This window comes from Cynocephalus volans, chromosome 11, assembly GCF_027409185.1.
Source record: "Cynocephalus volans isolate mCynVol1 chromosome 11, mCynVol1.pri, whole genome shotgun sequence".
Classification (NCBI taxonomy): domain Eukaryota; kingdom Metazoa; phylum Chordata; class Mammalia; order Dermoptera; family Cynocephalidae; genus Cynocephalus; species Cynocephalus volans.
Genome location: NC_084470.1, coordinates 97,607,476 through 97,751,654, shown reverse-complemented (window position 1 = coordinate 97,751,654; position 144,179 = coordinate 97,607,476). Strand labels below are relative to the sequence as shown.

At 44.7% G+C, this 144,179-nt stretch overlaps 4 protein-coding genes across 10 annotated transcripts in view; 2 read left to right on the top strand and 2 right to left on the bottom strand.

Moving 5' to 3' along the window:
- Window positions 1-19,905: 19,905 nt before the first annotated feature.
- On the top strand, window positions 19,906-21,320 carry LOC134390759 (histone H1.10). Its single transcript, XM_063114487.1, has one exon. It carries the CDS (start codon window positions 20,217-20,219, stop codon window positions 20,847-20,849), a length of 633 nt encoding a protein of 210 aa, XP_062970557.1. The 5' UTR covers window positions 19,906-20,216; the 3' UTR covers window positions 20,850-21,320.
- Window positions 21,321-26,995: 5,675 nt separating this feature from the next.
- On the bottom strand, window positions 26,996-64,849 carry HMCES (5-hydroxymethylcytosine binding, ES cell specific). Of its 4 annotated transcripts, none has more exons than XM_063113867.1 (7): window positions 64,805-64,849; window positions 63,796-64,001; window positions 45,367-45,510; window positions 44,316-44,474; window positions 33,976-34,157; window positions 29,656-29,848; window positions 27,001-28,029 (listed from the first exon to the last, which is right to left on the bottom strand). In XM_063113867.1, the coding sequence occupies exons 2-7, from the start codon at window positions 63,976-63,978 to the stop codon at window positions 27,790-27,792; spliced, it is 1,101 nt and encodes a 366-aa protein (XP_062969937.1). In that variant the 5' UTR covers window positions 63,979-64,001; window positions 64,805-64,849; the 3' UTR covers window positions 27,001-27,789. The 4 variants fall into 4 exon arrangements, with proteins under 4 accessions (XP_062969940.1, XP_062969937.1, XP_062969938.1 ...); XM_063113868.1 differs by lacking the exon at window positions 64,805-64,849 and adding an exon at window positions 64,623-64,685 and having other exon boundaries at window positions 27,002-28,029; XM_063113869.1 differs by having other exon boundaries at window positions 27,004-28,029; window positions 44,349-44,474.
- Window positions 64,850-65,808: 959 nt separating this feature from the next.
- On the bottom strand, window positions 65,809-94,451 carry COPG1 (COPI coat complex subunit gamma 1). The gene is made up of 24 exons (XM_063113866.1): window positions 94,305-94,451; window positions 93,319-93,371; window positions 92,804-92,884; window positions 92,468-92,539; window positions 92,206-92,285; window positions 90,867-90,942; window positions 90,545-90,637; window positions 90,045-90,131; window positions 88,616-88,770; window positions 88,391-88,524; window positions 86,008-86,075; window positions 85,592-85,780; window positions 83,249-83,344; window positions 80,330-80,573; window positions 79,479-79,554; window positions 77,691-77,794; window positions 76,889-77,014; window positions 76,516-76,584; window positions 73,377-73,519; window positions 72,911-73,082; window positions 72,197-72,294; window positions 68,824-68,962; window positions 68,422-68,520; window positions 65,809-66,288 (listed from the first exon to the last, which is right to left on the bottom strand). Exons 1-24 carry the CDS (start codon window positions 94,339-94,341, stop codon window positions 66,158-66,160), a joined length of 2,622 nt encoding a protein of 873 aa, XP_062969936.1. The 5' UTR covers window positions 94,342-94,451; the 3' UTR covers window positions 65,809-66,157.
- Window positions 94,452-143,782: 49,331 nt separating this feature from the next.
- Window positions 143,783-144,179, top strand: part of CNBP (CCHC-type zinc finger nucleic acid binding protein) — an 11,076-nt gene continuing 10,679 nt past the window's right edge. The window contains exon 1 of one of the 4 annotated variants that reach the window (XM_063114595.1): window positions 143,783-143,958. The gene's annotated coding sequence lies outside the window, so the exon portion shown is untranslated. The remainder of the gene's footprint in view (window positions 143,959-144,179) is intronic. The other 3 variants (XM_063114597.1, XM_063114596.1, XM_063114598.1) reach the window with 3 other exon arrangements.

Below are 144,179 nucleotides of genomic sequence, written 5' to 3'. Positions count from 1 at the left end.
GAGAGGAGGAGGTGGGCAGCGCCATTTTGTACTTGGGCTTGTCTAAAGTGGCGCTGGTTATGTTGCAGATCTATTAGGGTCATCTGCCCATCTGCATGTGACACTCTTTTCTCGGGTTTTACGGCACCTAGCTGGCCATTGGGTTTAATGGCACCCTCTGAGCCTTTTGCAGTCAGACAAACGCAACATGCATTTACTACATAGTCTCTAGAGCATGTTATACCACCCACCCCTAGATCTCATAGCTGGAGCCATCAGGGGCTCTCCCTGTTTCTGCTACTTTACTGTCTCAATTTCTCGTGCACAACAGGTCGTGCCTGGAGATGCACAGTTTTCCCAACTCACCACTGGGTTGGTCGTCTTCCCTGGTGTGAGAGGCAGGAGTGGCCAGTCACTGCACATCGTCCTCCAGGACATTTATCCGTGCTTCCAATGACTCTGCTTTCTGCCGCAAATCTCGATCAGTTTGTGGCATAGTGATCAGCAGCCAGGTTCTGGTCAGCAGAAGAGTGGCCACCAGGCACCACATTGTCGAGGACAGCCACATTTCCTCCCAACTCCCAAGGGGTTTTGCGTTGTAGTACCTGGTTTGTGCTGCCTTGCAGTACACTGTGCACCAACTAGATCCCAGTCAACAGGAAGGTGGCTATAGGGTACAGCATATTTGCAAGTAGCAACATTTCCTCCTTCTTCCAAGGCTTTCGGCTCCTGTACCTGCTCAGAATCCTGTCACAGACTATGCCAGTTGCAGCGGTCTGCTAAGGCTAATGTCTGGAATCCTGCTCACATCACCAGTTGTAGCGCTCTTAATCCTGTTCATAACACCAATTGTCTAGCTAGGCAACCACACTAGTTGTCAGGCTCTTTCACCTGCCAGTAATCCTGCTGACTGGGCTGATCATTGACCTAGGCTGGGTCTGGAGCTCCCAGACCCCTCAAACCCATTCACAGACTGGGTCACAAACCTTCACATGCCAGGCTGGGTCCCCAGACCCCTCACACACCAGCCTGGGTCACCAGACCCCACACACGTAGGTCTATGAGGTAGGTAACTGGCCAAAAGGTCCTTGGAGCCATAGATTGGAAAGCATGGCTGCACCGGATGGATGGATGCTTGAGGCAGACGCCCACCTGCCTGCTTCACTCAAACTACTGTCTCTCTCTCTCTGAAGAACACAAGAATAGCAACAAAACTCAAAAGATACATTGGCATACCTGTGCAGTAACTACACACACACACACACAATTTGCTTACAAATGATCTGCTAAAACAACACCCAATGGGACCTGAGACAAGGGCCCTGACCAAACTATTCTATTTTCCCAACACTACCTTATACGTCAAGCTTTGGCCAGGAGATCATACATATTTTTTCAGTGGGAATGTCTGGGGCTTGGGCCAGGCCTTTTTTGATCTTCCCTGACAAATGGCCTCCCCACTTACTAGATCCTGAGATTCCCAAATGTCACCTTATTTCAATATTACTGTATCACCTTATGTATTTAATTCCCTCCTGCACCACCACATTGATGACTATCTTCATTGGTGATCCTGGACCCAGACATGCCATTTCCCCATGGACCCTCTTCCCCTTGAAGCCCTCACATTCCAGTTTCTCCAAACATCTTTACTGTGGAGGCCAGCTGGCAACCAGCCCAATGCGTCTCCTGCACAGATGCCCTGTCGAGGGGCCTGCGTCCTAGTCCCACATCTACCGTGAGAGAAAGAGGATCATTAGAGCAGATACCCCTACTGCTGCCATAGGGATGAGAGGGTGAAGGTCGACACTTCCCCGACTTGGAGATGTCCAAGGCTAAAGGGGCTCACCTGGAAAGGATGCCTTCAGGGGGCCCTCATTCATAAATAGGAGCGGATGCCCACCTATTCACCAAGGTGAAGAGTACACCGGGGGAGGGATACCTGCTCCCAGGTGCATGACTCTTTTTTTCTTCTTCTCTCTCACCCCCTTCCCCAACAGGTAGGGGACAAAATAGGAAATACTTCCTCTATCCCTGAGTGGTCACCTTTGGGATGCATGTTAAAGAACTGGAGCTACTTTAAACTAGATGGTCTGAAAAAGAAAAAGCTCATATTTTTCTGCAATGTGCCTTGGCCCCAATATAAGTTAGATGATGGAGAACAATGGCCCCCAAATGGTTCTCTAAATAACAACACCATTTTACAATTGGATCTCTGATGTTGCAGGGTCCATGAGTGGACTGAGGTCTCATATGTCCAGGCCTTTATGGCCTTATATCAGGATCTAAAACTAAAAGGAAATTGTCTTAATTTGCTATGCGGGAATCCAAGTGAAGCATACCCCTTCCCTGGAAACTGACATCCCTAATGACCCACTATTAAGAAGTGGCGCTTGGGCTCAGGAAAACACCCTGCTGAGCGTCCCACCTGCAGCCCCAGAAAAGAGACCCAAGAGAGGTAGAAAACTCCTCCAAGGGCCCCACTCTACCCCAATATCTGGGCCCAGGATGCCCAGGAGACCCCCCTTCTCCATCCATCCTGGGGCCCTTCTACCCCTCTCCCCTAAAGGTGCTTCCTGGACTAGCCCCACCAGAACTACTCGGAGTGGGCCTCCATACCACCCCCTCCTCCATGTGCCCCTTGCAAGGTAGCAAATGGTGAAGGCACTGTACAGGTTCACGCACCTTCTTCCATGTCTGACTGGCCCAGTGCAAGTGAGACTTGGGGAGATTCTCAGAGGACCCCAGGAACTTTGTAGATAAATTCCAGGTACTAAGTGTGTCTTTTGAACTCTCATGGAATGACATTCGGACCCTACTATCTACTTGCTGCACTCCCAAGGAAAAGTTACACATTTGGAGTTCAGCAAGGGCACGTGCCAGTCAGATGGCAACAGATGAGCTCTGCACCTATCCAGTGGGGGGTCACTGCCCTCCCTGACGAGGATCCCAACTGGAATTATCAGAGGGATAGTAAGGACTTGCAGGCCAGGAACCATATGGTTCACTGCCTTTTAGAAGATATGAGAAAGTGTATTTTAAAAAGCCAGTTAACTATGAAAAGGTCAAAGAGATAACCCAACGGAAGAAGGAAAATCCAGCAGTCTTCCAGGGAAGACTGATGGAAATATTTAGAAAATACACTAACCTAGGGCCGGCCCATTGCTCACTTGGGAGAGCGTGGTGCTGATAACACCAAGGCCATGGGTTCAGATCCTATATAGGGATGACTGGTTCGCTCACTGGCTGAGCGTGGTGCTGACAACACCAAGTCAAGGGTTAAGATTCCCTTACCGATTATCTTTTTAAAAAAAAAGAAAAAAAAAAAAAATACACTAACCTAGACCCAACCACCCCAGAGGGACAAGTCCTCCTGGGACAACTTTTCATAAGCCAGTCTGCCCCTGATATGCAGAAGAAATTACAAAAATCACAATTAGGACCACAGACCCCATGGTCGAATTATCAGATGTAGTGTTCAGGGTGGGGTGTTCAACAACCAAGACCAGACCAAGGAGAATTGGAAGACGGCAGCAGGCCCAATTAATCCCTGTAGCCCTAGGGTGGCCCATGCGATCTCAAGAACCACCGGGGTAACAAAGAGGCAGATGGCCTCTGGAAGGAAGAGGAGAGCAGACCTCCTTCAATTGTGCTAAGCTGGAGCGTTGGGCCATATCCTGCCGGAACCCACCAATCCGAAAACCTCCAGGTCCCGACCTGCTTGTGGGGAGCCCATGCACTGACAATGGGAATATCCCCTGTCCAAAGCAGACAAGGGGTCCCATGGCAGATGGTCGCCCTGGAGAAAGAAGACTGACGGGCCCCAAGGCCAGTGGCTCCAACCATGAACATCCCCGTAATAATGAAAGAGCCTCGGGTAGTCCCCAAAATGGCAGGTGAGCCAGTCAGTTTCTTACTCGATACAGAGCCACCTGCTGTTTTAAATAGCTATTGTGGGCTCTCACTAAGAGGCATCGTCTGGTGGCAGGTACTGACGGGAACCCTAACGCCCATTTCTTTATTCACCCTTTAACTTGCCAGATGGGAAATTTTGTAGTTTTTCGCATTCCTTTTTGGTAATTCCTCATTACCCAACCCCGGTGGTAGGTCCAGACTTCATGGAGACAGTAGGACTGTCCCTACAATGGGACGGCCGAGCCCCTGCCTTCTTAATCATGATGTTGCCGCCTGGCCTGTGAGAAGCCTCTTGGGATCTCCCAGATGAAATTAAAACCACAGTAGACCCCCAGTTTTGGGACCAGGGAATCCCAGGAAAATCCACACATGTGGCTCCGATAACCATCACTTTGAAGGATGGAGCACACTTCTCACACCAGAGACAATACCCTGTCACACCAGAAGCTAGGGCAGGGTTACTTCCAGCCTGCTACAACAACCTTCCTGCAACATGGGATTCTAACTCCTTGTGAGGCACCCTGCGATACTCCTATTTTGTCCCTAAAGAAACCAAGCAGAGAACACCGACTAGTCCAAGATTTACGCACTGCTAATGAGGTAACAGTATCCACCCACCCCGTCCTCGCCAACCCTTACGGCCTACTGTCTCAACTCCCTGTGCCCTCCTCGTGGTTCACTGTCTTGGACTTAAAAGATGCCTTCTTTTGCATCCCTCTAGCAAGAGAGAGCCAACACCTGTTTGCCTTTTTTAAAAACAATTTTTTTTTTTTTTTTAAAAACATGACCGGTAAGGGGATCTTAACCCTTGACTTGGTGTTTTCAGCACCACACTCTCCCAAGTGAGCTAACCGGCCATCCCTATATAGGGATCTGAACCCGTGGCCTTGGTGTTATCAGCACAACTCTCCCGAGTGAGCCACGGGCCAGCCCCTCTCTTTGCCTTTTAGTGGATTGATCCCTAGGGAGTCACCCAGCAGTACACCAGGACTGTCCTTCCCCAAGGATTCAGTATCTCTGAACAAGCCCCCATTTGTTTGGTCAGGCTCTCGGATGAGACCTGAGGCAGATCCAACTTATGGAGGGGGCCATCTTCCAATATGTAGATGACATTCTCATCTGTAGCCCCTCACAGGAGGTGTCAGACTCAAACACAGTCCAGGTCCTAAATTTTCTGGGAAAAGGGGGCTATAGGATATCCTTGAAAAAGGCCCAGAGTAGTCAACCATAGGTCTCATACCTGGTATATATCCTCCCCCTGGATCAACACAGACTGAGATGATAGAACAAAAGCTATATTGTGCTTGTCCCTCCAACCACCAAGAAGCAGTTGTGCTCCTTTCTGGGAATGGCCGGATTTTGCAGAATTTGAATACCAGGCTTTACGGTTATGACAAAGCCTCTATATGAGGCAACTGGGGGACATGAATGGGAACCCCTAATTTGGACCAGGGAACTACAGGCTGCCTTCAATAATGTTAAATGAGCCTTGATGGAGGCCCCGGCTCTGGGGCTCCCTTACTTACAAAAACCGTTTATCTTATAGGTAGCAGAGAAAGAAAGGATAGCCTTGGGAGTCCTAACCCCAAAACTAGGGGACACTCTCTGACCTGTGGCCTATTTTTCAAAACGTTTAGACTCAGTGGCACAGGGATGGCCAGCCTGTCTCAGGGCAGTCGCTGCCGCAGCCCTGCTAGCAGAGGAGGTACTGACCCTCAGCCAAACTACAGAGGCACTAACTCCCCATTAGGTAAGGGGAATCCTAGAAGCTAAAGGACATCACTGGTTGGTGGGGGTAAAGCTGACTAAATATCAGGCAGTGTTGTTGGACACCCCTGAAATTATCCTGAAAGGTGTCAAATCCTCAACCCAGCTACCCTGATGCCACTAGAAAGTTCTAAGTTTGTATAGAGACCAAAGAACATGTCTACTTCTGTAGACCTGACCTAACAGATATCCCCTTGGAAAATCCTGAACTTGAGTGGTTTACTGATGGGAGCAGTTACACTGAATCAGGAATCCATCGGGCAGGCTATATGGTGGTAAGCGTATACCATGTTATTGAGACCTGACCTCTGCCACCTGGAACCTCTGTCCAGAAGGCAGAAATCATTGCCCTAACCAAAGCATTAATTCTGACAAAAGACCATGTTGTCAGTATTTACACAGACTCCAGGTATGCCTTCATGGTCTTACACACCCATACAGCCATCTGGAAAGAAAGGGGGCTTCTAACTGCTAAACACTCCCCCACAGAACATGGCCCTGAGATAAACTACCTGACTGAAGTGGTCAAAATGCCAAGCACAGTGGCAGTCATGCACTGCCAGGGACATCAAAAGGGAGAATCCAGTCTAGCTACAGAAAACTCCTGCTTACAGGGAAGCTAAGCTGGCCACTCTGTTAAAACTTGAAACGGCCCTAAATCCCAGGCCTGAACTACCTGACTGTTCCCCCCAACCTGCTCTCCCTCAGATATAACATGGATATAGCATCAGAGAGGGACGAGAGCCCAAATGGCTGGTGTTAGGTCAATGACAAGTATGTAATTCCAGAACAAATACAATGGTAGGTAATTAAGGGACTACATGGGTCCACCCACTTACAGCGAGGCACACTGACTGACCTGATACAAAGTCCTTCTGTGGCAAAGGGCTAACCCTTACTGTTAAACAAGTCACCAGGGCTGGCCACGCTTGTTCCCTAAACAATCCTGGGGGAAGCCTCCGACCCCTTCCCTATTACAGCCCACACAACACCGGGGCACATACCCAGGAGAAGACTGGCAAATGCATTTTACCCAAATGCCACAGTCAGGTGGGTTAAATTACCTATTGTTATTTCTGGACACTTTTATGGGTTGGATTGAGGCCTTCCTTACCAAGACTGAAAAGGCACTGGAAGTGGTAAAATATCTCCTGAGGGAATCATACCTAGGTTCAGACTTCCCTGAAGCCTACAAAGTGATAATGGGCTTTCATTTAGAGCCTAAATAACTCAAAAGATTGGGACCTCGCTTGGCACAGATAAGCTACATGCCGCGTGGCACCCCCAGTCCTCAGGAAAGGTTGAAAGGGCTAATCACACCCTAAAGAAAATGGTAGCCAAGCTCTGCCAGGAGACCTCCCTCCCTTGGAATCAGGTCTTACTATTGCTCTTTTGAGGATAACGTTACCCCCCAAAGCCGATCTCCATCTGAGGCCATATGAGATGCTATATGGGAGACCATTTTTAACTACTGACCTCCTTCAAGATCCAGAGGTCACATTAGAGATAAAACATATTATTCATTTGGGAAAAGTCCAAGAAGCTATTAAAAAGTATGGCAAGCAGGTGTTACCCACACCTACCACATCCCTGCTTATGCCAAAATTCCAGCCTGGAGATTTGGTCTTGGTCAAGATCTGGAAAGAAGGTCCACCCATGACCAGTTACAACCCAAGTGGAGGGGACCATAGCAGGTGCTCCTCACCACCTCAAATGCTGCAGAATTGTCTGGAATAACTCCTTGGCTTCATTTATCCAGGGTTAAGCCTTATTCCAGACCAAGCCCAGCTGAGGGAGACAACAATAACCAGACCCCAGCCAACTCCACCTGAGAGCCTTTGAAAGATCTCAGATACCTCCTCAAAAAGACCACAGCCAGGGCTGAGCCCGTGGCGCACTCGGTAGCGTGCTGCGCTAGCAGCGCGGCGACGCTCCCACCACCACGGGTTCGGATCCTATATAAGGATGACCAGTGCACTCTGAGCGCCGGTCACGGGAAAAAAAAAAAAAAAAAGACCACAGCCAGATAAGTCCCAGATGACTTGGTTTATATTACTGTTTATTCTTCTTTTGATCACTTTCTCAGTCCTCTTACTTCTTCTGTGTTATGTAAAGAAACTCCCCAACCTGGAAAGGCTTTCTTTTATTTCCATGAGGTTTGATGGGCCCTTATAAAACAGAGGCTTTTTATTCTGTGGTTGTACAGACCCTTCTTGTCCCCAGTACAGAGCTCCTAGGCCAACTAACTGAAAAACAAATAGGCCTTGGTTTGAAATAGAGCTCCCTACACCCTCATAACGTATGCTACCTGCTTCTGTAGAATTGCTTGCTTAACCTAAGTAACTCCATTTTGCCCTGTCTGACCTGCACACTACCCCCTCCTTCTGCATGAGAAACCGCTGACCCTCTCATAGAAACAAAAAACAATTGTTGCATAGAAACAGGAGCCATACACAGTGAATTATTACATGGGAACAGGAACCATACACAATGAAAACTTGTATGCTTGATTGCTCAAACAGCTCATTCTCAGCCTCTGCTCCCTAGCTTGCTTTGTGCACCTGGACAAACCTGTGTGCCACAGGATGTAGTTTTTGCCTTTAAAAACCCTACAAGACCAAGGCCCAAGGCCATTCTTCCTTGGCTGCTCCTTCGGAGATGGTCGCTGACCAGCTGGAGTGAATAAACTGCCCTTTTCTTCATGAGTGGCGTGTAAATGCATTTCTTGTGGGAGGGTGCCTCACAACATTTTGGAGGCCCCAGCGAAATACTTTCTCTCGTGAGTATATCCCTCCCTGCACCTATCTCCTAGAAGATAGAGAAGCTGTTTCTCTTCTTCTCCCTGGAGGCAGATGGGGCACTTTACTCTCTCCCAGGTAGGTAAGATCTCAGTAAGAGATGGTGCACCAATAGGTGGACTTAGTGGGAGGCTAGACGCAGCATTAACTCCTCTAGTCCTTGGGTTCCTGAGATGTCGCTGGGCACAGTGGTAATTTGGACTTGGATTTGGGACTTGCAAGTCAATAGGAATTGTGTATTTGGGACTTGCAAGTCAATAGGAATTGTGTTTCCGTGTTTCTTGTTCATCTTTGTCATTGTGATTGTTTTGTCTATGGATATCTTAGAGTAATTTTGGACATGGCCACTTGTCTGTCTTTTGTGTGTTGCCAGTTGTGTGTTTTTGTGTGTCATTAACTATGGTCTTATATAACAAATGGGACAAAATTCCTCCAAACAGGTCTGTGAGACAACCCCCTTTCATACAGGTTTGGATTGATATAATCTCTGACAAGCCGTCATGACTAAAAAGGTGCCTTAAAAATGTCCCAAGGTGAATGGAAATAGAACACCATCTGTGCTTTTAACTAGGCCTCCTCTTCCAGCTTCTCCAAAGAAGAGTGCCTCCCCCACAGCGCCTCCTGTACTCTCTGATGCCTCTGAAGACCCAAGGTGGCTTTAAAAATTGAAAATAAGCTAAAAGTATTTCCTTTAATAATTTCTTCTCCCTTCACTGGAGATTTAAAAATTTGGGGAAGGTTGATAAGTTAAACAGCAGTACTTCATAACAGCAATGACTTAATCTCTGAATATACTGTAACGAAAGAAAAGAATTTGAAAAACTGTTGTGGACTGCTAGATTAGTCCCAGAATGTCAACCTTATTTTCAATTTATTGGCTTTCGTTACTTTATGTCATGCTGACATTATTGTTAAACACAGGCTTGTTTGCATACTTTCCACTCATGGAGAAAATGGGGAAAACAGTACTTTTAAGTTGGTTGAAAGTATTAACTGACAAAATACCTCAGAAAAATGTAAATTAGGCAGCTAAGAAAACATATTCTGTTCATTACTTTAAAAAAATATACAGCCTTATTAACTCCATAGTGTAACAATTGTCAGAGTCAACATTTAGGTAGATATAAATAAAATATTTAAATGGTAGTGTGAATAGTTTTCAGGACATACACATAGCTTTTTCCAAAAAAATTGCTCCGGCAACTTTGTTAAAAACCAATTGACCAGAACTATGGGTGTATTTCTGGAATTTCTTTGCCTGTTTCCCACACTGGGAATGGCACTGCCTCTCCCTGCCTTTCCTCCAAACCCACCTCTTGCTCCCCTACCTGATCATAATTCAGAGTGGCACTGCATATTAGTCCTCTCCCTGCCGTTCCTCCAAACCCCCCTCTTGCTCCAACAGGCTCCCTTGCCTCCCGGAACTCCTCAAGACCAGGCTCCCTTCATGGTTTACAACTGGAAAAATCAAAATCCTTTCTCAGAAAAACCTCAGGGCCTCATCTCCCTCCTGGAGTCTGTTTTCTTTACCCACCAGCCTGCATGGGATGATTGTCAGCAGCTCCTATGGACTCTCTTCACATCAGAAGAATGCAAGTGGATCCAGGGGGAGGCCCTGAAAACTGTTACTGGTCACGATGGCTGACCCTCTGATGACCCCATTCACCTCGAACACGTGTTCCCCTCTGGTGGACGCGGGTGCAGACCAAGGTAAGGGGGCTCTTGACCTGTATCACCAGACTCTCCTTAGGGGACTCTGCACAGCAGCCTGGAAGCCCACTAACCTATCAAAAGTAAGTGAAACTATTCAAGGACCAAATGAAACCCCCGCCGCCTTCCTGGATTGCCTTATGGAGGCTTACAGGGCCTACACTATTGTGGGCCTCAGGGTCTGGCAGGTGATAAATATTGCCTTTGTTACCCAGTCAGCCCCAGACATTAGGAGAAAACTTCAAAGACAGGAAGTATTTAAAGGAAAATTGTTATCTGAGCTGGTTGAAATTGCCCAGAGGGTCTTTAATGACAGCGATAGCCCAGAAGAGAAACAAACCAAAAAGCTAGATCTTAAGGATGTCTTCTTCAGCGCCCCGCTGGCAGAAGTAAGCCAACCTCTCTTTGCCTTTGAATGGACTGACCCTGGGGGAGGATACTCTGGACAATTAATTTGAACTCACCTCCCCCAAGGATTTAAAAATTCCCCAACCTTATTTGTTCAAGCCCTTTACCCTGTTTGTTGCCAAGATGTGAGGCATTGCCAAGGGGGTGCTCACCCAAGCCTTGGGACCATGGAAGAGGCCTATCACCTACCTCTCCAAGAGGTTGAACAGTGTAGCCACAGGATGGTCAACCTGTCTCCAAGCCATAACGGCAACTGTTTTACTGGTAAAAAAAAAAAAAAAAAAGGCCAACAAGACATATGCTTAGTGGCGCCCCACTCTGTACACACTCTCTTACAAAGTGCACCTGAACATTGGCTCACCAAGTCCCGCTTCACCCAGTATCAGGCTTTACTTCTAGATCAGCCCCTAAAAACCATGGCTCTAAATCCGGCTACCCTCCTCCTGGATGACAACCCAACTGACCCTGTCCATGACTGCCTCAAAACAATCAAGACTCTCCAAGGCCTCTGGCTGGACCTGACTGATGTGCCCTGGACAGAGCCTAATGAAATGCTGTTCACTGTTGGAAGCAGTTTCATCTCCAATGGAATCAGGTATGCCGGGACAGCCATGGTAACTTTAGATCGGGTCATTTGGGCTCAAGGCTTAAGCCAAAGGACATCTGCTCAATAGGCTGAACTCATAGCCCTAACACAGGCTTTAAAGCATGGAAAAGATAAAACTGTTAACATGTATACTGACAACAGATATGCTTTTGCCACCGCCCGTGTTCACGGGGCCTTATACAAACACAAAGGACTATTAACATAAAAATTAAATAAATAAATAAATAATAAAGCAAAAATACTAGCCCTCCTTAAGGCCATATGGTATCCAAAAACAGTGGCCATCATACATCGTCCGGGGCACCAAAAAGATAACTTGTTTGAGACCCAAGGCAACGCTGCTACAGATTTGACTGCCAAAGAGGCCACATTAAAACCAGTGGGGCCATTTGACTCTTTAGTCATTCCGGCACCTCAGTTGCTGCCAACTCCCCATTATGCTGAAGAAGAAGTAAAACATGCTAAGATCTTAAAAGCCTCCAACAATGCCATGAAGTAGAAAATTCTGCCAGACCACAGGATTTATTTGCCACATGCTCCAGGCAGATTGCTGATTAAACAGATACATCAAGGAACACACTTTGGATCCACAAAATTAACTGAACTTTAAAAAATATTATTACATCCAAGATCTTGACAAAATAACAAAAGACATTGTTACCAGGTATGATATTTGTTCACAAGTAAATCCAGGGCCAAAATCAAGGCTGCCCATTGGAACCAGAATACAAAGAACCAACCCTGGCATACACTGGGAAATTGACTTCACCGAGGTAAAACCTGGACAATATGGGTATCGCTACCTTTTGGTGTTCATTGACACTTTTTCTAGGTAGGTAGAACAGCACTGGCCATCCCTATATAGGATCTGAACCCGCAGCGGGAGCGCTGCTGCACTCCCAGCGCCGCACTCTCCCGAGTGCGCCACGGGGTTGGCCCAAATAAATCAGACTTTAAAAGAAACACTTACCAAATTAAAACTAAGACTGGTGAGAACTGGGTGAGCCTCCTTCCCTTTGACCTCCTAAGGGCTAAATGCAACCCCTACATACAAGGAATTACACCCTTTCTGTTGCCCCACCTCAGAGATGATAAACTTGCTGAAATCACTAACCATAACCTTCTTCAGTCTATGCCAGATTCACCCCTTGGTCAGAGAAGCCTACCCACTGACAAAAGCAATTGGTCAGTTCTGCAAAAAGGCCTCCTAAAATTTAAGAGGGGTTACATTGAATCTATTGATCAATTTGGGAAAAATTGACATCTTAACAATATTGTCTTCTAGTCCATGAACATAAAATGTCTCTATATTTATTTAGATTTTTAATTTCTATTAGCAGTATTTTGTAGTTTTCAACAGACAAGTCTTGCATGCTTTTGTTAAATTTGTTCCTAAACATTTTATTCTCTTCAATGCTATTGTAAATGAAATTGTTAAGTTCATTTTCAAACTATTCATTACTAGTATATAGAAGTACAATTGCTTTTTTCATTTTAATCTCAGGTCCTCAAACTTGCCAAACATGTTTAGTTCTAGTAGCTGTTTGTATGGATTCCTCAGTATTTTCTACACACAGAACCATACCATCTATGGATAAAGACAGTTTTACTTGTTCCTTTCCAAGCTGGACCTCCTTCTTTGTCATGAGCAGACTGGCTAGCATACAATGCTGGTCCCATACAATGCCGCATAAAAATGACAAGAATGGGCATGCTTGCCTTATTCCTCAGCTTATGGGAAAAGTACCCAGTTTTTCACCGTTAAGTAAGATGTTAGCTCTGGGCTTTTTGTAGATGCACTTTATTAGACTGAGAAAGGTGCTTTCTATTCCTAGCTTATTGCGTGTTTTTTCCAATTAAATAACAATTTAAAAATGTAAAGTGCTTTGATAAAAAGATTTACACCAAGTGGTCAATCTGATAATGTTGCAAACAGTTAATTTTTTCCTCTTCGCTATGGTCATTGTGTCCTACACAGAGGCTGGACTTACTTGAACGCACAGCAGCAGCTGCACCCATATATAATACACACAATCAGACTAACAAGGTGGATTATATATGGCTCTAGGAAAACCTGTTTTTTCTATACCAACCATTCAGGTGTTCTTAGAGACAGCTTTGCATTAGCCAGAAAACACATTGAAAAAAAAGAGTAATAATAAAAATTGGTTTGAAAATCTTTTATCCTGGTAACCTTGGTTAACGAGTACAATCAAACTCCTTGTCTTACATACTAAGTACAACAGATTAAGTACTGATGAATCAATGATTTGATTCCTTCCTAAAGAGGAGTTGGGAATGTACCCTCATAACATACGCTATCTGCTTCTGTAGAATTGCTTGCTTAACCTAAGTAACTCCATTTTGCCCCCTGTCTGACCTGCAGACTACCCCCACTTCTGCATGAGAAACTGCCGACCTTCTCATAGAAACAAACGGGAGTCATACACAGTGAATTATTACATGGGAACAGGAACCATACACAATGGAAACTTGTATGCCTGATTGCTCGAACAGCTCATTCTCGGCCTCTGTGACCTAGCTCCCTAGCTTGCTTTGTGCACCTGGACAAACCCGTGTGCCAATGGGATGTAGTTTTTGCCTTTAAAAACCCTACAAGACCAAGGCCCAAGGCTGCTCTTCCTTGGTTGCTCCTTGGGAGATGGTTGCTGGCCATCTGGAGTGAATAAACTGCCTTTTTCTGCACGAGTGGCGTGTAAGTGCATTTCTTGTGGGAGGGTGCCTCACAATAGGTTCAGGATATGGTAGAGACTGGATTCCTCCAAGGGTACTTCCAAAATTACACTTGGGAAGAAATAACTGCCCTTCTGGAATAAATTGGGGCAAATCCTCACAGCTCCCCAGATGAGATACAATGGATAAGGCCAGCACACTTCCTTTTCTCCTTTCCTTTGTCTAACTGCCCTTCCCTGTGGCCAGAAGTAACACCAATCCATTGTTCCCTTCGGCACATAAGGCTCAGGGATTTCTTAAAAACACCTCTTACAATGCCTCCTGTTGGATTTATGTGGGACAGAGGTCAGCCGTGGCCTTCCCGGCCCCTGCTGGTTTGGGGGCCACCCAACCCTCCTATGTCTTGACCCGGATCTCCAACCTCTGGAAACCCAGTGGTCCTCCCAACCCCACACTTCCACAAAAAAATTTCTTCAATAAGGTAAAAGGTGACCTCAGAAAACTACAGGGACTCCCAGCCAACTTTACCCCTGCCAGAGGGGCACTCTACAGGGACATTTCCATCCCCTGAAACACCATCTTTCCATTCTGTCTTAAGTCCAACCATAGTCAGGGAGGAAAAGACCTGCGGTGGCTACCTGAATTAGGTGGCCACCTGAATTAGGTGCCCACACCATCTCTGAGGTCACAAAACCCACTCAGCTCTTTATTAGGCTGCCAGGTCAACTTTCCTATTTGACAGGGTCAAAGACCCCACCTAACTCACATAGTAATTTAACATGTCAAGGAAACTGCCCCACCAAAACCTCTTAGTATTGCTGGGCAAGCCAAGACGGGCCAGAATAGCTTCTTTCATAGCAACAGTTATCACCATTGTTGCTGTCATGTGGCAAGTCACCGGCCCAAGATTCTTTCAGACCACGCTATTTGTCCCATCTCCCAACTATGACACTTGCAGCCACCTTTTATACAGGGGAGGCAGGAAAACGGGGAACATTTTAAACATAATCATAGAGGGCTCTTCACCATCCTCAAGTGAGATATACTTCCTCTGTGGTCACTCCACCCACGCCACTTCACCAAATGATTGGAGACGGATCTGCTCCCTGGCCTGTCTCCTGATGTTTCTCTCTTAGACAAAACCCAATCAATCCCTATTCCAAAACTAAATTTTATTTGACTAAATAAAAGGGGGATAATTTTCCTTCCCTTATTGGCTGTCCTTGGAATAACCCTGGGTGTAGGGAACGGGGTGGGTACACGTGTAGCAGGAAACATCAGAGCGAGTCTTCGCCAATTTATCCCTAGAACTAAGCAGGGCCAATGAGGAAATGGCAGAGGCCCTCGATACTTTAAATTCTCAGCTCAACTCTCTGGCTGCAGTGGTGCTCCAGAAGCGACGGGCCTTAGACATACTAACCTCAGCTCAAGAAGGAATCTGTGCCTCGATACAAGAAGAGTGTTGCTTCTGTGCGAATCAGTCAGGAGTCATAGATGGTAGTACACTAGAAAATTACAGGACAAGGTAACCCGGCTTAGAGAACTAGCTTTGGAGGACAGAAGTCCCTTTGGGATGACATGGAAATCATTTTCTTGGCTAATCCCCTTTTTGAGAATTTTAACCACCACATTTGCTGTCCACCTCTGTTGTGATTAAACTCCTCCTCTCATTTGTCTCCTCTAGAATAGCTGCCATCTAAAACACCACCATGGTGCTTCAAGGATACAAACCATTGCACCTCTCCATACCTGAGCCTTCCCTGGGGCCACTCGACAGTCTAGCTAGAGAGTTTTGCTTCCAGGGACAGGTAGGGACAACTGCCCTGAATCAGCAGGAAGTAACTATAGAAGACTGACAGGATCTACACCCCTCTTCACCCCAAAAAGATTTATGAGAGCAAACTCTCTCAGGGAGAAATCGAGACAGGGAAAGAACAGGGACACATGCTCACTGTGTTGTGGACTTCGAATTGGTCCCAGGTAAGGTTCTCCTTACTTGGTTTGACCAAGGACCTAGACCTGCTGTCCGATTTCAGTTCCTGTCGCTGCTTCTACCAGCATGCCTGGGTCAGCAGCCAGCCTGAGCAAGCCCTCAGGCCAGAGAGGTGGCACCAACAGGGTGTGCCCAGTGTCAGGCACACCAGGGAGCATGGCAGAAGGGCTCCCAGCACACGAGTCAGTGGACAAAATAGGGTCAGATGATGATAAATGCTATGAAGAAAACCAGGCAGGGTATTGTAGGGATTCCAGGGACGCCCTTAGCAAGGCCTAGGGGAGCTGCTCTAAACAGGAGGGGCCGGCAACAGGCCACGCACAGCAGATGCAAAGGTCCTGAAGTATGTGTGAGGAGCAGAAATGCCAGTGTGGCTGAGTAGAGCCTCAGGAGCTGAGAGGTCAGAGTTTGGCAGGGGCTGGCTACCTGCAGAGGGGCTGGTGCAGAATTTATCCTAGGTCTGATGAGAAGCTATTGGAGGCAGGACCCCTAGATCAGACTTCTGTGTTAGAAGTTGAGCGGAGAGAACCAGAGGCCAGAGGGGAAGGGGGTTGTAGGTTGTGGCACAGGTGGATGTGGGACACTTTGCGGGGTGGACTGACAGGTTGGATGAAAGGGTAAAGGAAAAAAGAAATCAGGGAGGACTGTCCCCGGCTCTGGCTAGAAGTTTGTAAAAGTTTGGAGAGGAGAAGTCTCTGTGTTGGCCACCACACAGACATCCACGTGGACATGGCAGGAGGCAGCTGGATGCAGGAATTTGCACCAGACAGGCAGAAATCTGGGATGGTGGAGGAATGGGGTGTTGCCAGCATATGGATGGTATTTGGAGCCCCAGAACTGGCTGAGCTCACCTAGGGAGAGAAGGGGAGAGGGCCCAGCAATAAAGCCCCATCCAGACTCTGCACCCAGAAATTTCACGTGTGCATGAGCTTGAGGCTTCTTCCAGAATGGCCCATCCTAGGGAAGGAGGTGACTCAGGTTCTAGCCACATGGTCTTGCCCTGGTCTCTGCTAGGCCCTGGCCACTTCCACATGCTTCTTTTTCCATATTTTGCCATTTTTCATTGACCATGGAGGGCCTTCCCTACCTATGGTTTTCTTGGTGGGCTGATGAGGGAGGGAGCTACCTGGAGTGTGGGGGTTGAGAGGCATCCCTGAAGGCTGGCAGGACCCCAGCCTGGGTCCTGATCTCCTCCTGGCTAATTGGCCAAAGACACTAATCCCCTCTCTCAGGCCTCAGTTTCCTCATCTGTATAATGACTGGGATAAGATCACTTGGTCCCTGCCAGCTCCCAAGACCCAGTATTAGTCTTCTGGAGCACTGGTCCACATGCAACCCCTTCTCAGCAAAAGCACCCCCTCTACTCTCAGCCTTCAAAGTCCTATTCCATGCTGGGGCCTCACTGCCTTGCCCGCACATGTCCGCCCCTCCACTGACTTCTCTCCTCCACTCATGGCCATGTCTCCCCCACTCACTTACCAGGTGTTGGGAGTCCAGACCCCTCTGGGGGCAGAGCTGCTCCCCCTCCCCCCCAGGCCAAATCTTCAGATTTTTTTAAAAGGGAAATCTGAAATCTACACTTTTATCTACAATTGCTTGGGTTCGTTTCAAGAAACCCAAGCTCCAGCCCCTCTGGAATTCATTAAAGTTTGCAAAACACAGGGTGAAACAGAGTCCAGGGAGTGTCTTTGGGTCCCCTCAGGTCTGCAGGACCGCCTGCTCTGACTCCCCCTTGGCTTTGAGTGGGCAGTGCTGTGATGGACAGGCCCTTCTTTCTTGAAACTCTCTCCTCCTTAGCTTCCATGACACAGACACACCTGGTTCCCCTTTCCTCTCTCTCCAGTGGAGCATCCTCCCTTCCTCTCCACAGTGACCGTGGGAGTCTATCCCTGCCCCAGCCTGCTTCTGCAACCTTCTCCCCCTGTGATGGCTGGATGGATTTCAGTCTGAGTGTTACCCTTACTCCTGCGGGGGGGTGGGGGTGGTGGTGCACCATCAAGGGCATCTCCTCTACACTCCCGTTGACCTCTCAAGAGCCCAAGCTCCAGCCCCTGTCAGCCCACCACCTGGCAGCAGTTCACTGTTCCTATTCCATGTCTATGCACCTGGTGCCACCCCAGCCACAGCTGCCACATTCATGTCCCTGGCTGGCTCTTGCTCCTGGGAACTCTGCTCAGCGGGCCCCAGCACCACCTCTTGCTGCTTCTCTCTCTCCACGCTGCCTAGTCCAGGCAGCCTGGCCCGCAGACTCACAAGCATTTGCTCAAGCCCTGCAGTCTCTGCAAGATCCTTCCTGCTCCCCAGTGCTGCCTCCAAGGCTTGGCTCCGTCGGTACTTTCAGAAACCCATTCTCCCTCTGTTAGGAAATTCAGATGATCTTTTGTCACTTTGACTGAGGTGTCAGGCCCTCAAGGTTTTTCTGTCCTCTGGCAGACTGTTCCACCCAGTGGGTCCATCTTCCTGGGAGAGCGGGGCTTGCCTTCTTTGCAGGGACTGGGGCTGCAATCCCTTTCCCTCTTTCTCCGTGTACTCCTTGCCTGGGTGTCAAGGCTCTTTCCTGGCTCCATGCTCCTGATCCCCCCCCCCCCCAAAACCACCCAGTCTCACCTTTCCCACCCTGCCTCAATTTCCTCACCTTCAGGGACTTATTCACTAGCTTGTCAGGACAAAATTGGGTTTATGTGTGAAGAGGTAAGTCGGAGAAAAGAGGAGGGGACTGCCAGGACTCACCCAGAGAAGCCTGCGTCCCTTTTAGGGACCTCACCCGCCTCCAGCTTTCTCCGCCTGCAAATGAGCCTTTCCCTCACTCCGGGAACCCTAATTCACCCACCCCTCCATCGCTTTGGCAGGCTGGGCCCTCAGGAGAATGTTTATCGTCCGCACCCCCGCCTGCCGACCCCAGGGTCCAGGGCCCTAGAATCATATACCCCAAAGGGACCATCTCTCCTCCCCGAGTGTCTTGCCCTGGTCTCAGCTTCCCTAAATAGAGCCTTCTCTGCCTTCGAGAAAGGCTGTCCTGCGCCTCCCCTGTGCTCACAGTATGGGAGCCAGCAGAGCTCAGGGCCGCCGGACTTGCACGAGGCCCCCGCGAGGACTTCGCCTGGTGCCCGGAGATCCCCCTCCAGGTCCCACTGTCCGGCGCTGTGTTCCCTCCCAGACAAGAGAGGAGGGGTGTGGCCTGGAACTAAGAGCAACTCCCCCCGCCTTTCCCCCACCGCCAGCCTCTCACCGGGACTTAGATCGCAGCTTTACAGTCGCCCACCCTGCCCCACCCTAGAGCCTACATTTGGTTTTGGGGGCCCCGGCGACGGCTGCTTCCGCATCACAAAATGGGGCACACGGGGCATCAGCGGCAAGAGTGGGAGCGGCTAGGCGATGTCCCCAAGGAGGCCCCTGCGGTCGTCGCCCCCGCCCCGAGCGTTGTGCCCAGGCCCCCAAGGCACGCCGAGACCCCAGGGGCGCAGCCAGAGGGCGCCTCCCATCCGCTATCCCCTCTGGATAGGGCGGAGACCCCCCTCGAAGAAGTCCTAGCGCAGTTCACGTTGCCCCAGCCGACCACGTGAGGGCGTGCCCTGTGTTAGTTCGGACAAATTAAAGCTCATCCTGCGGGCAGGCCTGGGGTCCCCTGAGGCGGGCCAGGGCCCAGGTGTCTGTGGCGCACTCTTGGCTGCCTCCCGCAAAGCTCCGGGCCTCGGGGCATCCTCCGGGGCCCGCGCTATTCACTCCCGAAAGGGGTGCCCCCCTCCTCTCGCGCTCCCGCAGCCTAGGGTGCACCTCTCTGTTCCCCTTTGCCGAACCCCTCCTGGGCGCAGACAGCCTCTCCGCCGCGCTGCGGGCTCGGGCCCTGTCCCGGGCGCACCGCTGCGGGTGCGGCTGCGCTGGGGAGGCGCGGCCCAGGAGGCCAGCGGCCGGGGAAGGGGTTCCAAGAAGCACAAGTTGGCGCTGTCTCCGGACCAGGCTGTTATTGTTCTCAACGTGGTCCGCCATAGAGCCATAAAAGCGGAGCGGGGCGCTCTCCTCGCCAGATCGCAGCGCGCACGCCCGGCGAGTAGCGGCGGCGGTGACGGTGATAACAGCAGCGGTTGCGGACGTTTGGCTTGGTGCCCCTTCTCTGCAGCACGGCACCCGGCTCCGACCCCGGCCCCCGCTCCCGTCCCGGCCCTTCTGCTCCGGGCCGGCACCGACCCCAGCCCTGCCGCCCGGCCCCAGGCCCGGCCGCGGCCGCTCCCGCCTGGAGCCGCCGCGCGCCCCTAGTCCCCCGGCGCCCCCTCGGCCCCTCGCCTTCCTCTTCCCGGCGCGGCCTCCCGGCTTCCGCGCACCGCCCGCCACCAACCCGCTCGCCACCATGTCCGTGGAGCTCGAGGAGGCCCTGCCGCTGACGACTGCCGAGGGGGCGGCGAAGAGGGCGGCCAAGGCCGGCGGCTCGGCGGCGCTGTCCCCGTCCAAGAAAAGGAAGAACAGCAAGAAGAAAAACCAGCCGGGCAAGTACAGCCAGCTGGTGGTGGAGACCATCCGGAGGCTGGGCGAGCGCAACGGCTCCTCGCTGGCCAAGATCTACGCCGAGGCCAAGAAGGTGGCGTGGTTCGACCAGCAGAACGGGCGCACCTACCTCAAGTACTCCATCAAGGCGCTGGTGCAGAACGACACGCTCCTGCAGGTGAAGGGCACCGGCGCCAACGGCTCCTTCAAGCTCAACCGGAAGAAGCTGGAGGGCGGCGGGGAGCGGCGCGGGTCGGCCGCGGCCACCACCGCCCCGGCGCCCGCCGCGCACAAGGCCAAGAAGCCGGCGCCGGGCGCTCGGCGCGCGGACAAGAAGCCCGCCAAGAGCCAGAAGGCGGAGAAGCGCTCGCACAAGAAGGGCGCAGCCTCCAAGAAGGACAAGGGCAACAAGGCCAAGAAGGCGGCGGCCGCGGGGGGCAAGAAGGTGAAGAAGGCAGCCAAGCCCAGCGTCCCCAAAGTGCCCAAGGGCCGCAAGTGAGCGCCCCGCCTCGGCTCGCGTGATCTCTGGTTTTTCTACCCCGAGTGTGTGTAGGTTTCGTACAGTGTCCCCGGCCTGGGCCGCTGCGCCTGCTCCGGGCCGCAGAGATGGGCCCCGGGTCCCCTCCAGCCCTTCTCCGTCCCTCCCCTCCCCCAGCCCTGTAGCGTTTTTGTTGTTGTTTGCTTTAGATTTTTGAAATAGCCCTGTTGACGCCCCTATTGGCTCTCGCCTGTGGCAACGGCCGTCGCCATGGTTACCGGCCCCTAGGCGCCAATGGCCGAGGCCGGGCCTGGCGGGGGCCGTTGGATGACCGGGACCAGGCGCGGCGGCCGCGCAGCCGGGCCCAGCTCCCCACCCTTCCTGCCTTAGGGAGCGCGACAAACAATCCCTCGGGGCTCAGGGCCGCGCGGCGCTTCCCTTCGTCCTGTTACTGGCCTTTTTTAGGGCACAATAAACTCTTTGAACCTTTAAGCTGCTCGTTTTTTCTCAGTGGAGGGGGGATGGCAGCGGTTGGCGGGTGGCTGGGGTTGGGTGGTGGGCCCCACTGGTCCTGGCACCCTCATCGTAGGCCTGGAGCCACGAGCGTTGAGCAGGAGGTGGGAATGGGGCGGTCGTTTTTCGGGGTTTACTGGTCACGGCCCCTCAGTTCCTTGCCGGGGAATTCAACTGGGCATGCATCGAGGCGGCTTGTAACCAGGTCACACCAGACAGCTTTTGCAGAGCTGAGATACGCCGAATCCGATGAGGTTTAGTTTTGGTGAGATGTGACAGCGGCGAATGTACAGAGGTTTCTCATCTGGACCACAACCCGAAATGTGCCTTGGCCGGGGCACTTACCCTCTCTGAATGTAGGGGTTAATCCGCAGTGCAAACGGGACCCGGGACCCAAAGGATTACTTGGAAAATTAGGAAAGGAATGGCTCCCAGCCCTGCAACACACTGCGACACACCGGTTGTGCAGTATCTGGAATAGTTGTCCAGTTGGGTAGTAGACAGGGTCTGTTTTTTTTTTTTTTTTTAAAGATGACCGGTAAGGGGATCTTAACCCTTGACTTGGTGTTGTCAGCACCACGCTCTCCCAGTGAGCGAACCGGCCATCCATATATGGGATCCGAACCCGGGGCCTTGGTGTTAGCACCGCACTCTCCCGAGTGAGCCACCGGCCGGCCCGACAGGGTCTGTTCTGACAGATGTTCCTATGAAGGGATAACTGCAAAACAGGGAAGATCCTGTTTGGGGGCAGTGGGAGCCAGAGAAGGTTCTAGGACAGTGGATATGTACAGGTATCGTGAGCTTGGGCTGAGATTAGGTAGAGAGATGCAAAGGAGCTCTTTTTACCCCTGTGTAAGAGGTTCTGGAAACTATGGGTTGGGGAAAGGCCGTTTGGTAAGAGCAGTTTGGGGAGAGGAGGGAGTACTGCTGGGTCATGAGGCAGACCCCTCGCGTACCTGGGTGAGTGGCCACTCCACTCTTTCAAGTCACTTCATAGTGCACTGGGGCTCTGAGTCCTGCCTCCCCTATCCTGTGCTGAGTGATGAGAACACTGCAGTGGACAGAACCAACCCAGGTGCCTGCCCTGTACAGCTAGACTGGGCTGTTGGTGGTTTGGGGTCTGGCCTGGGGGCACCCAGGAAGCCGGTAGCCCTAGGATCAGACTGTCCCAGCAGGGCTGATGGCTCTACACCCCCACACTTCACCCACCCCCCCGCAGCCCATGTCCACCTGCTCACCAGTAACAGCCTCATCTTGCAGTCCTGATTGGGGGGCAGTGTGCCCGGTGTCCTGCTGCAGGGCCACTGTTCCGGCCCAGGCCTTGTCCCACACTGCCTGTGGGGCCAGCCAATAGGCCACCAGCAGCTAGCATCTAGGAGAGGCCTTGGCCTACTCAGGATTCTGGAGGGATGATGCCACTGACTGGCTAAATATGATGCCTCCAGCCCTAAAGCAGAAACACCTAGAAGGCTTGCTGCAATCCCAGATGTCACCCGAGTTTACCACAGTTGTCCAAATCTGAATCTCTAGGGCTGAATCCCGTTGTCAGCCTTGCGACCAGCTCCCCAGGTAGGTTCTGAGGCTCAGGGAAGGTTGGGAAGGGCTGCTGCAAGGGCCGGCAGCTCCAAGGCTTCCATCTGCCCTCCGTGGACACTATTCTTGCCTGACTGTTCACCAGGTACTCTGACCACTGACCTTCACTCCCCTTCTCTGAGCCCTCCCTGAACTTCCCTCCCTAACCAAAGCCCTCCCATCCTGCTAATCCTGTGTCCTTACAAGACATCCCATGAGCTCTAGGGCCCCAAAGTGACCTTCAGGGTGTCCTTATCCCTCATTGCCTTTCCGTACTTCTCACCAAATATTTCTCATAGAGCCAGGCATTCTGAGGAGGGCTGCCCAGGCCTTATCTCAACCTCGCAACAACCCTAGTGAGGAAGGTGTTCCAAAGCCAATTTCACTGATCCAGTTGCTGAGACTCTGGGAGGTCCTGCAGCCAGCAAGTGATCACAGGATTCAAACCTCTACCTAACTCTGAAGCCTGTATTTTCTGTTCTGACACCACACTCAGCTCCTATACTGGGCTGGGGAGTCCAGGATCCACCATTTTTCTTATTCTGTGAACTTGGCTTCAAGGAGCTTCGGTTCCAATTAAACACTGAAGGTACCTGACACTATGAGACCAAGGAGGAGGGCTTCCTGGGGAAAGTGACCCTGGTGCAGTGAGGAGGCAAAGGACGTGTCTGCAAAACACCCAAATCCTGAGCTCCTCACTGCACCCACTAATCAGGTGAGAAGGGCCTAGGCCAGGGTTTACGGGCACCAGGCCAGATAGGGCCCTCTGGCAAGCTGGAAGACACAGACCCCACCTGAAGAGGGGCAGTGACTACCCAGCTCCTGCTGATTTTGGCCAAGCAGCAACATGACCAGAGTATCCCACTTTTTCAAACCATGTCAGAAGTGCCTCAGAAATGCCTCCTGGAAGTTTCCAAGTCCCCCTCTGGAGGCTGGAAGTGCCCTGGGCCATCCAGGAAGGCCTGGGGAGGTTGCCTCAGCCCAGCAGTGGTCCCACATGGGGCCCAGTCTTTGGAGATACCTCCCAAGAATTTTTTTAAGTGGAAACTAAACTATTTTTGTGAAACTTCTCTCTTTTTCAGTAGGGGCTTAAAAAATATTTTACCTCATATCCGGTAAGATGGCTACTATCAGAAAATGGAATATAACAAGTGTTAGCAAGGATGTGGGGAAATCAGAACCCTCATGCACTGTTGGTGGGAATGTAAAATGGTGCAGCCGCTGTGGAAAAAGGTACGGTGATTCCTCCCCCACCAACTTATTTATTTATTTATTTATTGGCAGCTGGCCAGTATAGGGATCCAAATCCTTGACCACACTCTAACCAACTGAGCTAACCAGGCAGCCCATCCCAAATAATTAAACATAAAATTACCATGCAATCCAGCAATTCCACTTCTGGTTATATACCCAAAAGAACTGAAAGTAGTGATTAGAAGAGTTGTTTGTACACCCATGTTCATGGCAGCATTGTTCACAATTAGCCAACAGGTGGAGGCAAATGAAGTGTCTGTCAACAGATGAATGGATAAACAAAATGTGGTCTATACACACAATGGAATATTATTCAGCCTCAAAAAGGAAGGAAGTTCTGACACATGCTACAACATGGATAAACCTTGAAGACATTATGCTGTTAAATAAGCCATCACAAAGGGACAAACACTGCATGATTCCACTTATATGAGATATTTAGAAAATCAATTTGCACAGATAGAACCTCTTCCATCCCTGTCCTCCTCCTGGCTGCTTCAGTTAAGGACTTGGAATGTGGGGTTGGAGCCCAGCCCAGCCTGGCTGTCTTTTAAAACCTTAAGTGCTATTCAGCTTGATTGTCCAACTCCTTTCATTGACGCCAGCTCCAAACAGTCCTCCAGCTTCTGCTGTTCCCTGGGAGTGTTGCCCTCAGAGCCCACAGCATGCCTCTTCTCTCTGGAGTTCTGGGATGCAAGAGCGATCCTCATGCAGCTCCACATGAGGGACACCAGTCCAGAGGTAGGTCCTGGGTCTCCCCAAACAACCAGCAACTGCTGCTCTGGGCTCCTGGGAGTTTGTGAGCACCCACCCTCCTGACTGATATGGTCTAACCAAGTCCCAGAGACTGCAAAGAAATTAGTAAAAATTTTGTTTGTACTGAGGACACTCCATACAGCCTGAGGCAAAGCTTCTTTCCAGGGAATAGGATTCTACCCTTCCCATCACTTGTCCTCACTTTGGTTGAGAAGAGGGAGGGAACATGTGCAGGCCCATGTGGGAAACTAGGAGTCTAAGGCCTCCCTTATTGTCTCTAGTTCCCACCACAACAGCGCCCTGCAAGCCCTTTCTGGCAACAGGCAGGATCTCCTACAAACTCTCCAAGCTGAAACACTCCTACCAGGCAAGAAGCCCCTTGGGTTTGTTCTCAACTTACCTATATGCCAAGCTGTGTGCCTTGGCCAAGCTCTTCCCTTGCCCGGGTCTATTTCTGCCTCAATACAAAGCAGTGTTGGGGTTTAGGCATACAAGCCTTGCATGAGGCAATGGATCCATATAGACTGCAGACAGGAGAGGGGGACAGGTATCCATCTATCAGGACCAAGAGTCTGGGGAACTCTCTGCCTTCTCTAAAGCCACAGCACAGCCTGGCTGTTTAGCTCAGTTGGTTAGTGTGGTGTTATAACACCAAGGTTAAGGTTTGGCCCTTTACTGGTCAGTTGCAAAAATAAATAAAGCTGCAGCACAGTAAAGAATCACTCTAAGGCCTAGAGCCAAGTCAGGTCACTGCTGGGAGGGGGCGGGGGGGGGGGGCGAGCGACAGTATGTTCTCAGATACCAGAACGCGCTGTTAACATCACATTGAAATGAAAGTATAAAAGCTTGCATGAAAAGGACACATACCCCTGGGGGCATTATATTCTTTCATGTTAAAATGAAAACACCCACCAAACTAATTTGCAACCAAGAGAACAGTGAGAAGATAGACATGAAAAACAAATCTCATTTCTGTCGTTTATTAAACTTAAATATGACAAAATAGTCGTGCCAGCGAACATTCTAGTAAGTTACCTGAATTTTTTTATTTTTTATTTTTTTAAAAAAAGATGACCGGTAAGGGGGTCTTAACTCTTGACTTGGTGTTGTCAGCACCACACTCCCAAGTGAGCCACGGCCGGCCCATGAATATTTTTAAATAAAACAACCAGGGCCGCCCCGTAGCTCACTCGGGAGAGTGCGGCGCTAGTAGCGCCGACGCCGCGGGTTCAGATCCTATATAGGGATGGCCCGTGTGCTCACTGGCTCAGTCAGCGTGGTGCGGACGACACCGAGCCGAGGGTTGCCATCCCTTTACCAGTCAAAAAAAAAAAAAAGCAACCAAACCCCACACAAATAAGCCCAAAAGCCACAGGACCCGTTTGAGCCCCGCTCTCACTCTGGCAGTGCGGGGTGCCCGAGTGTGTAACCTCCCCGGGCCGACCCCGCCCCTCAGCCGGAAGCGAGGGCGTTCAAAAGGGAAATTCAGAGACAAGGCAGGGAGGGCGGGCCTCGGCCGGGACACCCGCCCGCCGCTGCCCCACCCGCGACCAGACGCTCCGCCCACTGCCATCAGCAGTTACGAGTCGGAGCCTGCCTCTGATTGGTGGAAATTCCGATCCCTGATTTGCATAGGGCCTCCGCAGGCGCCTGCTCCTGCCGACACCGCCCTGTCCTCCCTGTTCTCTTCGGGGTCGCTTCCTTCCAGCAGCCTGAGGCGGCGTTTTGCGGGTTCCTCCCTCCTGGACGCCCCAAAGAAGAAAGAGCCGACCGGCCCTGGCGCTTCCTGGGGATTCTTCCGTTCCTTACCATCTGAATACCTGTGAAGCCCCTCTCATGCCACTCCCCCCAGCCTCTGCACCTTCTCTTCCCCTAGGGGTTTACAGGAGAGGCCTTTTCAGAGCACCCCCATCTATAGCAGCTCTCTGTGCTCCCTTTGGAACAAACAATAGCAAGTACCAAATTGCAAGTTGTGGTATCTGGTTAATTAATAGCTGTCAGTTCCCTGCTGTAGCACAGGGCTGGGCACACAGTAATTGCTCAAATTCACTGAACAAATATTTGCACACCTACTATTTTTTTTTTTTGAAGATGACCGGTAAGGGGATCTTAACCCTTGATTTGGTGTTGTCAGCACCACCCTCACCCAGTGAGCTAACCGGCCATCCCTATATAGGGATCCGAACCCGTGGCCTTGGTGTTATCAGCACCACACTCTCCCAAGTGAGCCATGGGCCGACCCTAGACAACTTTCAAGTATTAAGAGTGAAAAGACTCAATCCCAGAAAAGACTCAATCAAGCTTTTATGTAGTTTTTTCCCTCAGTAAGCCCCAGTGCCCCATTTGTGACAAAATCCATTCCTTATGACTGATACCAGGAGAAAACAGATAAGATTCAGAATCCCCTCCAGCATCATTTTCCAAAATGTAGGGAGAAGTTTATCAAATATAATTTATTCAGAAAAAGTACATTTTAAGAACTTAATTCTAAAAGACAGAAAGAGACCAGAGGCTTGAGCAGAAAATAGCCTCTTGCTAGGAGCACCAAGTTAGGGCTGAGATCTCCCAGCAGAATCAGGCTTCCAAACTCTACCAGCCCTACAAGGAAAGGGCAGCAAGCACAGCACCCCATGGGGCCTCCGGGGCTGGTGATGGCAGAGGACCTGCCTTTTCCAACGCTGCCCCATCAGCCCCACTGTGGGTTCCTAGTCATGGCCAGGATAGCAACTTCCACCAGGAGCCCACAACTATCAACTAGCACTGTGCCACCTTTTCCCAAAGCACACACACACATACACACAATGCAAGAAACTGTTATCAGCAACAGTATTTAGTACAGCAGACCATGGTCTCTGAAAGTCCCATGTTACTGGCTGTGAGGCCACTTGGCCACAGGCTCCTCCTCCTCCTCCTCTCGCTTCAGCCATCGCTCCAGAAGTCCTGCACTGCTTCTCTTGGTGGGAAATGGGCGCTTCTGCAGGAACTGGCTGGACCACTGGGGCACATCTGACTCTTCCTTCTTGGGTGTTTTTGGGTCTTCCTTTTTGGGTGACTTTGTGGCCAGCCATTGCAACATCTTCTGGCTGCTGCCACTTGCCTTGAGCTCCTAGAAGAAAAAGCACAGCCAACGCAGCTCAAGCTCTTGGGAAGTCCAAGGAAAGAAACAGGGGAAGAGACATTAGGTACTGACTTAGGCTTGGAAAATATTAAGGGCCAGATGAGGACTACTAGTCAGGGGTGGGAAGAGAGGAGTGTGCGCCAAGGTGTAAGGGAGATTTCACAGAGGAGTGTGTGGAACCAGTCACAGAAGACAGCTGAAGAGCATTCCAAACATGCAGAGAATGAAGCATTCTCAGGGAAAAGAATGTAATTCAGTGTGACCAGGGAGAGTGCTGGAAAATGAGGCTGGAGAGGTATGAGCTTACCACAGCCACTGTGGTCAGGGATTCACAGGCTAAACTGTTTCTCTTTGTACAGCCTGTGTGCACAACCTCTCATCAACTACTACTCCCTTCTGCTTCCCATACATCCACATCCCAACCTTGAACTGAAAGATTCTTAATTTGCATAATGCTACCTCTCCAGAAAGTGACTTCTTTTGGAATAAAGACCGTGGTGAAAATGGGGCAATGTCTAGTGCAAAATGAATATATAGAATTACAGTTTTAGAGACATCTAATAAAAAAAAAGTGTCACGGCTGCAGGAGTTTGAAAATAACTGAGACAAAAGAAAAAAAGATGACACTGACTGTGGGTATGGAAAACAAAAAGCTTTAAGGAAAATGGGAAAAGGGGTAACTGTTCTTGCAATCAGCCTCCTTGACACTGCTCAGGCAGTCTAAGATGTCTATTCTTAGAACATTCCAAGCATGTCCTACTTCAGGTCCCTCCATGCCACCTAGAAATAATCACTACTCCTAAACCTTTACCCCCAAACCTCAGCAGGGGTCAGCTTTTTGCTCTGGAACTTCACTCTCCACTGCAGGCCTTTTGCCTGCTCACCTTCCCTTCAAAATACATCCTCTGGATCCTTGCTAACTCTAAGAAGTTGAAGTTCACAGCAGGAATGCTCTCTAATCCTCCTGAAAGAGACTGAGGGCTGGAGCTCCTCCAAACTGTAGTTGGGAAAGCTGAAGTACAGAAAAGAGACATCAAAAATCACAGAGGGTTGGAACAGAGATCCGTTATGGTCAAGGGCCCCTTTGTCTTTCTCACAATCACCCCTAGATTAGGAGTCCTTAAACTTGGCTTATCAGACTCAGCAAAGAAGCTTCTTAATGATTCAGAAGCCCAAGTCCAGCCCTGAATATTGATTCAGGATGTTTAGATAGGGTGCAGCATTTACATTTTTTTTTTTTTTTTTTAAAAGATGACCGGTAGTGGGATCTTAACCCTTGATTGGTGTTGTCAGCACCACGCTCTCCCAAGTGAGCTAACCAGCCATCCCTATATAGGGATCCGAACCCGTGGCCTTGGTGTTATCAGCACCACACTCTTCCAAGTGAACCACGGGCCGGCCCTAGCATTTACATTTTGAAAGAGTTCTTCCAAACCCTCTGAGTCACAGGCAGGTTTGAGAATCACTGCTCTACTCTACCTTGCCATACACAAGGAGTATAAAAACTTTGGGGTGGTGCAAATCAAAGTTCTCGTTGTAAAAGGCCATATCTAAAAGAAAAGGCCACACAGAAGACAAAGCTCAAAAAGGACTGTAATAGTCACATACCCATACCTTTTTGACCACCAAGTTGACAGGGGCCAGACACTCAGGAGTGTTGTTTCTTGAGTTGTTCACCACAGGAGAGACCGGATGGAAGGCGATGTTTTCTGTGGGGTGGATCAACTTCAGAGCTTCCTGAGTTGAGACCTCACCAAAGTCAAGCCATTTAGAGACTGCCTCCTCTCCATCTAATATGGCAGGCATCCTAGCCAAGGTGGTCAAAACATTGATGGGAGAGGTGTAGAGTGAGGGTAGGGAGAGACTTGAGTCAGCTGATAGCTCAAACTATCACAAGGAGAAGCTCACCTTCCCTCTGTACCTCACATGCTGATTGCTGCCATATGCTCTCTGAGCACAACTTGATCAGGCACTAGATTCAACACTTGGAAAACCAAGTTATAAAATTCCATGGTAAGAGCTGTTTTTAATGGTGTTATTCTAGAGGGTTTTCTTTCCAGATGATGATTGAGAAGCTAATAGAAAAAAAAAATGGTGCCAGGTACCACAATAGTAATAGAACTTTGCTGTTTTCTGGGGTTTTGTTTTTTCCCTTTTTTTTTTTAATGGAGTGTGCTGGATGTCTCTCTAATTTTGTTCAGATGACTGCAGAACTTGGAAAAGCTGTTGCTGCTATTGATGCATAACATACTGCTATTATTGGTCTTTTTATATAAATATATATATATACATAATCTGAATTTTTGGAAACTTCAGTTGTGCCATCAACTTTGGAAAAAGTATCCCAGTTTACCTTGTTGAGTTGGTATTGTACAGAAATTAACAGCCATATTGATCTAAAAACATTAATTTTTTTCCATCTGTACAGGGATAATGTGCTGTATTAAATATGTAAGGTCTTATCTACATGGGTTTGATTACAGAAACTAACAAAGTATTCTCTAAATAATGAAAAAAAAAAAAATTTCATGGTAAAGACAGTGATGACTGTTATGACTGAATCTTGTGTACTCCAGTGAACACTCTAGCAAATTGGTGAGCTTTCTACAATGCCCCAGCCTACAATTAAAGGGAAAATAGATCCTGGAAATCTTGTCTATCAATAACAATCTCCAGAAAGAAAGGGCTGTTCACATAATTGTGAACAAAAGGAAACCAGTCCTCAGAAAAGCAGAGAGCTGTCTAAGATGACTCCTGATACCCTGAAGATGTTTGGAAAAGATCCTGTTTAGCTTCCAGTTGTATGTCCTAGGCCAAAGCAAAGCATGGCACACACTTCACCAGTGGATAGTACAGCTGATTTTAAGAGATAGATGCATAACCATCTATATCAATAGTTAAATACTGTAACTTCAACAAATCAAACATGACTTTAAAATATTTTTAAAACCTCTGAAATCAGGGCTGGCCATTTAGCTCAGTTGGTGCTGATAACGCCAAGGTCACAGGTTCAGATCCCCATATGGGCCAGCTTCCAAATAAATTAATTAATTAAAACTCTCTGAAATAGGCCTGGCCTGTTAGCTCAGTTGGTTAGAGCGTGGGACCTATAACAACAAGGTCCAGGGTTCAATCCCTGTACTGGCCACCCTCCAAAAATCTCTAAAAGCCAGGTGCATTTTATGGCAAGTGGCATCTTTGAATTGCATTATAGTTTAGTTGGCAATAACTGGCAGTGTTTTACCCTTCTTTAACAACATATAAAATAATGGCACATTTAGAATAGATAAAATAGGGGAATTTAGGCTGGCCAGTCAGTTCAGTTGGTTAGAGTGTGGTGTTATAACACAAAGGTCAAGGGTTGGATCCCCATACCAGCTACCTGCCAAAAAAGGGGGAATTTATTTTAAGGTTAATTAGCAAAAAATAGAACTACTATGTCACATGAAAGCATAGTTTCACAGATATAGTTTAGGACAAGGGTAAAGTAGGTAATCCTGATAGGTATAGTACTGTATTTTAACATATGAAAACCGAAAAATGACTTTGGAGAGTACTCAGATATGGCAAAAACTGTGAAGGTGTTACACAGGTATAGCAAGTTCTGCTAATGCTTGTTTTTAAAATGCAAATCTGTTCCAATGTGATTTATATATTAAAGAGCAATTGAAGCATAATGCAAATTTTGTGTTTACTTATGCATGATTTCACTGGTGGGAAACATGAGGTGAACACAGAAAACTGCACATAGCTGAACTGAGCCTTGTAAGAATACACAAAATGCACACACCTCAAACACTGACAGCTACCTTGGACCACAGCATATTATCCTACAAAGTTTTGTTTTGCTATTCTTTTGCATTTGTGAACTTTTACACGTGTGCACACATACACACACACGGGTACTTCAAAAAGTTTGTGGAAAAATGATAACACCAAAGTCAAGAGTTTGGATCCCCGTACCTGCCAGCTGCCAAAACAAAAAAAGTCTGTGGAAAAACAGAATTAAAAGATAATATGAATCTCTCCATGAACTTTTTGAAGTACCCTCATATACATATATATATAAATATATGAGTATCACTCATTTAACATCTCAAACATGTCTAAGCTTCCCGGCCCAAAACATGCTAGGCAGTGCATGAAAATAGAAACATTTTAAATACTGATAAGAAACTTTAATAAAGCATCTTGAAAGAAACATGAGAACATGTGATTATCTCCCATGCAACGGTTATCAAGAAACCACATCAGTGACAATGTTCCAAAATAAGTGTCCATAGCTGGATCAACTTCAAGAAGTGCTGTGAAGTTAATACCAACCAGGCTTAAAAGAATAAAAGCAATGGAAATATTCTTTAGCATCCTAACTGTAGTGGATTGAATTATGTCCCCACAAAACTCATTGAAGTTTGAATTGTATCCCCCACATTTTATGTATTAGAAACTTAGCCCACACTGTGACTATTAAGAGGGTGGGAAATCCTATTATGGTAATTGAAAGGTGGAGGCTTGAAGAGGGGATTGGATTGTAGGACCATGCAGTAGTGAATGGATTAAAAATGGTGGTCAGGGGCATGGTTCTGAAGGCTTTAAAAGAAGAGGAGAGTCTGTTTCTCTCTCTCTCTGCTTTCTCTGCTTCCACTATCTTGCAATGTGAGACCCCTGGGTCACTGTCGCCACCACCAGATGGACTTTGGACTTCCCAGCCTCAGAAACTGTAAGCAATAAATTTTGTTTTTCTTTTTTTTTTTCCCGTGACCGGCACTCAGCCAGTGAGTGCACCGGTCAGTCCTATATAGGATCCGAACCCGCGGCGGGAGCGTCGCCACGCTGCCAGCGCAGCACTCTACCAAGTGTGCCACGGGCTCGGCCCTTAAATTTTGTTTTTCTTATAAATCACCCAGTCTCAGGTATTTCTGGTATAGCAACACAAAATGGACTAATACACTGACTTAATGCCAAAAGAAGGTTTTGGAACCTTTCTCACAAAAAAAAAAAAAAAAGGAAACTTTCCTTACAAAAAGAAAGCACTATTTATGTATAAAGACCTTAATCACCAGAAAAGAGGCTCCTTTTAGCGCTTGTAGTGGTTGATTTGGTGGTTTCAAACATGGTTACAATTTCTAAAGCTTTCTTTTTATTTTTAAAGATGACTGGTAAGGGGATCTTAACCCTTGGCTTGGTGTTGTCAGTACCACGCTCAGCCAGTGAGCTAACTGGCCAGCCCTATATAGGATCCGAACCCGTAGCCTTGGTGTTATCAGCACCGCACTCTCCTGAGTGAGCCACAGGCCGGCCCTTCTAAAGCTTTCTGCTGTCAAGAGAACCTACTAAAGAATTTCTAGCATTGATATAGAATGAGGCTATACATTGGATCAAATGTTCAGTTTTGATTAAATAGGCATCTATTATAAACATGCCTCAAAGGAACTACATTTAAAAGGGGAAAACATGTCCCAGGATTTAAGACTGAAAAAAATAAAATATTTTTGCATAACCTTCCTTCCACAACGTCACAGTAACACACGAGCTGTAGTTCTTCCAACACCTACTTCCACAAGGAAACTTCATGTCTTTTTCAAGGTAAAGTGCCATATTATTGTAGTATTTATGTATTTCTTAACTACTTAACATGAATAAAAACTGTGCTATTGTTTTTATTAGATTCCTATTATTTTTTAATGGTCACTGACAAAGTTTTTAAGTGTTGTCTACTTAACTCTAGTTTCCCCATAAGTTATTTTAATTCTACAGTTTTGCAGAGTGCAGTAGTTTTTAGGAATGCATGTCATGTTACAACTGAATTGACAGTAACTATTTTTCAAAACAACTCTCTTAGTTTCCTGCTCCCTAAAGCAACCTATCTAAAAGTACACAGGACAAATCCTCCTTTGAATCCTTTTGGATCCACAGATAAGAACTGTGACTTGCCTGTGGTGGATGCCATTCAAGCCTTTGCAGGAATCCACTGTGATGATGGTATAGGAATACAAGAGGTCTCCTCCCTCTGGAGGCTCCCAGCAGTCAAAGATCCCAGCCATTGTCAGCAGCCTCCAGTTGTCCCAGACTTTCTCCCAGTTCTCAGGACTGTCTATGACACCAATGCTGCCTGACTGGAAGCAAAATACATGGGTAGATTAGATGCACTCAGCAGACTTCTACATGCAAATTGGGGAGTACTTAAGGGACTTAAGAGCATAGCAATCATTTTAGAAGCAATTCAGCCCATGCTTTATTAACCCTTCTTGATCCAATTTTTCACCAAAGGAAAGAGGCTTGGTGGCAAATGACCACCAAAGCTGTAGATTTATGGCTCCTCAATACTTTCAGAATTTTAGACCTTCACTGGGCATTCAGGCCTTCCATGAACTGGCCTACCAATTGAGCTATCACTCACATTGTTAATTTGAACCTAAACCAGCTGTTTGTAAATGCCACTTTCATGCAATTTCATGCCCTTGTGTCTTGCTGAACTTTCCCGTACCCAAAATGTCCTTCCCACCCTTTCTCATCATGCCAACTCCTACTTGCCATTCAAGATTTAGTTCATAAATCTTTATGAACTAAAAGAGATTTATAAAAAGATGGGAAGAGCATCACTTCCACCCTAACAATAAGAAAACAGCTAGATAATCTCCAAAACTATAACTTTTCTTAAACTCATCAGAGAACTGAGATCGCAGGACAACCAATTAGCCTGAAATTTAAGGAAAGACAGGGACCTCCAAAAGGAGGTGGGACACAAGTACTGGCTTATCAGTGGCAACAGGAAGAAGACAGGGCCTTTGTATAAGCAGGTAAGATACTCAGGTAAAGTTATTATCAAACTGCTAAAAACAGAGTATGGGCAAGCGTGAGTATACAGAACCTCTGGGAGCTGCAAACATCAGGGCAACATGCATCAGCTCACAGGAACTTCTCACCAGGTGTTCACAAGACTGGGAGCAGAGCAGGAGCCTGAAGGAAGCCTTCCTTGCTGTTGCACATCTAGAGGAGGGGAGCTCCTCTGCTTCAGGAAAGGCATAAAGCCTTACTGATCACTTTTCCCCCGAGGAACAAAAGTCTTAAGTGGTCAGGAAAGGGGAATAATCCCTAATATCCTTTGGATACAGGTAAAGACCTATTGAGGCCAGGGAAGGATAAAAAAAAAAAAAATCTCCTACCCCCCGGGGCAGGTGCAGGATCACTGAGAAAGCCCAAGCCACAGAGCCAAGGACACAGACCTGCCTAAGAAAGACTGACCACGATAACAAAGAACTACCTCCACCCTCCTTCCAAGTGAGCAAACACCAAGTGACAAGCAGCAGCAGTCTACTTCTGCAGGAGGGGTGAGACCACAGAGAGACCATCTCTAAGGCACAGGCTCCCAGGAAAGTCTTACAGCTGAGGAGAGCAGGGCTACTAAGAAAAACCCTCTGGAAAATCAAACCTCACTGGAAACACTAGGCAATACCAGATAACTTGAAAGCCTGTGGTGAGCAAAGGTAACTGTAACAACAAAACCCAAACCCAGTTCAATTCCTGACAAGACTGATTCAACTTCACACATTAATGCCCTAATAGAAGAATTTCCAGATGTAAATATTTCTCTTAGTCTCTGTCCTACACATTATGTCTGGCAACAATCAAAAACTACAAGACACAAAAAAGCTAGAAAAAACAGTCAGCTGCCAAGAGATAAAAATCAACAAAACCAAAATCAAGAGATTACATTTGCCCCAGAGCTGTCCAGTTGGCTAACTGCGGAGAGCATGATGTTAGTAACACCAAGGTCATGGGTTTGGATCCCCACACCAGCCAGCTGCCCCCAGCTCTCCAAAAAAGATTACATTTACCAGATGCAGAAACTATCAGATAGAGAATTTAAAATAAGTATAATTTATATGTTAAAGGCTCCTGTGGAAAAGGTGGACAACATACATGAACAGGTAAGAAATGTCAGCGGAGAGATGGAAACATTAAGAAAGAATCAGGGACTGGCCAGTTAGTTCACGTGATGCTGATAACACCCAAGTCTAGGTGTTATCATCCTGTACCAGCCACCTGTGCCCCCCAACCCCACCAAAAAAAAGAATCAGTAAACTTAATGACAGGTGATATGGGTTGAATGTGTCCCCCAGGTTTCATGTATTAGAGACTTCATTCCCACTGTGACGGTGTTAAGAGGGTGGGAAATCCTATTATGGTAATTGAAACGTGAAGCCTTTAAGAGGTGATTAGATTGTGAGGACTGTATCCTCATGAACAGATTAATCCATTGATGTTTAATGGGTAGTAATGGGCATGGAATGGAAGGCTTTATAAGGAGAGGGAGTGAGAAGCTCAGCTCTCTCTTGCTCAAGCTATTCACCACGTGACACCCCATGCTACTGTGAAGAGTCACCACCCACCAACAAGGCCCTCACCAAAAGTGCACCCTGGACTTTGGACTTCTCAGCCTCTGAAATTGTAAGAAATAAATTTTATTTCTTTATAACTTACCCAATTTCAGGTATTTTGTTATAAGCAACAGAGACAGACTAATACAACAGGTCAATGAAAATTGCCCACGCTGAAGCACAGGAAAAAAAGAAAGAAAAATACATACGAGAACATCTAAGAACTATATGACAACAGCAAATCATCTAACACATGTGTAATGAGAATCCCAAAAAAGGGCTGGCCAGGTAGCTCAATTGGTTAGAGAGCAGCCTTATAACACCAAGGTCACGGGTTTGGACCTCAGATCCCATGCCAGCCAGCCGCCAAAAAAAAAAAAAAAAAAAAAATCCCCCCAAATGAAGAAAATATGAGGCAAAAGAAATATTTGAAGAGGTAATGGCCAAAAATTTTCAAAAAATTATTTAAGACATCAAATAATAGATCCAAGCAGTTCAGAGAATAGGCTAAAACACACTAGGCTAAAACACACACACACATATCTACATACATCATATTCAAACTGCTAACCAAAGAGAAAATTTTGGGGGCAGAGGGGTGGGGTGGAAGGGTGAGGGAAGTACTCATTACACACAAAAGAAAAAAACAATTACAATAGACTTCTCAATAGAAACTATAAAAGCCAGAGACAGTGGAGTGCATTTTTTTTTCCTTTTTGGGGGAGGGCAGCTGGCTGGTACAAGGATCCAAACCTTTGATCTTGGTGTTATAACACTGCAAATAGAGGGCATTTTTTAAAGTGCAGAAAGAAAACAAAAAACCAAAAACTGCTAACTCAGAATCCTATACACAGTAAAAATGTCTCTCAAAAATGAAGGTAGTGGTTGCCACAGGCTGGGGCAGGAAGATGTGGAAGTGACTACTAATGGGTATGGGTTTCTTTTTGGGGGTGATAATAGTGTTCTGGCATTAAATAGTGATGATGGTTGTACAACATTCTGAATTTACTAAAACCTACTGTATACTTTAAAAAGGTAAATTTTATGATATATGAATTATATGTCAATAAAGAAAATCATGATGATTTAAAAAGAAAATAAGAAAAAGATACTTTTTCAGACAAACTGAACTAGAATTCATTACTAGCAGACCTGCACTACAACAAATATTAAACAGAGTTCTTTAGGAAGAAGGAATATGATGCCACATAGAAACATAGATCTACACAAAGAAATGAAGATCAATGGAAATGGCTAAATAAAGGTAAATGTAAAAAAAACTTTTCTTACTTTCATCACTCTAAAATACAATCGACAATCTAAAGCAAGTAGCAGTGTTATTACGAGTTTATAGCATATATAAAAGTAAAATGTATGTCAATAGCCCAAAAGATGGAAGGAACTGGGAGTATACTACTATAAGGGCCTTACGCTGTACAGTATTAATATATTCTTTGAAGACAGACTGTTATTAATTTAAAATGTATATTGTAAATAGTAGGGCATCCACTAAAAACATTTTTGAAAGAGGTAAAGATAATAAGCCAAAAGTGGAGATAAAATGCAATCATAAAAAATACTCAATCCAAAAGCAGACAGAGCAGGAAAAAAGGAACACACAGCAAACTAGCAAAGTAATGAATTTTAATCCAATCAAATCAGTTACATGAAAGGTAAATGTTCTAAACACAAATTAAACAAGTGATTGTCAGATTGTATTTAAAAAAAAAAAGACTCAACTATCAGTTCAAGCATCCCCTTCTCTGGGAAGCCTTCTATGATGCCCCAGTCTGAATTATATGGTGCCCACTGTGTCCTCAAAACCTCACAAGCATGCCTTCTCTGAGCATTCACCACTACTCTGATTATTGGTAAAATTGTCTGTGTCTTGGTGATAAAGCTTCCTGAGAACAGAAACCATGTCTCACTGGGAACTTCCAAGAACCTAGTGTGGCACATGGTACATGCTCAATAAATGTCCACTGAATAAACAGATACATTTTTACAGGTAAAAGACTAATTGCACAGAACTGAGCAAGGTGCCATCCCAGTTGACATAAGTGTCTAACAGTCTCTCAAGAAGAGTGCCAGGGGAAAACACTTTTTGGCTATACAATTCTTAGTTTAAAGATGGAGAAGCAAAGGAATGGAAATCTTATGGAGTGGTTCCCTCAAGAAATAAGCTCCAGGCTCGCCAGTTAGCTCAGTCGGTTAGAGTTCAGTGTTGTAACACCAAGGTCACAGGTTCAGATCTCCACAACAGCCAGCCACCACCACCACCACCAACAACAACAACAAAAAAGAAAGAACCTATAAAAAATAAGAAAAAAAAAAAAAAAAAAAGAAATAAGCTCCAGAAGTTCTGACTTGTAGTCAGTTTTAAATGGAAAAATCTCAGTGGAGAATGGGAATACATAGCCTTGACCCCATCCCTGGAATAATACAATAGCCAGGATAAGCATGCTGATTCCTCTGAGGCAAGAGTATGGGCCAGTGGTATGAAGAAGGCCTGGAACAAGAACCTTGCATTTTGTGGCTCTTTGAGGAAGTTAGGAAGAATCCCGGGATTCCCTCAGAGGAGCCATACCTGTCTACTTGCCATGTATGGTCTTGGGAGGGGCTGCTGCCAAATGGTGTCTCATCCCTCCAGCTGGAGAGACCTGGTTGCAGATGGGTAACATGTGGCTAATGCATTGACTGGACAAACAAAACCAGAAATAGCTCTACCTTTTATAGCCTGGTAGTTTGCCTATGTTCGAAAACCCTAAATAGATGTAGGCGTACCAGGAAATGCACTATTACAAGCCGGCAAAGAAAACTGAAACCTAGGTAGAGGGACTAGATAAACAGAAGGGAAGAGACTGAGTTGAAAAACAAAAACAAACAAACAAAAAAAAGTAGAGCTAATGGAAGAGAGAAAATAATTAACAGAAAGGTAATAAAAATATTCAATAAATACACTCAGGATAACTAGCTAGATATCAGGGGAAAAAATAGTTAAATCCCTTCGGTAGCCCTTATACCAAAAACCAACCAACCAAACAAACAAAAAAACAGATGGATCAATGATTTGGCAATCCTAGTACATCTCTCTTGTCCATTTACTCTTCTCTCTGACCATCATTCAATGCTTTTCCCCTCTTCTCAAAAAACTAACACTTCCTCCCCATCCTTGCCCTCAGCTGATGACTTCATTTCATACTTCTCTGATGAAATAGAAGCTCTGGAAAGAGAACCCCTACATTCTTTCCATCAATGCATCACCCTACCTACCTACCAGTATCTGTATGGTAGGTAGGTACCTACCTACCATATGCTGCCTTACCTCCAGTTTCCAATGGTCTATACTTTTTGCTAGGCCAACTTCTCCACCTGTGCACTAAATCCCATTCTCTCTCACCTATGTAAGGACATCCCTCCAGTGACTTATACTTTCTCCCTGATCTCTCCTGGATTATTTCTAACAGCTTACAAACATTTCCAAGTGTTTGCCGCTAGAATATAGAAATATTTTTGATTTGTATATATTGACCTTGAGGATAAAGTTTTCTAAGGTCCCTGCTTTGTCCAGGAAGAAGTAAAAAGTATTATTCAATACTAATAGAAATGTATTTAATCATGCAGGTGCAAGACTTGCACACTGAAAACTATAAAACATCGTTGAAAGAAATTAAAGACCTAAATAATGGAAATATACCCTGTATTCATGGATTGGAAGACTTAATATCGATAAGATGGCAATACTCCCTAAATTGATCTATAGATTCAATGCAATTCCTATCAAAATTCCAACTACCTCTTTTTACAGAAATAGACAAGCTGATCCTAAAATTCATACAGAATTGCAAGGAAACCTGAATAGACAAAAGAATCTTGAAAAAAGAACAAAGTTGAAAGACTCACACTTCCCTATTTCAAAAGCTATTTTTTAAAAAAAGTTATTATAAAGCTACCCTGTAGTACTTGCATAAGAAAAGCCAGCCTGTTAGCTCAGTTGGTTAGAGCATGTTATGATAACACCAAGGTCAAGCGTTCAGATCTCACACCAGCCAGCTGCCCCCCCCCACAAAAAAACAAAAACAGAATAGACATTTAGATCAATGAATAGAATCGAGAGCTCAGAAATAACCCCACACATCTACAGTAAACTAATTTTTGACAAGGGTGCCACACCCATTCAATGGGGACAGAATAGTCTTTTTACCAAGCGATATTAGGCCAACCAGATCACCACATGCAAAAGAATGAAGTTGGACCCCTACCTCTTACCACATACAAAAACTACCAAATGAATCAAAGACCTCATTATAAAGCTAGAGCTAGAAAGCCCTTAGAAGAAAACAGGGGTATAACCTTGGTTTTCATGATGGATTCTTAGATATGATACCAAAGGCTCAAACAATAAAGGAAAAAGATAAATCAAATAGACAATCTAAACTAAATCAAAAAATAGACTTAATCAAATTCAAAAACTTTTGTGCTTTAAAGGACACTGCCAAGAAAAGTGAAAAGAATCCATAGAATGGGAAAAAACATTTGCAGCTTATATATGTAGTAAGGGTCTAGCATCCAGACTATATGAAGAAGTCTTACAACTCAACAACAAATAGACAAGCAACTCAATTTAAAAATGGGCAAAGGATTGAATAGAAATTTCTACAAAGAAAATATGCAACGCATCAATAAGCACATAAAAAGATGCTCAACATCACGAATCATCGGGGAAATGCAAATCAAAACCACAATGAGATACCACTTCATACCCAATAAAATGGCTGTAATAATTTTAAAAAAACAAACAAGGGCCGAGCCCATGGCGCACTCGGGAGAGTGCAGCGCTGGGAGCACGGCGATGCTCCCGCCGCGGGTTTGGATCCTATATAGGAATGGCCAGTGCACTCACTGGCTGAGTACCGGTCACGAAAAAGACAAAAAAAATAAATTAATTAAAAAAATAAATAAATAAAATAAAAAAAACAAACAGAAAACAAGTGTTGGCAGGGATGGAGAAACTAGAACTCTCATATACTATGGGTAGGAATGAAACAAGAATTGAAAACAGTGACTCACACAGATACCTGCATACCAATGTTCATAGCAGCATTATTCATAACAGCCAAAAAGTGGAAACAACCCAAATGTCCATCAACTGATAAACAGGTAAATACAATTTTATATATCCATACAATGAAATATTATTTGTCAACAAAATGGAAGAAACAAAGTACTCATGACGAATGTATGAATTTTGAAAATATTATGCTAAGGGGCCAGATACATAAAAGACAAATATTATATGGGACTGGCCGGTAAGCTCGGTTCGTTAGAGCACAGCCTTATAACACTAAGGTCATGGATTCAGATCCCCATACTGGCCAGCCACCCAAAAAAAAAAATTAATTGAAAGGTTCTTAGAAAACTAAAATAAAAATGATTTTAAAAGTGGCTAGCTGGTTAGCTCAATTGGTTAGAGCACAGCCTTATAACACCAAGGTCAAGTTCCCCATACCAGTCAGCCACCAAACAAAAACAAAAACATCCGATTCCATTTACAAGATAAGTAAAATGTTTACAAGATAAGTAAAATGATTCCATTTACAAGAACATCTAGGACAGGTAAGTGTGTAGACACAGAGAGCAGATTGGAGATTGCCAGGGGCTGGAGGAAAGGGAAAATGGAAAGGAACTGCTTCATGGTTATGGGGTGATGAAAATGTTCTAGAATTAGATAGTGGGGATGGTTACACAACATTGTGAATATACTAAAAGTCCTGGATTGTATACTTTAAAATGCTGACTTTTATATTATGTGAATTTTTTTCCCAATAAAAATTTTTTAATCACAAAAAAATAACCTGAACAGAAACAAAGGTAGCATCCTGGAATTAAGGGAAAATGAGAGATACCATGAACATCATTGAACTGGCATTTATTCCTGTCAGATAACTTAATCTCCACTCAGGTCTCCACCCTAGCTAGTACCCTTTACTCATGGTGGAACTGCTCATGAGTACAGAAAAGCCCTTAAGGGGGAAAAACAATCTATAATCTTCCGATGAAGCACCACAGCAGCCATGCGACTGCTTCCAGACAAACCAAGAATCTTTACTCCAAAGCAACACAAGAGACAGAATATTAATGACCAACCACATTAAGGATTCATCTATTAACCACTAGGGCCAAAAAGATTCCATGCTGCTCATCCAGGTTAAAGCACTGAATCAGGGAGTCACAAGACTTAAACATTCTAATTCTAGTTCTTTCCCCAATACCTAATATGATCACTCTTTACACTGGTTTTTTACTATAAAATAGTACAAATTCCTGTTTCTTGCCAATACCACCCAGAAGCAAGGACTTCAATAACTTGTATAGTGAATGAATGGTCATTAGGTAAAGTAAAAATAAGAGTCTCAGAGAACAAGACAGTTTTTACATTTCCTCTCTGTGTCTCAGTTTCATTTGTAAAATGAGAATACAAGTACTTTCTTGAGTTATTAGAAGTACTAAATAATTAAGGGGAGGGAGAGAGTGGTCAGAAATTGGTTAATGGATACAAAGAATGATTATGTATTGTAATGACAAATAAGCTAATTATCCTGATTTGACCATCACATATTGTACACAAGTATTGACAGTCAACTTGGTACCCCACAAGTATGTATAATCAATTAACTTCAACCAAAAAAAAAATTGAAAAAAAGTACTAAATAATTAATATGTATTAATTTAATACAAATTAAGTTCCTAGACAGAGTACCTGACCCACTTAGTATTTGTTAATTATTATCATTTATTAATCATAATCATTAATTATTATCATTACATCAACTTGCAGATTAAACAATCTTATCTTCTACCAAATCATGTGTATTACTAGGTTGGATAGATAGGGGATATTCTAAGAGTGAAGCAAACTCTCTTGACTATGACAAGTCCCCAAAATGAGAGGACATCTGAAGAACAAATAATTCCCAGTTTTTATAAACCAAATTACAGTGAGAACACAATGTTTTAGCAGTGTCAGACTAATAAATCTAATTAGAAGAAAACATGCTGTTGGCATGTCTGATTTGTTTTCAATCTCCTGATAATGTTTTATTGTGAACAGTTTGAATTATGTGTCTTAAAATGAAAGTTCTATGAGGGAAATGTTAAACACAGCATTACCATATGACCTAGCAATTCCACTCCTTGTCATATATCTAAGAGAAATGAAAACATATATCCACACAAAAACTTGCACATGAATGTTCATAGCAGCATTATTCATAATACTCAAAAAGTATAAACAATACAAGTGTCTATAAACTGATGAACGAATAAACAAAATGTGGTCTATCCATACAATGGACTATAATTCAGCCACAAATAGGAATTTAGTACTGATCCATGTCAAATATGGATAAACCTTGAAAACATTATACTAAGTGAGGGGGCTGGCCAGTTAGCTCAGTTGGTTAGAGCGTGGTGCTAATAACACCAAGGTCCAGGGTCCAATCCCTATACTGGTAGGCTGCCAAAAAAACAAAAAAAAATACTAATTAAAAGAAGTCAGTCATAAAAGACCATATATTGTATGATTCCATTCTTAACGAAAAGTCCAAAACAGGCAAATCTATAGAGACCGAAAGTAGATTAGTGGTTGCCAGGGGCTGGGGGGGAGTGCAGAATGGAGATTGATGGCTAATGGATATGGAGTTTCTTTCTGGGGTGATGAAAATGTTCTTCTAAAATGAGAGAGTGGTAATGGTTGCACAACCTTGAATATGCTGAAATATCACTGATTTGCACATTTTATGGTAAATGATATCTCAATAAAGATGTTATTTGAAAAAACCAAGCCAATGAAGGAAGAAAAAAATGCACTTCTTTGGATTGCTTCCCTGTTACCTTTCCAAATATACACTTTGTTGATGATGATACCTTCTCTGTCTTGATTTGGGGGAAATAGATGAAGTATGGCTGCTTCTGGCTTATTCCCTGACATCGCTGCCACTCATAGAATCCATCTGCTAAAACGACACAGCGTCTTCCCTTTCCCAGAGGTACCTGAGGGAAAAATGTAAGCAAGATATAATCTTAGTGATACAACCATTTCATAGGCTGCCATTACATGGGCTTGAGTTAAAATCACAGGTCTACCAATGTGTGATTGTAGAGCAGTGATTTAATTTCTTTGTATTTCACTTTTCTTGTGTATAAAGAAAGTCACACTCAAATGTTGAAAAGATTAAATAATGTACAAGGGTTCAGATCCACAGACTGGCCAGCCACAAAATGAATGAATGAATGAATGAATGAGTAAAGTACATAAAAGCAACCAACTCTTTTCTAACAAATAGGTACCTGTGGTAGCTAGTCTCCAAAGTTGGCTCCCCAATGAACCATCCTTCCCAGTATCCACAACTGATGTAGTCCCCTCCCATAATGAATTTGAACTGGCTCTGTATAACCAACAGAATGAAGAAGTTTTGCTGTATGACTGCCAAGGCTAGGTCACAAAGCCTTGTAGCTTCTGTCCTGCTCTCTTGGGTCATGAGTTCTGTGGTATATGAGTAGCCATGTCAGAAGCCTTACTAACTGTACACCCCCAAGCTAGTCATGTGGAAAGGCCTCCAGTTATTCTAGCCATTCCAGCTGAGGTATCAGACATGGGTAAAGAAGCCATCTTGGACATCTAGCCCTAGCTGCCATCTGATTACAACTGCAAGAGAACCCCCAAATGAATACTATCTATCCAGAATGTGAAAGATAATGTTTGTTATTTTGTTTTTAATCACTAAGATATGGCATGGCTTGTACACAGTCATAGAATAGCACTCAACATTAACAACTGGGAATACTCTGGAACCTTATTTTATTTCTCAGGTACACAAGACTCTAATAGCTCTGTTAGAAAAAAGAATTAAGTATGTGCCTTTTCCCTAGACCAGCTACCTACCTTGAATGACCGTTTCTCCATCATGGTATCACTACGACAATTGGTAGTGCTGAACTGCAGCTTGGAAGGATCATCTTCTTTGAACCAAGATGGGACCAGGCCCCATCTCATGGGAGCAATGACACGCTCAGATGAGTCTGAGCCCTGCCACAGAAAAAAGGTTAAGATCTACTGAGGAGATCATAAAGAAATTTAGAAAGCCAAATTTAGCATATGCATTACATTATTATTAGTACTGAAGTAAAAAGTACACAAGATTATTAAAAGTCTACTTGAAAATAATTTTAATTTATCACGATGCAGGTAACTTGAGTACTGTAGCAATCATAATTACTAAAATGTAAGATATTCTGCTTGGGAAAGGTGGGGGATACAAAGAAGGTTAGTTCCTGTAAACTTTTAATTAGTGCCTGCTATGGGAGAGACAGTGTTAGGCCCTGTCCTTCATATGGTCCCAGCTCTGAAGAAGCATACGTTATAGACAACCATAATACAATGAGGTACATGCTATGATTAAAGGATGCACAGGGTGCTATGAGGCCACACAAAAAGAGTGTTTGACCTTAAAGGGCTTGTAATTCAACATTTGAGGACAAATAGCATAAAAATATTAAGTAATAATATAAGGTACTATAGCTAAGGACCAGATATGTGATATATATGAATGTCAAAGGAGTTCAGTGGAGAGTGATCTGTTAGAGATGGAACGAAAAAGTTGTAACAGCTCCTTATAAGTGGCAGGAGGAGGAGGATGGAGAGGGGTTGTTCTTGAACTGGATTCCACAAAAGATACAGGATTCAGACAGAGAAGAAATGGGAGAGAACATCAGATATGAAATCAGATGAGCAAAGAGGCCATGTCAGGAATGTGCAGAGGAGTAGTTTGGTGCAGAAGGGTTCACAGCAGTCCTGAGGATGCTATTTTTAAAAGGGCCTGCTTACAAAATTGGCCCTCAGTTAGCACTTCAAAACTTAAGATTTCTGAGAGTGTTCCCATCTTTCCCTAACTGATAAGTGTGGTTTACTCTGCCTAGTCTATTTGTGCACACAATGAAGTTTATGCCGAACACTGGCTTTCCTTCTGGGAGTCTGGAATTTTGGTACTTCCTGGGCAGAGACGGCCTACATGACCAGCCACCAGTAAAAATCTTGGCCCCAGAGTCTCTAATGGGTTTCCCTGGGCAGAAACACTGCACACATTATTACATTTTTTATTGCTGTTGAAAGGAATGTGCTTGGTGTATCTCTTCACAGGAAGGAGAGAAGGTAAGGAAGCCTGTGCATGGATTTTTCCAGATTTCTACTGTGTCTTTTTCCCTTGCTGATCCTATTGGGTATCCTCTCACTGTAATAAACCTTAGCCACAGGGCTGGCCCGTGGCTCACTCGGGAGAGTGTGGTGCTGCTAACACCAAGGCCACGGGTTCAGATCCCATATAGGGATGGCCGGTTTGCTCACTGGCTGAGCGTGATGCTGACAGCACCAAGTCAAGGGTTAAGATCCCCTTACCGGTCATCTTTTAAAAAATAAAAAATAAAAAAAAAATAAACCTTAGCCAAAATATACCTTATATGCTGAGTCCTTCTCATGAATCTCTAAATATAGGGGTAGTCTCGGGGACTCCCAACAAATGGTTATCAAACTTTTTTTGGGTAATGGGCCCCTTGAGAATTTGATGAAATCTACAGATTAAAATGCATATTTACATTATTCTGCATGGTACCCTATGGGTTGGAAGAGACCAATGTACAGAGACTGCATTTCAGGTGCTACTACAATGGTTCAGGGGTGAGGATAAGGTAAGTCTGGTGATAATAGTGAGAATAAAAGCAACATCCAAAAGGTAAAAACAAAAAAAGAAAGAAATCGTGGTGGCAAGTGGATTTGGATGGAATAAGAAAACAGGGATGATTAAGTTTACAAGCCTGGACAAGTGAAATAATGATGGTACTCTTAACAAAAGACAAAACTTTGAAGAAGGATCAATAAAATAAAATAAAATAATAAAAAACAAAGAAAAAAGTAATGAAACATTTGGTTTGGGGTAAGATCACACATTGAATTTCTGATACTAGTTAGAATTCTTTGGCAGTTTTAAAAAATGAGAGTTGAGGGTCTAAGTCCCCTCCCCCTGAATCTGGATGGGCTTGTGACTTACTTGGAACCAAGAGAATATGGCACAAGTGACAGTGTATGATTTCTAAAGCTAGGTCAGAAAGGGTGTTTTAACTTCCTCCTTGTTCTCTCAGACATTGCTTTTGGTGCTCTGAGCTGCCATGTACAAAATCTAGCTACCCCAAGACTGCCATTCTGTGAGGAAGCCCAGGCTACATGGAGAGACCACAAGTAAGTACTCTGGTCAACATCAACTGCCAGATAAGTGAGTGAAGACACCTCTAGATCAGGGGTTGGCAAACTTTTCTGTAAAAGAAAAGCCAGAGAGTAAGTATCTTAGACTTTGCAGGCCATACAGTATCTGTTGAAACTCTAACTGCTGTTACAGTGATAAAGCAGCCATAGAAAAAGATAAATGAATGGATGTTGCTGTAGTCCATAAAATTTCATTTACAAAGACAGGTTGAGGGCCCTAATTTTGACTCCTATTCTAGATTTTATTTTATTTTTTTATTTTTATTTTATTTTAAAAGATGACCGGTAAGGGGATCTTAACACTTGATTTGGTGTTGTTAGCACCATGCTCAGCCAGTGAGCTAACGGGCCATCCCTATATAGGGATCCGAACCCGTGGCCTTGGTGTTATCAGCACCGCACTCTCCCGAGTGAGCCACGGGCCGGCCCCCTATTCTAGATTTTAGCCTCAGATGCCAAGACTTCCCAGCTGAGGCCCTACACATCAGGGAGGGAACAAACCATACAAACCATGCCCTATCCTAATTCCTCACTGGTAAACAGAATAAAAAGGGTGTCGGGGCTGGCCCGTGGCTCACTCGGGAGAGTGTGGTGCTGATAATACCAAGGCCACGGGTTCGGATCCCATATAGGGATGGCCGGTTAGCTCACTGGGTGAGCGTGGTGCTGAGAACACCAAGTCAAGAGTTAAGATCCCCTTACCGGTCATCATTAAAAAAAAAAAAAAAAAAGAATAAAAAGGGTGTCTTAAACAACTAAAATAAAATCCAAGTAGAGCTGTTTACTATGTCCAACAAGCACTCACAGGAGTAGAATTAAAGCTTAAAGGAGAGGCAGAATTGTATAGAGAAGGGGTCAACAAACTTTCTGTAAAGGGCTAAATAATAAATATTTTTGGCTTTGTGTGTCCATATAGTCTCTGATGCAATGACACAAGCAACTCAACTCTGCTGCTGTTGGTAGCATGAAAGCAGCCAAAGACAATATATAAATAGATGAGCATGTAACGGATTAGCCCATTAAGGCTGATATAACAAAATATCATAAATTATAAATGACAGAAATTTATTTCTCACAGTTTGGAGCCTGGGAAGTCCAAGACAAAGGTGCCAGCAGATTTAAAATCTGGTGATGGCCCACTTTATGATTCATAGATGGCACCTTTTTGTGTCCTCACATGGTGGAAAAGGCAAGCTAGCTCTCTCTGGTCTCTTTTATAAGTGCACTGCTGTGGACTGAATGTTCCCCCAAAGCTCACTGAAACTTAATCCCCACTGTGACAGTGTTAAGAGGGTGGGAAATCCTATTATGGTAATTGAAAGGTGAGACTTTAAGAGGTGATTAGATCATGAGGACCATGCTCTAGTGAATGGATTAGTCCACTGATGGTTAATAGTGGTCATGGGTGCGTTTATGATGGTTTTATAAGGAGAGGGAGTGAGAAGCTTAAGGCACTCTCTCTTTTTTCTAGGGGTTAGAAATAGATGTTTACTATATTAGAAACTAGATATCAACAAACAGCATGAAAGAAGTATTCTGTAATGATCTCTCTCTCTCTCTCTATCTCAGTCTCTCACTCAACCCATCTGCCATGTGACATCCTGTGTTGCTGTGAAGAATCACCACCCACCAACAAACCCCTCACCAGATGTGCTGCCTGAACTTTGGACTTCCTAGTCTCCAAAACTGTAAGGAATAAATATTGTTTCTTAACAAATTACCCATTTCAGGTATTCTGTTATACGCTACAGACAGCCTAATACAGGTACTAACCCCATTCATGAGAGCAGAGACCTCATGACCTAATCACCTTCCAAAGTCCCTACACTTCCTAATACCTTCACTTTGAGGGTTAAGATTTCTTTCTTTTTTCTTTTTTTTTTTTTTTAAAGATGACCAGTAAGGGGATCTTAACCCTTGACTTGGTTTTGTCAGCACCACGCTCTCCCAAGTGAGCTAACCGGCCATCCATATATAGGGATCTGAACCCATGGCCTTGGTGTTATCAACACCACACTCTCCCAAGTGAGCCATGGGCTGGCCCTTCGAGGTTATGATTTCTACACACTAATTTTGCAGGGACACAAACACTCAGACCATAGCAGCTGTGGTCAAATAAAACTTTACAAAAACGGAGAGTATGCCAGATTTGGTCGGAGGATCATAGTTTGCCAACTTCTGGTTCGGAGAAAAGAACAAGGCCTTTGTAAGGAGACTTTGATTCAAAAGTCACTTCTCTGCTACTTATGAGGTTGGACTAATCTCAACTTCCTGAGTCCTCAACTTTCTTATCCATAAAAATAGAGTGAACAATACCTACGTTGCAGGATAACTGTTAAGAACTAAAGATAATGTAGTTAAAATGTGTGGCATGGAGTGGGCACTCAAATTGTAGTTAAAATATTTTCCTAAGCTTAGGATTAAAAACAAATAGTAACATTTTCTAGGGCCGGCCCTAGAAATTTTAAGTTAAAGAATGGAAATACCAACCTTCCCACGATGAAATGCCACAACTGGATACTTCAACATGACTCACCACCGTTATATCTATAATCCTGACACTCTTCATCATACTTCAACTAAAATTCTCAAAATTCACCTACCCCTCTAGTCCCACAGAAAAAACTACTAAAGTATCAAACCACACAAACCCCTGAGAAAAAAAATGAACGAAAATCTATTCACCTCTTTCATCACCCCACACTAATAGGAATACCCATCGTAACCCTCATTATCCTCCTACCCAACGCAGTATATCCCTTCCCCTCTCGCCTCATCACTTAACCTCTCTACAAATAAGGTTAGTCCAACTCATCCTAAAATAACTGATAGCAATTCACAACACCAACAGACAAGCACGATCCCTAACACTAATCTCACTAAACCTATTTATTGGTTCAACAAATCTACTAGGTCTACTACCCCACTCATTTACACCAACCACCCAACTGTCCTTAAACCTAGGTATGGCAATCCCCCTGTGAGCCGGAGCAGTAATCTTAGGTCTCCGCCATAAAACAAAAGAATCCCTAGCCCACTTTCTACCCCAAGGTACACCCACCTCCCTTATCCTGATACTTGTAATCATCAAAACTACAAGCCTCTCCATCCAGCCCGTAGCCCTGGCCATACGATTAACAGCCAACATCACAGCCGGCCATCTACTTATACACCTCATTGGAAGCGCTAACACTAACAACCCTAAGCCCCCAACAGCCTCAACCACCTTCACCCTCCTCATCCTATTCACCACCCTTGAACTTGCTGTAGCTCTAACTCAAACCTACGTATTTACCCTCCTAGTAAGCCTCTATCTACATGGCAACACCTAATGACTCACCAGACCCACGCCTACCACATAGTAAACCCCAGCCCCTGGCCACTCATGGGAGCCCTATCCGCCCTACTCATAGCAACTGGCCTAACAATATGATTCCACTTCAATTCTAACATTCTTCTAACTCTAGGCCTACTAACCAACCTACTAACCATATACCAATGATGACGAGATGTGGTGCAAGAGAGTACCTTCCAGGGCCAGCAAACAACCATTGTCCAAACAGGACTGTGATATGGAATAATCCTATTTATCGTATCTGAAGTTTTCTTCTTTGCCGGGTTCTTCTGAGCCTTTTATCACTCAAGCCTGGCCCCGACCCCTGACCTAGGAGGCTACTGACCACCAGCAGGCATCAACCCCCTCAACCCTATAGAAGTCCCGTTACTCAGCACATTAGTCCTGTTGGCCTCCGGAGTGTCCATTACCTGGGCCCACCACAGCCTCATGGAAGGAAGCCACAAACACATACTCCAAGCCCTCTTCATCACAATCTCCCTAGGCATTTACTTCACACTCCTCCAAATCTCAGAGTACCTTGAAACATCTTTCACCATTTCCGATGGTGTATACGGATCAACATTCTTCATGGCAACAGGCTTCCATGGCCTTCATGTAATCATTTGGATCCACCTTCCTCCTATCTGCCTTCTACGCCAATTAAAATTTCACTTCACATCCAAACACCATTTTGGCTTTGAAGCCATAGCCTGATATTGACACTTCGTAGATGTAGTCTGACTATTCCTATACGTCTCCATTTATTGATGAGGATCCTATTCTTTCAGTATTAGCTAGTACAATTGACTTCCAATCAATCAGGTCTGGTCACAGCCCAGAAAAGAATAATCAAACCAGCATTGACCCTCTTAACCAACATAACATTAGCACTCCTTCTCATCACCATTGCCTTTTGACTCCCCCAACTAAACACCTACGCAGAAAAGTCAAGCCCGTATGAGTGTGGATTCGACCCAGTAGGATCTGCCCGCCTACCATTTTCCATAAAATTCTTCCTTGTAGCCATCACGTTCCTACTATTTGACTTAGAAATTACCCTACTGCTGCCCCTCCCAAGGGCCACCCAAACAAACAGCCTCAAACTAATACTCACCATAGCACTCATCCTAATCTTTACACTAGCACGGGGCCTAGCTTACGAATGAACTCAAAAAGGCCTAGAATGAGCTGAATATAGTAGTTAGTTTAACTAAAACGACTGGTTTCAACCCATTAAATTGTGACACTTCATAACTATTAAGATGCCTCCAATTTTTATCAACATCATTCTAACGTACATCATGTCCCTCACAGGACTAATAAATTGATCCCACCTTATGTCCTCTTTACTATGCCTGGAGGGCATGATATTATCCTTATTTATCCTGACCACCCTCCTATCCCTAAACTTACACTTCACCCTATCCCACGTCCTCCTCATCATTCTCCTAGTCTTCGCAGCCTGTGAAACTGCCGTAGGCTTAACACTTCTAGTAATGATCTCTAACACTTATGGTCTAGACCACGTACAGAACCTTAACCTCCTACAATGCTAAAACTCATTATTCCCACAATCATACTCATCCCCACCACGTGATACTCCAACAACAACATAATCTGAATCAACTCAACAACCCACAGCCTACTGATCAGCCTCATCACCCTTTTCTTCCTGAACTACAACAACAAAAATGGTACAACTACGTCATCAAGCTTCTTCTCAGACCCCCTCTCAACCCCCCATTTAGCACTAACAACCTGACTCCCCCCCCCAATAATTACGGCAAGCCAACACCATCTCTCCAAAGAAACATTCACACGAAAAACACTATATATCCTTATACTAATCTCACTACAGATTTTAATCATAACGTATACTAATCTCACCACAGATTTTCTTAATCATAACGTTCACTGCCACAGAACCGATCATGTTCTACATCCTATTCGAAGCAACACTAATTCCAACCCTAGTTATCATCACCCGATGAGGTAGCCAACCAGAACGATTGAATGCAAGACTCTACTTCATATTCTACACCCTCTTCGGCTCTATACCACTACTGATTGCACTAACCTAAATCCACAATTCTACTGGCTCATCAAACCCATTATTATTCCAACATTGAACTCGAGCACCACTACCCCCATGATCCAGCACTCTTCTATGAGTAGCATGCATAATAGCATTCATAGTAAAAATGCCACTCTACAGACTTCATCTCTGACTACCAAAAGCACACGTAGAAGCCCCATCGCCGGGTCCATGGTTCTCGTGGCCATCCTGCTAAAATTAGGAGGATACGGAATAATACAAATCACCATTACCCTAAATCCCCTAACAAACTCCATAATCTACCCCTTCCTCATACTCTCCCTGTGAGGGATAATCATAACAAGCTCCATCTGCCTACATCAAACGGACCTGAAGTCCCTCATTGCCTACTCATCCATCAGCACATGGTCCTAGTAATCGTAGCCATTTTGATCCAAACACCTTGAGGATTCACAGGAGCCACAGCCCTAATAATTGCCCATGGACTTACATCATCCCTACTCTTCTGCCTTGCAAACTCCAACTACGAACACACCCACAGCTGAACTATAATCTTGGCCCATGGACTACAAACACTCCTCCCCCTAATACCGACATGATGACTGCTAGCCTCCCTAACGAATCTGGCTCTCCCACCAACTATCAACCTAGTCAGAGAGTTACTTGTAATAATAACATCATTCTCATGATCGAATATCACAATCATTCTCATGGGACTCAACATATTAGTCACAGCTCTATACACCCTATTTATACTAATTACAACACAGCGAGGAGCTTTCACACACCACATCAACAGTATCAAACCATCCCTTATGTGAGAAAATTCCCTGATACTCATGCATATCATTCCACTTCTACTCCTATCCATTAACCCCAAAACAGTTCTAGGGCCCCTCTAATGTAAACAAAACATTAGGTTGTGAACCTAGCAACAGAGATTCAAAACCTCTTATTTACCAAGAAAGACTAAAAGAACTGCTAATTCTTACCACCATACCTAAAACTATGGCTTTCTTACTTTTATTTTTTTTTAATTTTATTTTTATTTTTTTATTATTATTATTTTTTTAAAAGATGACCGGTAAGGGGATCTTAACCCTTGACTTGGTGTTGTCAGCACCACACTCAGCCAGTGAGCGAACCGGCCATCCGTATATGGGAACCGAACCCGGGGCCTTGGTGTTATCAGCACTGCACTCTACCGAGTGAGCCACGGGCCGGCCCCAGGCTTTCTTACTTTTAAAGGATAGAAGTAATCCATTGGCCTTAGGAACCAAAAATTTGGTGCAACTCCACATAAAAGTAATAAACCTACCCTTATCCCTAACGATAATCTCACTTGTCATTCTCGTTACCCCAATCACCCTTACCCTTACCAATACACACAAACACCAAGCCTACCCCTACTACATGAAAACCTCAATCCAACTTGCTTTCCTGACCAGCCTCACACCCGCCCTCATATTAATCCACTCCGGACAGGACACAATTACCTCTAACTGACACTGAATCACCATTCAAACACTAAAACTGTCCCTTAGCTTCAAACTAGATTACTTCTCAATAGTCTTCATCCCAGTAGACCTCTTTGTTACATGATCCATCATGGAATTCTCCCTGTGATATATGCATTCAGACCCCAACATCAACAAATTCTTCAAATATCTACTCACTTTCCTCATCACAGTACTAATCCTGGTCTCTGCCAACAACCTATTCCAACTCTTCACTGGATGAGAAGGGGTGGGCATTATATCCTTCCTCCTCATCGGATGATGATACGGCTGAGCAGACGCAAACACAGCAGCCCTACAAAGCAATCTTCTACAATCGCATCAGTGATAACGGCTTTATCCTAGCCATAGCATGACTTCTCACACATTCGAACGCATGAGATCTTCCACAACTATTTATCCTCAACACAAATCCAAGCCCTCTCCCACTAGCAGGCCTCTTCCTCACCGCAACGGGCAAGTCCACCCAATTTGGCCTACACCCATGACTATCCTCTGCAATAGAGGGCCCCACACCCATCTCAGCCCTACTTCACTCCAGCATGATAGTCGTAGCGGGGATCTTCCTACTAATCCGGTTTTACCCACTAATAGAAAACAATAAGACAATCCAAACACTGACACATGCCTAGGTGCCATCACCACATTATTCACAGCAATCTTAACACAGAAAGAGATTAAAAAATTATCACATTCTCCACTTCAAGTCAGCTAGGCTTAATAATAACAATCGGCATCAACCAACCAAACCTGGCATTCCTCCACATCTGTATACACGCATTTTTTAAAGCCAGGCTATTCATATGCTCCGGCTCTATCATCCACAACTTAAACAACGAACAAAACATCCAAAAAATAGGAGGCCTGCACAAAACTATACCCTTCACATCAACCTCCCTAACCATCAGAAGCCTCGCACTCACAGGCATACCATTCCTAACAGGTTTCTACTCCAAGGACCTAATCACCGAAACCATAAACACATCGTATATCAATGCCTGACCCCTCACGGTCACACTTATTGCCACCACCCTCACGGCTGCCTATAGCGCCCGAACCATTTTCTTTACACTATTAGGGCAACCCCGCTTTCTGACCCTAATAAACATCAACGAAAACAACCCTAGCCTAACCAACCCAATCAAATGTCTAACAATTGGCAGCATCTTCGCCGGTTTCATCATCTCCAACAGCATCACCCCAATAAACATCCCCCAAATGACCATAGCCCCCTACTTTAAACTCTCCACCCTCTTCATTACCATCCTAGGTTTCACCGTAGCACTAGAACTATGCCTAAACTCACTTAACCCAACCCCCAAACTGCCCTCACCCATACACAATTTTTCCGCCCTCCTAGGATTCTTCCCAACCATTGCACACCGCGCAGTACCGTACCTTAACCTAACCATAAGCCAAAGCACAGCCTCCCAGACACTAGACCTAGCCTGACTAGAAAAGACAATCCCAAAAAATATTGCCCACATCCAAATACTAGCTGCAACAATCACCTCCAACCAAAAAGGCCTAATCAAACTTTACTTCCTCCCCCTCCTCATTACAATCCTGACAACAACACTATAATTATTTAACCATCCCGAGTAACCTCAATGACAATAACAACACCCATAAACAAAGACCACCCAGCCACCACCACTAATCAGCACCCATAACTATATAACGCAGCCACACCTGTGGAATCCTCATGAAAGTAACCGTCCCCTCTCTCTCAAAAATCACTGTTACCTATACTCTTAAAACTAACAACAACCTCCACCTCGACATAATATACCATCCACAAAACCACAGACAATTCTATCACCAACCCCAACAGTAAAGCCCCCCAAACTACAACATTCGAACCTCAAGCCTCAGGATATTCTTCAATAGCCAAAGCAGTAGTGTACCCAAATAACACCTTTATACCCCCTAGATAAACTAAAAACACCATCAACCCTAAAAAAGACCCCCAAAACTGACCACAATACCACAACCAATTCCCCCACTAACAAGCAATCCCATCCCACTACAAACAGGGGAAGGCTTTGAAGAAAACCCCATAAAACCAATAACAAAAGCAACACTCAACAAGAATGCAGTATATATCATAATGCTTACATGGATTACAATCATGATCAGTGACGTAAAGAACCACCATTGTACTTCAACTACAAGAATCTAATGACCAACATCCGAAAGTCACGCTCCCTCCTCAAAATCATCAATCACTCATTCATCGACACCTTCCCACACCATCAAATATCTCAATATGATGAAACTTCAGCTCACTACTAGGCACATGCCTACTACTCCAAAGTATCACAGGACTATTCCTAGCCATGCACTACACAGCAGACACAGCAACAGCATTCTCCTCCATTGCCCATATCTGCCAAGATGTAAATTATGGATGAATCATCTGGTATATCCATGCCAACAGAGCATCCATATTTTTCATCTGCCTCTTCATCCATGTAGGCTGGACCGTGGCTCACTTGGGAGAGTGTGGTGCTGATAACACCAAGGCTGTGGATTCGGATCCAATATAGGGATGGCCGGTTAGCTCACTGGCTGAGCGTGGTGCTGACAATACCAAGCTAAGTGTTAAGATTCCCCTTACCCATCATCTTTAAAAAAAAAAAAAAAAAAAAGGTGACTGTTAAAGCTAGGAGGATAAAGTTTCTTAGGGAATAAATTGAGCACAAAATTTAACCCAGAAGTATAAATAAAATAAAATAAATAAAAGGAGAAATGAGAGAAAAGTAGAAGTCCAAGAAAAGTACCTAATAAGAGTAGAATGAAGAAAGTCATAAGAGGACTTCTGGTCAAGATGGCGGAATAGATGGTTCTCAGCGTCACTCTCTCCCACAAATCAACGAATTTACAACTATAAAAATGTAACATCAGGGCCAAGCCCGTGGCACACTTGGGAGAGTGCGGCACTGGGAGCGCAGCGACGCTCCCGCCGTGGGTTTGGATCCTATATATAGGAATGGCCGGTGCACTCACTGGCTGAGTGCCGGTCACGAAAAAGACCAAAAAAAAAAAAAAAAAATGTAACGGGGCCGGCCCGTGGCTCACTCGGTAGAGTGCGGTGCTGATAACACCAAGGCCGCGGGTTCGGATCCTATATAGGGATGGCCGGTTTGCTCACTGGCTGAGCGTGGTGCTGACAACACCAAGCCAAGGGTTGAGATCCCCTTACCGGTCATCCTTTAAAAAAAAAAAAAAAAAAATGTAACATCAGCCAAGATGGGGCCGCCAGAGCTCAGGTGAAGAGGAGGAGAGAACTATGGAACTCATGAAGGTGGGAGAAACCATGAAGAAAGAAAGAAAAAACTGCTCTCAGCGTTTTGGGCTGCAGCCGTTCTAATGCTGGAGCACATGGAGCAGGAGCCAGCAGAAGTCACAGCTGTGCCCTTTAGATGGAATTACCTGGAGATGGAAGGGGAGAAGAGGACTTTGGTGGCCTCTAGGACAGCAAGATCACTAACAGGGTTCCCGTGGACCCACGCAGGAGCGAGAAGCCAGAACAGCTGAAAAAGGGGGGCCACTCAGAGGCCAGTGAGTCATCACAGGGGACCAGCGCATGGTCTGTCCCATGGGAAGTGTTTGGAGCAGGGGCGGTGGGGGAGACGGGCCCACCAGGAGAACACTGGGACACAGCAAGGACAGCCAATCCACCCCCCAATCAGCGCAGGACCACTCAGAGGAGACTGGTCGGGAATGCAGAATTGCATGGGGTGCAGTTTGATGAAAAAACTCAGGCACAGATCAGAGTTTCTAAACAACCCAGGTGCACTGAGTATTTGGAGAGCCAGAAGTACCTATAAGGTCAACCATTAAACCCTGAGCTGCACAAAAAGCCTGCCCTAGGGAAACAGCAGCAAAGCAGCAATTTAGCTCAACCACATAGCTCAAGTAAGTACTGGTTCCCACAGGAAGTTCCCCCATTTTAGAAGCAAGCAAAGGACAAAAACTTAGTTCCAGCCCAGGCACACCACGAATGCCTTGGGGCCCACTAGGGGACATGAGGCATGGAGCCAGGGGCAGGACCCCTGCCCACAACCACTCACACCACCAGCACCTTGGGGCCCCACCCAGGAACCCAAGGATTGAAGCCAAGGACCGGACCCCACTCCCACATACAGGCACACCACGCCAGCACCTTGGGGCCCATCCAGGGACCCAAGGCATGGAGAAGGGGACTGGAACCTCCTCCCACAACCAGGCACATAGCGCCAGCACCTTGGGGCCCACCAAGGGCCCCAAGGCATGGAGAAGGGGACTGGAACGCCCTCCCACAACCAGGCACCCTGTGCCAGCGCCTCGGGTACCACCTGGGGACCCGAAGCACGGAGAATGGGATCAGACCCCCCTCGCACAACCAGGAACACCACGCCAGCGCCTGAGGGCCCACCTAGGGACCCAGGATAAGGAATTGGGACTGGACTCACCCTCCCACAATGATGCATGCAAGGACCGTGCATCAGGGCACACCCAGGGGCCCGAGGCATGGAGAAGGAGACCAAACCTCCCTCTCACAACCAGGCACACCTCACCAGTGCCTCGGGTCCCGACCGGGGACCCAGGCAATGTAGAAGGGGACTGGATCCCTCTCCCACAACCAGGCACACCATGCCAGCACCTTGGGGCCTGCCTGGGGACCAGGAGCATGGAGAAGAGGCCCAGACCACCCTCCCACAACCAGGCACCCTGCACCAGCGCCTCAGGCCTGCCCTGGGACCTGAGGCATGGAAAAGAGGACCGGACTCCCCTCCCACAACCAGGCACATGGCGCCAATGCCTCAGGGCCTGCGCTGAGACCCAGGGCATAGAGAAGGGGACCAGACCCATCTCCCACAACCAGGCACCCCATGCTAGCGCCTTGGGGCCTGCCCAGGGCCCTGGGGTATGGAACCAGGGACTGGAACCCCCTCCTACAACCAGGCACACCGCACCAGCACCTCGGGGCCCGTGCTGGGACCTGGGGTATGGAGAAGGGGACTGGACCCCCCTCCCACAACCAGGCACACTGTGCCATCACCTCGGTGCCTGCCCTGGGATCCGGGGCATGGTGAAGGGAACCAGATCCCCCTCCTACCACCAGGCACACCACACCAGTGCCTTGGGGCCTGCCATGGACCTGAGGCATGGAGAAGGGGACCGAAACCCCCTCCCACAACCAGGCACACCATGCTAGCACCTCACGATCCACTCAGGGACCCAGGGCATGGAACCAGGGATCAGACACTCTCCACAACCAGGCACACTGCCAGCACCACGGAACAGGCCTAAAACATGTCCCCATGTGGGTGGCCCACCACAGCCACCATGATAACCACAGCTGCCGTGAAGGTGGCTAGATGCCACAACTACCACACAGATGGTCCACCAGCCACTGGAGTGAACTGACACAAGGAGAGTCATCAGCAGAGATTAAAAAAGGAGGAGGATGTCTGTCTTCACAGAGCCCATTTCATAGAGACAGCTGCTCTATGATAGTATTGGGGGACCTGATAACGCCTCTCAGCATTGGACAGATCATTTGGGCAGCAAATCAACAGAGTAACCATTATTCTTTTAGAAGAAAAGAAGAAATCTAGGGTGATTAGAGGGGGGAGTGGGAGAGGAAGGGAGATGGGGTGGGATTGGACAAGGGGCATAAAGAATAATTACAATTTGTAACAATATATATGTTAGTAATATTGATTTGATCAACATATCTCAGTGTTGAACCCCGAAAATATGTATAATCAATTTTGATTCAATAAAAAAAATTTTTTTTAAAAACGAAAAAAAAAAGAAGAAAGTCATGAGAGGATGGAATCCCAAGAAAGGAATCATCAGTAGTGGCAATGTCTCAGAAAGCCTTCCTTTTGTTTAAAGCTAATCCACCGTGCTCTTGATGAGATACTGTCCTGTTTCCTCCAGAATCTTAACTCTATCAGTTAATTCTCTTTTTATATATATATATATACACACAGAGTTGATTCTCATTATTTGCAATAGTTAGGTTCCAGGAAGTCCCCTTGAGTACTGAACTGCTGCTCTTAGGGAAACAGAAGGTTAGGTTTCTAAGAGCTGCTGGTGACAACATTTTCATCAAATGATTAATACATAACCTTGTTTTATATGTATTTCTGTTTAAAGACACCTTATTTTGGGCTGGCCAGTTAGCTCAGTTGGTTGAAGTGCAGCCTTATATCACCAAGGTCACAGGTTCAGATCCCTGTACAGGCCAGCCACAAAAAACAAACATAAAAACAAATAAACCCACACCTTATTTAATCTACATTGTTGATTCACCTCCTTTGAATTCACAACCAACAGCACTATAATTCATGCCTGAATGAAGCTTATCTAACATATGTATTTTCTCCCTAAGGCACATCGCAGCCTTCCTGTACTTAGAAACACTAGCCAGCACTTCACTTGGGGGTCATTTTAAACAGTGGAATCGGGCAGGCCGGGTAGCCTAGTAGGTTAGAGCATGGTGCCAATAACACCAACGTCCAGGGTTCAATCCCTGTATCAGCCAGCTGCCAAAGTAAAAAGAAACATGTAAAAAGGGCCGGCCAGTTAGCTCAGTTGGCTAGCGTGCACGCAGCCTTATAACACCAATATCATGGGTTCAGATCCCCCAACCAGCCAGCCACCAAATGAAAAACAAAAAAAGTGAAGTCCCCCTGCTCAAAGCATATATGAGAATAAGAGAGGTAACATTACATAATGGTCAACTAAATGATCTCTCATCAACAATTTGCAAGACAATACTCTAAATCTGCGGTTGTCAACATGAGACAACTCTGACATAACCCTCCTACCACTCAGACTTTTGGCATTATCAGGAGACTTCTGGCAATATCAGGAGACATTTTTGGTTGTTATGACCTGGGGGGTGCTACCGGCATCTAATGGGTAGAGGGTAGGGATGCTGCTAATTCTACAACGCACAGGACCACTCCCCACAAACAAAGAATTAGATGTCAACAGTGTTGAGATTGAGGTCCTGCTCTCACAAATTCTATTGATCACATTTAACTTGAATGTTAACTTGAGTGTGTTCAAACTCAAACATGAAGGTAATGAATAGATAGTGGCTGAGAAACCACAACATTGTTCAATATTAGTCATCTTTTCCTCTACCCTTTTGGACTTCTGAACAGAACAGCTGGTGGGACTGGGGCAGAAAAATTAAAGAGGAAGTAATTTGCAAATGAGTGGTTTTAAATGCAAATGTTACAATCTACACACATATGCTGGCCGTTGATGATTTGGATGACTGAAATGATGAAATTGTTCTAATTTTGCTTTATAATTTACAGGTTTGAGAAAAATAAACTATCAAATATTTATTAAAATTAAGAAATCCTAGCAATCTTAACAAAACTTATTAGAGATGTGGAGTCATCAGCAAATTCATACCAATGACCCAAGGGAGGGCTATGTTTGCTAGAGGCTACACCTTCCCAATTCCTGGTTCCGGGATGCATCCACTGGAGTGGGGACAGTGGTCTGGATCTCAGTTCCAGCTCTGCCCCTCACTGACTGGGTAACATAGGACAAGTCACAGTCTTTCTATACTTCTGTCTTTACATGTGCTAAACGAATTTTTTTCTAGCTAACATTCATTCTATAATTCCAAAGAGGTGGTATAAAGAGAACTAAGGCTCAGCTGGCTGGTTAGCTCAGTTAATTAGAGCGCAGCCTTATAACAAGGTCATAGTTTGGATCCCTGGATAGGCCTGTGGCCAAAAAAAAAAAAAAAGAGAGAACTAAAGCTAAAAATGACTAAGGCTCATATACTTAATTTTTCTCTCTTCTCATTCTAAATTATGCCTTCTTCTGAAACATGTTTTATCTTTTCCTTTCTCCTTCAAGTTTCCCAGGATCTTTATCTTGATTTCCCCCTCATTGAAAAAAGTGTCAAAAGGCAAGTGTGTATCCTTTAAAAATGACTCAATAATAAACTATTTCATGTAAATGGCTTCATTCAACCAAAAAGACCAATGTTATTTGGTATGCTTATTTCAAAATAATGTGATCCCTGTAATGTAGAAATAGGATCTTTTGACTACCATATTATCATAAGAGTTCTAAAGAATATGTACTAGAGGTATAAACAACTTTATAAAATGATTTCAGCATTATAGATCAAAGAGAATCAAAATCCAAGAAGGAAACAATCAATTTTAAAAACATATCAAGGACAGGCTTACCAGTTAGCTCAGCTAGTTAGAGCATAATGCTGATAACACCAAGGTCAAGGGTTTGGATCCCCCTACCAGCCAGGCACCAAAAAAAAAGGGGGGGGTCATTTAAAATATTTAAGACATGGAGAAACCATTACTTTCTGGAATGAAGCATTTTACTACACACACACACTCTCAAGGGATAAGGCAAAGAACTGAAACGACAGTAAATGACTAGTCATTTCAACACTACAGGGATAAATACTATAAACACAGTGAATGCAATTAAACTTCAGATAACCAACCAAATACATCTTCAGTAAAAGACAAACATGAAAAGATGGAAAAGATAAACAGAAAGAATATAAAAATTTTGCAATGTTCAAAAACGTCAGAAATGTAGATCAGCTGATCTTAAGCTTACTCTAGGCCTGAAGATTCTGATTCATCTGGCCTATTGAGGACCATAAAGATCTTTTTTTTAAGATACTCAAATGATCCTGACGATCAGTGAGGTTTAAAAGCTGTCTTAAAAAATTCAAACATGAGGCTCATATATATTTGGCATGCATTAAGGCTAGTATGCCTTGTATAGGAAAGGCACTTGTTAAGTTCAGCCTGAACAATACTGAGTCATCTTCTAAGGTCAGACACAGAAGAGTGATAAAACTTGTTTCAGGGAGGCCGAGTAGTTCTCAACTTGGGGTCAGAATATATAAGAAAGGGATGGTTTTTATTTCTTTATTTAGGCAGCTGGCCAGTAAGGAAATCCAAACCCTTGACCTTGGTGTTACAACACGGTGCTCTAAACAACTGAGCTAACCGGCCATCCCTGAAAAGGATGGTTTTTAATATCATCCCAGAGGCTGAGCGTACACCAAACCAAATGAAGTAGATGACCATCACAATGCTGTGCAAGAAAGAAACTAACACGGTGCAGATAACGCTGGTTACCTTCTCAAAGTGCAGTCGAGACAGGAGCACCGGGCTGCTGGACTGAGGGCTCTTGTTGTAAGAAGGGCAGTACTTATCAGGGTCCCTCCACTCCGGGAGCCGCTGCTGGCCTTGCCGATCCCGATAAGCACAAGCTCTTGTGAGAGCATCTCTAGGTAAGTGACAGGATGTTCGCCCACACATTCTTCCACGCTGCCTGTCTCTACCTTTAAATCACAAAATGTAAGGAGACGTTTGCGTATCTCAAACATTAGGTCTTATTCTTTTAGTCACAGCGTTCTCCTGATACTCCCACAGGACTCCCTCAGAGCACTGACTGGGGTTCTATGTAACCACCGTCTCGAATCTTCCCCAAGCAGGGATTTGCCCGCTGCGGTCACTGCCTAGGCCACTGCCTGGGCCCCGTATTAGGAGGGCTCCGCAACCATTTGACTGAGTGCGCGAACACTGAGCTCGCTGTGGCGGCTCGTTCTGTGGGTTTAACGGGTCAGCCAGGAAAGGCAAGAAGAGGTGTCTGCGGCCATCCGTGGAGCCACCGGCTCTTGCCTCGGAGTGACTCTCGGCTTCCCCCGCTGCTTGTGCTTCTCTCCGCCCCCGCCGCATGCGGCCAGCGCCGGCTAGCCTCGAGGACGGTGACCAGACCGCGACAAGCTGGCCGGGAAGAAACCCGGCCCGCTCCCCACCCGCCGGCCAGGCCGGGCCTGCACCCCTGCAGGCCCGCCCGGAATCTGCTCCCGGGGAGCAGCGGACTCCACTGCCGCCGGCCGCGCCTCCCCGCGTCGTCACCACTACCCCCCGAACCTCAGACTCTGCCATTCCCGAGTTACCTCACGTCGGCCTGGTAGCCCCGCGTCACCTCCCCGAATGCCCGCTCGGCCCTCTGCCCCACCCCGCGCCGCCTCCCGTTACGTCGACCCGGCCTTCAGCCCCTGTCGCCCCGCCCCCCCTCCCGTCACGCTTGCCCTGTCCCTCCCCCGCGTCCCACCGCCTCTCCTCACGTCCGCCCCACCCTCAATCCGAGCCGCTCTCGGTGGCTTGCCTTCACCTCCGTCTTCAGACCCAGCCGCCCCGCGCCACCTCCCGTCACGTCCGCCCAGCCGCCCGCCTTCCTGAGCCAGGCCCCCGCCCCCAAGTGGCGGGTCGTCTCATGACGCCCCTCGGGCCCGGCGTCATCCCCTCCCCTCTCTGTCGGGATGAATTTTCTGGAAGTTCCCCAGAAACTTTTCTGGAAGCTTCTGGAAGTGACTGCGTCGAGGGACTCATCGGTCCTCAGCCCCACTGTCGTCCTCACTGACCCGTTCCTGGCGGTGGTAAACCTCCCCTCGCCTCCCCTGCGCGAGCCCCAAGGCCATGTTGGGGAAACGTCCCCGCGCGCGTCAGGAAACCCCACTGTCTTCACCTCACATCCTGCTAACTGCCTCGCAGTGCGGGCAAAAGTCACGACCGCCCCGGAACACACCTAGAAGGGAAGAAACCTTCAGGAAAACTCCAGGAATCACAGAAACCACCTTCAGACGAGGGTGGTCACCAAAACATTTTCCACCTAGCTTGAGCTTGAGAGCCTGTTCCCTCGGAACATGAGCCAAGGATTTCTGCATCTGCAGCCAACAGAAAATGCTCCCTGAAGGGCTGTTCTTTTCCTCCCTCCACTCGCTGAACTGGACTGAGCGGGGAGCAGAACCCCAGGCCACACTCTACCTCGGACCTGCCGCTGTGGAACACCCAGGTGAACCACACAAACCCTGTGGAGCCTCCGTTTCTCATCGGTCAAAAGAGGGTGATTGCGAGAAAGCATAAAAGAGAGCGTGAATGATGCCTGTTGGCAGTGTGGTCACCCACTTAGCAAACCTGAACTGCTCCTGTCCCTGGGCTTGGTGCTTGGACAGCTATAATGGGGAGAGGGTCCTGCCTGGTGGTGGGTGCAGAAGGGATAGGGCAGGTGTTCTGCTTGCTGGTGGGCCTTGAAGGGGAAGGTGGAGCCCCTAGGGAAGAGGCTGCAGAAGGAGCAGGCACTCAATAAATACATGCTGATTTATTATAGGGATGAGAGGTTTCTCTGGGGATAAATTCAATAGGTCATGCGAACATTTTATTCATTTGCAATGTCCCTTCCCTGGCAGCCAAAGCAGCAAGATTTATGACAAGTTAAAATCATCCCCTATTTAAAAAAAAAAAAGTTCCCCCTAGCAGTTCTGGGTGCGTGGGGATAGAATTAAAAATAAAAAAACCAAAAAGACTTCACAGTGATTCCTAATGGTTATACAGAAGCTTGGGAAGGGGTTTCCACCAGTTTCATGAGGAAGGTGCAACTTCCGCGTAGTGCTGGAGGAAAAGGGCAGTAGGGCCTATGCGGGCTGGCCCCCTAGCCCACAGACGCCAAGATGATGTCTACTGGCAGCTCCTCCGAACTTCTTGCTGTCACCTGCATGGTCACTGTGTCCAAAAGCAGCAGCCGGGAGCGCACCAGAATGTCATAACCACCCCGGAACACACCTAGAAGGGGAGAGAGAAGTACAGGTGTATAAAGCAGAAGGGGCTGTAGAGCCCAGGCTGTGTAGCCAATCAAGGCAGCTCTGGTGTACTGAAATGGGCAGGAGAGCTGGGCTAAAATCTCTGAATGAGACCTGTGCAAGACACTTTACCTCTCTGAGCTTCAGTATTTCAGGCTTTTGCCAACCTCAAATTAATAAACATGTAAAGCTTGTATCTCATATTGCAGAGGCTCTCACACGTGTTGGTTGAATCTGAGAGCACAGCTAAAGGGACAGCCCCACCTTGACAAAACTGCATAGCAGGTGTCTGCAAGACCCAAGGGACTGGGTTACTTCAATGTGGTCGGAAACTATGGGCTTGGGGGCTATCAGCTGTGAGCAGGGTACTGAAGCAGAGTATCCTCCCAACTGTTTATAAACACTCAGCCAAAAAAAAAAGCCATTTCCTTTGGTTGTTTAAGGTCCCCTCTCCCCCACTTTTTTATTTATTTATTTTTTATTTATTTTATTTTATTTTTTAAAAGATGACCAGTAAGGGGATCTTAACCCTTGACTTGGTGTTGTCAGCACCACGCTCACTCAGTGAGCAACCGGCCATCCCTATATGGGATCCGAACCCGTGGCCTTGGTGTTATCAGCACCACACTCTCCCAAGTGAGCCACGGCCAGCCCTCCCCCACTTTTTTAAACATAGGGTCATTATCTCTTAGAGAAACATACAGATGCAGAAGATTTACATATAAAATGCTATATCTGAATTTCCTTAAATAATGGGGGTAAGGGTGGGGGTGGAAATGAGTATGCGCACAGGTGTTGCTAGTTGTTGAAGCTGGGAGACGAGCATGTTGGGCACCTTATTCTATTCAATTTTTGTGTATGTTTGAAATTTTCCATGACAAAATCTTTACATACCCATTCCTATTAAAAAAGACCAACCAGGGCCGGCCCATGGCTCACTTGGGAGAGTGTGGTGCTGATAACACCAAGGCCACGGGTTCAGATCCCTATATAGGGATAGCTGGTTAGCTCACTTCGGAGAGCATGGTGCTGACACGACCAAGTCAAGGGTTAAGATCCCCTTACCGATCATCTTTAAAAAAAAAAGACCAACCAACCCAGTGAAAATTAGACAGAGGATATGAAAACAATTCACAGAAAAGGAAATATAAATGGCATTTCAACATTTGAGAAGATAATTAACTTCATTCAAAATATAAGAAAAGTGAATTAAAACTACACTAAGATACCATTTTTCACCCAGGCTGGCAAAGATCATAAAGTCTGATAACATACTGTATCCAGAGTGTGGAAGGAAAGGCATACAGTTCCTATGGAAGGCAACTTGGAATTATTACCAAAATGAGAAATGCAAATTACTTTGACCTGGTAATGCTTTGGGAAATTTATCCTACAGATATTCTCAGTGCACACATGCAAAATAAAGTGTGTGTAGTGATTATTTACTGTAGCACTGTTTGTAATAGCAAGACTGGAGACAACCTAGATGTTCATCAGTAGGGGCTGGTTCTATAAAATATGTTACATCCATACAATGAGGTACTACACAGCTATAAAAAAATGAGGATTCAGTTTGGGATGATAAAAAGTTCTAGAGGTGGATGGTGGTGACACTTGCACAACAATGTGAATATACTTAATACCACTGAATTGTACACTTAAAAATGGTTGAAATGGTAAAGTTTGTTATGTATGTTTTACCACAATTAAAAGAAAAAAAGAATGAGGAAGCTCTACATATTGACAGGGAATATCTCCAAGATGCATTGTAAAGTGAAAGCAACATGCAGAACAATGTGTACACCATTTGTGCATTAGCATTTGAGTTAAAAAGGGAAATGTTTCCTCTTAACTTTTACAGCCATAAAATAATGAAAAGGACATACAGGCATTGCTTGTAGTAGTAACTAACATTGGTTGCCTGTTGGAAGGGAAACTGGATGGCCGGCAGCAAGGAGAGGGGGATATTTCATTGCAGATATTTTCATACTTTGTGGATTTTAAACACTGTGAATTTTGATTCCCCATGTCCCCAGTGGAGTCCTCAGCCCAGGAACCAGTGGCATCCAGGCTGTAAGACGAACCCAGGCCCTCCCCACTTGGAAATGCTGCTTACCAGCCAGGAGCAACGTGTGCGTGTTCTTGTTATCCGGGACTTTGTCTGACCTCTCACAAGGGTGCATTCCCAAGAACTTCACAATATTGCCCACAGCCTCTGTATGGAGAAATCCCATTATCATTAAGCTATATGAGGATACTTCAAAAAGTTCACGGAAAAATGTAATTAAAAGATAATAAACCTTTCCACGAACTTTTTGAAGTACCCTCATATATTTTGTCTCCCCTTTGTGCCACCACCACTTCCCCATGCTCTGAGGGCCTTTTAATGAAGTGGCGTTTGACCTATGTGCTCTAGACATAGCCCTGGATCCTTGGAGGGAAAATGGTAGGAGCACTCCAACAGTAGCCAAGGGTCTTGAGAAGCAAGCAGGCCAGAGAAGCAGCTCCAGGATTTTACCTTCAAGTGTCTTGATGGTAGACAAGGTGAACGTTTCCTCCTTCTCAAACTCATCCCCCACCTCATCCCAGGCTGCTTCGAAGTTCAGTTTCATGACCTTTTGGATGTGATCAGCTACAGTGACTTCCAGATCTTCCAGCTGGAGAGATGGAGGTAGAATTTAGGTACCCAACCCCAGGGGAATGAATCCTTGTTCTGCATACCTCTGAACTAATGCACTCATCCCTTCCTGCATCTCATTCAGCAGGTGCTTGCTAGGTGCTGAGGATTGTGTTGAGCTCTGGGGACACATAGCAACTTGACAGTGTACCTGTCCTCAAGGTGCTCACAGCCAAGTGGTGTCCCTTCAGCAGAAAACACCCTGACCTAATAGATCCAGCCCGTGCCTCACTTGGGAGTGTGTGGTGCTGATTAACACCAAGACCATGGGTTCGGATCCCTATATAGGGACGGCCAGTTAGCTCACTGCGGAGAGCGTGGTGCTGACAACACCAAGTCAAGGGTTAAGATCCCTTTACCGGTCATCTTTTGAAAAAAAAAAGAAAAGAAGGAAAACACCCTGACCTAAGTATCAACCTACCAACATCCTACTCATCCCAGAGTTGTCCACTGAGGGGATCTGGGATCACATCCCTTCTAAGCCTGCCTAGAGTCAGTGCCTCAAGGATCTGGGGTCTAGAGGACTACACAGGAGCACCCACAGAGGTCTGCTTCCCATGCTTCTGTCACTCCTTGGGGACGACAGGCTTCTCAAGAGCAGCACCCACTTCTTTTTTTTTTTTTTTGTCTTTTTGTGACCGGCCGCACCGCGCTCAGCCAGTGAGCGCACCGGCCATCCTTAAATAGGATCCGAACCGCACTGCTACGCTCCCAGCACCGCACTCTCCCGAGTGCGCCACAGGGTCGGCCCAGCACCCACTACTGATTCAGCAGATCCTCCCTCATACCTCAGCTGTGTGCTCTGGGTCTGACATTGAAAATTGTATTTATGAAGTATTTTTAGTGATACAAGAAAATACACTCAAGTGAAAACAGCAAGATCTATGATGTACAGAATTATACAATTATACAACTCCCTCCCAAAAGATAACTCCCAAGGATTATGGGTAATGTTTTCCTGTTTGTTTATACTTTTTGTATTTCCCAAGTTTTCTTTTTACATGTGAACATGTATTTTTATAAGATTTTTTTTAAAAAGGGCAAAATGGACGATCCCCAGCATCAGTCTCTCCCACAAATCAATGAATTTACAACTATAGAAATGTAACATCAGCCAAACTGGGGCCACTGGAGCTCAGGGGAAGAGGAGGAGAGATCTATGGAACTCATGAAGGCAGGAGAAACCACGATGAGAGAAAGAAAAAACTGCTCTCAGCATTTCGGGCTGCGGCCACTTTAATGCTGGAGCACATGGAGCAGAAGCCGGCAGAAGCCGCAGCTATGCCCTTTAGATGGAGTTACTTGGAGGCGGAAGGGGAGAAGACGACTTTGGTGGCCCCCAGGACAGCAAGACCACTAATAGGGTTCCTGTGGACCCATGCAGGAGTGAGGAACCAGAACAGCTGAAAAAGGGGAGCTGTTCAGAAGCCAGTGAGTCACCACAAGGGACCAGTGCAGGGCCCGTCTCATGGGAAGAGTTTGGAGCACGGGCGGTGGGGGAGGCAGGCCCACCACAAGAACACTGGGACACAGCAAGGACAGCTGATCCACCCCCCAATCAGCGCAGCACCACTCAGAGGAGACTGGTCGGGAATGAAGAATTGCATGGGGTGCGGTTGGATGAAAAAACTCAGGCTTAGATTGGATTTCTTTTCTTTTTTTTTTTTAAAAAGATGACCAGTAAGGGGATCTTAACCCTTGACTTGGTGTTGTCAGCACCACGCTCACCCAGTGAGCTAACCGGTCATCCCTATATGGGATCCGAACCTGTGGCCTTGGTGTTATCAGCACCACACTCTCCTGAGTGAGCCACAGGCCGGCCCTAGATTGGATTTCTATACAACCCAGGTGCACCGAGTACTTGGAGAGCCAGAAGTACCTGTAAGGTCAACCATTAAACTCTGAGCTGCACAAAAAGCCTTCCCTAGGGAAACAGTAGCAAAGCAGCAATTTACTCAACCACACAGCTCAAGTACTGGTTCCCACAGGGAGTTCCTCCACGTTAGAAGTAAGCATAGGATAAAAAGTTGGTTCTGGCCCAGGCATGCCAGCAATGCCTTTTGACCCACCACCAGGAGCAGGACCCCCGCCCACACCACTCACACAACCAGCACCTCGTGGCCCTACCCAGGAACCCGAGGATTAAAGCCAGTACCAGACCCCACTCCCACATCAAGGCACACCACCAATGCCTTGGGTCCCGCCTGGGAACCCAGAGCGAGCAGCTGGGGACTGGACCCCCTTCTCAGACCCAGGCACACTGTGACAGCACCTCAGGGCCCCACCCAGGGGCCTGAGACATGGAGAAGGGGACCAGACCCCCCACCTGCAACTAGGCACACTGTGCCAGCGCCCTGGGGCCTGCCCAGGGACCTGGGGCATGGAGAAGGGGACCAGACCCCCTTCCCACAACCAGGCACATCTCGCCAGTGCCTCGGGGCCTACCTGAGGACCCAGAGCATGGAGAAGGGGACCAGTCTCCTCTCCCGCAACCAGGCACACCTCGCCAGCATCTTGGGGTTTGCCCAGGGTCCCGGGGCATGGAGAAGGGGACTGGACACTCTCCACAACTAAGCACACTGCCAGCACCAAGGAGTATGCCAAAATCATCTCCATGTGGGTGGCCCACCACAGTCACCACAATATCCATGGCTGCAGCAAAGGCAGCTAGATGCCACAACCACCATGCAGATGGTCCACCAGCCACTGGAGGAGTGCACTGACATTAAGAAGAGTCACCAGCAGAGATAAAGAAAGGAGAAGGATGTCTTTCCCCACAGAGCCCATTTCAGAGTGACAGAAGAGGCATCTGCTCTGTGATAGTACTGGGGGACCTGATCATGCTTCTCAGCATTGGACAGATCATTTGGGCAGAAAATCAACAGAGTAACCATTATTCTTTCAGAGGGAGAGAAGAAATCTAGGGTAATTAGAGGGGGGAGAGGGGAGGGAAAAGGGGATGGGGAGGGATTGGACAAGGGTCATAAAGAATAATTATGATTTGTAACAATATATATGCTAGGAATATTGATTTGATCAACATATCTCAATGTTGAACCCCAAAAATATGTATAATCAATTTTGATTCAATAAAAATTAAATTAAAAAAAAAATCTTTTTAAGAGAGCTGTAAAAGCAAAAACAGCAAGAGGGTTCCAGTCTGTAGTCTCTAGCCTGAGGTACAAAACTGAGCCTCCTGACACCAGCTTCTTACCACATACTCATCCTCATAGCCTTCATCATCAGCCTCCCCAGTGGTGGGGTCACAGTCCTTGACAGTGAACTTCATCATGCAGCTGAATGTGCAGGCCACTGTGGGGAAGAAAGGCTGGGTGGTCAGGATGACAAGCTCCTCCACAGGGCACAGCCAGGCCTCTGCCACAATATTAGCAGCAGCAACATGCCATCCAACTCCACAAAGCTGAAGGACAGGGAAGTCAAGTCATGGGTCCAAGGAAGGAAGGAAGAAAGAAAGCAGGGACAATGCAAGATAGTCTCCCACATAGTAATCAAAGGCCCACTGTCCAAGGACTGGAAAAAGAAGCCAGTGCTTTCACTGGGAGGAGTGGATATGGGATGTTTTAAGTGTTTGTCTCTGGGAGACAACATGGTATAATGAAAGAGTACTGGTCTGAGGACCAAATAAGCCTGGGTTCTGCAGTCTGAGGAACTGAGACATGTCATTTCACCTGAGTCTCACTTTCCTTGTCTGTGAAGAGGGATTATGGTACTTATCCCCATAGGTCTGCTGTGAGAATGAGAAGAGATAATATACAAAGAGTACTCAGGGCTTATCCATTTTTCTTCTTCTCAGGACTGAAATCAAAGCGTCAGGGCACTAAGAGATAAACAGTTGGTGCCCACCCCTACCCCATCCTGATCCTGTGGGATCCCACGCGTTTGGGGCAGTATCTGGAGAGGGGCTCACCAGCTATGGGGTCTTCCTTGGGCAGTGCCACCAGCGTGTAGCAGGTCCCAGGCTGGTTGTAGGGCAGACTCCGGGCAGGAACATAACAGAGCACCTCATAGGCTTCAGTGGGCTCCATCTGCACTGTGACATTCTCCAAGGTCTGGTCATTGAGTGTGTTTGTGCAGTCAAACTGGACCAGGGAGGAGAGGGTAGCTTAGATATTAGAACATATTGCAGAGGAAGAGCCAAGAAAGGCAAGGCCAAACTGATGCCCACCCCAGTCCCCTGCCTCAGGCTCCCTGTCTCTGTGCTGACACTCAGGAGCCAGAGGGGTCCTTGGTCAAGAGCTGAGAGAGACATACCTGCTGGTGACAGATCCTGTCATCAAGTTGGGCTCCCAACCAACTCAGTGTGACGGTGCCATGATCCTACAGGACCCATCAGACCTGGGACCACTCCCTGGGCTTCAGCCCACTCTGCTTACCTGAAATACTATGTGGTCGGTGAAGGTGTGTTTGGTGCAGCGGATGACATACTCTGTCTCTGACTCAGTCAGGGCCACAGGTTCAGGCGAGGACTTGAAGAGGGGCCCCAGACCACGAAACTCTGGCACTGCCGCCAACTGCTCTGAAATCCACAGGCCACATTCACTCAGTTTATTGATTCCCAGACCAACTTGTGATAGTTTCCAATAAATTCTCATGATCAGTTCTCAAGGTCTTCCACCCCACCTGAGATGGATGGATATACCTGTACAACTGGCTGCTTACCATCTCCTGAATGTATCTGTGCATTTTCTCATCTCCCTGACTCTACTCCAGTTGTGCCACTCCCATGAATCCTCTCTCTCCTCTGTCCAATGACAGACCTCTGAAGTAACAGACTGACTAAGAGACCCCAGTATCCTAGGTCTAATCCCATTTTGAGATTCCCTCAACTAGGGAAGAACAGCAAGGACTCTTGAAAGAAGGCAGAGATTAGGAAATGACTAGGAGGATGAGATGAATAACTGTTACTGATACAAAATCAGGAAAAAGAACAAACTGGTCCTACACGTTTGTCAGTTAAGACACATGGCCAATGAAGAGAGATTCAGAATCAGAATGTTGCAGAAAACCTAACATAGAATGGTCTGTGGTGACTGGTAAGGCCTATCCCTATACCTTATAGCCAGGTTCCAGCACTGGACTGTGTCCACTAGCCCCAGGCCCATGGCAACCTTCCCTGGCCAGTACTCATATTCCTCGCAGGCTAAAGGAGATGACCCAGGTGAATGAGGAATCTGGCAGATGTCTGCAAATGGTGTCCATCTGTGATGATTACAGATACTGCTCTAATCCCTATTCTATGGCAGGATTCCTCAAACTAGGGTCATGGTTCACCTGCGTCAGAATCACCTGAGACTGGAGGTAGGGCTTGTTAAAAACTTAGATTCCTGGACCCGTCCCAAATCTGCTATATCAGGACCTCTAGTTTCAGGGCCCAGGAATCTGCCTTTCTAACACATAGCCTCAGATGATTCTGATGTATACTAATGTTTGAAGACCACTGCTTTAAGATTTTCAACTTGTTTTCCCAATTAAATTGAACAGGACAGGAACTGTGCTCTGAGGCCAGGGATCTGCTATTGTTCCCCAGACTTAGAAAGTACTCAATTTATGTTTCAGGTATATAGAGAGAAAATAGGCATTATTGTTATTATTTTGCTTTCTTCCCCCAGAAAGAGTTATTCTATGTGACTGCTTCAGCCTTCTGCAGCCTGAAAACTGTATCTAATGAATATGCAGGCAATAAAAAGCCCGGAAGGAGCCAAGTTTAGATAATAGGAGGAACTTTGGGGTCACCATGACCATTAGCAACCTGAGTGCTTTTCTATATGAATTTATTTCATTACGGAGTCAAGTTTTTAGACCTGACACTTACTACCTGGGGGATTCTGTTGGTGGGTATCAGTTAATGCCTCTGAGTTTCAGATTCTTCATCAATAAGATAGATATAGTAATCTTGCTCACAGGGTTGTTGTGTGGATAAAGGAAGCAATAAATGTCAAGACCTTGCACAGTTCTTGGAATTTAACAGGTGATCAGTAAGCTTTGGAAGATTATCTTAAAATGGAATTGATACGGGCTGGCCCCCTGGCTCACTTGGGAGAGTGCAGCGCTGTTAGTGCCGAGGCTGTGGGTTTGGATCCTATATAGGGATGGCCGGTGCGCTCACTGGCTGAGCGTGGTGCGGACCACACCGGGCCGAGGGTTGCAATCACCTTACTGGTCAAAAAAAAAAAAATGGAATTGATACCCTTTAAGAGGCTTAGAAGGAGACTTTCTTGGAAGGTGTGGCAGGATAGTGGCCCCAAGATGTTCAGGTGTTAATTCCCAGAATTTGTGAGTACATTTCCTCAACGGTAAAAGGGACTTTGCAGATGTGATTAAGTCAAGGATCTTGAGATGGAGAGATTATCCTGGATTATCTGGGTGAGCCCAATAAAATTATAAGGCAGGAGGTGAGAATCAGAGAGATTTGAAGAGGCTACAGTGCTGGCTTTGAAGATGGAGGAAGGAGCCACCAACTAAGGAATGTAGGCCACCTCCAGAAGCTGCAAAGACAAGAAAATGTTTCTCCCCTAGAGCCTCCAGAGGGATCTCAGCACTGCCAGCACAGTGAAACCGATTTTGCATTTCTGACCTCAGAACTCTAAGATCATAAATGTGTTGTGTTAAGCTGCTAAATTTGTGGTATTGTGTTATAGCAGCAATAGGAAACACACAGAATGAAAAGTTTCAGGTTAGCATGATCCCAAGTAAGCTCAGGATCCTAGTGTCTCTACATTTAAAAAATAATATGTTGACAGAACACATGATTCTGGAATGGAATGGAATGGAAAAATGGGGAGATTTCATTTAACTCAACAATGATTGGGAGCCTAAGGAAGGCAGGCACTGTACTATGTGCTATGATAGTTACAGAAAATAAAAGAACACGTGAAGAACTATTCAGCATTCAGAATTGTTTAAGAGAAGACAGAAGAGTTCGGGTGGAAGTGATGAGCTCAGTGGATCAGGGATGGCTTCATGAAAGAAAAGGTATATGTGCTAGTCCTGAAAGTAGGAATTCAGTGGATAAAACAGTCTGGCAATTAGCTACACAGCCTCTCTCCTTAAAAAACTGAAAACCAGAAGGACAGATGGATGCCTAACAAAACCTTACAAAACAATGTGCACTGAACACATACGGAACCCCCCCAAAAGTACCAGTGTCTTTGAACCCGAGCTGTTCTCAATCAGAAATCCTGAACTGGCCTGGGCTCCGGGGACCTAAGCCCTCAGAACCAAGGCCAAGTAGTGGCTCTGAGCCAATTTGATCTGGATCTTAATAACAGCCCCTCCACTTTCTACCTGTGCAACATTTTGCAAATCACTCTCTCTGAACTTCCATTTCCTCAGATATTAAATAAACTTATTAACTTCCACAGGAGGGTCAAATGTGATAGGTCTAAAGCACTCTCTAGGTCTCAGCAGAAAGTAGTGACGCGATAATAAACGACAGTTCTTACTGTGAGCCACCCCAAGGAGATGGAGCCTGGAGCCCAGGCCCAGAGCGCCACACCCAGCACCGTTACTCACCCTGGAAGATCTCCTGCCGGGTGGCTGCCACTTTCTCAGGTTGCTTGACTGCTGCGACAGGAGTGCCTTCTGCAGGAGCAAAGACACATAGGGACCAACAGCCCCAGTCATGGGCCAACGTGGTGCATACACCTCAGTGTTGTTACTTAGGGATTATAAATTCCAACCCTTCTGAGAGAGCATGAAGCAGAGAACATGTGAAAGAGAGTGCAAGCATCTATGTGTGTGTGCATCCCATTTCCTGGAGCCAAGGATTATTCCCTCCTCCCAGCACAACCCCACCCATCCTGGTCAGGTTTAGCAGCTTTGCAGTGATTGCAGACCTTCCATTGAGGCCTGAACCTGAGGGCTTTGGGAGGAGTACAGGCATTACCTGTTCTCTGCTCTGCCATGGGTGTGGTGGCCAGGGGCACAGATTTGAGGTCAAAAGGTTTTTCTGATGGTTCTAGAGTGTACTGCTGCAGAGCCCTCTCTAGACCAGGGATGGACACAGTCAGACCTAGAGGCCAGTGAGAGAGAGGTCATTGTCTACAAGGCATGACTGATGCATACGAGGAACCTCCTGTGAAAGACTGAGGCCCAGGGGTCCCCAAATCACAAATCCTGGGTGTTATGACTCAGAAAAATCACTTAACCCTCTGAGCTCTACTTTCTCATTCACTTCTTCCTTCACAGTATTAGCACGGAAAGGAGAGCAGTCTTGTAACACCAAGATCAAGGGTTCAGTTCCCTGTACAGGCAAGCCACCAAAAACAAAAAAAAGTTCATGCAAAGATTTGTAGGTAGTATCTTTTTTTTGGGTGGCTGGACAGTATGGGGATCCAAACCCTCGACCGTGGTGTTGAACACTGCTATCTTTTAATTCTATTTTTCTAAGAACTTTTTGAACTTCCCTCATATATACAATATGACTTATAAAGGGTAGAGTATTGTGAAAAGTTGTTGTTAATGACAAATGTTTCAATTCACTGGGCTGTTTCCACCCACACTGGTGTGACCCCCATACCCTGGGTCTTCTGAGGTCACAGTGAGGCCATGAAGTTGCCACAGAAGTCCAGCCAAGTGCATCTTGCCTTGGATCTGCCCCCTCTAGGCAGGGTGCACCTGCTGTGAAGCAATGAGAAGGGCCACAGCTCCGGTAAGATGCTGGGTCAGTGACAGCCAGGTAGACTCACCATTTAAGATATAGCCTGCATTGAGGGCCTTCTGCTTCTGCTCCAGGACATTCAGATAGAAGGTGGCTCGGTCCCTTACTTCATTGTCATCATCCATCACACACCTGCAACCAGGACACAAGGTGTTCCTGACTGGGGCCCAGCATGGGTGGCAGGAGGGATCCTGCAGGGCTTTGTCAGGGGGTAGTAGGAAGAAGTAGGTCTCTTAAAGCTCTGAGAGCTCAGTCCCAAGATGTTGTCACCAGGCAACTCTCGAATGAAGGCACCAAAGTGCACAGGGAGGCCTTAAGACTCTAATAATGAGCTAAGAGGCAGCCATATTCATAGTCCCTGGACCCTCTCCCTAAAGCCCACCCAGTTAAGGATGGCAATCTGTGTGTCCAACAGCATATGTCAAAAAGCACTTAATATGACCCAGCAATTCCACTCCTAGGTATTTAGCCAAGAGACAGGAAAACATGTCCACAGAAAAATTTACACTCAAATATTCATGGAGCATCATTCATAACAGCCAAAAAATGGAAATAACCCAAATGTCTATCAACTGATGAATGGATAAACAAAATGTAGTATATATCTATACAATGAAATATTATTTGGCAGTAAAAAGGATTAAAGTACTGATACATGCTACGATATACATAAATCTTGAAAAAGTTGTGAAAGAAATCAGTCACATAAAAAGCCACCACCTATTCTATGATCATATTTGTATGAAATTTCCAGAAGAGGCAAATCCATAGAGATAAAAAGTAGAGGGCTGGCCAGTGAGCTCAGTTGGTTCGAGTGTACTGTTACAACACTGAGGTCAAGGGTTCAGATCCCCTTACCAGCCAGCCCCAGAAAACAAAACAAAAGTAGATTAGTGGTTGCCTGGGGCTGGGAGGAGTTGAAGGGAGTGGGGAGTGACTGATTAATGGGTACAGGGTTTCTTTTTGGGGTGATAAAAATGTTTTAAACGTAGGTTGTGGTTATGGTTCCACAACTCTGTGAATGTACTAAAAACCATCAAACCATACTTTTTTTTGGGCAGCTGGCCAGTATGGGGATCTGAACCATCAACCTTGGTGCTATCAACACCATGCTCTAATCAACTGAGCTAACTGGCCAGTCCAAACCATACGTTTTAAATGGGTGAATGACATGGTACATGAATTATATTTTGTAGTGGACTGAATTATGTCCTCCCAAAACTCACTGAAGCTTGAATTGTGTCCCCAAGTTTATGTATTAGAATCTTAGCCCCAACCGTGAATGTTAAGAGGGTGGGAAATCCTATTACGGTAATTGAAAGGTAGAGCCTTAAACAAGTGAACGGATTAAAAATGGTGGTCAAGGGCGTGGTTCTCAGGGCTTTAAAAGAAGAGGAGAGTCTGTCTTTCTTGCTCTCTCTGCTTCCACCGTCTTGCAATGTGAGATCCCTGGGTCACTGTCACCACCACCAGATGGACTTTGGACTTCCCAGCCTTAGAAACTGTAAGCAATAAATTTCGTTTTTCTTTATAATTACCCAGTTCCATGTATTTGTTATAAGCAACACAAAACAAACTAACACATTTCTCAATAAAGCTGTTTTTAAAAATGGAAAAAATAAGTCAAGTTAACAATGGTCTGGGTGGTGGAATTTGCAGGACACTGTTTTATATGCTTTTTTATGCTATCTTTTTCCTACAGTCAATAACTGTATTACTTTTTGCCCCTTTTTCAGTTAAAAAAGAAAAGACAAAGGAAAGCTGCCTGGGCCAAGGGAACATTGTCATCCAGCAAGGTCCTCAGGCCTACACTCACCTCTTCAGCAACACCAAGATACTGGGTAACATCTCTTCATTCTGGGCTCCAAACTTGGCCAGAGCACTCACAGCACCTGTTTTTATGAAGCAAATATGGTTTACCTGATGCATCCTGACAACTCACTCTTTGGGTAGTCAGAGTGAGTCTTTGGGCAGTAGGGCCCCACAAGGCCGAAGTCTCAAGCCAGGAGGCTCAAAAGTTGCCACCAACACAATGAGTGGCTTTGGGTGGATCCTGGTGCCATCTGGGGCCTCAACTTCCTTATCTATTTAATGGAGAAGTGAGCCAAACGAAATCAGTGGTTCCCATTCCAGGGTTCCAGGAGATATTTTAAAATTAACTACAGTGAGGCCACAGAAGCTGGCTACAACATCAGGCTCCTCATCATCTGTATCCAAACAGCCTCAACTTGCCGTTAAGCTTTAGATTAATATAAATGAGAATGCATATCAATTGCTGAAAGAAGAAAATCTCTCCAGTGGGGACATGAAAAGAAAAGCATAGATACTAAAAATAAAATTAAGAATAGAATGGTTGCTTACTGAATTAAAAACTTATATAAAAGGATGAATTTTATGGTACGTGAGTTATATCTCAACAAAGTTGTAATTTTTTAAAAAAAGCTAAACACCAACATACAGTGAAAAAAATCAATTAAAAATATCATCAAATTATAGAAGAACCATTCAACTAGGTGACATCTAAAATCCTTTCTACGATATTATAAAAATTAGTTTGTGAGGCAAGAACTCGAGCATGTGACCCCCACCAGGGGCTTAGGTCCCTTTGCTGAGACATTCAGTTAAGAGCAAGCTAAGTGTCCAAGGTCAACCCTGGCTTAGACCTACCTGCTCGAACCTCCTCATGCTCCAAGACCACTCGGTTATAGATGAAGCGGATGTACTTGGAGGGGTTGTTGGTCTTGGGTCCCTCCTGGCCCAGGAGATGCAGGATGCGGGTGGCCAGCACAGTGAACTCACAGTCCTCTATAAACTCACACAGGTGTGACAGCCCTGTCTCCTTGCTCTCTGAGTTTTCCTCGATGATGCTGATGATGCAGTCCACGATGGCACGCTTGTACTCAAAGCCACCCTGCAGTGGGAGAGGCCAAGCTGAGCAAGGAGACTTCTCTCTCCAGAAATGAGCTGAGAATCTGACCAGGACCAGGGACAGTGGTCCAAACACTGAACCTGGAGGCAGGGCACCTAGTTCTGTGGGCCTCTCTTTTTTGTGTAAAACAAAAGCCTTGGACTGAATGCTCACTGGGGTCTTCCTGTTCTAACAGAAGATTGTTTAATAAAAACATTTTAGGTCCCACTTTTCTTTCCAACTTGGAAAACAGTATAGTGGTTCCTCAAAAAATTAAAAATAGAATTACCATATAATCCAACTTTTCCACTTTTGGGTATATACCCAAAAGAACTTAAAGTGGGGAGCTGAATAGACACTTATATGCTCACGTGCACAGCAGCGTTATTCACAAGAGCCAAAACGTGGAAGCAACCCAAGTGTATACTGATAGGAGTGGATAAGCAAAATGTAGTCTATATATACATAGGAGTATTATCAGCCTTAAAAAAGGAAGGAAGGGCCAGCCCGTGGCTCACTCGGGAGAGTGTGGTGCTGATAACACCAAGGCCATGGGTTTGGATCCCATATAGGGATGGCCGGTTGGCTCACTGGCTGAGCGTGGTGCTGACAACACCAAGTCAAGGGTTAAGATCCCCTTACCGGTCATCTTTTTAAAAAAAGAAAAAGAAAAAAGAAAAAAAGGAAGGAAATTCTGACCCATGCTACAACATGGATGAACCTTGAGGACATTATGCTAAGTGACATAAGCCAGTCGCAAAGGACAAATACTGCATGATTCCACTTGCATGAGGTCCCTAGAGTAGTCAAACTCATAGAGACAGAAAGTAGAATGGTGGTTGCCAGGGGCTGGGGCAGGAGAGGATGGGGAATTAGTGTCTAATATTTCAGTTTTATAAGATGAAGAAATTCTGGAGATGGATGGTGAGGCTGCCCAACAATAAAAAGGTACTTAATGCTACTGAACTGTACACTTAAAAATGATTAAGATGATAAATTTTATGTGCATTTTACCACAATTTTTTTTTTTTTAAAAGGGAAGAAGAGGGCAGAGAGTTAAATCCCATATTAAATCTGTGCTTTACAGGCTTTAATGACAGAGGTGGCAACTGAGATGCCAGAGACACGACACGTGTAGCCTAGCAACAGGAAGTAGGCTGGGAGTTGTGCGGTAGCAGTGCTGTCTGTTTAAAGGGGGACATCCCTACTCAGCCTGGTGTTGCCAGACCTTACAAGATTTTTCAAGAGAAACTGAAAATTTGTGGTGGTGCTGCTGGTGTTTTTTTAATATGAAACTACCTGATTTTTAAATACTGGCTACTAATTCTAAATGGTTAAAACTTTGTACAATCCAAATAAAACTTGTCTATAGGTCAGGTATGATACCTATTCTCAGATTACAGATTCTATTTTTTGGCCATGGGTAAGTCACTTCCTTGTTGGAGGCTCAGGCACCCTCATTATAAGGACCATTACACTATCGTGAGGTCATGAGGTATTGTGTTTACCTCACAGGTCATTTTGAGCAATAAGTAAGATGCTATTTGTACAATAAGCACATTACAGTTCTATAAAGCTGTTATGTGTGCAGTTGTACTTCAAACCCTCAAATGCTATTTTCAGTATCAGTTCTCCAACCAGCCAGCCTGCTGGACCCTGAGAAGTTCAGAGTCACTGCACCAAGGCTGGCATTTGCTCTGACTGAAGAATGACAGGCCTGTCTGCAGGAGCACATACCCACTTGTAGAAGACATGGTCTTATGTCTGGGTGCCACAGTGTAATGAGTGAAGGTCTAATTCTTGACTGTTACATGGAAATATGTATTTTACTGGGAGACAGAGAGGTCCAGGAGGAAAACAAAGGTTTTGGCGCCAGACAGAGCTGTGCTCAGATCCTGGCTCAGATACTTATTGGTCAGGTGACCACAGGGAGGTTGCTTCTCCCTGAGCCTCAAATCTAATTCTTAAGGGTAGAAAATAATGTCTGGTGACAAAGCCTGTTAGGAGGATCACAAACTGTGTATACTGTTGTAGAGTTTCTCCAAAGTGCTGGGCCCATTAGCTGAAGGCTCACTAACATTAGTGCCCTTCTCTTTTGAGAAACCCAAAGACACTCAAAGCAATGGCTCCTCGACTGCCCAGTCCATGGCTACTTTGGGGCTGGGGCACAGGGACACCACATAGCTGGGGAGTAAATCTACTCCATAAACACGTGCTTTTATTCCCACAAATTAACCAGTTCTGTTGAGACATCTAAGGAAGGTGGCATAAGTGAATTACTAACTTATGTCAGGCACAAAAATAGAACTAGTGTCGCATTATTAGCACCAGTTTCATAAGAAACCACCCCAAGAGCTCCTGGAAAGGCCTGGATATTTCTGCACTAGACTCCACCAGTAGAGAACACACATTCTGCACAAGCATCACCTCAGGGTATCAATTGTGCTTTTAACGCCAGGCTGGTGAGTCATAGAGTTATTACTGTAATTACTAGCAACTGGTGTGTGCACAAGGAGTTTAAAGGGCTGCAGGCACCAGAAAAACTAGCTGGTTAACAGGTTGATCTGAAAACACTCACAAAGAGGACGTCCTTGGCTCCAAGTTGAGCCTACAGCCAGCAGCCAGGTCTCTACCTGCACCAGGAGACCTGACATGCCCCAAATGCCCCTTATTATTACCTCTTCCCGCAGCATGGAGAACAGGAAGTTCATGAGGACAGCATGTTTGCGAGGATACTTCTGACACAAGGCACTGATGGCCTGGACAACCACCACCTGAGTCAAATAGACATATGTGAGCAGCAGCCCCTGCCGTTGGGGTCAAGTGACTCAGCTCACTAAGTGCCAACTGAGCCCTTCCTCAGGCAAGGCCAGACCCTGGGCACAGCCTGAGGGCAAGAGGGCGAGAGGAACTTACAATCAGGAGCGTACAATCCCCAAGCCCACCCAGGGCAGGCGGCACACATGGCAGTCCCCCAAACTCTGCCTTCTCCTCAGACCTCAGGGTGAGTGTCCAAGCCCCCCTCTACTCCACTTGTCCTGTTCTCTCCCTACCACCATCCCCATGATTCCCACCCCACTATCTATCTTTTCTGGCTTCTCTTTCGCCAAGCCTGACTGCCTCTTGAGTGTCCTGTCCTTGGCCCTCTTCTCTTCTCAGTCTCTTCGTCAATCTTATCTCCTCCCACGGCTTTAACCTCATCTTACATGCCATTGACTCCCACATCTTCATCTCCTGTCTGAGCTCAACATCCGCATTTCTACCTGTCTACGTGCAACTTCACCTGTGCCCGCAGGCTCCTCACCACGTCTGCAGTCACGGTGTGACCTTCCTCTCCCCTCATCTAAGACCTGATCCTTTTGTCTTTCTCCATATTGGTCAAGGACACCACCTTCAACCCAAAGCAGAAAACGCCAACATCTTTCCCAACATTCACCCCTCTGCCCTCATACCATGCCCTGCCAACTGGCTCTGTTTCTCAAAGAGCTGTCACACTGTGTCTCCTCTCCTATTCCCATGGCCTGGTTCCAGTGCCATCATCTCCTTCTGAACTACTGCCACAGTCTCCTCACCCAGTTGACCCTTCACATTGTTCCATAGGATCTTTCTTTTGTATTATTATTTTCAATTTAATTAATTTTTTTGTGTGTGGCAGCTGGCCCATACGAGGATATGAACCCTTGACTGTGGTGTTATAATGCTGCATTCTAACCAATTGAGTCAACAGGCCAGCCCCAGAGGATCTTTCTAATACAAATCTCATTTCAGTCTACAAAGCCTTCTTGCAACCCACAGGCAGAATAGATTTCTATCTACTTTGCACAATCTATGCTACAGAATTTACCACACTATATTATAATTATTCATATTATTGTCTGTTCTGACTAAAACTCTCCAATAACACAATACATGATTCTAGTTACGGAACAATTATGAAATAACAAAATCGCAGAAATTGAGAACAGATGAGTGGTTGCCAGGGGTTAGGGATGGGGAAGAGGGAATGGGTATGGCTACAAAGGGGTAGTACGAGAGATTCTTCTGGTGATGGTACAGTTGAGTATCTTGATTGTGGTGGCAGTTTCCAAAGGCTACACGTGCAACAAACTGCATAGAGCTTCACACACACATGCGTGCATGTGCTTGTATAACTGGTGAAATCTGAAAAAGCTGTATGGATTGTGCCAATGTCATTTCTCGGTTGACCGTGCACTGTGGTTGTGTGGGCTGCTGGGGGAGGGGGCTGATGGAGTGGTGCATGGGATTTCTCAGTACATTTCATTGCAACCTTCTGTGAATTATTTAAAAATAAAAGTATTTTAAAAAGTACTACCAAAGAAAGAAAACTAACATCTCTCCAATGTCTTCCTAACAATCAAAACTCTTTCTCATGACCCACAGGGTCCTACATGATCGAGCCCCTGTCCATTCTGACTTCTTTACTACAGAAGCCCCAAAGCTCCCAACCCCGTCACTGATCTTCTGTCTCTGATGTTCAAGACAAAGTTGCTCCTGCCTTTTCTCCCATACTTCCCACAGCTGGCTCTTCCATTATTAAGGTTCTAGCTCAAATGTCACCCCCTCAGAATGGCCTACCAGGTCATGCTCCTACTGGCAAATAGGATGTTTTTCTATATTCTTCACTGTACAACGCATGTCTGAAATTATCTCATCTACTCATGTGTCTACTTGTTAATTGTTTCTCTTTGCTCCTGTCTTGTTTGCTGCTACATTGCCTTCTCCTAAAACTCTATATAATATACATCAAGTGTTCTATAAATACTTCAAGAATGAATAAATGAATCCTTAATTGGTCTAGAAGCTACCATTCTTACAGTACAAAGGGACAACTGTGTGAGGCAGAGCTGTGCATGTACCCAAGGCCAAGCCCTTTGAAGGCAACGTGCTGTCCTCCCTGAGCCTCAAGGCTGACTTGGCCCAAGGGTGGTGACATGCAGAGCAGGTTCAGAGCATCTTCCTTATGCTGGGGGCCCTGGCTGTTCTGGCAGGTGTCTGGGTACCTTGAACTCGTCCGAGATCTCTGACATGAAGGAGGAGATCTGCTTCATGAGGCGGTCGATGCTGCTCTCACTGCCCGTCTTAAGGAGGGTGGTGATGGCCAGTGTGGCAATGCTGCGATTTGAGTCTGTGACCAGGTTCTCCAGGTCCAGATTGCAGGCTGTCACTGCTGACGGGTGCTTCATGGCGACCTGTTTGGGGAGGATAGAGACAAAAAGGGCATGACCCAATTCTGTTACTTCACTTAATGGGTTTGGCCCAGAGGGCCTTTGGACAAGCTCATCTCACCATCTGGAAGAAAGGAACTGTGACCAGGGCTATACCTTTCCCAGCCAGGCCAGGGCCGGAAACACCTGTTGGATCAGTCCCACCTCTCCTGACCCCCAAGAGCCCACCCCCCCCACCTGTGGACTCTTACCTTATTGAGGGTGCGGACAGCAGCATAGCGGAGCGCGGCCTTGGGCGAGCTGCAGAAAAGCTGGAGTACTGTGGGAGACATGCCACATGCCAGGCTGCCCTGCAGGAGGGCCTCCGCAGAGGGGCCGGGCATCAAGGGTGAGCAAGCGCTCTCAGCCTGTTCATACTCAAACCCTCTGCTCAGCTCCTTTCCCTGCTGACACCCCCACCCCCAACCAAGGTGGAACACCCCCCTTGCCCTGGGTACCTGTCATGAACAGAGGCTGTAACAAACAAGAGCCCAGTCATTCTTGTGAATGATGATAGCCACAGTTTACTGGCATCTGTTATGTTTCAGCTTCTGTGCTGAGCAGCTGATATGCCTCACCTCACCAAAGGAAGCAGCTACCATTATCCCCATTTTACAAATAAGGAGACTGAGGCACAAAGCGGTAAAGCGACTAAACTGACTTTAGGTTAGCAGCCAGTAAGTGACAGAACCAGGATTAAAATCCAGGACTGTGAGCATCTGCAGGCTGAACCCTTAATCACTGTGAAGTAAAATGCCCTCTTCTCTCCTGTTGCATCAACTGGAACCAACAGAACTTCCCCTCAACACTGAGTATAGGGGAACAAATTCCTCTCTTAAACAATTGGTTTATTTCCTATCACTATGTGAGAGCTATGTCAAGTACTGCATCCCCCCTCTGCCACAGTTGCCAGGAGATTCAGAGCTAAATTTTGCATTCAACCATAGTAGTGAACATGACTACTGTTTTTTTGTTTTTTTTTAAATTGGGGGCTGGTTTGTACAGGGATCAAACCCTGGACCTTGGTGTTGTCAGCACCACGCTCTAACTGACTGAGCTAACCAGCCAGCCCTATGGCTACTGTTTTCTGGAGTATCTGTTCTCCTTTCTTTATAACTTAGCTTCATTCTCTGTTACTTTTTTAGAATTTATTTTTTTCTTAAAATAAGAATGCCCTTATCTTTACCTTACTCTGGAAATATAGGGGTTATAATAAGAATGAATGATAACAAGAAATTGGTAAAGGGCCACAAAAAATGATTACTTGTGTAATGATAAATATAGTAATAAAAAATTTAAAAAATAAAAGAACCCTGAAATTATTATCATCATTTAATTTTTTTTTTTTAAAGATGACCGGTAAGGGGATTTTAACCCTTGGCTTGGTGTTGTCAGCACCATGCTCAGCCAGTGAGCTAACTGGCCATCCCTATATAGGATCCGAACCTGTGGCCTTGGTGTTAGCAGCACCACACTCTCCTGAGTGAGCCACGGGCCGGCCCTGAAATTATTTTTTTTAAAAAAGAAAACGAATGAATGAATGAACACCCAAATCGGTGAATGAATTCATTAGTTCTTGTTTTTGTTTGTTTCCAGTGAGGAAGGGACACTTCTTTCTCCAAACATGAACCTCATTTCTCTCTGTCCAACCAAGTTTACACCATTCTTATGGGGAATATTAGAAAAACAGGAGGTCCAATCATTCCTAAAAACCTGCAAACTTGACTCCTGCCATAAAGTCTTTGCTCTCATTGAGCCTGTGCTATCTACAAGGCCCCCCTCTCTCCTACTCTTTGAATCCAGGTTTAGCACTCTCAAGAGCCTCTCCTGTTCCCACCTCTCAACATGCCCACTTTTCAGTACCAGCCACTTAACACCTCATCACGTGCTTCCTACTCAGACAGTGAGATGCCAGCACCCAGCAGAGGGGTCTGCATAGACTTGATGACTGAAGCTGAGACACCTCGAGGCTGCTGGATTCTCCTTAATCACAGCAAAGAACAAACACAATGTTTCCACTATGGTGCAATTTGTTTAGATCACACACATTTACTGTCTATGTAACCCCATAAGAGGCACGATCAGCATACACACTCAGAGAAGAAGGTGAGGCATGGAGAGGGTGGGTGGCTTGCCCATGCTCGCCCAGCTGATAAGGGGCAAAGCCATGACTCAAACCTGGGCTGTCGGGCTGTAGTGTCCAGGCTCAGGACAACCGTCTGTGATGCTCTCTCTCACCAGGGACAGCTCAGCCTGTCAGTACACATTGGTTTCACAGATCCTGGGTTCCTCCACTGGGCTGACCTCCCATGGCTAGCCAGCCTGACGGGCTCCAGAGTGGGCATGAACCTTACCTCAGCCTCTTGAGTAGTAAGATGAAACTAAAAGTGGCCTGCCCCCAAATGCCATAAATGTGAGAGGCCCCAGCACACTGCCTATAACAGAGCAGGTGCTTACTAGGTACCTATTCCTTTTCTTAACACTAGACCACAGCCTATTTGAGGGCATTTTCTTTCTTTCCCCCAACCCCTGGCCCAGGGTCTAGCTCCCAGCAGGTACAAACGTCCAAGACTGGGCAAAGGGAAGCCTAGTGACCTGACACAGCTGGGGCCAGCTCTTTGGCACTGCAGCCTGGCAGATTGACGATGGCCGAGGCAGCTTCGTATACCACCATCTCATGCTTGTTGCGCAAGCAGCTCTCAATGAAGTCAAACAATGGGCTGTCACGGCTACAAAAGAACACGGACAGCAAGAAGTTGGGGGAGGCCCTGCATGTAGCATGAGCGAAGTACTGTCCAGCAGGAGAGCCCAGGTCAGGACCTGCCGTCCTCCTCCAGCTGCTTGCTCGCCACCCGGATCATCAGGCAGTAGGCAAAGGGGGACTTGAGGCCATGCCGGGTGAACTTGCTGATCATCTTATTGACGGCCAGGCGGTCGTTCCTACGCACATGGTACAGGAGCCCAAGCGCATGGTACTAGAGTAAGAGAGAGCAACAGAGAACAGGAATGTGAAACCAGGTCACTGTATCTCTCTGGGCTTCGGCCTCCTCTTTTCCTAGATAGGCACTGCAGCAGCTACCACATAGAGTGGCTGCGACAGCTGCCCCAGTTACTCTGTGTATACAAGTCCTGGCATGGTACCTAACAAAACATGAGTATGTTTGTAGCTCTTGTTCCTGGCCTGATTTCAGCAAGGGCCCTGACAGGCACCAAGAACACAGATGTGGAGAAAGAACGGATACCACAGAGATGAAGGAAAGGATTGGAAACCTGGTGTCTTTCAATAAGAAAGAAAGGTGGGAGTCGGGCCCTGCACATGGTCTTGTGTTGTAAGATAGTGTGCGGGGCACCTCAGGTGTGAAACCTTACAGCATTAACTTACAACAGCCCTGAATGTAGATATTCTCTTCCCTTTGACTTGCATGAGGATTCATGGCTGCACTGGCATATATATCTAGGTCTGTAGGCCCAGAAGTCCAGGGATCCCTCTTCTGGAGATAAAAGGTACCACAGAGGTATATCACCTCCTCCCTCTTTTGTTTCCTCACAGAGTGTCATCTCAGGGCTAAGATATGTCAGCTGCGTGTGCCTTCTATGTAGGAAGTTTCCTGACCCTCAGAAGTGTTCTGAGTGGCTATGGCTGGCGCTGAAGACAAGAATCACACGAAGGGTGAGGAGAGAGACGAGAGATGACAGGAGCAGGTGAGCACACAGGGACACCAACAAGCATGCACCAGGCAGGGCAGAAATTATGGACGCTTTCTCATTTAATCCTCGCTGCTTCGTGAGCCAGGAACCTCCATTCCAATTTTAGAAACAAGGAAGCCAAGACTCAGAGAGATAAAAGGAATCCCTGTCCTAGGTCACTGAGGAGCAGTTAAGGAGATGGAAGCCCCACCAAGGTATTTCCATGCATCACTAACAAAGCCAGCTTGGAATTTAGGTGGCCTCTGTCTGCCTGGGTCTGGTTTGCTGCAACATCACATCCTCCAAAACAATACTCAGCTGGTTATCAAAATATTGAGATATTTCAGTACCAGCTAGTAAGCAGTCTTTAACCCAAGCCCAAGGGGTGCCCTGGATTCTTTCCCAGAACCCCCAAGTCTCCCCATGATCAAATAACAAAAGGATTAAAGCCTGCGCCAGCCAGGGGTCACCAGGATCCCTATGGTGAGTGTCCATTCCTACTGGCCAGTGCCATGCCATCTGCCTAAGTATTTTAAATATCACCCCCCCACTTACAGCTCACCTGGACCATGATGTTGTCACTGGATGCCGCCTCCTGGGCCTCATTCACCCAGCGCTTGACCACGTCAAAGCTGCACTTCAGGAGGTGCTATGGGCAACAGGGCATGTTAAGGGGCAAGCAGGACAGACACCCTCCCCGTACGCCTCCTGGGCCCGGCCAGTCTTCTCCGACACAGCCCAGGGCCTCACTACTGTCCAGGGTCCTGTGACTATGGTTATCCACAATCTCAGGATGGCTTCCACCCTCAGTCTCCCTGCCCTGGCAGAAGATTTCCTGCCAGATCCAAACTCCAACAATCTGTCACCCCAAGGGATGGTCAAGGCCATCCAACCGGGCCCCTTCTCAATCAACCCAGAGTTCCCTGGCTCTCTTAAATGAGAAGGTGGGCGGGACTCTCAGACTTGGGGATCCAGAAACATTTTTTTCCTACTGGAAAGAGACTGATATGTTCTTCAATTTTCTACCCCAACCCCCGCAGGGCCTTGGCCGCAACTACACACCAGGGAAGACACCAGGGCAGAGCTGGAGACACTGGGCACCTTGTCCACGATGGCCTGTTTCATGTAGCGCTCAATAGCCTGCAGCATGGTGCTCTGTGGGGACAAGGAGCAGGGCAGGAGGGGACCCAATCAGTCCTCAGCAACTCTCAGGACTGCAGGTAACAGGGTGCAGCGGGGGAGGGGTGCAGGGAGGAAGAAAACATTTTTCATGTGCTCCACATACCACCCCCATCCCCACATCACCTGGCTCGGTGAGATGGGGGACAACCTGAAGCATGCAAAGGACGAGGCCAGGAAGCAGGGCAAGGGCAGCACAACTCACATCAGTGATCTGGCAGAGGGCTCGCACAGCCGGGCCCCGGTAATTGTCTTCTTTCCCAGTCATGTCTTTCGTCAGGCTGCAGAGCAGAAGGTGTTATCAACACACAGGGAGCCTGGGCCTGTCCACTCCTCTCCAGGCCCCAGGTATCACACTCGCCTGAGTTACTACACGAGTCTCCTAACTAGTGCTCTCCTTCCATCTTGCCCCTCCAAGCCAAACTTCACACAGCAGCTGCAGGGATTTTTATAAAACTCAAAACTGAGCAGGTCACTCCCATGCTTTTACTAAAACATTTCTGTGACTTCCTGCTGCCAGTGACCTCAAGCAGAACAGAGAATGTCCCTGATAGGCCATGCTCTCTCCTCTCCAGGTCTTTGTATGTGGTGTTCACTAAGCCTGGAGCATTTTCTACCCCTCACCACCACCTCTGTCCTGCTATTTCTTACTCATCCTTCAGGACTACCCTCAGACTATTTTTCTAAGAGGGCTCTCCTGATCCAAATTCAAGCTGGGTGCCTTTCTGGTCTGCTCTCATAATTTCTGAGTTAAACTGAATTACACCCTATCTTAATAGCCTGGCTGCCTGGTTATTTCTCTTTAAATTCTGGGGCTGCAGAGGCATGACTGTCTTGTTTGCTGCTATCTCCAGAGCTACACACAAAAACTGAACTATACTCAATAAATATTTTCTAAATATTTACAAATGAAATATTTACAAACTGTCACAATGAGAAATAAGAGAACTGAGCCCCAGTTCTCTCTTTTTTTTTTAAAGATGACCGGTAAGGGGATCTTAACCCTTGACTTGGTTTTGTCAGCAACACACTCTCCCAAGTGAGCTAACCAGCCATCCCTATATAGGGATCCGAACTCGTGGCCTTGGTGTTGTCAGCACCACACTCTCCCAAGTGAGCCATGGGCCGGGCCCTGAGCCCCAGTTCTTAAGGGCAGGAATTACACTTGAGTCACATCTGTCCCCTGAATCACTCAGCCTAATGTAAAAACCAGTACTTAGTAAGCAAGTCTGTGTGTATACCTCTTGCATCTCCAATGTCTATTTTTCTTGTGTTCTTTCTTAGCACTCATTATAGTCTGTGACAGGCTGGCTGAATGACTAGAGGAATCAAGGGAAGGGAGGGTTTGTGCCCACATCAAGTCTGGAGAAGTAAAAGGGAAACAGCACACGCTGGAGGCTGCCATGAGTGAGCAGCAGTAACTGAAGGACAAGGGAGACAAGACAAAAGGCACAGCGATACGCTCACTGAAAGTTTCATCATCTGATACACATGAGAAAAAATGGCCTCTGTCAATGGAATGCACCCACAGCCCCAAGACTCACCTGCTGGTGACAATAATGACATCCTCTGCAATGCAAGACATCTCCTTGATGGTCAGGTAGCACATCCGACGGAGTGTGGGCTGGGAAAGAGATAGGAAAATCCCTATCAGCCCTGGCTCAGGGAGAGGGCCAGTTAAGAGAAAAAACCTCCAGTCTACATCAAGGCAGCTCATACTGAATGGTGGGGCTGGCTTCTAGTGGCCCTCCCACCACCCTTTCACAGCTGCCACCTCTCAAGGAAAGCTGGGGTTGCGGCACTTACATCGTTGGACTGAAAGAGCTTTGTCATGGCAAAAAAGGCCTCGGTTGCTTCGGTGGTCCCCAGGTGCTCCCCCTGTGGTAATCAAGAAAGAAGTCTCAGCTTGGGACAGAGGGACAGACAGCTCTTCCTGCTGTATCAGCGCAGCCAGATACTCAGTCCCTGCAGAAGCTCCATTAAAGGCAATGCATCAGAGTTGGATGCTGAAGGGACCCAGTGCGGGGCCATTGGCTACAACCACACAGAGGCTTTCAAACAGCATAATGCGGAAAATGATTTGTGCATCCCTTCCAACATCTCCCAGCACCATTTTCTCCACCCCTGAGCCCACCCTGTTACCTGGTTTATGAGGTAAAGGATCTTGGTGAGAATGTGGGCACATTTCCGAGGGTTGATGGGAGTTTCATTGAACACACGGGCCTAAGAAGAAGCGACCAAGGATATTACCTTCTAGCCCTGTTCATTTCCCTTCCACTAACTACCTTCAAGCACACTCAAGGTCTGAGAAGTCCCAGGATAAATAAATACACTTGCCTAGACAAACTAATTTTTATAAGGAGAGTTTATTTTTCTAAATAATTTCTGAACTCTCCCAAAATATTATCAGGGATGTACTGATCTACTGACTAGCAAGTACTTAGTAAACACCTGTTAACTGGAAGGAGAAATGATGAACAACAACAAAAAAATGTAAGCATAAACACTCTCTCCAGGAACAAAGGTTTCCTGTCTTTCCCAGCACAGGTTTTCTCTACTATTGCTCCTTAAACCAGTACTTTGAACGTGATGGTATTCTGACTGCATCGACGATGAACATTTATGATGAAAGAGAGAGGAGCACAAATGACACTTGCCTCTTGGAGTACTGCACTCTTCTCAAGGTGCTGGAATGGGTTGGAACCTCCACCTATAGTCCAGGAGAACGGAGAAGACAGGTTGTGACCCTGAATTTCAAAACTCTCCCAGACACAGGAAAGGGAAAGATGTCCGTTACCTCCGTCCTCTTCAGGAGTGGCAATTGAGACCCTACAATCTGTCTATATAGATCCTATCACTCTCCTGAAAGAGGGCTCCACTCTACCCCAAACCACTTACTCACAGACAAGCAGCAGCTCTGGTACAGTCCTGTCTCTCTTACTGTGCCATGTCTTCGATTCATTCATGCAACCCACACTTAACTGAATCCCTGTATGCCAGTGGCCACAAAATCCCTGTGACCCCTTCATAGCAGATGTTACATTCCTAATTAATTACGTGTTTGATTCATTGGTTGATGTCTGTCTCCTCCACTAGGCCTGCCACCATTCTAATATGCCCAGCTCAGGCATCAAGTGTCCCATTGTTCTACTGCAGCATCAGGACATGGAACAGTGCCTGGCGTACAGTAAGTGCTCGATATGTTTGCTGAATAAATGAATGAAAGGGTCAGAGTTCTTAGCCACAGGACACTGGCTGCGCAAATTACACCCCAGTTTGGCCAGCACCAAAGCAGCCCCGGCAAATCCCAAGAGGCTGGACAGAGAAAGCAACAAGAGAGCATCCGGCCGGCCCGGTCCCCTCCTCTGACTGATGGGGAAACTGAGGCCCAAAGAGAAGCATGACCTGTCCAAGGTCACCCAACAAATCGCAGTTCAAGCTGACGAGCAGGGGCTGCGGAACACGCTCGGGCTCTCCGAGGCCTGTCACCGACCAGCCACAGACCTTCGCACAATCCCCAGCCTCTCACTGAGCCTCGGCCTCCGAGTCAGGACAGAGGCCCCGAAGGAAGGCTCCCAGAGAGGGTCCTGACAGCTTGCGCGGGGGTCCGGCCTCCCCCAGGCTCCGGCCTGAGCCCCCTCACCCGACTCCTCGTCTTTCTTATCGAACTTCTTCAACATCGTCGCGCTGGCGGGGGACACAACGCAGCAGGGCGACGCACCGCGGTCGCGGCTCGGAAGGGCGTCGGGCTGCGGTTCCGCACGGGCCACTTCCGGGCTCCGGCCGGCCACGTCTCCCCGCGCTGTGCGCACGCGCAACCTGCGCTCTGCGCCTGCGCACATTCGGGCCGCCGCAGTCCAGTCGGGCCTTAACCCTGCGCGCGCAGGAGTGGGGTTGCTGAGGACTGGGAGGAAGGGGGGACGGCCATGGGGACCTGGAGGTAGTGAGGTGGCTGGAGGAGGGCCGTGGCCGGGAGGCAGGGGGAGCGGCGGGGGTGGCCGGGAGGGAGGGGGACAGCCATGGGGGCCTGGAGGGAGTGGAGGCGCCGGAGACAGGCCGGAAGGGAGGGGCTGTGCTTCACGCCCCCCCGTGAGCTGTGCGAGGAGCAGCGCTCGGCCTCGTTACCGTGTGGCGGGGGTTCACACGGGTATCTAACAAGAGCTCGTAGCACGCTGGCCCGCCAGGTCCCCCAGTTCGCGTTTCCTCTTACTGTCATCTCCTCAAGGCCCCGCTGGCCACTCGGCGCTCTGAGTCCCTTTCCCCTGCTTGGTTCTCCTCCCTGCCTGGAGTCACTCTGTCGCTCTAGGATTTTTGCTTATTCACTGCGGGGGTAACGTTGGCAGGTGGGGGGTTGAGTGCGACCTTGAACGAATGAATGCGCGAAACTGCTCTTACAATTCGTATCTGCTCACCCACTGTCACATCTGCCCCAGGTGCACGTTGTTTCGTACTTTATTAGCTTTCAGGGCTCTAACTCAAGTAAAAGAACAGCGTGGAACTTCCACGGTGCTTTTTAAATACGTGCTTTGGATATTTATCGACCGTGGTCTCGACGCGCCGCCCAGCGCCGGGGGTGGGAAGGGACGGGAAGGGAAAACTGATATCGGCCAGGGTTTTTCCTGCTGGGGATGGGACACCCTGAGGCTGAGGTAAGCAGAGTGCACGCCGACGTGCCAGACTGCACTGGCGACGGCACAGCCGAGCCAGGGTGGCCCGACGCCGCGACGCACGGCACTGCTCTGTGTAAGGGAGGGGGCGTCCGCGGCGCCGCGCGGGGGGGGGGGCAGGAAGAGCCCGGCGACCCGGTGGGGAGCGGGACACGAGGTCAGCAATCCGGCGGGAGGAGGGGGATGAAGAGGGGCCCTCCTTTAGGGTCGAGCTTTGCGGAGGCGGAGGCTAGGACGAGTGGATCTTGCGCCAAGGTGAAATTGTCAAGAGCCGGAAAGACGTTCAAAATCTTAAGCCAATAACTTCACCCCTTATCCGGAGGAAATCATCCAAAAGAAGAAAAGTTTGCACAAGATAATTGGAAACACCTAGATGTCCATCAATAAAGGGAAATTAAGGAAATTACGGTATATCTATCAGGTGAAATATTCCGCACCCTTTAAAAGGGATATTTCTGAGTACTTGGAAGGCAATACAAACTTCTTATACTGTAATAAATAAGATATTAAAAGAGAAAAGCAGGATGTAAAAGTGTTCATAATTAAGGTGAAATAAAAGTGCTTCGTGGTTAAAAAACAGAAAAGAACACTGGAGATTTGAATTGTGTTAAGATGATGATATACAGATGAATTGTGTTGGGTTAAAATTTCCTTTTATGTTATATCAATTCTATAAATCTATATACAAAGGACAATTTTTTTTTTTTTTTGTCTTTTTCGTGACCGGTACTCAGCCAGTGAGTGCACTGGCCATTCCTATATAGGAATATAGGATCCGAACCCGCAGCGGGAGCGTCGCCGCGCTCCCAGCGCCGCACTCTCTCGAGTGCGCCAAGGGCTGGCCCCGAAGGACAATTTTTATATCCTTTTGACAATGAGAATTGTGGGTTGTGTCTCCAGCTCTAAGTATGGACTTACATATAATTGTAATTATTTTTTAATTGTAATATATACTCTTCCTGATAATTGCTAAGTTCTTTTGTAGAAACAGTACTGAAAAGACAAGAAAAGACTAGGGATATCCGAATAAGTTCATAGATTGCATCAGTCTCAAATCCTAATTGTGATATTATTTTTTATTAATTTCATTCATTTTTAAAATTAGAGATATAATACGTAAACCGTAAAGTTCACCTTTTAAAAGTGTACAATTCAGTGGGTTTTTTTGTATATTCCAAAAGTGGCACAAGTGGAAAGCAAAAAAAAAAAAAAGTGGTGCACCCATCACTGATGCCAGACCAGGCCCGATGGCTGGCCTCCACCCACCCTATCTTCTTAACCAGGTTCTTGACTCTGCCACAGGAAAGAATTCAAGAGCAGAGCCACTGTAGAAGATGAAAACAGGTTTAATATAACAGATAAGAAATACAGACTTAACAGAGAAGGTGCGGCCTAGCTCCAGAGACTGAGCAGGGCCCACACTAAGTTTAATATAAAAGTAAGAAATACACATTTAAAGTCTAGTACAGAGTGTAGGCTGACTCAAGCTCCCTGATGAAATTTAAGTTTGTTACAAAAAGAAAGCATACATACCTCAGCCAGGGAAGTGCAGGATGGCCCCAGGAAAGTGAGCAACCACTTTAATAGTTTTGCCATATAATACATATTTATGATATACAATGTGTATTCAATTAAGGGGATGGTTCCCAGTTATATAACATAGTCTTGCACATGCTCATTTGTTCTGCTTTTAAGGCATGTTCATTGGTCAAATTCTTTCATGCACTGAACATATTCAAGAATATTCTGTGCTCTTCAGCACCTGTAGTGGTAGGTCATTCAAAGGATAAACTGCACTTTACTGAGCATGCTCAGCTGCAAGGGTTATATAACCCCTTTCTACTGAGCATGCTCGGCCACTGGATTTGCTTAAGTCAACCCCCTGAGGTCTTAATTTCCCATGTTGGTGTGGAAAATAGGTCCAACAGGCAACAGTAACTCTCCTCTAGGGGAGGACATAGAGGAGGGGCCTGAGAGCTTGGGGAGTGATTTGGTACTCAGGTATGTCCTGAAACCCAAACCCATGGAAATTGAGCATCTCCTATCTCATCCCCTATCTAATACCAGAACATTTTTATCACCCCAGAAAGAATCCTCATATCCATTAGTAGTCACATTCCATTCCCCACTCTTCCCAGCCCCTGGCAACCATTAATCTACTTTTTGTCTCTATAGATTTGCATACTCTGGATATTTCATATAAATAGAATCATATGATAAGTGACCTTTTATGTGTTTGGCTGCTTCTACTTAGAATATTTTAAAGATCCATCCACATCATAGCATGAATCAGTACTTCATTCCTTTTTATGGCTGAATAATATTCCATTTTGTGGATATATGATAATGTTTATCTACTCAGTTGATGGACACATGGGTGCTGCCATTTTTGGCTGTTGTGAACAATGCTGTTGTGAACATTCATGTGCAAGTTTTTGTGTGGAGGTTTGTTTTTATTTCTCTTGGTTATGTAACTAAGAGTGGAATTGTTAGGTCATATGGTAACTATGTTTAACTTCGTGAGAACTGCCTATTTTTCCAAAGCAGCTGTACCATTTTACAATCCCACTAGTGATGTTTGAGGGTTCCAATTTCTCTACATTCTCACCAACACTTGTTTTTGTCTTTTTGATGGTAGGCATCCTAGTAGGTGTAAAGAGGTTTCAGTTTTCATTTCCCAGATGGCTATTGATGCTAAGCATCTTTTCATTGCTTATCAGCATTTGTTTATTTTCTTTGAAGAAATGTCTATTCAAATCCTTTGCCCAGTTTTAAATTGGATTATCTTTTTATTGTAGAGTTTTAGAGTTCTTTACATATTCTGGATACTAGATCCTTATTAGATATATGATTTACAAATACTTTCTCCCATTCTATGAGTTGTCTTTTCACTTTTTTGATAGAGTTCTTTGAAGCACAAAAGTTTTTAATTTTGGTGGAATTCAATTTATCTTTTTTTTTATTTTTCTTTTGTTGCTTGGGCTTTTGGTGTCATATCTAAGAAATCACTTCTTAAGCCAAGTTGTAAAGATTTACCCCTATGTTTTCTTCTAAGACTTTTAGTTTTACCTGTTACATTTAGGTCTTTGATCCGTTTTGAGTTAGTTTTTGTATATGGTGTTATGTTAGGTAGGGGTCCAAATTCACTCTTTTGTATGTGACTACTAGTTGCCCCAGCACCGTTTGTTGAAAAGATTATTTTTCTATTGAATTGTGTGGCACTCTTTCAATGAATTGTTGAAAATTCATTGAACATAAATGCAAGGGTTTATTTCTGAACTCATGATTCTGTTCCATTGATCTATATACTGTAGTTCTGCAACATGTTACCATTGGGGAAAGCTGGGCATAGGGTGCAAAAGAGCTCTCTGTGTTATTTCTTATAACTGCATGTGAATCTACAATAATCACAATAAAATTTGAATTTCAAAATAGAGATTTTCATGATACCTTCTAACCACCACCAACCCTCTCCCACTGAAAAAACTAAGGTTTTTTTCCTAAGAATTTCCCCAGCCCTCCCCTGAGATGCCTTCTCTTGCCCTCCAGGTGGCACCAACTGTTTATTTTTAGCTCTAGTTTTTCGGAAGCCAGAGCAGGAAGAGGCTGAAAGCCCCCTTGCCAGGCCCTGGCTGTCCACCAGAATGACCCAGGCAGTTTCAGAGTCCTGGGACTAGCCTAAGCATCCCCTCAATATAACAGGAAGACTCAGGACTACCCTTGATTTAGGGGTAGCTTCCAGCCTCATAAGATGAGTTCTCCAGGGCTGGCCGCTTACCTCACTTGGTAGAGCATGATGCTGATAACACCAAGGTCAAGGGTTCAGATCCCCATACTGGCCAGCTGTCCCCTTGCCCCCCAAAATGAGTTCTCCAGTCAAAGAAGTGGTCACCTGCTTCTTGTCTGCTTGCATCCACTTTTGAAACCATTCCTTCAGCATTTATTGAGGACCCACTATTACATAATGCTTGTAAAACATAGCAAGTACTCTATACATGTAAGTTATTATTAATGAAAAATAGACTTTTTTAGGATGAGATGATGAATATAATCTCCCACTCCCTTTGCAAACTGCGAGGGGTTACATTGTTTTTGTTTGTTTGTTTTTGGCGGTTGGCCAGCAAGGGGATCCAAACCCTTGACCTTGGTGTTATCAGCACCATGCTCTAACAAGTGAGCTAATCAGCCAGCCCTGTGAGGGGCTACATTGTGATAAGGTAGGATTATTATTGGGGCAGGGAGATCACAATACAAGTGCTGGCATTTATCAAGGACTCACCAGGGGACGGATACTTTATGTATTTTATTCCTTAACCCACTCAATGAAAGTTCAAGGTAAACATCGCTGTGCTTTTACTGTCACTAAACTGGATCTTGGAGAGGTTGTGTACATTGCTGAAGGACACACAGCTACTGAGTGACAGAGCTGGGATTCAAACCTACGTTCCTGGGTTTCCAAAGACTGCTACTTCTCCTGAACCCCAAGACATCAGCTGAAAGGAAAGCTCAGGGTGAAACCACCTTCAGAAAGGTTTGACCTGAACCTATGGTTGTTAGACAACCTGGGGGATCCGGTCAACCTCCTAAATATGCTTTTCTTACACGATTTCTTCTGGGCATGCTAACACAATTCTTCTTGTAAATGATTCCTGAATTTAGCAAGAGGTCTTTCCTAGATAACTTAGTTCATTTTTTTCTGATCGGAAAAAAAAGCATATATATTTAGGGAGAGGGAACTTTAAGAAAATGCAGCAAAGGTAAAAAGAAAAGGAGAAAATCAGCCATTCTTTTTGTTGTTACTTTTTTTATATTTGATGCATTCAAAAGAACAAATGTCACATATGTATATGTATAAGTTTTAGGGCATAATAATGCCATGAACACCCATGAACTCACTTCCCAAATGCAGATCTGGAACATAACCAATAACCAGAGCTCTTCCCCTGTGCCATCATACTCTGTCCACCCCAGAAGTAACCACCATCCTGAATTTTTAGTGTATTGTCTCCCTGCCTTTTGAATAAAATGTTATGCATGTAAACATACTTAAACAAGGAATCTTTTAGTTTTTGAGCTTTATAAAAATGTTATTATACCATAGGTAGTATTCTAGGACTTGTGCTCAGCATTCTCTTTTTCACTGCTGTATACCACTCTGGTGTGAATATACCACAGTGTGCTTGTTTTTGTACTGCTGGACGTTTATGTTGTTTCCAGTTTCTTTAATAACAACAACAAAAATGCTACTATGAACGTTCTTATGGCCATCTTCTGATGTATATATGCAGGGTTGCCTCTTGGATATATGAGGGTACTTCAAAAAGTTTGTGGAAAAATAGAATTACTGTCTTATCTTTTAATTCCATTTTTAATCAAAAAAAATTTTTTTTTTTTTTTAAAGATGACCGGTAAGGGGATCTCAACCCTTGGCTTGGTGTTGTCAGCACCACGCCCAGCCAGTGAGCGAACCGGCCATCCCTATATCGGATCCGAACCCGTGGCCTTGGTGTTATCAGCACCACACTCTGTCGAGTGAGCCACGGGCCGGCCCCTTTAATCAAAATTTTTGAAGCACACTCATATACCCAGGAGGGGAATTGCCTAGGATATGCAACCTTGCAAGATAATGCCAATTATTTTCCAAAGTGTTTCTAAATTGGTGGGTGTCATATTCCCAACAATTTACACTCCAATTTGGTATAATTAAACTTTTTTTTTTTTTTTTTGCTAATCTAGTGGATATAAATGGTATATCACTGGGGTCTAATTTCTTTTTCCTGAAGCTAAAAATATTTTATGTCTTTGTTGGACAACCATGACATTTCTCTGAAACTGATTGGATGCAGCCCACCCACATCAGGGAGGCCCAATGTGCTTTACTCAGTCCAATGATTTAAACGCTAATCTCATCCAGAAACACCCTCACAGAAACACCAAATATCTTGTGATGTATGACCAAATATCTGGGCACCTGAGGCCCAGTCAAGTTGACACATAAAATTAACCATCACGCTTGTTTTTTGTCATCTCCTCTTCACCCTTAGAATTTAAGCTCCCTGTCTACCATGTCCTCAGTACCTGTACATAGTAGGTGCTCAGTAAGTATCAGTTGCATATGACCAATGCAACCAGTAAAGCAAATGACTCAACCCAGATTCCAGCCCTAGCCTGAGCCAGTGCCAGATTTATTCTTTTCTGCAATAAGAAATTCCTTCACAATGATCACTTAGGGTTTATTGAAAAGAAAAACATAATATAACATCTGACACCACATCAATGTCTGTGTGCAAATGTGTGAGTTTCTTTTCCTGTGATAAAGTTGAAAGAACCTGAATTGGGGGTCTGAGGGTACTATTCAGCTTCTTATGGATCCTCAGTTCCCAGGGAACAAAATGAACACCCACCCAGATCTTCTGAGCATGTGACTATAAGCCGAAGAGACCTGCAGCACAACTTCATGCATACTGAGAGCTGGCTTTCTTGCTGCTGCAGAAGAGAAGGCGCAACAGCCATCGGCAGGCTCTCCCAACCCTCAAGGAGGAATAGCTATTAGTGACTCACCAGTAGCTGGTGACAATGAATAGAAAGGGTCTGAAACATCTCCACCAGCAGACTGAAGAATGACAGTCCGATAAACCAAAAGGGAGTGTCTATGACGAGGTCTCTGAGGCCTGCACCACCCCGCCCACAACCTTGGTGGCACTTCCTTGTATAAATCATTACACTTGGGCACCATAAACATTGGGTTGTACATGCATCAATGGATTTTGTAGTCCAAAGTCTCCTGGGACAGGTCTTCCTTTCCACAACAGGCCAAACACACACACACGATACTGTGGAGTGTACACACATTACACTACTGTGACGAGTAAAGCAGCACATTTACTGTGCAAGGACCCAGTTTATCATCCCCCTGGAGGTTGTTGATAGTACAGTTTTTGAAGGGCCTTGGACTTGGAAATCTCTTGGAAGTTCAACCATCAGGGTGATTTTGTTTGCTCATTCAAAAAACATCATTAGAGATCTACCAGACATTGCGCAGTTGGTGGGTGGGGGAATGGGACAGAGAAGGATTGCCCAAGAGACACACCAAACGTGCTTGCTGCCCAGCCAAGCTGGAACACTGAAAAGAGAGAGACACAGGGAGGGAAGGAAGGAGAACACTTGAGATAATTAAATATTTGGCATTTATCCCCCAGACAAGACTCAAAATAGCCATCAGGAAAAAACATCAGAGTGTTGCTGGTTTTTATTAGTCTCTCTTCTTCTTTTTTGCATCACATTTAGGCAAGCAGGTTTGGGTAAAGCATTCTGGGTAAAGGTGCAAACGCAGGAGCCCTTCACCCTGGGTTCCAGTCCCAGCCCTGCCACAGGGTTTTAAACACGATCTATTCTTTCCTATCTCAAAAACAGAAAGAGAACAAAACCCTCTCTCTGACCACCACTCCCCATTTTTTCTCTCCTTCACAGGAAAGAATACAGACAACCCGTAAAAGTTATATAGACAACTCCTTATTCCCATCTCTGCCTCTTCACCTCCAGGCCGGCCACCATCCCCACCTGTCCACTGGATCTGCTCTGCCCAGTGTCCACGGCTTTCTCTTCCTGGTGACTCCGGAGGAACTTTGTTTCAGTTCTCCTCTTGCTGGACCTTTCAGCCGCGTTTGAAACAAACAGCCACTCTCTCCTTGGAACTCACAAAACAAAATGGTGTATTACTCTGTTGCTATATGAAAATTGCCTCAAAACCTAGATGCTTAAAACAACATACATTTAATAAGATGCCACCTCATGCCCAGAAGGATGGCTACTATCAAAAAAAAAACAACCAGAAAACAAGGGTTAGCAAAGATGTAGAGAAACTGGAACCTCTTGCACTGCTGGTGGGGATGTAAAATGGTGCAGTCTCTATGGAAAATAGTACAGAGGTTCCTCAAAAAATTAAAGATTCATTTCCTGGTCTGAGAACCAAAAAAAAAACCCAACACAGAGTTATGGTATGTTGCAGCCATCCCACTTCTGGATGTATACCCAAAAGAATGGAAAGCAGGGTCTCAAAGAGATATTTTCACACCGTTTATTGAAGCATTTATTGAAGCATTATACACAGTCACTAAAAGGTGGAAGGAACTCAAGTGTCCTTCGACACATAGATGATGAGCAAAATGTGGTCTGTCCACAAAATGGAGTATTATCCAATCACATTATGGGTGAACCATGAGGATATTACACTAAGTGACATAAGCCTGTCATAAAATGACAACTACTGTACGATTCTCCTTATTTGAGGTATCTGAAGTAGTGGAACTCAGAAACAGAAAGGAGAGTCACCAGTGGTTGCAAGGGGCTGGGAGAGGGGAGAGGGGAAGTTGTTTTTCAGCGGGTACAGAGTTTCAGTTTCACAAGATGAAAAAGTTCTAGAGATCTGTTGCACAGCAGTGTGAATGTAGCTAACACTACTGAAGAGTACTCTTAAAAATAGTTAAAATGGTAAATTTCATGTTATGTGCTTTTTACCACAATAAGAAATAAACAATGAGAGACACACACTTCTTATCTCAAGTTTCTGTGGGTCAGGAATCCAGGCATTGCTCAGCTGGGTCCTCTGCTTCAGGGTGTCTCACGAGGTTGAACAAGGGCTGGGCTGGAGTCTCATCTGAAGACTCACCTGGGGAAAGATCCTCTTCCAGTCTTACACGATTGTTGGCAGGACTCAGTTCCTCATGTGCTATGGACCTGAGGGCCTCAGGTACTCACTGGCTGTTGGCTAGAGGCTGCCCTCCATCCCTTGCCATGTGAGTCTCTCCAACACGGTAGCTTGCTTCAAAGTGTGCCAGCCCCAAAGGCAAATTAGTCTGCTAACAAGAGGGAAGTTATTATTTTTTTTTCCTAAAGATGACCAATGAGGGTATCTTAACCTTTGACTTGGTGCTGCCAACACCAAGTGAGCGAACCAGCCATCCCTATATAAGGATCTGAACCAGTGGCGTTGGTGTTAACAGCACCACACTCTCCCAAGTGAGCCACGGACCGGCCCACGAGAGGGAAGTTATAATTTGTGGTAACCTTATTACAAAGGTGATATCACATCACCTTTGTCATATTTTAATGGGTAGAGTAAAGTCACTGGGTTCAGCCCACATTCAAAGGGAGGGTTTTACACAAGGACATAAACACCAGGAGGCAGGGATCACTGAAAATCTCTTAGCCCTTCCACCATGTGAGGAACAGTGAGAAGGTACCATTTATGAACCAGGAAATAGGCCCTGTAGTGGATTGAATTATGTCCCCCCAAGACTCACTGAAGCTTCAATTGTGTCCCCCAAGTTTTATGTATTAGAAACTTAGCCCCTGGGGGCTGGCCTGTGGTTCACTTGGGAGAATGTGGTGCTGATAACACCAAGGCCACAGGTTCGGAACCCATATAGGGATGGCTGGTTGGTTCACTGGGTGAGTGTGGGGCTGACAACACCAAGTCAAGGGTTAAGATCCCCTTACCGGTCATCTTTTTAAAAAAAAGAAATTTAGCCCCCACTGTGACTGTTAAGAGGGTGAGAAATCCTATTATGGTAATTGAAAGGTGGAGCCTTGAAGAGGTAATTAGATTGTAGGACCACACAGTAGTGAATGGATTAAAAATGGTAATCAGGGGTATGGTTCTGGGGGCTTTAAAAGAAGAGAGGAGTGTCTGTCTCTCTGCTCTGCCATTCTCACAATGTGATACCCTGCCATCAGTGTCACCACCACCAAGACCACCAGCTGTGTTCCCTGGACTTTGGACTTCCAGCCTCTGGAACTGTAAGCAATAAACTTCATTTTCTTACAAATTACCCAATTCCATGTATTTTGTTACAAGCAACAGAAATGGACTAATATAGGCCCTCACCAAACACCAAATCTGCTAGACTTCCAGGCTCCAGAACTGTGAGAAATTTTTGTTTATAAGCTTAAAGAAAAAAAAAAAAAAAAAGAACTTTCTTAGGCAGAGAAGGCAGATGAGTGAAATGCAAGAATGTTCTTTGTGTCCGTTAAGAATTACATTCCCTCCCATTTTTCAAGAAATGCTTGACTATCTCAGTGTATCTTTTGTTTCCCACTTGCAATAGTGACATAAACTTAGGAAATTCTCTCATTTCTGTTACCTCTACTAGAAGAAAAGCAATAACCCCAGTGAGATGGTGAACGACATCTGACAGGCCTCTGGTGTCAGGGATACAACAGAGAGAGGTGGGGACTGAGGCACATGGGCAGGCACATACCTCAGCTAACTGGGGAGCAGGCACTTACTGCACCTGGCTGCTGGCATGCAGGAATTCAGGCCCAGAATGGCCAGTCTTCAGATTTTTCCAGAGAAACTGGAAATAGAGATTTCAAAAGAAATACACTAACTTTTAAATTTTGGCAACTCAAAGTGTTTTGTTTTTGTTTTTAAGTTACTAGTGCTTGTAATTCTGTTCATTACACCTGAAAATATCCTAAATGGTACCTGATGCAAAAGATCTCCTGAATCACTCTCTAAAGCATTTAGAAGCACTGTTCCAATGTCTTATTCTTAAGAGATCATTATTTACCATGTGCCAGGCTTGTCATACATTACATGCATTATCTCATTTAATCCTCACAACAACCCTGTGAGGTAGGTAGTTATTACCTTTCTACAGGTAAGTCTGAGGCTTGGAGAAGTTAAAGGACTTGTCCAAAATTGACAAGCTAGTACATGGCAGACCCGGGGTTAGAACACAGATCTCTCCAACCGCAAAGTATGCCCTTTTAGCTACTAAGCTCTACATAACATGTGAAGGCACAGTTTTCCACGTTTTATATTTAATGGTGACTGTATCTAATTAAAGTTTTTGAGCCAATAATTGTTTCAATTTCATAAGGGTATATTTTTTTCTGGTTGTCTAGACATATATTAAAAAGAAGGAGCCTAGGTAATTCTCCATCATCTGCAGATCCTTCCATAACCGTAGGAAAAAGAGATGCAGTACATATTTGCTCTGTTCTTTAAAAGTGGTTACAGACTTTGTTGACAACTCTACAGTCAGCTTAAAACTGAAAAAGACAAAGGATTGGTGTTTACAATTTAGAGCCTAAACAGGAAGCAGGCTCTAAAAGGAAGTGACTTGCTCACGGTTCCACTGCCTCTAAGTGCCAGCATCAGGGCGCAATCTCAGGACTTTCGACTCTACATACTGTGTGCCATTCATAACACTGTTGAGTGAAAATGACCACGTACTCACTGTATTTTAAAAATACTGTACTTTTTTCCTGAATATAAAAGTAGTACATTCTCATTGTAGAAAATCTAGAAAGAATAGAAAAAAATAGAAATCACCTATAATCCTATCACCTAGAGATAATCCCTGTTTACATTTTGGTTTGGTTTACTTCTGCCCATTTTTTCCAATGTATAAATTTTTTTTAACATTTGGATTATATTTGTTTTTTCTTTGTCTTCCACTTTTCCAAATCATTTTCCCAAGGCATTAAATATTCTTTTAAAATGTTTTAAATGGTTTTAAAACCATCACACGGATAGAAAATCATTCATTTAAACCCTGTACTGTTGAAAATCTAGTTTTCTTTTTTCAGTTATATACAATGCCGGCATGAATATCCCTTTTGTTAATCTCTTTCTACTTCTAATTATTTTTCCTGATATGGATTCTTAGAAGTAGAATTAAAGTTGATGACACTTAAAAATTGCTTTTCAGAAAAGTAGCAATTAGCCCTATTACCAGAGATATTTGTTATTTATGAGGTGTCTTTCTCCTCATTATGTTTTCTCTGGTGTTGAATAAGCTGTGAACTATAACGATAGGCTTTCCCACACTCACTACATTTATAGGGTTTCTCCTTAGTGTGGGTTCTCAAATGTCGAATAACTTGGGAAGTCTGCCTGAAGGTTTTCCCACATTCATTACACTTATAGGGTTTCTCTCCAGTGTGAATTCTCTGATGATCAATAAGGTTTCGATTAGAAGTAAAAGCTTTCCCACATTCATTACATTTGTAAGGTTTCTCTCTACGATGAAGTCTCTGGTGCTCATCAAGTGTCTTCCTTAAGATGAAAGCTTTTCCACACTCATCACATTCATAAGGCTTCTCCCCAGTGTGAATTCTCTGATGGTCCATAATCTTTGTATTAGAACCACATGTTTTCCCACACTCCTTACATTTGTAAAAATTTTTTCCTTTGTGCATTCTCTGATGTTGAGTAAGGTTTGAACTATGGCTAAAGGCTTTCCCACACTCAATACAAGTGTAGGGCTTCTCCCCAGTATGAACTCTGTGATGTGAAATAAGGCCTGAACTCCGACTAAAGGCTTTCCCACACTCCTTACATTCATAAGTTTTCTCCCCACTATGGATACCCTGGTGCCGAATAAGATGTGACTTACCACTGAAAGGTTTCCCACATTCATTGCACGTGTAGGGCTTCAATTCAGTGTGGATTCTCCGATGAACAACTAGGTTGGAGCTATGACTAATGGCTTTTCCACACTCCTTACACTTATACGGTTTCTCTCCTGTGTGGATTCGTTCATGAACTGTGAGGTTTGCACTCTGACTAAAGGCTTTCCCACACTCAGTACATACATACTGTCTCTTTTCAGCCTGAATTCTCTCATTTGTTGAAGGGTCACAGCACAGACTGTCTTTTACGGATTCTTGGTCATTCACTTCTGTGAGTGTTTTATTATCTTTAGCTGTCTTATGTTTGAAGTTTCTCATCTTTCTCCTCATTTCCTCCTGCTTGGAGCATTCCAGTGGCCTCTCTGGTCTTCTCTTTCCCTTCAGAGGAGTTTCCTAAATTTTGACTTCCTTGTAAACACCTCTGGAATTCTGTGAAAGTATAATGTGATTCTGATTTTTCAGGAATGACGCTTTGGAATCAACACCTCCTCAGTCCCAGTTTCACCATCTGGGGTGACTGTATTCCTTTAATTTGCCAGCGTCACCTGCCTGTTCAGTTCCCTCTGAACAATGGTCACATGATCTTTAGTTACTGGTTAACTGTAATAGAGTGAGGGATAAGAGGCAATACCCTCACGCCTATACACAGCAGCCTCACTACAAAGAATATTCCAGCACAGATATTGCCTGATCTGCTCCTTGGGTTCGGTGATAAAATTCCTAATGGGGCCTTGATTCACGAAAACGCCGGACCCACATCTCGGAACAAAGCGTTGAAGGAACTGCGTCAGCAACTGCCCACTAACTCCCATCCCGACCCTCCGGCCCTTCTAGGCACAGGGAGCTCAAAGTGTTTTAAAGTACTGTTCATGCCAAGAAGATGCACACTCCCCAGACCAAAAAAAATTTTAAAAAAGGCATGCTCCAGCCCAGTAATGTGTGCAGGCAGCACCTCACACCCCCTTTTCTTTTTTGCTCAGCTTCTGGAGGTCACCCTGCCTTGCTTTCTCACTTGCCGTTTTTGGTGGCTGCTTCTCACTGTTTTGCTGGGTCTTTTCTTCTGGTTGCTTGTTAGGTGTTGACTTTTCTTTTTCTTTCTTTTTTTTTTTTAAGATGACCAGTAAGGGGATCTTAACCCCTGGCTTGGTGTTGTCAGCACCACCCTCAGCCAGTGAGTGAACTGGCCATCCCTATATAGGATCCGAACCCATGGCCTTGGTGTTATCAGCCCCATACTCTCCTGAGTGAGCCACGGCCTGGCCCAGATCTTGACTTTTCTTATGGCTCTGCCCTAGGTCTTCTCATCTCACTCAACTTACTCACCTGGGTGATCTTAATTAGACTCAACTTACCACCAGTGTGCTGACAACACCTAAAACTAGATCCACCACCAAGACCTGAGCTCCAAGCCAATGCAACTTAGTAACTGAATTCTCAACTCCACATTTCCCTAACCCAAATCGTTACCCTGTCCCAGTCTGCCCAAACTGGGTCACCTCTCTGAATGGCACTACATGATCCAAGCCATCCTTGACATTCTTTCCTCTCATTCTCCACATCCAATGTTTACATTCGTCTTTGTCCCTTCAGTAAATATACGTAGAGTTCCTCCTATGGACCAAGCTGTGTGCTGGCTTCTGGGAATCAACAACAAACAGGACAGGCAAGATCTCTGCCCTCATAATGTCCAAAGTCTCATTGAAGCAATAGTTTTAAACCAGTTTCCTTAGCTGCACAATTGACTTAAAATAAAACTTGCCCAACAGAGTTGGGTAAATGAAGACTAAATGAGTTAATACAATGTAACGTGCTTAGAACAGCATCTGGTGCACAGTAAGTGCTCAATAAATGCTCGTTGTTATTGTCAGAAAATAAGTAAACCATAAAAAACAAAAAGAGGATGGTATAGAAGAGAACACTGGAGTGGGCAGTGCAGGCATCTCTGAGGAGTCCACGGAGTGCATGAAACCTGAGGAATGAGAAGAAACCAGCCAGCAAGTGCTGGGGAGACAACCAGAGCAAAGAAGATGGTGCTGGCCTGGGCTAAGGTGGAGCAGCTGCAAGGGGAGAAGAGAACACCCATATCAGATATGTTTCAGAAGTAGAATTGGTGTGATTAGCTGTGGGTAGGTGGAGCAAGGGATCGGAGGAATCAGATGACACCTGTGTTCTTGGCTTTAATAAACCAATATCACATATTAAAATGGGGAAGCTTAGGACAGCACCAGGTGGAGGGAGAATAGGAAACAATATTCCCAGTAGAGATGTCCAATAGCCCATTTCCTGCACAGTCTTTTGAATCCACGCTATGCCCTGCTCCCCATGTCCCCCCAGTCCAGGCTGCCAGCCTGGCTCCCTGGACTTCCGCAACAGCCTCTGCCCTGTTTGCTGTTGTAAAGCTACACGACTACGCCAATTGTCAGGTTATAGCAGTAGCTACACTAATTGTTTGGTTAGGGCCACTCATAACTAAAGCCAAGTTGTTTCATTATTTTAGTTATACTAAGTTTCCATTTGTATTGTCAGGGCTAGGGTTCAGATCCTTCAAACCCGTTGTACAGACTGGATCACCAGAACCTCCACACGCAGGTCCACGCCAGGTAGTTGGGAAAGATCCCAGGAACCACTGGCAGATGACACAAGCTCAGTCCTCAGCAGTAGCAGCAGCAGCAATGACCTCTCAGAGCATCACGGGGACACTGGCAGCAACCGCCTCCAGCAGCAGAGGCAGCCACCACATAGCCCCCCAGGAGCATCCCAGATCAGAGCCACTCATCCTTTATACTTAAGTCTGATAACCCAGGACACCTGGGTGCATATGCGCAATTACATTAGATGATAACCAAGGAACACCTGAGCACATATGCCTGTTTACATCAAGTGCTTGGCAAGATTCTGAACATTTGAGGGGCCCTGACCATTTTTCCTATATTTTCCCAACAAGCGCCTACTTCAAGTTCTCAGTCAAGTGGTCTTTCTTCTTCCACATTACCCACTATCCTTACAGTACCTGTACTTAGATTAAGTAAGTTACTTAAGTTTTGGGGACCCTAGACATTTCATCTGTTTAAAAAAAGTTTCCTTTTTAATTGGTGTGTTGGAGGTCCCCAGGACCATCCTCAGGTTCAGTGATTTGCTATAGGGACTCATAGAACTCAGAAAAGTTGCTATACTCACGGTTACAGTTCATTACAGCAAAAGGATACAGATAAAATCAGCAAAGGAAAAAGTGCATTGGGCAGAGTCCAGGAGAGAGCAGGCGTGAGTTTCAGTTGTCACCAGAAAACTTGCAGGGACAGTGCTTAACTCTCCCAGCATGGATGTATGGCTATATATAAAATGTTGCCAACAGGGAAGCTCCCCCAAGCCTTGGTGTCCAGGATTTTTATTGAGGGTCTGTCACACAGGCATGGAGCCATTCACGTGACTGATCTTAGCTGCTTAGTCTCCACCACTGTCCCCAGCCAGGTCAAACTGAAACAGTGAGCCCGGAGGCCACAGGCAAACAAAAACAGGCACTCACCATAAATTATATTGCTAGCACCAACTACCAGGTATACAAAGAAACTCTTGTCAGGTAGGATATTCCAAGGGTTTATAGGTCATCTCCCAGGATCCGTCAAGGGCCAGTTCTTTCTCTGTAATGCACAAGGTTGAAGCACCCCAAGCTTTCTGAGTTATGCATAGTTGGTTTGCAAACCACCATGTGTAAAAGCCAGGGTCCAGTCAGGAAAATCAAAACCAGTGTAGGTACTTAAAACAGATGCAGTTTAATGCCAGGAATCAGTTACACAGGTGATAGAAGTGCGGGATGCCCTAGATCAGCAACAAGGAGGGACAGGGAGCCTCTACTGCCTGCAGCCCAGAGGTGGTGTTGCCAGAGCGCAGGGGCTGGAGACACCTGTGGGGACCAAAGCCATGGGGGGGCCACGTGGTGGGCACAGGACCACAGAGGGTGGGGCTGTCCTCCTGCGAGTCAGAACGACAGAGGAGTCAGCTGCTGTCCCACCCTCAAGCAGAGGGAGAAAGGGAGGGATACCCTGGCTTCTCCCTTCCTCTCGCCTGCCAGTCTCCCACTGGCATCTTCCATTGGATGAACCCACTGGCCCTAAGACAACTGGCGAGGAAGCCTGGGAAATGCAGTTTTCACAAGGGCGGGGGCTCCCCAGAAAACACCATTCACTGAGGTTCATTCCAATGTGTCTGATGCTGAGCCACAAACGTTCATGTTCACCCACACCGTCCCGCGTGGTGCTGCCTGGGAACTTGCAAGCATATATCGCCATCTCCATTTTGTGAATGATGGATCAAGATAAAACAGTCCCTTGGGAGTGGAGAGGGAGAAAGAGAGGGATAGGGGAAAGGAGGGTGGGCTGTGGGCTTCGCCCAGCCATAGAACGCACAGAGAGGTTCTGCAAAAACCTGCCAGGGCAGGAAGACCCTCTGTAGCCGGAGCCAGCAGAGGTGGGGAAGTAGGGTCTTCGTGCAGCACATTCTATATTAATCTAACACAGCGAAGAATTTCCTCCTGCCTGGAGCCTCATTTCCTTCCTCATTGACTTGCCCCCACCCAGCTACCCCTGGAGACCTGGGTTCATTCACAGCAGAAATTGTTTGCACTGAATCTTTCCTCACTCCTGCCTCATGCTTGCTAGGATGGTTTGTGGCTATAGCTTGTTTTATCTCTCAAAAACCTATGCTCTTCTGTTTTTCTGTCATTTTCACGCTGCTGATCGGTGAGGTCTTCCTGGAGCTTGCTAGAGCACAGGCAATTAATTACCCATGCTCAGAATCCAGGCAGCTGAGTACCTCCCTAACTGGCTTTAAACACACCTTTGAAGGATGCTAAGTACACATTTGTCCTGGCCCTCAAGGAGAACAAAGACCTTACGTTCCCACCCCCTACAGGCTGTGCCCCCTGGCTGACTTTCCTGTGCTTCCAGATAAGAAATGGAGACAAGGGTGTTATCTCTTTCCCTCCAAGCCCGGTGTTCAAAGATTCTGTCTAAATATAGTTTTCTTAGTGTGACAGTGCTGTGGTGGTTATGTAGGAGAACTGAAATTACCTCCAAATCTTTGAGGAAGACACACACACAGAGTGAATATGGCAATTTATTAACAATTGTTGAATCTTTTAACTTTCTGTATGTTCGACTTTTTAAATGATAAAAAATTGGAGGCAAAAGAATCCCCACTTCCCCCATTCAAAATACATGTATTTATTTTGGGCTGGCCTGTGGCTCACTTAGAAGAGTGTGGTGCTGATAATACCAAGGCCACGGGTTTGGATCCCTATATAGGGATGGCCGGTTAGCTGCTCACTTGGGAGAGCGTGGTGCTGACAACACCAAGTCAAGGGTTAAGATCCCCTTACCAGTCATCTTTTAAAATAAATAAATAAAATAAAATATATGTATTTATTTTTAACTGTAAAAGTAATTATTTTTTTACTCTCAAATAACCAATCACAGCTCTAATCTACTAGAGATAAGCTGTGTCACAAGTTTGAATTTACATAATTCCTCCCCTCTCCCCCTAAAAAAAGGAAGAAAATAAGCTTTCTATATGTATTAGTCTGTTTTCTGTTGCTTATAACAGAATACCTGGAATTAGGTAATTTATAAAGAAACAAAATTTATTTCTTACAGTTTTGGAGGCTGAAGTCCAGGGAACATACCTGGTGAGGGCCTTGTTCTTGGTGGGGCTCTGTACAGAGTCCCGTGATGACACAGGGTCTCACATGGCAAGGATGGCATGAGCTAGAGCTAACGTGCTCACTTGCTCTCCTTACAAAGCCACTGGTGCCCCTCCTGGGACAACCCACTAAACCATTAACCCATTACTCCATGAATGGATTAATGCATTCATGAGAGCATGTTCCTCACGATCCAATCACCCCTTAAAGGCCCCATCTTTCAAATATCATAATCGGCCTTTTGGCTGGAACTGCCATCTTCCAATAACTCGCCAAAATGACAAACACAAAGGGAAAGAGGAGAGGCACGTGACACATGTTCTCCATGTGAATCTACAAGAAAGGTGTTATCGTAGACATCAAGGGAATGGGTACTGTTCGGAAAGGAATGCCCCAAAATGTTACCTTGGCAAAACTGGAAGAGTCTACAAGTCTACAGTGTCACCCAGCATGCTGCTGTCATTGTTGTAGACAAACAAGTTCAGGGCAAGATTCCTGCCAAGAGCATTCATGTGCGTAGTGAGCATGTTAAGCTCTTGAAGAGCCAAAACAGCTTCCTGAAAGGCCTGAAGGAAAATGATCAGAAATAGATGGAAGCAAAAGAGAAAGGAGCCTGGGTTCCCCTGATGCACTAGCCTGCTTCACCCAGAGAAGCACACGTTGTGAGAACCAATGGCCAGGAGCCTGAACTGCTGGAAACTAGTCCCTATGACTACATGGCATAATGGGTGCAAAAACAATAAAAAAACCATGACCGCTGTACTGTAAAAAAAAAAAAAAAAAAAATCATAATTGGATTTCCCACCCTCTTAACAAAGTTACAGTAGGGATCAAGTTTCCAATGCATGAACTTTTGGGGGACACATTTAACCCATAGCATTACCTAAACTTAGGTTTGGGGGCAGTATAGAGCAGGGTTTTTTGTTTTGTTTTGGTTTTTGCAGCTGGCCAGTATGGGGTCCCAAACCCTTGACCTTGGTGTTATAACACCACCCTCTAACCAACTGATCTAACCAGCCAGCTCTATTTTGCTTTTTAAAACATGAATGTACATCAAGGTTGACAGACCTGCCTCATTCTCTCTCTCTCCCAAAGAACAGCTGGTGCTGTGGAAATGGGGACCAGGGAAGGTGGGCATGTCCCCGCCCAGGGCCCAGGGATGGGGGTATGTGGCCCCTAAACTTCAGGGGTCAGGAATGCGGCAGTGAGGCCACTCCATTTCCACAGTCTGTTGGAAGCTCGCTCTCTCTAGCCTGGCTGTGGCAGAGACAGGCTATAAAACAACCCTATTAATGCTTCACAGGCTGGCCTTAAAGATCACGTGAGAAAATGACTAGAATCACTTTACCAACTTCCCTGTGCTTTAAAACAGCAGCTAAAACATGGCTGATGCTCAGTTCAAAGCCACTCCCTGGATGGGTAAGCCTCTTTGTGTCTCTGGGAGCAGTTAGCCATGCCCTCTCTGGGGACTCACGGACCTTGGCTTTGAGCTCTCTGGACACTATGTACCTCCTGCACTCGGACTGCCATGCTGGGAGTTGGACATGATCTCTGACCTCAGTAATGGCTTGTGAAGTGTTTGGGGAGTGAGTCTTCATCTCCTCTTTTTGCACCCTCTGCATCGTTGACATATTCACACACAAATCGTGTGGAGGCTAGCACAACTCATAGAGGAACTCAGTAAATCTTTGCAAGAACTTTGTTTGTTTTTGTTTTGTGTTTTTGGCAGCTGCCCAGTACAGGGATCAAACCATGGACCTTGGTGTTATCAGCTCTAACCAACTGAGCTAAACAGCCAGCCCTTCAATAAATCTTTGAATGAATTATTGACTTAAAGTAGACTCTTGGATTGACTTTAATTTGTGCAAGATGCCACACAAAGTGGGGAATACGAAAATAACTGTGTTGCAACCCTTTGCCTGGAGCTCACAGTTCAGTGGAGGAAGGAGATGACTCATACACAAGCACTTATAATGCAAAGTGGCGTTTCAGCTCCCCATTGCTGTGTAATAAACCATGCCAAACTTAGCATCTTAAAAAATGATTTATTATTTCTCATGATTCTTCAATTTGGGCTGGGATCAGTGAGGTGGTTCTTCCATCTGCCTGGTCTCTGACAGGGCTAGGCTCTCCAGGAGGCTGCCTCAACCACGTTTCTGGTTGGACAGCAGGGCTGGCTAGGTTTACCTGTCTCTCCATGTGGTCTCTTCATCAGGGTAGCTGGACCTCTTTACAAGATAATTCAGGACCTCAAAAGACAGTGTTCCAAGAGAACAAGCCCCAGTGTTCAAACACTTATCAAGCCTCTGCTTGCTTCACTCTTGCTAATGTCATCACATTGGCCAAAGAAAGTCACGTGGCCGAGCCCAGAGTCAGTGTGTGAAGGCCTCCACAAGAGCATAAACACTGGACGATGCATTTCAGTTTCATTGGAGACCACCCATGCAACCATCTACCATAACTAGGATAAGTACTACATATAGGAATAAACAGACTGCCATGGGTCACTGAGGAGGAAGCAACTCATTCTGCCATAAACATGTCATAGACTTTTACTCATTCATTCACGTAACAAGTATTTATTGAGTATGTAGGGCTAGGAATTCAGCGTGGACAAGATCGGTGAGCTCCTGCTTTTGTGGAGTCTCAAATAGTGAATGTATACACAAATGAGACAATGTTAGATGATGACAAGTGGTATAAAGAAAACGACGTGGCATAATGAGACAGCGAGTGATTAGGGGTTAAGAGCTACTTTGGTTAAGGTGATCAGGAGAGGCCATCCCTGAAGTGGGTAGATTAACTGAGGCCAAAATGATGAGAAGGAGCTGGCCACGTGAAGGTCCAGGGAAGAATGTCCCAGGAGGAGGGAAGAAGGACAAAGGAGGGAGACAGGAAGGCACCTTAACTAAGACTCAGCTTGAGACGTGTTACGGAAGGAAAGGAAATCAGAGTGGCTGCAGTGCAAGAAAAGGTGGCAGAGAGTAGGAGACAAGGTCTAAGAGAGTAGGCAGTGGCCTTGTTGGACCTTTGGATGCAGCCCTGAAGTATTAATTGAGTGCCAGGAGCTGGAACCCCTAGTTCCTATACTCTCTGCTGCATTCCCAGAATCATTCTGAGGAGCTAGCTAGATGTGGGGAATGCTGAAAGGGGAGGGGCTCAGAAGGAAGTTAACAAATATTGTGGCATTTGAGGACTAACACCCTGTCACCAATACCCCCAAAACCACATACAGAAAAATAGACATGGGTCTTGGTGTCTTGACTTAGACTCAGGGCCTGTCATCCTTCTCTAATTATAACTAGCATTTGTTTTCACATACATCGTCCAACATCATCCTCACATCCATCCAGGGAGAGACAGTCCAAGGAGGCAAACATTTGGGTACCCTACGTGCTAAGTCCTGTGTCGAGGGCTTGCCTATGCATCCTCTCAGTTCACCTTCCCCACAACCCTGTGAAGGAAGTTTTAGTACCGTCTCCATTGTGCAGTGGAGGATTTAGGCTCAGAGTTGACATAAGCAAAGGCAGAAGTGCAACTGCAACCCGAGTCCTTTAATTCCAAGTCACAGGCTACGTCCACTCCCTGCAGCTCCGGCTTTCCCACAGCAGGGCCTGCCACAGGCGGGCGGCCAGGCTGCGCCTCTCCCAGGGCTGCCTCTCCATACAAGGGTGTGCAAGAGTCAGAGACACACTGGCAGGATTAAAAGAAGATGCTTATCATATTACCTCGAATTTGTATTCCTTTATCAAACCAGAATACCAAGAGTACACTATGAGTAGATAAGTAGAAGATACATAAAATTTCTCAGTGCGTTTAAGGTACTTTTTCAAATTAGCGATTGGCTTCATTGCTTTAAATTTAGAGGTGCTTTACCTGAAAAGGTGGCTAGAGGTTAAAAAATATTGAACATATTTGAAAATGTAACTAATATACTATTTCTCAATAAGCTTATCCTGTTTCTCAACTTAAAAAATATCTATGTATCCAAAAAAGGAAATATATGTATCTCCATCCATATATGTAAAATTTGTAGTTATCTTTAGAAGAGCTCTATTATAAACGTAATGTTTTTGTGCTGAAAGTGTTAATTATTTAAAGCAAACATTTAAAATATACCACAATTAAAAAACCTGATTGGATATTTCTTCATATTCAATAAACCAAATTGGAAGTGGCGCAAGTTTCTCTTGACCCCTGAAAGGCTCTGCTCCAGCTGATTTGAATCATATCAAGTCTAGGATTGACTTTGCTTTTTAAAATTGCAGGGAAGTGATCTCGGATCATGTTCAATTTGCAGGCCATGTTTAGACGTTGCAAAAACATAGTCAAGGGTGGATAGCACTCAGCCGGCTTGGTAAGTCATATGGCTTCCTTCCCGGTCCCAGCTTGCTGCAGATCCTGCCCCTTGTGTCCAGAACACAGTGATTGTCAGCATGTCCAGTGACCTCACTGGCCCCTGGGCTGGGGCTGTAACTGAGCAAGAGGCTGTGTTCTAAATATCGCTCACTGCAGCCGAGCCTGATTATAATTCTTTCTCAATATAGTGTCTGATTTGCTTTCCAAAGGTCAGCAGCTTGAGCTAATGTGTTTCAGGGACAACCTGATCAGCTTGTATTTAAAAGAGGGAATTTTTATAATGTGAAAAAGAAGATAGAGCTTCTTGGAAATGGGAAAACACAAAGTAAAACCCCTTGACCCCGCTTCTTGATTTGCCTTCTTTGCAATAAAGTATGACAATAAAGGAAATAAAAATTAGAAAACCTTCAAGAATCTCAGCATTCCCCCATCTAGTCCTTATCCATATAGGGGTGTATTTTGACAAAGCTGTAATTGAAACTTGATACAAATTTGTGTTCTATTTTTTCTCTTAATATAAATTCCAAAAAAAGGAAAACTATCTTTTTAGGGGGGAGGAGTTACTTTTTAGTCTAAAGATAGTGTAATATTATGTAATGTTTGAGGAAAGAGAAAAAAAATTTATTCATTAGTCTGTCATCCTTACTAAACAGCTTTAATTTTTGCATTTTCAATCTATACTTTGTCCACTGCATCCATATTTTGCATATTTTACATAAGAGAACTATTATGGTTATTGCCCACAAGCATTAACAAGTGTATATTTTAAACATACTCCTAGAACTCTAAAAAACTCTAAAAAACTTTTAAGTTCTCTGCATCCGTCCTATCCACATACATATTTCATTTTTACAATTATAATTAAAACAGAAATTCAATTTTATGTCTTGTCATTTATATTATATAAAATTTAATATTTCCTTATAGTCTTTGTCATTTTTTTTCTTAAATTTTCCTTAAAATTTGAAAGAATTACAAAAGTAATTCATGCTTATTTGCTGGGTTTTCTGTTTGTTTGTTTGTATTTTTGGTGACTGGCTAGTACAGGGATCCGAACCCTTGACCTCGGTGTTATAACTTTGTGCTCTGGCCAGCCAAGCTAACTGATGAGCCCTCATGTTTATTTGTTACAAGCAAAATAATCCAAAACTATGTGAAAGAAAAATTATATCTGCCCCACACTCTACCCCAATTCCATCCCATGAAGTAATAAATATTAACAGCCCGAGGTTCATAGTTCCATATATTTTCCTATTTTTTCTCTATCTTTTATATATAAAAAATATATAAGCAAATATACACCTTTTTTCTTTCAAAGAAAAATGAGATACTGTGCAAATTTCTTGGCAACTTGCTTTTTTTTAAAAAAACATATTTAAATATATTTATCCAGGTCAGTAAATACCAATTTAACTTATTCTTTTAAATAGGTTCATTATATTTTATGGATCTATCATAATTTATTCAACTATTTTCCTAATGATTAACATTCCTATTGTTTTCAGTTTTTTGCCTAGACAAACAATGCTGCAATAAAACATCTGTCTATATATATGCTTCTATACTGGTACTTTTATTCTGTAGGATGGACTCTCCAAAATGGGATTTACAAGATCAGCAAACATGTATTTGTAATTTGATAGTACCAAATAACTACCCAAAAAGGTTAAGGTAGGTCACATTCTTTTTTTTTTTTTTTTTTAAAGATGACCGGTAAGGGGATCTTAACCCTTGACTTGGTGTTGTGAGCACCACGCTCAGCCAGTGAGCAAACCGGCCATCCGTATATGGGATCCGAACCCGGGGCCTTGGTGTTATCAGCACCGTACTCTCCCGAGTGAGCCACGGGCCGGCCCGTAGGTCACATTCTTACAAGCAATGAACAGGAATGTCTTTTTCCCTGAATCTTTACAGGCACTGGATATCTCTCTTTTTAGTTTATGCCAATCTTATGAAAAATTATTGCCCAATAATCTCATTATTGCCTGAATTTGCATTTCTCTGACTATGAAGCTGTTTCTTGGGTTTCCTCTTTTTGAATTATCTGTACGTAGGAGTATCATTAACCCATTTTTCTACTGGATTTTAATTTGCTAAGGATATTAATCTTTGCTATAGATGTTATAACTTTTTTCCTGCTGTATGCTTTGTCCTTTGATTTTTGACTATTGTATCTTTTGTCACAAAACTTTAAAAATGTTAAGTACTAGTAAAATGTGCATATCTTTGCTTTTATAGCTTCTGGATTCCCTGATAAGCACCACGCATATATACTTTTGTGTTCTGTTTCTTCATTTAAGATATAAGTATTTCCCATCTGTTACAGTCCTCAAAATTATAATTGTTAATGGCTGTATAATATCCCATCCAGTGGATGGCCTATAAATTAATTAAAGTATTCTCTTAGGTACTTAGGTTGCTCTAATTTTTCATTTTTAATTGAAACATCTTTGTGCACATGGTTTTTCCTACTTATTCACTTAATTACTTTCAGTAATTTCCCAGGAGTAAAGCCCTAGGTTTTGAATATAACATGCCATTTAAAGACTATACCAATAATTTAAAGAAATTCCAGCACAGCATCAGTAATGGTTCCACAGCTGAGTGTAAAACAAGGCCTGTAATAGACCTGAAGTTTCAAGGGATGACCACGTCAACCCCCATGTGCCTAGAATCCACTGCTCTCTGGCTTGTGGTAGAGAGAAAACTCACACTCAGTATTACCTGTGCTGGGATAGGCACTTACCCTTATCTCATCTACGTGTCCCCCACCCAGCCTCTTACCTCCTTTTTAGAGCTGAGTAGGCAAGCTTGGAGCTGAGTGGGCAGATCCAGGATTGTGCCCAAACTCTAACTAACTCCAAAGCCCACGGTCTGTCCACTGCATGTACAGGTAAAGTCAATTTGTGGAGCATGCTGCAGTTTACAAAAGCCTTTCTCCAGCCTTCCCTGCCTTCCTGCTTTTGCACTTCTTCCCCTTAGGATTCTCCTTCTGCTCTTCTCAGACCTTATTCTTTTTTTTTTTTTTTTTTTTTTTGTCGTTTTTTCGTGACCGGCACTCAGCCAGTGAGTGCACCGGTCAGTCCTATATAGGATCCGAACCCGCGGCGGGAGCGTCGCCGCGCTGCCAGCGCAGCACTCTACCAAGTGCGCCACGGGCTCGGCCTTCTCAGACCTTATTCTTCAAGACTCAGGTGAAACGCCCCCTCCTCCAAGCAGTTCTCCCTCTTTCTCTTGGCATAGTGACTCGTCTTTCTGTTACACCACTTACCACGCTGATTTTCATCTGTCATTTACATGTTCATCTCCTTGACTGATCCCAGCTTCTCTTCCCACTTTGGATTCATCAGGAGAAGGGAGTGAACGTGCCTTTGCTGGTTGAGCATGGTGAGGGGTCCAGCATGGTGAGATCAGCATGGGGACAGGATGGAGGTGGTAAGGCTGGCTGGGGCCAGGTCACCAAGAGCCTTGCTCACCACGCAAGAAGCTGGACTCAATCCTATAGTCAGCAGGGAGCCCACATAGGGTCTTAAATATGATCAGACTCAGGTAAGTCATGGTATTGTGCTGACTGAAGGCAAAGTCAAAATAGTGAGGGTCCAGCAGAGGCAGCTGGGATGGAAGAAAAGGATGGGTCTGGATTCTAGAGAAAAATTGGGTTTGAGACAATAATTTTTAGCCACTGTATTGTCTGTTGCTACTCAGGAACTCCTGGACTGATTGCTCCCTTAAGAACTTTACAAGTTGGCCAAGGTGGGGGGTATGTGTGGGTTGGGGGTGGATATGACGAAGTGTCCTCAGTGGCTAAGAGGTATGTAGGCTCTGGACCCATCTACCTGGGCTTGAACCCTGAAAAGTGACCCGTGCAAGTTACCTGACCTCTTTGTGTCTCAGTTATTTTCAGCTTTAGAGTGAAAGCACGTATCTCATTACAAGGTCAGGAAGAGTAAGCACTAAAGAACGTAAAACGCTTGGCACATAATGAGCACTCATTCAGTATAAGCTGTTATGGTTGTGAGAATATCATGTTAGCCTAGACAAGGGAGCTGAAGACTTGGTAAGAAAGGTGCTTGGGGAGGGCAGGTGGCCTGTACCCCAAAGGTGAGAATCCAGAGGAGAACACAGGGTCTTCCCTGTGGAGGGGAGCAGAGGAGAATGGGTTTACCACATGAACATGTAAACTCACTTTTTATAAATTTTGCCTCTTTCTTCCCTTTTGGAGTCTGGTCAGCTCCCAAGTACTTGTTTAATGAATGAATGCTTCTAAAATGTTTAAAAGAATATTTTAAAATATTTTCGAAATTTTGTTAAAATTATTTTTTAATTAAAAAACACTATTCTTACTGAAAAACTTCATCCATTCATTGAGGAAACTTTAGAAAACTGTCGTTGTCAAAGCTATTTAGTCAAGTGAGTTATGGTCCATCCACTGGCTTTGATATAATGATGTGGAAATGAAGGCAGCTTTTTCAAATTACTTATATTTATTATAAAATTATTCAACATAACAAAATGTTGTCCAATATATCTACAGACACAGGCATATTTCTGTGAGTTGGGGTAGAGGCCACAGACAATACCTGAACTTCTAGGCAGCAACTGTCACCACTATCAATTTCATTTCTAAAACTTTGCCATTACCCCAGACAGGAATTCTGTACCCATTAAGCATTACGTTGGGGATGCTCCCTCTCTGCAGCTGCCTAGGTGCTCGCTCACTGTAGACCGGATGTAGGACAAGGGCCAGACCTTCAGCCAGACTCTCTCCACCTTCAGGGGCTGAGAGGGTGGGGGGAGGGGAAGACAGCGTGCCACCCTGCTGTGGTGCGCACAAATGCCATGGAGCTCTGCAAGCTTGATGCTCTTGCACTCTGGAGTGAGAACAACTTTCTGAAATTGATTTCCTCTGGGAGTTGCCTTCCATAGCCTGCTCTGATTGGCTACCTGCAAATTAGGAAACCCCATCATATTGGTCCAAGACATGGCTGGTGCACCCCCCGGCTCTGCTGTAGATTTTATGACTATGCAACTTGGCGACCCCCATATGTTGATATTGTACTGATAAGATGTGTTGACCTCACTGGGTCACATAGTGCAACCCCCACTTTGGCATTGACAAGGTTCTGTGCCCACAACTGGGACTTAGAGTCATAGTTTACATATCACCCTCTCTACATGCATAAACAAAAAGGAAGAAAATCATAATTTCTCCTTATCCCACCACCACTAACAGTTTGTTGAGGTTTCGCATGTGTTATGTATGTACACATTTGTTGTTATGTTTTACATGTCTGTGCACAGACACATTTTGAAAAAATTAAAACAAAAAAAAGACAACAATAAAAATGGGATAAGGGTTGGCTGTTTAGCCCACTTGGGACAGCATGGTGCTGGTAACACCAAGGTCACAGGTTTGGATCCCTATACGGGCCAGCCACCAAAAAAAAAAAGGAAAGAAACACATAAAAATGAAATAACACTCTACCTACTGTTGCATACCTTATTTTTCACTTAAATATGTATTACTGGACATATTTCTGAGTTTGCACAGAAATGATTAATGAGATAGTCTTGAGCAGGTTTCGTAAACTCCTCCTGCCTCAGAGGTCTCACCTATAAAAATAAAAATAAGGAGACTGGCTGGTTAGCTCAGTTGGTTAGAGCACAGTGTTATAACACCAAGGTCAAGAGTTCAGGTCCCCATACACACCAGCCACCAAAAAGAAAAAAAAAAAGGTATTTTATCACAAGGAGTTATTGTAAGGATTAAATGATACCTAAAAAGTGCTTAACAGAGGGGACATCGGTGGGGGGAAGGGGGGGAGGAGGGAGGGAGGTTTTGGGATGGGCAATAATAATCAGCCACAATGTATATCCACAAAATAAAAAAATTTTTTAAAAAAAGTGCTTAATAAGGGTCCAGTAAACATTAGTTACTATTATTAAGTAATTAAATATTTTCCCCCCAAATTTCAAATGGCTGTATAGCATTCCATTGTACTGATATGTATAAACATACATTTATGTAATATAAATATACTTAAATACTATTTATATGTTATTTATATATGCTATATCTGGTGCATGTATTAATATATATTGTCATATGTTTACTTATACACATGTCAGTATGTCCATACTCCTACACATTAGATATATAAAACCAATTCCTTCCCTTTAGACATTTGTTCTTTTTCAGAATTATAAAAAAATCCAGCAGTGAACATCCTTACAACTAAATATTTGTGCAAATCACCAAATATCTCATTAGGATGAATTCCCAGAAAAATAAAACACTATCTTTTATTTTTCCAGTTGTTACATATTATACTTCAAATACCAAAGTGTTAACCTAAACTTGAGTGTAGTAGAATCAGGAAAAACAACTGTCAACTAGATTTATCCATTTCTGAATGTTTCACAAAGGGAACCACATAGCACCTGTGACTGTGACACTTACTGTGTCACTGCAGGGAGTTGTGCTTAGTTTGTGTTCCTTGCTGCATAGTATTCCACGGCCCCACGTTCTGCCACCTCCTTTCATTTGCTTCTACATTTAACTATGTGTTGCTAATATCCGGATTCTACCCAACATCTTAGATTTACATTGGGGGGCTAAAACTAGCAAGAATAATTATCACTTCCTTTGGTTAATTTCTTTTGCAAAAATCCTAATACCCTGATAGACACTAAAAATTATGAAATCAGCATAAAAACTCTTAACTTTGGTGGGTTAAAGATTTTTAAACTTTTTTCCTCAAGAAACCTTTAAAGACTACCCCAGATGCTCCAGTGAGAATAAAATCATCAATTGAACATTTTAGGAGTGCTTTCTCCTTTGAAGAGAGTTACTTTTACTTGCTGTACTCTGCTACCCAATTTTAATCATGAAATTCCAGAATGGAAAACACCCTGTGAAATCCCAGTCCAGCCTCTCATTTTACAGAAGAGAAAGCAGGTCCAGAGAGGGGCAGTGGCTCATCCACAGTCACTCTATTGACTGGTGGCAGACAGACCAAGCCCAGTGGCCTTCCTGCTCAGTGCAATGTTTCCCAAGGCCTGGTGGTGGCCAGCCCCTGCCTCTGTTCACATGCCTTCCTCGCTGTCTCCTGATTTCTGAGCAGAAGGCCCTGGGCGAGCCCAGATGACTCAGAGCTGAGGGCTAGGAGGAGTCAGGGTGGGGTGGTGGGTGGTGCAGGAGTGCTCGGTTACTCACAGGAGGGAGAAAGACGCTCAGATGGGGAACTGGGGAAGGCTTCATGGAGCTGGGCCAGTAGGATTTGGGCTCTGGTCATGAACAGCCTAAATGCTGTACAGGAAGGATCTGAAGAGGTGCCTAGTGGAAGGGAAGTTCAGGGAGGTGAAATGGAGCCAGCATGGTGGCCCTGCCTGCTAGTGACAGGACTATGGAGTTTCAGTTCTGCACAGCTGCACAACCATGGAGGGGTTGGTCTGTTTGTTTTCTTTTTGTTTTGGTGGTCAAATGTATGTAACATAAAATTTGCCATTTTAGCCATTTTTAAGTGTGCAATTCAGTGGCATCAATTACATTATTGTGCAACTATCACCACTATTTCCAAAATTTTCCATCGCCCCAAACAGAAACTCTGTACCCATTAAGCAATAACTCCATTTCTCCTTCCCTGCCAGCCCTGGCAACCACCACTTTTTGTCTCTAGAAATGTGACTCTTCTAAGTACCTCAAATATGTGGAATCATACAGTATTTGTCCTTGTATTTCTGGCTTATTTCACTTAGCATCATGTTTTCAAGCTTCACCCACATTGCAGCATGTAGCAGAATTTCATTCCTTTTCAAGACTAAATAATACTCTGCCGTGTGTGCAATAATATTCCAGTCCACATTCATCCACTGTTGAACATTTGGGTTATTTCTACCTTTGGGCCACTGTAAAGAATGCTGCTATGAACATTGGTGTACAAATACCTGCTCAACTCCCCGGTTTTGATTCTTTGGGATATATATCCAGAAGTGGAATTGCTGGATCATATGGTAACTCTATGTTTAAGTTTTTGAGGAACCATCAAATTGTTTTCCATAGCAACTGCATCATTTGACACTCCCACAGCAATATACGAAGGTTCCAATTTCTTCACATCTGCACCGACATGTTATTTTCTGTTTTTATTCTTTTTAAAGATGTAATAATATTCCACTGTATGTATATACCACGTTTTGTTATCCATTCATCTGTTGATGGATACTTGGATTGTTTCCACCTTCTGGCTGTTGTGAATTATGCTTCAGTAAACATTGGTGTCTGAGTCCCTGTTTTCAATTCTTTTGGGTGTATACCTCTAGGAGTGTAATTGCTGGGTCATAATGGTAATTCTATGTTTAACTTTTTGAGGAATAGCCAAACTGTTTCCCACAGCCGCTGCATCATTTTACATTTCCAGCAGCAGTGTGTGAGGACCACTGGAGGGTTTTGAGCAGAGCTGAAATAAGAGGCCCTTCCCCAAGCCACCTTCCTTCCCTCCTGGGCTGCTGTAGTATTCCTGGGGATTAGGAAACCACCTCTCCTGTGCAAACTGCCCCCTTCTGGGCTTTTGCAGCGCCACCCCTGAGGGTTTCTCTTCCTTTTGGTGTCAGTATTTAATTCTGTAATGATTACCTCACTCCTTAATCCTCATACATCCCAGCGTATGAAAATTCTGAGCAAAACGATTAGATCTTCCCTGTTCCAGCAAATTTCTGCTTTGTGATGTATTTTCTTCTCTCCATGAAAACTTTCTTATTAGAGCCTGCTGGATTCAGGGAAAGGGTTGGTGTCCTGGCTCTGTGACTGTCAGCCAGTCACTCAACTTTTCTGGGCTTGTTGCCTCATGGAGGATGTTGGGAGATGTGACGTCTGAGTCACTTTATCAGAAGACTATCTGTCTCGCTACTTGGAAAAAAAAGAACCTGGTTATATTGTATATTGTCATAGAATTTCTGATATCTCCAAGTTTGATGTTGAGCTTTTAAAACTGAATTCCAGGGCCAGTTAGTTCACTAGTAGTGGTGCTGGTAACACCAAGGTCAAGGGATTGGATCTCCAGACTGGCCAGCCACCAAAAATAAAATTAAATTAAATTAAACTGAGATCCTAATTATACTTATGTATGTTTGTTTTGTTTGTTTTTTGTTTTCCACAGCTGGAGGGTTTGGCGATCTGAATGCTTCACTGTCCTGTTACAACGCCATGCTCTAACCAACTGAGCTAATTGTCAGCCCCACTTAATTATATTTAAAGTTTTATGCCCAAGTCCCGGGCTGGCTTATGTCTTAAAAGTTTTTTTTTTTTTTTCACTAAAGTCCATACAGAATCATTAAAGTTTACATTCCATATGCTTTTGAAATATTTTTATTCATTTTTAAATAAACATATTTATCTTGTCTTGAATTTTTTTCCCAAGGGGGAATGCTGATAAAGCCATCAAGGCAGCTTTTACTTTTCACAATTCATACATTTGGGGATAATCTTTTAAATTTGTTCCAAATCAGTAAATGCCATGATACTTTACATATACATGTATTTTAAATATATTCTTTGTAGTAATACAATGTAAGAAAGAGAGTGTTCCGGTTGGATTGTTTTCTAGAGGCACCAGCAGTTATTGCTTTGACTTTGGTTGGATTTAATTTACAACAGGAAGAAGTGATAAAATTACTATAATTAGAACATATTATATAAGAAATATATAGTAGAATATTAAAATAAAGTACAAGAACAAAGCATAAAGTACTTTAGATATTGCCATTTTCAGATAGACTACAAATTTCCTTGCACCAATTAAAGCATACTTTTTATAAAGATTTATATAATGCAATGAAATCTATGGTTTATTTCTGATTGTCTTTTCCTGGACTGGGAAGGCCTGAAATATTTTGTCTATGGACTCTGCCAACTCATTTGTATTTATTTCTCAGAAACACAGTTCCAGAACACAGGCTGATGATCTGAAATCCTGCCAGATAAAGTAAAATATCTAAAAGCAAACAATGTTTATAGTTGCTCTGATTCAGCACAACTTAGATTCTCTTTTGGCAAAGAAAACTAAATAATGCTCTGCTACTTCAGCCACCGTCAATAGAGAGAGCTTTGAGCTCCTCGTCCAATGATCATTCTTGCGAAGGCAGCCTCTGGAGACAGCAGCAGGTGGCCAGCACAAGCGTGCCAGATGCACCCTCTGGCTGTGTTGTGCCTTTAGGTCTCCTTGGCAGGTTTGTTTGCAAATTCAGGTCTGATTTGTGTCGTTGTTTCAATCTGAAACAAAATGAAGAGATAAAATTCCAGATAGAGACTTAAAAAGGAAGGACATTCTGACACATGCTACAACATGGATGAACCTTGAAGACATCATGCTGAGTGAAATAAGCCAGCCACAAAAAGACAAATAATGGATGATTACACTTACAAGAGGTATCCAGAATAGTCAGAATCAAAGAGAGACAGAAAGTAGAATGCTAGGTGCCAGGGGCTGGCGGGGAGGGAAACTGAAGAGTTAGTGTTTAATAGGGACAGAGTTTCAGCTCCAGAAGATGAAAAAATTCTGAGATAGATAGTGCTGAATCGCAACAATGTGAATGTACTTAATGCCACTCAACTATATACTTAAGATGGTAAATTTTATGTTATGGATATTTTACTACAATAAAATATTCATATGGAGAATCTATCCCAAAACTGCACAGCCCTGGTTTGTAAAACAGAAATCTGCTTAGTCTTCCTTTCCTGAACACTGACCCTTTAAAAAAAAGGGAGGGGGCTTATAAAATATAGTGAGGTGGAGATAGAGGGACTGTAGGGAAAAAACACTTAATCCTTGTAGATTAAAGTTACAAGTCAGACCTGACATAAGATGTGGCAGTTCAGTGGTGTCAGTTTCAGGGCATCATTCTGTAACGTACCACTACATAGCCAGCTAGTGATGGTCCCAGCCTGCCTTTGAACACCCTGTCCCTTTCAACTTAACAAATGGCCATAAGCACCTACCCTAGGCCAGAACTAGGGAGGCAGAAAAAATGCCTGACTCAGACGCGTGCCTAGGAGCAGCCAGCCCAGGAGAGAAGCCAACTTGTGCAGAGCCCTCAGCCTAGAAGACAGCACACCGTGTATTCTGTGTGTACTGTATGAATGGCAGGGCCCAGATGGGCATCTCATCTGAGGTGGTCCTCAAAGTACTGTCTGGAGAGATGATGTTTAAACCAAAGGATGAGTGATTCAGCCAGAGGTCGGAGAGAAGAGAAAGAGTGGGGGTCTTTCAGACACAGCAAACAACAGCATGTGCAAGGGCATAGAAGCAGGAGACCATCTAGAAAACTCTCCACAGTCCAGTGTAGCTACAGGGATAGGCAGGCTCAGACCACAGAGGGCCTGCATAGACCTTGGCCTTTTCTTGGCCTCCTCTGCTTGCACAGAAGGTCTTTGTCATTGTGGCTTTAACACTCTTAGTTTAGCCTGTCTTCTGGTGATCCTGAAGACCCATGACATTGTCACTTTGTCACTCTGCTGAGGCAAAGATTTGAGCTGGAAGAGAGGAACTTAGGTTTTTCTGCTCACCTTGCTACATGGCATTCTCCTCTTGGCAGTGTTAGGGTATTTAGGTTTGGCAAAGCTCTCTCTAGACATGCCCCTTGCAAAGTAAACTTCATGAGAACAAGGATCTTCATCCACAACTGCCATCTCCAGTGCCTAGGACATGCCTGGCACACAGTAGGTCCTCAACAAATGTTTGCTGAGTAAACTATTCAATCATTTACAAGAGCTCTGTTGCACTTGGTTCCATATTCCCCCTCTATTAGCTTGTAACCTGTGGGCAGGGACAGTGTCTCTTTAGTCTGTAGGAGCCAGGAATTACATAACGCTGTTATATTAACATGTTACTTATAAGCAGACCCAGTTCAAGGCTAATGCAGCAATAAAGAACTTCTGCCAATCTGATTTGGACTATATGTTTTTTTACATCCATTTTCATGACAAAAATCAGGTAATATCTACTTTTTTATTCTAAGCTTATTAAATTATTTAGTTTATTTGATTACATAGTTTTTTCAAAGTTTCAACTAATAAGATTTTTTAGTTTTATTTTATGATTTTGATTATAATTTATATAGTGGTTATTCATATCCATTCAAATTGTGTGTGTAATCCAGTGCTTTTCACACCAAAAAATGTGTGCTACTCTTTACAATAGCCAAGAGTTGGAACCAGCCCAAATGCCCATCATCAGATGAGTGGATACGGAAAATGTGGTACATCTACACAATGGAATACTACTCAGCTATAAAAACGAATGAAATACTGCCATTTGCAACAACATGGATGGACCTTGAGAGAATTATATTAAGTGAAACAAGTCAGGCACAGAAAGAGAAATACCACATGTTCTCACTTATTGGAGGGAGCTAAACATTAATATATAAATTCACACACACACATACACACACACACACACAAATCGGGGGGGGGAGGGAAGAAGATATAACAACCACAATTACTTGAAGTTGATACAACAAGCAAACAGAAAGGACATTGTTGGGGGGGAGGGGGGGGAGGGAGAAGGGAGGGAGGTTTTGGTGATGGGGAGCATTAATCAGCTACAATGTATATCGACAAAATAAAATTTAAAAAAAAAAAAAAAAATGTGTGCTAATACAACTTTTTTTTTTTTTTGATGGCTGTCCAGTACAGGGATTGAACCCTGGATGGACCTTGGTGTTACCAGTGCTATGCTCTAACCAACTGAGCTAACCAGCTAGCCCTATGAGGGCAATTAAAATTTAAAACTTCTGCTCTATAAAAGACACTCAAGAGAATGAGAAGACAAGCCACAGAGAAAATGGGAGAAAATATTTTCTTTCTTTCTTTTTTTTTTTTTTAAAGATGACCGGTAAGGGGATCTTAACCCTTGACTTGGTGTTGTCAGCACCACGCTCAGCCAGTGAGCGAACCGGCCATCCGTATATGGGATCCAAACCCGGGGCCTTGGTGTTATCAGCACCGCACTCTCCTGAGTGAGCCACGGGCCGGCCCAGAAAATATTTTCTAAACACATATCTGATAAAGAATTGTTAATTCAAAATATACAAAGAACTCTTAAAACTAGTTAAGAAGAAAATGAACAACCCAATTAAAAAATTATCAAAATATCCAGATAGACTCCTCACCAGAGAAGATACCTGGATGGCAAATATGCATAATGAAAAGATGTTCAACATCATCTGCCATTAGGGAACTGCAAATTAAAACAAAAATGATTGGTTAGAGTGCAGTGTTATAACACCAGGGTCAAGGGCTTGGATCTCCATGCTAGCCAGTTTCCCCCTTGCAAAAAAAAAAAATTTAGTAAATAAATAAGACAGAAACAACTATGTACCTATTAGAATGGCCAAAATCCCAGACACTGACAACACCAAATGCTGACAAAGCACGTGGAGCAACAGGAGCTCTCATTCATTGCTGGTGAGAATGTGAAAATGGTACAGCCACTTTGGAAGACAGTTTGGTGTTTTCTTACAAAAATTACACATACTCTTAGCATATGAACAAGCAGTTGTGCTCCTCGGTATTTACTTAAATGAATTGAAAACCTATGTTCACACAAAAATCTGCACACAGAGGTTTATAGTCACTTTATCCATGATTGTTAAAACTTGGAAGCAACCAAGATGTCCTTCAGCAGGTGAATAGATAGATAAACTGTGGCACACCCAGGCAATGGAATATTATTCGGCACTAAAAAGAAACAAGCTATCAAACCAGGAAAAGACATGGAGGAACTATAAACGCATATTACTAAGTTAAAGAAGCCAGTCTGAAAAGGCTATGTACTGTATGAGTTCAACTATATGACACTCTGGAAAAGGCAAAAACTATGGAGATAGTAAAAAGATCAGAGGTTGCCAGGGGAGAGGGAGGGATGAAAAGGAGAGCACAGAGATTTTTACGGCAGTGAAACTACTCTGTATGATACCACAGTGGTGGATACATGTCATTACATACATATTTGTCCAAGCCCATAGACTGTACCACACCAAGAGTAAACCCTAATGTAAACTCCGGACTTTGGGTGATAACGATATGTCAATGTAGATTTATTGAGTGTATCAATGTACCATTCCAGTGCTGCATGTTGACAGTGTGGGAGGCTTTGTGTGGGGGAGGGAGGGGCAGGGAACTCTGTACTTTCTGCTCAATTTTGCTGTAAAGGTAAAACTGCTCAAAAAAAAAAAAAGTTTTGGAATTAGATAGTGATGATTGCAAGGCTCTGTGAATATACTAAAGCTTACTGAATTGTACTAAAAAAGTGCAACATATGGCATGTCAATTTTATCTCAATAAAGCTATTATTTTAAAAAAAGATACCTATTTCACAAGGTGGTTGTGCAGATTAAAGGTCATGTGGCATTTTATACATATCTACTATAGTACTTAGTAAATATTGTTTTATATAAACACTTGTGCCATTACACCCACAGACATAACCTCTCCAGAGCCTGGGCTGTCTTTGTATCTTCAGTGCTTAGCACAATACCTGCCGCTTAGAAGATGCTCAGTAAATGCCTAATGAAGGAATTGGAGGTGAGAGATAAAGCAAAGAGAAGGGCCACAGATAAACCAGGGCTTCTAATATGAACAACAGATATGTTGTGACCAACAGAGACTTTATTTATTTAGGTGGCTGGCTGGTCTGGGGATCCAAACCCTTGACGGTGTCATCAGTACCATGCTCTACTGAGCACGCTAACTGGCCAACCCCTCTGCCTGAGGGACTTTAAAGTAGGAAGTAGGTTTGGTTTTATTTGTATGCTGAGTAAAGTATATTCTAGTTTAGACAAGTTGTATTTGAGCAGTTTGTAGAATGCCCAGGTAAATTCATTCAAGTTTTTATTAAAAAGATAAGTCTTTCATTTCATATTTTATTTCAACAAAAATAAAAATAAAAATACAGGTCCCAAGCTCAGGAAAGAGATATGGGATAAAGCCAGAAAATGCGTAGTAAGTCAAAGGCTGCAAACTGATAGTCTGTGGGCCAGATCCATACTGCTAATGGGTTTCATTTGTCCAGAACAATTTTTTTTAATAACTTGCCCACAGTTGAAAATTAGGAGATTTCTCAAAAATATCAAGAATTTCAGCTTCTGTTGAAAAATCATACATCTGGCAACTTTAATGCTATATACCCCAAAGGCAACAACTAGCTGGAGCTGCTCCCTTTATGCAGGCGGGCACTTGGGTTTGTTAAAATCACTTACATTCTACCCGGTCCCTGAAGTTATCTTAGTAAGCTCCTTTCACCTTAGATAGATGATAGTTGAAACAGGGAGATTATATAGCGTGAGGAGGGAATGTGCCAAGAACAGACCCTTCAGAAACACCAGAGTGAAGGTTTAAGAGGTGAACGCAGGCACGGTGGCAGGCCTTGTGTCTGCCGATCCTTCTACTGCTGGTTGCTCTTCTGGATCCTCGTGTTTAGCTTGGCTTCTGGTTTTGCTGCTTCATCAAGAATCTAATTGTAGTCGACCCTGGAGGATGTGGACCCTTGCACTTGGAACTCTCTCCCACTTTTCTTTTATTCCTTTTTAACTTTCCCACCAGAAGGCTACTGAAAACCAGAAATTAAAAGTATCTCTACTCTTCCCATTCGTTCTGGTAGAACTCTTGGATGGGGTAGTGAGAGTGATTGAGATAGGAAGTGTTGAGGTCTCTTGGCAAAATGATTAACTGACCAAACATGCTGCTTTGTCACCTATGTCAATATAACTGAAATAATTACTCTTTGTAAGGTTTTATAGGTTGTCTTCTGATATAATAATCATAATAATAACAACATATGAATAGCACTTTACAGTGTGAAAAGTACTTCTTATGTGCGTTCTTCTAAACTCACAGCCCTCTTGCGGGCATCAACCTTCCCATTGCATGGTAGTTCCACTTAGAAACGGTTTGTATTAACAATAATTCTGGAGATTCCAGATTCTGTTTACTGTGTCATTGCAAAGGCCAGCATAGAACATAAGCCAACTGCTGTCACCAGCAAACCGAGGTTGGAAAGTGCTCAAAAAACAGGAAAAGCCTGTGGAAGATGGCTTGTCTTAGTGATTCTCAAGTGCAGTGTAATGAATGCTGGCTCGCAGGATGGTGGACAAATTGGGCAATATTAGCTGTGATGCTGAGAGGGAAAATGAAACACTCATTCAATAATAATTCATTGAAGGCCTATGTCCCTGGTACTCCGTTAAATATGGGACTGAAGGGCCAGCCCGTGGCTCACTTGGGAGAGCATGGTGCTGACAACACCAAGTCAAGGGTTAAGATCCCCTTACCGGTCATCTCTTACGGAAAATAAAAAAGGGGGGGGACTGAAAATCAGTAAGACTTTGCCAACCCTTGACTTCATAAGGTCTGCAGTGTAGAATCACAAAATGAAACTATGAGACCTGTTTGCAAGGACTTCCTCTGATTTTAATTTTCAGGCACCTTCCCCTCCCCGACCCCCCATTGTGGATCTGAAAGTATAGCTTCAACTTTTATGCCCCTATATAACAATCCAACGTACTGTCCTTTATAGAAGAATATATAAAAGTGGGTAGAAGGAAACAGTAAGTTAAGTGGTATGATGTGAGGAAACCTAAGGAGACTGCACTTCATTAGCTTCTCTGTGAAATCTACCACAGGGGATTTAATGGGTCTTTAAGAAAGACCCATGGAGGAAACCCTGGAAAAGCTAAGACCCTTCCTTGGCCAGTGTTCCTAACCTCTCAATGGGCAGTTGTTTATTAGCTCTTACTCAGCTGGGACCACTACCTAACAGTACTAAAAAGATCAGAGTAAGGAATGGGAAGGGGACGTGTGAAAAGGAAGAGGGACAGAAATCAAAGACAAATTTCACCCTCCCAGCGTGCCTTAGGTCTCCCCAAGTCCCAGTCAATGCCTCGGGGTTGTTTATCTCAGGAGGAGGCATTATCCTTTTGTGTTATTCTTCCAATCTCCCATTTATCAAGAGTGTGCAAGGTACACACACCACACACACACACACACACACACACACACACACACACACACACACACACACACACAGTTTGACCGTTGTTCTGAATTTGGGATGTTGCCTATGGCTTGGGAGCAGAGACCTGCTACCTATGGTGACTTTTTTGGACATACGCACTGAGCAGATGCTGAACTTCTCCAACATCCCTTCTGTTAGCACTGAGTTCCCCTCCCACCCCCTGCCAAACAGCCCCATGGACAGTTTCTTGGGAACAGCAAGCCAGCCGTGTGCAGACATTCACTTGTCCCAGGCGCCAGCCCTGCTCTCTGTTTCTTCTGCTCTAACTCCACACCCGGAAGGAATATGAAACACCAATGTGTTTCTGGCCTTGTTCCCAACCCCCACCCCCCCAATTTAAAAACATTGTTAATCCTCAAGGATAGCTGGCTAAAGTGTTATGATTACTATTCAGAGTTCTTGCCACATTCAAAGGAGAAAAGAATCTTGTGTTTTACCTTTAACAGCCATAGTGTATTTCTTGAGAAGCTTTCCTTCCAACATAATTATCACAAAAATTACTCTGACAGCTGAACCTCTTACAGCAGCCTGTGAGCGTCCAAAGGCAGACACCAATGCTGTATTAGGCGAGAGGCCCTGAAAATGCCGCCCCCATGCACTCCCCTTCTCTCCTTACACCGTAAAATTTTTCTTTAGATTTTCACATGTTCCCCACACTTGCCCCACTTGCATGCCCTTGGCGCAATTTTTGCCAAATGTACCATTTATTGTGCACCATCTTTGTGATTGCTGCATGTTGTATTTCCTCTACTCTGATTTATTTCATATTTATTTTTAAATCGACCCACATTTTATTCTTAAGAGGAAACTTTAATTACTACACAAATGAAAAAACAGTATAACTTGGATATCATGTTATCATAATAATATGGTTATATTCTATATGGTGACTTGATTCATACTGTTCTGGTTAAGAGGGTAACAATACATTGTTACAGAGGAGATAAAAGCTGGTAAGCACCAAACTGAGACATTCTCCTTGAAATAAACTGAAGAATGGAAAGAGACTTTATTACCATATCATGCAACTGTACTTGGTGATGAGCCTTATACCATTTAAGAGCATTCCATGCATCCCACCCTGTGAAAAACACTAGGTTAGGACATTAATGCCTCTTATGTATACATCTTACCTAGAGAGGGTGTACATGATTCTATGGGGTAAGGGCTAAATAAGATACAGGTGAAAATACCGTTGGATAATGTGATACATAATAGTCTTTCAGTAAGTGTTGGTTGTTGAATTTTTATGTGCAAACTATGAAGTGCCATGGAAATGTAGGTTATTGTCCTCCTGGTGTGTGTTCATTAATAAATGATAGTCTCTGATGGATTGGGGAAGGTCAACCTTAAAGAGAGAAATAAGTGGCCTTGATTGAGCCAGGATGTCCCTAGGAAACTAGATGTGTATTTGAAGTCTCCAAAAAGAAGGAAAAGGGATGCACAAAAAAGATCACACGAACTGCCCATTTCAGTTTTGTCCAGGGCTGTCTTTGAATTCTGTGTCACTCAAAGCAAACTTCCTTTCGGATAAACCCTCAACATTAGTAACATTTAGAGTCAGTTTTAGTCCCTTGAGAATATTGCATCAAATGGAGAAGCCAAAATCTGAGAAAGAGAAAAAATTACTTGCAATTATTTTTCAAATGCAATAGAAATACTATGATTGCCTATTCACGGGTCAAAAATATTTCCTTTATATGTAATAAATTACTGTAGAAAAGAAACTTCCTGACTTAGATGTATGAGGCCAGCAGAAACCAGTCTTAATAATCTTCTACCTTGATAAACACTTTGGAATCTGCACAACATTTATAATTACACCTTATTTAATACTCACCACAGCCCTTGGAAAATGTCCAAAACCTCTTTTCCTTAACATTATTTGTATGTCATAGGTATAAATTCCATGCTCCTAGAAATCCTGGTTCTTGCCTTAATGTTTTTGCTGTGGTTTGAGGGGAAATTATAAGAAACTCTGCATATCAGTTTCTCCATGGGTAATTTGAGGAATTGCAATTTCATATAAATAAGCTCATCAAGGTAACTTATTGAAATGAGAGCTAAATTTTGAGTTGTTAGCTCAGCTTTGCAGACTGTTTCACTGTAAATGCTGCACCACAGCCGGGCACTCTCATTGCAGATCAGGAGAATGATTCACTGAGCTCGGTAGGACAGTATTGGCCGTGCCAGTTCGTACAATCCACAACTTTATGGCCAGGACTGCAGAATCATGGCTTCTGCTTCCATCAAGGGAAAAAGAAACAGCAGATGAGTGGCTGAGTAAGAAAAGAAAAAGCCTGTTACCTGAAACTGCACTTGCTTTGGCTTGTCCAAAACCTATCTCCCCTTTCAAAGTCACTTTGTGAGCATTGACTGTACCAGAATAATCAGCATTCTCTGTAGCTGGCTGAAGGGTGAGTCAGGATTCTAAATTCTGGCTGCAGTGCTGGGGGAAATAGAAACATCAAGGAAGGAGAACATCATGATGTCAGCAGTTTCCGAGGGCTGCTCAAAATGCTGAAAAACATGCCTAGTTTTGTGATGCAGTAAATGCATCTGAGTGCTCCAAAAAATGAGGCAAAGGGTTTGCTAAAAGCAGATCTAAGGGATCATGGCATCTGCCGTCAAGTAGGTAGAAGTTTTGATATACTCTGTGTAGCACCTAACATGTCACCAAGAAAAGCATATTGAACTTACCGCAAAGAAAGTGCTACAAAGTGTGAGGTGCAGCAGTCTGCACAAACTCAACATGGGCAGCCTAAATGAAACACCTCAGTCACTTCATCAGTGATCCAAATCCGAATTTCAGAAATTCCTTTTCAATTTCTACACTTTACATCACTTTGAGAAACAACAATCACCCAAATGTCAGCACATGTAATCTCATACCACTGACAAAGGATTGATAACCAGAACATATGAAGAATTTTTACAAACTAGTAAGAGACAAACAACCCAATAGATAAAATGAACAAAATAGACCCTTCTCAAAAGAGGAAACTTCAGTAGCCTACGCTCAACCCCACTGGTGATGTGGGAAATGCTAATTGAAAAAATAAGATAACAAATGGAAATTTATGTTCACAGAAAAACCTGTGCACAGTTTGCAAAAAAACAAAAAAAAATCTCCAAAATATGAATAACCAAAAACCTGTATGTTAATGTTCTTAGTAGCTTTATTTGTAGTAGCCAAAACTGAAAATAGCACAGACGTCCTTCGATGAATGATGGTTAAATCCGTACCATGAGTGTGGTCCATTCATACCATGGGATACCAGCAATATAAGGAATGGACTATTGATATGTACAACAAATTGGATGACTCTCCAGGGAATCATGCTGAGTGAAAAAAGCCAATCTCAAAAGGTTAGATACTACACGATCATTTATATAACATTTTTGAAAGGACGAAATTTCAGAAATGGAGAACAGGAATTAGAGAGGAGAGAGAGGGTTGAAGACAAGTTGGGGCTATCGTAAGGCAACAGGAGTGAACCTTGTGTTGAAGTTGTTCTGTACCTTGAGTGTGGAGGTAGATACACCATCCTATGTATGAGATAAAATTGTGTGAAACCAAATAACACACACACACACTGAGTACAAGTAAAACTGGAGAAATCTGAACAAAGTGGGTGGACTGTATCAATTTCAATATCCTGTTTATGACATTGTACTACACTTTAAGATGTTACCATGGCGGGGGGAGTGAGTAAAGGGCACATGGGATTTCTCTGTATTATTTCTTTCAACTACATATGAATCTACAATTATCTCAATAAAATTTTTAAAAGACACCATGTTTCACCTCTCAGATTGGCAAAAAAGTTAAAAAATCTCACAGTATAAAGTGTTGGCAAGGACATGAGAAACATGGTGTCCTCATCCACTGTTGCTGAGAATATAATTTGGCATGGCCACTTTTGATAGTAATATGACAGGCAACCAGTAAAATTTAAAATAAACACCTTTCATTGCTCAACATTCTCCTTCTGGGTATATGTACCCTAGAGAAATTCTCCCACAGGGGCCTGAAGGGATCTGTATACAAGGGTGCTTATTACAACATTGCTTGTAACAGCAAAAGAGTGAAAATAACATAAATATTCTCCAATAAGGAATGGATAAATAAAATGTAGCTTATCCATAATACTCAATAGTAAAAAGAAGTAATGAACTAAATAAGAATTAATATATATCTGTATCTATATATACATATATATATACACACATAGAGATAGATCTTAGAAACCCAATATCAAATTTAAAAGGCAAGATACAGATTAATATTAATTTATTCAGCAAATATTTGAGTGCTTACCATGTGTAAGGAACCCTTCCAGGAGCTAAAATTACAGCGGAAAACAGACAAAGCAAGACAAAGTCCCATAACTTATGTTCTTATAAGGGAACACAAACAAATAAACAAATAGATACAATATTATTTATGTAAAAATTTTAAGTGTAAATGTATGGTTTGGGATTTATATACATCATGCAGAAACATGCACACACATATTAATGTATACCTACATTTATTTATATAATATTAAAAAATGGACCAGAAGGACATACATCATTTTTATGATATTGGGAGGTAGGAAAAGTAGTGGAACTTGAGGTACGGGTGGTTGAAGGGGATATTAACTGTATCTGTAATATTTTAGTTATGTAAAAGTCATTCTTTCATCAGGTATAAACACAAATGTTCTCTTTTGTAGTAACAATTCATAATTGAAAAAGATTTTTACAGGGAAAATTTAAAGTTAATGCTTCTTAAATTGAGGTCTGAGCACTTTTCTCAAGATTGAGAAACTCTAAGGTATTTATTGATTTATCCTTGCCAAACTCACGAGTAATTTATAAAATAGAATGGCCATTTGTGTTAATTTCCAAAGACAAGTGCTGGAGACAAAATTAACAAATGATGGTTTTAGATTTGGGTTGTCCTTTTCTCACCGCTACTGCAATTAATTGGATTAATTAGGTCACAGGCCCCTTATAAGATGTAGGTGGCACCGTAGGTTAGTTTATGTTAGAAACATCAGCTCTTTGGGGGATTTGTAGGAACTCTGTGTAACTCTATAGGTCTCCTTTTCTTATTTAAAATAAAGGAATTAGACTAAATAATCAGAGATTAGACCAAATACTCTTCTAGATCTTAGATTCTAATTCACCCAATAATATAGTAGTACTTTTTCAATTTAATCTTTAAAAATTGGTTATGTTAGTGGCTGGCCAGTTAGCTCAGTTGGTTAGAGTGCAGACTTATAACCTCAGTGTCATAGGTTCAGATCCCCATACCAGCCAATGGAAAAAAAAAAAAGTTGATTATGCTATTTTTGTAGATTATGGCACTACACAATCCAATTTCACACATTATAATGCTCTCTCAAAGAACAACTTAAGGACATCTTGTAAAATACCACGTGGAAACAATTTAAATATACCATTATTTTGCTATTCATTACTTAGTTCCAAGTTTAACTAAATTATGTAGATACTTGATATGTGATTACTTTTCTTTTTAAATAATGTATCTACTTTCTTTGACAGAAAAAAAAAGTGGGGTGGTTTTACTTTGAAAATTTTAAAACTGTTTGCAAATAACAAATTTCTCTAACAATTTGCAGTAGAGAGAGTTTCAATTCAAGGTCACAGAGGAGGAAGTCAACTAACTGATGGCATGCCTGCAGAATTGTTTCCTATTTTCCTTCCTACCAGTTAGCTTGCCCTCTATCCTCTGTTTAAGGAGTCCATGGGAAGCTATACGATTAGGTCTCAATAAACACCGGGAAGCCAGTAACATTTTGTTTGAACACACCTGTGTTTGAAGAATGCCCTGTCATTTATTCACTTTTTGATCTTGGCCAAATTACTTAAATTCTCTGAACCTTTTCCTCTTGGAAATAATAAAAGTACTTATCTCATAGGGGTTTTGTGAAAACTTAGAAAAATGTTATATACAATGCCTGGCACATAATAAGCTCTCAATAATAATAATAATAATAATAATAATAACAATAATAATAATAATAATTAATGACACTTTAATAGTAATTATTTTACACCAGTCTCTGTGATTAGAACTTTATATTAATGATGAACTATTATCAGTATTACAGATTCCTATTTCAGGATTTAGCTTGGTAAACTGTGTTTCTGCTTCAGAAGCAGACACGAGAGGTAGAAACATCAGCTAATTCTACTCAACCTTATTTGCATACTTTCCAAGCAAAGTCACAAAGCTCCAGTTCTCTGCTGGCAGAGAAACCAAGACATGGAAGAATTTAAATATCATCTCAACATAACAGCAGGATATAAGGCATGAACTATACAGTTTGGCATTTAAGTGGGAATTAAGAGTTGGCAAATATTGCTGCTCAACTGCTACTCATTTTAAGGAATCCTGAATCATGCTGAATCACAGCATTCTAGCTGTTTCTCTCTCCAGACACTTAATACTTTCTTATGGCCCTTGTTACCCGGAAGTTCTGCACGGGCAAGGTCTGTGTCTTGTTTAGTCACCTTGGTAACCCCTGCAATGCAGAGCACACTACATGGGTCAGATTGAACACTGGAGGGAGGAGTGGGATGAAATACATCTCCAGGAGAAGGGAATGTAATAGGAGTCTGTTTCTTCAAATACTGTTGGCAGTTTATTTTTTGAGTGAGCTGGCTTTTTTTTTTCTTTCTTACATTTTCTTTCTTTTTTTAAACATCTCTTGTGGAAATAGGTGTACCTCAGGGCATATCCAGGCAATATGAGCCAATGTAGTTAAATTCCATCACAGGTCTTCTCTGGTGACAGTCATAATGCCTCATGATCAGTCTGGCTCTATTAATAATAGTCATTACAGAAACCTGCATGCCAGGTAGAGAAGAGCCCTCAGCCGTTACTTCTCCCAGAGCCACACAGTAAAGACCACAGTATGTTTCCATTCTTTCTACTTAAGTCTTTTAAAACCTGCAGAAGGACATTATGATCAGTACTTCTATTTCACACTTGCCCTCATTTTCTTTAGCTTTAAAAAAAAAATTTATTAGGAACATTCCATCCTTGGGTCTATGATGAATAGCAAACATTTTATGCAGCCCTGTGTTGAAACAGTAAACAAAAAACAAGTCAAAAAAAATTTATGGTTCTTATGACAATTTTAACTTGCTTTCCTGGCGTGGTCTGGATGCACCCAGGCTGGACTTCGTGCATGGCCTCTTGCATTATACTGACTCATTGTTAGAGCTGAGGAAGTCACTACTTAAGTGTCTTCAATTGCTACACTACACCTTACCTCAAGATACTATGAAGATTAATCAAATTAGGGAGGGGAAATCTATAAAGCTGTGTAAGCTTCTTGGTAATAAAACTATACAAATACAAAATACCATTTTATTATTGGCACCTCCAGTGTTATAGCTCAATACACAAACTGCTGGGCATTTATTGTCTAATTGGAAGTGGGGCTTTTTCATACTGAATTAAAAAAAACGTTTTTATTTTAGATTGTTTTGGCTAAAAAAGTTAAAACATATCATTGGTCCTTAAAATCATACATTCAGTCTTTGATAATTGCTACTCTTTATTGACACTATGTTGAGCATAATCTCCTAAATGCTTTACAATGATTAAGCAAGCACTAGTGATCTGAACCCAGATTTAATACCTGACTCTCAACACATGTGCTCTCAACTGCTCTGCTATACTGCCTCCTCAAAACATGATTTCAAAAATCACAGCCTTGGGAACTGGGAGGATTCACTGAAATGATACTAAGGGCAAAAGTATAGCTTGCTACACAGCCAAGGGCAGAACTAATGCTACAAACAACTGTTCATCGCAGTATTAACATATTAATAGATCTGTGCATTTTACTTCAAAGAATAAAATACTCATTAAAGGAATCATTGCTGGAATACACCCACACAGCACGGAGTGGATACTAACCTCAAGGGGCATATTAAGTTTACTATGAGACTATAGTAATTTCAGGACCACTTGCAGCTCAGACTTGGGAATCTTCCATCTTTTTCATGTTTCGAATAAAATCCATGCCAAAATGGGACACTGTTCCGGAATGTTTTATTTCATATTGAACAATTTAAACTGGATGATGACAGCGTTTTTGGTTTCACCCTGACATAGTGTCTATGACTATGCATACAATCTCTTTTGGAGAAAATACAAAATCTAAGCTAAACTCCATTCCTGAATGTGAAGTCCAGGTCCAATGGCTCTCCTGCCCTCTCTCTTACGTCCCAGGGGATGCCACTTAGAAACGTTCTAGACGGGTCACATGGCATGTTGTGACAGTTTCTGCCTTTCCCTTCACGATTTTCTCAGCCACCACCACAGGGTAGGCCCCTCGCCCTCACCAGGAGCTTTTATTTTGGGGGATATATCAGTCCTGGCAGTAAGAGCAGCAAGGCCTTTCGGGCTCTGCCCAGGCTCACACAAAAACCAAAACAGATCTCAGAGCCCGTGGCCGCAGCCACTTCCGTGACGCGGCAGTCCGGACTTCTCCAAACTCAAATCAGGAAATCGGGCCTAGCTCTGACAGCCCAGGGCGGGGGGGGCCTCGAGAGTGGGGAGGAATGTCCCCTGACCCGACGCCACCCAGTCACTGCACCGAGACCCGTCCCCTGGCACCCCTTGGCTCCAGCTGCCGGGAGAGATCGCCAAGGCGGGGACTGCCAGATTTCGACCCGTTTGGGTGGGTCTGAACCCGGCGACAAAGGTCCAGAGTCGGCACGGGCCTGACTCCCAGCGGGAAAGGCCGCGCGCGGGGTACGACGGGAAAGGCCGCAGCGCGCGGGGCCGACGCCCGCCCCGCCCCACGCCGCGCTCGGGGTAGACCGCCGTCTCCGCGGGAGGCTCCGATTGGACGGCCTAGCCCCGCGCGCTGATTGGCCGCGTGGGCGAGGCGGAGGAGAGCCGTGCGCAGCGGCGTGTGTGGGGCCGTGTGCAGACCCGCGTGTGGCGCAGGCAAGGACCCCGAAAATAAACAGCCGCTGCCCTGCGAGCCGCCTTCCCCGGGCCTGCGTCCGAGTCTCCGCCGCTGCGGGCCCGCTCAGACGCCGAAGGTGAGGCTGGGGGTGGGAGCCGGCGCTCGGGGGGCAGCGGTGCGGGCCGCGGGCAGAGGCGGACGGGAGGGTAGGGAGCCCTGAGGCGGCGATGGCGGCCGCACTTCGACCTGCGCCGCTGCTGCGTCAGGCGGGAAGCTGGGCCTCCGCCGCCGCCTCGGCGCGGGCTTCCGTCCCGCCGCGGAGGGACAACCCTTCCTTCCTCCTTTCTGGCCCTGGAA

Bases quoted from the DNA above. Each gene is read 5' to 3' on its own strand.
- LOC134390759 (XM_063114487.1), top strand. From the start codon at position 20,217: ATGTCCGTGGAGCTCGAGGAGGCCCTGCCGCTGACGACTGCCGAGGGG.
- HMCES (XM_063113867.1), bottom strand. From the start codon at position 63,978: ATGTGTGGGCGAACATCCTGTCACTTACCTAGAGATGCTCTCACAAGA. The intron at 45,511-63,795 runs GTAACCAGCGTT...TTTCTGTGGCAG, and splicing joins CTCGACTGCACTTTGAGAAG to GGCTCAGACTCATCTGAGCG. The intron at 34,158-44,315 runs GTAACAGGGAAG...TTTTGCTTCCAG, and splicing joins CAAAGTGTATATTTGGAAAG to TCAGGCAGCATTGGTGTCAT.
- COPG1 (XM_063113866.1), bottom strand. From the start codon at position 94,341: ATGTTGAAGAAGTTCGATAAGAAAGACGAGGAGTCGG. The intron at 92,286-92,467 runs GTAAGTGCCGCA...TCTCTTTCCCAG, and splicing joins AGCTCTTTCAGTCCAACGAT to CCCACACTCCGTCGGATGTG. The intron at 68,521-68,823 runs GTAAAATCCTGG...TTCTCCATACAG, and splicing joins TACCATCAAGACACTTGAAG to AGGCTGTGGGCAATATTGTG.